The following is a 144,179-nucleotide window of genomic DNA, read 5'->3' on the forward strand; positions in this document are numbered from 1 at the left end:
ATTCATTCGTTATCCCTAAACGCTTAGACGAACTCACATCGCGGGGTGCTGGAGCTGATCCCAGCTGACATTGGGCGAGAGGCGGAGTGCCCTCTGGACAGGTCACCAAACTATCAAAGTGCAGACATCCAGAAACCATTCATGCTTTCATTCACAAGTTAGAATGTTGGTTAGTTAGATGTGGGAGGAAGCTGGAGTACCCGGTGAGAACCCACGCTGACATGGTGAGACAATGCAAAGTCCACACAGAAGAGCCACACACACGACCCTCTTGCTGTGGCAAGAGTGCTAACTACTACTTCTTACGAAATATTATCGTCCCTTTTTAGATTGTAAACCATTGCATGATCAAAGTTTTAAACATCTAACATAATGTTGTGACATGGAACTACTTGTTTAGGTTTAGGCACCAAAACTACTTGGTTAAGGTTAGGAAAAAGATCAGGGTTTCGGTTCAAATAACTACTGCTCACTACTGGATGCAGTTATGTTTACTTATGCAAGTTCATTTACACATTAAAATCTCCTAGGTCATAGTACTGTGCTTGATTGACCCATCCACCACTCCACCTGCTGGCCTAAACGGACTGTGTCCATCGTTATCCTACATTGCTTCAGTCCCAGTTATAATTACTAGGGCCACTAGAGATGACCACCTAAAAAACAAATGTCAGTATAAATTATATATATAAGCTTCACCTCCTGACTCACATTCATTGCATGAATGAGTGCATTACTTTTCACATTTCACTGTGAATAATTGAGAACAGCGTGAATAAACAGCAGCTGGACTGTCGATATCTGACATTCCACAGCATCAATGAGAATGAGACAAGGAAATAAGACAACAAATGCAAAGAACCTTGAGCATAACTGATTATCATACTGGTCTCCTGTCCTTTAAGTCTGGATAAAGAAAGGGACAAAAACTAAAACTATAAAGCAACTCGTGACAAGCACAGTAAGTGAGAATTATTTCAAACTGCAAATGTAGCTGCAGACATAGCCGAGACTTGTAATTCCTGTCGTTCTTTGTTTGGGGTGACTTCCCACTGGACATTCTGCTTTCCTGATGAAATTACTGATGACAGGAGTGAATAGAGACCCACCACACGTTTAATTATACATCCTCTACTCACTATCTGTCGCCTTCACTTTCTCATACTGACAGAAATTATTCATTTTCACTGTGTGAACTTCATGCAGTTCTCTCTTGCTCATTTCATTAATCTTACTTTTTACAGTTTTTTATTTTAGTTTGTGAATGCTGTAGTCGATAGAAAGGTGGTGTGGTAAGTCGTGCATATGAATTCTATGAATATGTGAGTATACTATGTTTTCTGTACTTCAGCAATATCTTTACAGCATTAATAATACAGTATACTGCATATACTTTTAAGCATTTACAGTAATGATGATATTAGCTGAAGAGTAAAGCTTGATACTGCAACTTTATAAATGGGTTTTACAGTGCTAAGGGTTTTGGAGATTTGGCCCATTCAAAAGATTTTTCTCATATTGAGGACCTGTGGAAACCAAACCTTAATCCCAAGAGTCAGAGAGTAAACCATGGAAAATACTGGAGGGAGGGAGAGCGAGAGGGAGGAGGGTTTGTGCAATGTCACACACATTAACACTCTCCTACAGGCTCACAGAGGCAGAAACACACACCACGGGAGAGCTGACTATGGCAGTAAACTAGCACAGCTATCTAACCCCTCCACAGTGTTCCCACATGGCCTTTACGCGCTGGCAGAGGGAGAGCGGGTGCTTAGCAACATCTCATCTGCATGGTTTGCCAAATCAACAGGGTCAAGATCCTTTTAGGCTTAGAGAACTTCACTGCACTCTGCACCGCAAAGCAGTGGCCTCAGAGATGGAGTGTATGGTATGGTTATGCTTGAAGAAAAAAAAAATCTCTTCTCAAGGGTCAGTCTTTAGCCTCCAGGATTTCTTTTTCTTAAAACATGCCAATGTGAGGTGCATCTGTTTCAAGAACAGTTTATCTCAGGAATTTTTGTTTCAGATTTTCAAGGCAAATTGATGCTTGTATCAAGCATCATTTTATTTTAAACTGATGCCGGAATTAAAAAATGGGAAACCAATTGAATTGTACCTCAAGCAGATTGTCTTGTTCAACCAAATTTGCAGCACTAGTAAGTGCCTCCTGATTAGAATGTTATCAGACCATCAAATGAAAGTTATCAGTCCCGGCCAAAAAAATGGGTGACCACCTGCCGGTAGGCCAGTAGGTAGTTATCAGCTCATTTAATGGGCAGCTGTGTCAACTTGTTGTTAGCATCCCAGTCTGTTTTCCCCCATCCTTTCTTCCTCATGTGTTCATGTGTTGTGGATGTGTCTGAGTGTGTGCACCTCCTACTCCACGGGCCAGTCCCCGCCTCCACTCATCTTATTAACCACCTACTTAAACCCTGTGGCTCCTTTGAAGCGGCGCCAGTTCGTTCCACGTCATTTGTTGTGAGTAAGCTCCGGACACTCTTTTTGACAGTTTTGTCTATTGTGCTTATGCTTGTAAACCGTCTGTTTTTTTCTCGCTCGTTCCAGACCCTTCGTTGTCAATTTGGTTTTCTGCCTTTGTGGCCTGATTGTTTTTGTTCTTGTTTCCTCATGTGTAATAAAATTATTTTTGTAGCAGTTCAATTCACTACCGAACCTTAACACATGTGTTGTTTAGCTGTGCAAGGAAATCAAGTATAAGGCACAAAAAGTCAATCTTGTAGGCAAGAGGGGAGGAGGATGGGTCAAACAAACTACGACTTTCACCCAAGAGACCACGTCAAAGCAAAACTTGATTAATCAGTTAACATATACATGTCACATATTTATGTGACCTATGTAACTATGTCCCTTCCGGTGCTCAAGTCGTACTGGTAGCGCCTTAACTTCTGGCATTTAAATGCATCGTTTTTACTTCTAAAAACGTATATTTTAAACTCCTAACCAGGAAGTCTTTCCCCAAACCGTAGAGAAGTGGTTTGTAATGTGACTGTAAGGGAATTTGGCCTTTTAACTAAACGTAACTGCTTTGTTTTCAGAGAGCGATCCTTGCATGGGCCGATAAGGACCTTCTCAACCTGCCAGCAGGTGGAGCAGACCCCTACTTTCCCATTTGTATTCGTGAAAAGGGTTACTTTGTATGCAACTTACACAGCGGCGAGTTCAATATTAATAAGTGAAACAAAATCCTAAAACTTTTAAAGGTTTTTTTAGCTGTTTTTAATTTTGACTATGTTTTGCTGAATGCAACTGAAGAGTAAAACACAAAATGCTGAACTTTGTTTCCCCTTTCGGTATGACTTTAATGTGTATATAGGATCTGACATGTATCTGATTCAATGGTTACTCCGTACATACTCATCTGCGTCTGATGCAATCCAAGTAGAAAGATGAGTCACTATACACTTACACACACTCTGACTCAATGGATGTGTCTTGTTTCTTTTAAACAAATGAACAGAGATTTTTTTTTTCCTTCGCCACAGAGCTGTCAGATCCTCCACCCCCTCCCATCCTTTCACTACACCCACAACTTGATCCTGGCCAACTGCTTTCTGAGTCCCACATGGTGCAAATTGAATCAAACGCCAGCTACTGTACTGTAAGATACACATGAAAGCTGCTGGTTTTAACACTGCGTGCAAGTTTAAACGTCTATCTGAGTGCAAATGGATAATTCCTTTGTGACAAAAGTGGAGAGGAACATTAGATCTGGCTGGTATTATAACTTTTTTAGCAAGATTAGTGTTTGTCTCCATATGGAAATAAAGACTTATGTTGCTGATTCATCACTTCTGTATTATTTTCAACAGAACAAGAAATTATCTGTTTTATCTGAAACACAAGTTGGAGGAAGGAAGAGTAAATCTGTCAGATGTGGCAGCCCTAAAATCCAAACAACTGATTGTTGCATTACAATCCATCTGTCATGGGCCGAGCAATCATATCACACAATCACATTCCTGTCATGTATATTATCATTAACACTCCCAGATAGTTGTTTCAAAGCTGCAGCAGAAAAATTCAACCATGGATACAAAAAATAAATACTGCCTGTCATGAAGAAGATAATGATTTTACTTGTTTCTCCCTCATCATGACTCAAGTACTGTGTGCCCACACACAAGACTGATATCACAACAATGTGCCTGACAAATCAAAAGCATGAAATAATTTTCCTCTTCTTTATCAGCTTTGCTCAGTGGTGACCTAGGTACCCAGCTTTTGACCCCAGTGCATGCTGGGATAGGCTCTTGCCCATAGACTGTATATAAGTAATGGACGTAGTCACCGTGACATCACCCATTGGTTTGTGGACTGCCCGTTAGAGGCATCAAGTTCGGCGTTACACTCGTCGGCATCTTGCGTAGCCATATTGTGTCCGATAGGCAGAGCAGACCATATCTGGACTGTGGAGGATTGAGAGGGATCTGATCACTGACTACACACCTCTCTACAACCTGACTGAGAGAAGTCGCTGCTAATTCATGTTAGCATTAACTGGAGCATTAACTGGGAGGTTAATTTTGGCTAGCAAAACAAGAACAAAATGACAAAATACATTACTTACCTAAGGAAATTGAACAGCGACTCCTTGGAGTGTCTGTTAGTCCAACCAAACGCTAAACAAGACATTTCTAATTAACAATATGTTCAAATAAACTGTCATTAAGTCAAAATACAGTGAATGGGTCAAAGTTATGACATCAAACCGGTAAACATTTTTTTTCTTTATTGACACGTAGTCGTGGATACGCATTGCTTTTCTTGTTAGTGTTAGTGCCTGTCAATCAGAGGTTGCCACGCCCCAAATCATATGATTCTTTATCTTCTATTTTCTTCTAAATGGGGCCATTATTTACACTATTAACATCAAATTGTCTTGAAGAAGATTTTTTTACTAGCGATTGAGACCATAGTCTTGTCCAAAAAAGAAAATTCTGAGGTAATAAAGTTTTCTCATTTTGTATTGAAATGAATGGGCACAAATGCTTCTGCAGCCGCTGTCAGCGCCCCCTGTTAAGACACTTCCTGGTTTGCCTGCTTAGACCTGGAGGTTGCCGCCTGCTCCAGCCCCCTGCAACCCTTGACAAGATAAAAATGTGCAGATGGATGGATCAATTATCTGATGGGTTCTGGGGAGCCTGTAGTTGGCTTCTCTATCAGTAAACACGTCTTTGGAGAAATTTAAAAGCTATAACATCATCCTCGTTAAGAACTGAAGGAAAACATGGACTTGTTGTAATGAGTGAATGGATTGCTGGTATTGTAAGGGGAAATCAATGCATGACCATGGGTGTATAATGAGAACACAGACTGCAAATGGCTCCACTAGCAAATGTAGTAGTAATGATCATGCTCCATCTCTTTGTTATGCATCTGTTTGTGCCTTTGTATCTCTTTGTAGCCATTTGGTGCCTCCTTGTAGTTGTTTTGTGTCACTTTGTTATTGATTTGGTCTTTTGTCTTTCCCCCTTTTTAGTTACTTTGTGTCTCTTTGCAGCTGTTTTGCATCTCTTTGGTCTCTTTTTTTTAATCTCAAATTGGAGTTTTTTTGCGTCTGTACTGTTTACCTATTTTGTAGGTGAAGGACAGGGGGCTCTGGGCTTGTGCAGGATCACCCATTCAGTAATCCGTCCATTAACATGACCGATTTCTCGATCAGTGTTTTGGCCCATCCTGTTTTCTTCAAGATAAAAGCTATAATATATGAGACCAGTGATTTAGATCAATGGCCGGAGTTAATATAGAGAGGTCATTCATAGCTGAAAAACAAAGGATAAATAAATTAGTATATTGTAAATGTCCACACAACATTAACAAAGTCAAAAAGTGAAATAACCAAGTAGAAAAAAATCTGAGTGCTTACATCTGCAAATTGAAGAAGATATCTGAGTTACATACAGAACACAATAATTAATTCCAACTATTCTTTAAGTGAATCAAAACAAAATCTATAAATCTCATGCAGAACTGTTTAAAATGTTGTAAAAAGATGAGAATTTACTGTCATTCAAGCAAATATGTAAAGACTTAAAATTATGTTTTCATTTGGTTTTGAGTCCACAGAGAAAGAAAAACATTATAGAAATAGCCTGACATCAGTTTAGCATCATAATTTATTTACTTCTGCCAGCTCCACAAATTAGAAGTTACACATAAACAGCAGAGTAACTCGAAGCTCAGCTGGCTGCATCCAAAATAGCTTTGGATCCTCATTTCCCTGCTCTGTTTAGACTTGGCTCCAAGGATACATCCTCTATCTTGATGCCTTCGACAGTAGACAGTAACACACACACACCTGCACACAAACACACACCACACACCTGCAGAGTCAGTGCTAGTGAGTGGGATGACAGCTCTGCTGCTGCGTTGCTGGCCAGAAGACAAGCTGAGACGTTCAACTTCCCAGCTCTCCGTGGTGTCTTGCAGGCTTCTACTTATCCTGGCTCCAGGAGTCGCTTCTGTCCCTCACCGCCCTGCTCTGCTCCGGCTGCCAAAGCCCTTAATGTTTAGTGGGCTTCCTGTTAAATAGCCCTGTCTCCAGGGAGAAGCAGTGGACCTAGTTTTCGCAGGGAAAAGGCTGCCTCGGCCTGTGCAGGGAGTGGATGAGGAAGGGATTGAGGGGCAGCAAAGCAACAGAAAACAAGAAGAAACTCATTTTTTGAGCTGCTGAATTGGGCAGAAATCCAAAGATAGTCATTTTATTGCTCGGTACCCAGGAGAATATCACTCTGTAGCATTCACAACAAATATGCCCCCAATTTGTCAGTCTGATGGCATTTAGTCTGAACCATGGAGAAAATAACTTTCGACAAGAAACTGTTTGTATGTAGATCATGATACTGGTGCCTTCATTTGAGAGGTGATGATACAGTGCATCAGCTAAATCTACTTCCTCAGTTCAGCTGACTCCTTTAGCACATCTGAGTAAAAGTCATAAGAGGCTCAATGTTTGCAGCAATCAGCTAAAAATATCTTGTTTTGATACTAAATCTGGGGCATTGGGAGTTGTTGCTGATTCCCACAAGGACTTAATGGAGTTTATGTTTGAAGATCAATACTGCAGAGACGAGAAGTTTCTTAATGATTATCAGTTCAGGCTTCTATAATAGGCTGAAAACCTCGCTGAGCAGTCTTTGAAGACACAGCCGAGGTTGATGACTCATTGCATTAGTAGCTGGAGGTGTTGGAGCGTACCTGCTTAGTAGGACAGCAGGGGTTCAGTCCGGTCACCAGCCTCCCAAGATCATCTCATGGGAGAGAGCATCAGAGGAGTTTATCAGTCTCACGCAAAAACAGAATAAATACATTCATAAGTGATTCAAAAACACAAATTTATGTCAGGTTCATTCATGGACTTCCTAAAAAAATAACCACATAGAAGATTTCCTTACACAAGAACTGTATCTGCTTTAAAAAACAAAGCACGGCTCACTCTAAGTTATGTACAGTTTGCAACCTTAGTGATTCTCTTATGCATTTATTCATATTGTTATTTTAATTGTTCATTTAAATTCATTCAATTGTGAAATTGTAATTTTTACACATTTTGCTGCTTTCCCAGAGCAGTTTCACAGAGAAATATGTTCCCTGTTGCAGGAAAACCCTAATTACACTGACACATTTGGAAGCTGCCCAGAACATATCCAGTCTAATTTGATGGCTCCAATGGAATAAGTGGGCCTCAGGAACTTACTCAAGGGGGAAAATCTTTTTCTCCCTTCAGGACATATCTGCCAGTTTGCTTCTAACCTCGAGGCCACCACTGATACATGTTTTTTCACATTTAGCTTCTTTATTTCATTTAGCTCTCACTTTAAACAGTCAATGAGTGGATTTAAACATGTCAACAATAAAAAAGATTTTAGGTTTAGGATCAGAAGCTTGTATTTATGGTCAGGTCTGTGCTGGGCCATGCTCTTTTTCATGCTGCAAACCGTCACTGCATTTCAGAAACAAGTTCTGTGCCAGGCCCATGCACGTGTTTGGAACTGGTGACGTCCTCTATTAAATTATTTCAAAATCTTGGTATAGCATTGCTATGAAACCTATCATGCAAATTTTGGAATGACTGGACAAAACATTTCTAAATTTAAAGTCTGATTTTTATTATGCTACGCCCATTTACAGTGCCCCCTTTACGTTGATGATATTTGATAATTTTGTGGTTTGATAGAAGAAGAGAACAAGTGGAGAAGTGTTTGTTTAATGTGCATTTATTCCATCCGACGTCGGACTCATCTCTGCCATGCTTACAGAAGATGAATGAATGTGACAGAGACTGGACACCTTATATATGGTTGTCATGGCACGGTGCCAGTTATTTTGGACATTGCAAGTTGCTGAACATAGTACCTACATAGTCAACTTGTCCTTCAGATGAAACATATATGTGTCAGGTGTAGTCAAACTGGTCAGAGTGGCCACAGTTTATATGGTTAGACTGTCATAGCTGTGGTAAGTGTGTGTTCAGCATATCAATATCTTACTCAAATGTACAGTAGAACCAAAGTCTGTTCCTCAAAATACACGCATACCTAAGTATTAAGTGTGCTGACTTTACCAATGCATGCTGTGGAGAATTACTAAGAAATGCATACTAACAGTTTATTTGATTGAAACATTTAAAGTATTTTTCAGATACTTATGTGGACATATCCTGCATGTTCTGTGATGATTGGTCTAATGGTTGTGGAGTTAGGTCCACTTATGTGCTGAACCAAACCCTTTCAAAGGTTATTGGTGAATACTTTTAAAATTAGTTTTTTGGGTCACTTTTGATAACCTTGGTCCAGAAATAATCTGCATAAAATATGTTACACATCAGACCTACAGTTCAGGAGGAGATGTCTAAAATGTGTTTTTTTTTTTTTTTTTTTTTTCAAAATTCCGAATGGCACCAAATCTGGTGATGGGAACTTAAAGGCACATCTCAAAAAATTAGAATATCGTGGAAAAAGTTCAATATTTTTTGTCAGTTTTTTCAGAAAGTGAAACCTGTATATTTTATAGATTCATTAGACATAGAGTGAAATATTTCAAGCCTGTATTTCTTTTTTTTTTTTTTTAACTTTTTCAAGATATTCAAATTTTTTGAGATGTATCTGTAAGTGGTTCTTGATGCAAATATGTATCAGGTAAAGAGATGAATGTCTGTACCAAGTTTTGTGTAAATCATATTTATGGCATAGGAATTATGACTTTTCAATGTTTACAAATTACAGAGGCATTAGGGTTAAATGGCATGTGTGCGTCAAATTCAAATGTTTAGGTCGGCAAATTGGCTGATACTTGCTCTCTCATGCAAACCATGTACACACACGCATGCACGGATGATTTCAAAATAAACCATGTCATCAGAAAGTCTTCTCCATGACATCTACAATCACTTTACCCAAATACCATATTTTACCTGACAAACACCAACTGTGCCTCTGATTGGTTTTGTGGCTTCTCTCAATTTCAGCTGAATTTCCCCCTGCACACTTTTCTCCAGCAAAATTAAAAGTGACATTTAAAGTCGCTGCCTGTTGGAACTTTTGAAAAATATAAATAGCTGACCAAGTTTAAATAAGAAATAATAAACGTCCAAGTTTGAGGGATAGCTGAGGCTTACATAGAAACTCATTTTGGTAAATACTCTCTGAGTCAACTGAATTTATGCATTGAATGTCTGCCTGCTGTACTAGCAGATTTCCCATCTAAGGCCTGGCATCATTCAGTGAGGCTGTAATGAGAGATGGAAGTGGAAGTAGTATGCTGTTTATTTCAACCATCTGTGACCAGCCTGAAAATTCCCTTTAATAGTTTTCTCTGACTGCACAGGAGAGAAAATGACTGCACCGCGAGTTGATCTGTGTCAAAAGAAGCGCTCGCGATTTCTTTCCTTGGGAGTGTAAGACATGGATTTCTTTTGCAAGAGAAAAAATTAAAAATCTTTCTGATATTACGTCTCTCTTGGAAAATCGATGAATGATTAATGTTGCCGCCATGCTCGTGGAGTTAATATTTTATCATATTTTGTATCGACTAATATGAAAGTGAAAAAAGTCTTTTCAAAAATATAAAACAGCAAAAAAGAAAGAAATAAACTAAAATAAATGTCAGAGCCTGTTTGATGTAAATATGTCTGTCCTTTTTGCTTTGGGATTTGTTTCACTCACTGAAAAAATGGCATTTCTGATCTTCCAAAATGTCTTTTCAAACAAGATGTTTTCCAGTCTATGTTGATTTATTTTGAAATGCATGTAACCGTCGGCTCTGGTGATGGTCCTGCTGAATGTTTTGCAAGCTTTTATGCCATTAAACTAAGTGCTCTTTGGGGACTGAGAGAGCTGAGTTCAAATAAATTGTGTTGGCCCTTACAGCTGGTCAATCACGTGGCCTTTAAATAGCAGCACAGCAGGGAGTGGTGTAGTGGCTACATGTATTTATGATGAAGCTACCAGCATGGCCTACTTCTGGGTGACTGCTCAGGTCCCAGCCGGGCACACCTCCTCTCCCTCTCTGTCTTTTATTCACTTGGTTTAATATCTCTCATACCCTTTCACCATTTCTCTCCTGCAGGGTCAACTCTGCCTGAGTGGATGGTACTCCTCCTCTTCTCCTGGGTGTGGTTTCTCTGTCTGCCGGTATCTTCCATTATATTATTTTGGATTAGAGTATTTATGCCACTGCAGCCAGGTGCTCATCTCTCTCTGACTCTGCCCTGTTCTAGGCTTCTCTGTCCCCAGTAAGGTTTGGTTTGGTTTGATTTAGGTTGTCCTTTGCCTTTGTTCCCCACTATCAACACTTGCACACTCACACTTCTCACTCATGCACACCCGACACCACTGATACCACTGCTTCTACACACTCCATAACATCAAATCCTTTATGATTGTTTAATTTGGTCTAATTTGGTTTAATTTCATTTAATTTAATTTGATTTAATAAAGAATTGTTTCAACCGATGTGCATGGTGTGGACTCCCTTTTTTGCCATTACTCTCAAAGCTAGACCATGACACTGTGAATTGGATTGAATTTGGGGTATGATTCCTTTGATTCATGACTCAATATGGCTGACTATTTACTGTCTTAAAATCACCCATTCTATAAAGTGTGTCTGGCACATATGGTGTACTGATTATATTCTGGTTGGTAAAATATGGAGCTGCAACTGTTTCAAGTTTGAAAAATATTTTTCTGCCTTTTTATAATTCTTTGAATCACTGCAAGACACCAGATCACAGAAATGTGCTTCAATAATTTCACTATTTACTATTATTTATTACATTTGGGAGAGAGTGTGCATTAACATTACATTTAAAAATCTGGGAATGCTAGAAGGCAAGCTTTTAAAATTTCCATTTTTAAAAAAGTATTCAGAGCATCATTGAGATAGTGAAAACATATCCTAAATTGGGATATAGGGAAGAATTTATACTTTAGGATACATACAGGCAGAGATGGAGTTGAAGTCTTTGTTTGCTGATTTTCCACTAAAAATGATGGCTGATATTGCCGAAGTGCCTCCTAGCAAGAACAACAAATTCCTATTGATTCCTCCACCTACAACAATGTGTATGATGCAAGTGGCTGCCTACATCGCTCTCCCTTTGTAAACTATGGTTAACACACAGCTAAACAGACTAAAATATAATTCCAAAATGTAAAATAGAAAAGCAGTGGCATCGTGTCCTTAGAGGAAGAACACAGATAGGGAAGGAATGCCAAAAAAAATGCAGTTTTGCTCCAGGCAAGGTTGGTTTAAAGTGGACTGATGAAAGCCAAAGGAAAATAAAAGCACCATAAAGGCAGCAGGCTGTAATAAGAGCACTGTTTAGTATGAACTAGGCTTTCTGAGATGAAGCAGACTTTGTATATTTTATATTTTTTCCCCACAGTATTTGTATATCATATGCCTTTACATGGCCCTGCATCTTGAGCAGATGGTGGATGATTGTATTGCACTAATGCTCGAATAGTTGTCTTGTTTTTTGATTTATATAAAACTGAATTCTGTAGAAATGTCATGCAAATAATCCTGCACCTCATAATAGCAAATCATATGGTAACTTCATCTCATGACTTTAATGTGTTTTCATTGTTTTATTTTATTTTATGTGTGTGAAGCATGATGGACTTACTGTGACTTGTCAGGGATTGAATTTAGAGCATGATTCCTTTGATTTGTGAATCAATATGGCTGACACAGACTATTTACTACCTTAAAATCACCCATTCTATAAAGTGTGTCCTGTATTTATGCTGTACTTTTTATGTTTTGGTGGGTGAATGCAACTGTTTCAAGTTTGAAATGATTCTGGTGATGATTTTTCTGCCTTTTATTATTTCTTTGCAAGACACCAGATAACCGATATGAGCTTCAATAATTTCATTATTTACTATTATTTATTTGATTTGGGAGAGAGTGTGCATTAACATTAGATTTAAAAATCTGTTTTAAGATTTAATTTTAAGCATCATGTACTTATGACTTTTCTCTGTGAGGCTCTGTCCATGGTGCTGAAACAAGAAGTCTGTGCACGTCACCACACAAACAGAGGGAGGCGCTGTTGTTCACATTACAAAGCCCAAGACGAAAAAAAGAAAACCCATCACATAATGTTACAACTCACTGCCAGTCGTTTATCTGGGTCTTGAGTATAGATTTATCTTTAAGGGATTTTAATTTTTAAAAGGATCTTCAAAATAAAAACTACAAACATGTTGTTGTCAAAATGCAAAACTGGGAACAATACTCACAGCCAAAATATACCCTGTATTTACATATTCAAAACGAAATGCCATGCAAATGGATTCAAGCTGGGGGTCAAATTGCAGCATTGTGAGCGTTTAGCTTATTATAATAATGGCACAAAGATGGATGCAGGCAGCAATTCCACGACTCGGTGCTGGAATTGCTGTGAAACTTACATTTCAAACAGGGGCATGCAGTTATTTAACCTTTGACTGCACTAAGTCTTTACATTTGCATGTTTTGGGGGGTAATATTACACATTATATGTAATAAGATAGCAAAGTGTGATATATATGAATGTGGGGCTTTCTTGTCAATAGAACTGGTTTATGTTTAGTGGTTATTGGGAATCAGTGAGAGAGACTTTTCCCACCCAGCAGCCTACTGGAATCACTCCATATAAGCCTCCAGTATAGCCTGTGTGTGTGTGTGTGTGTGTGTGTGTGTGTGTGTGTGTGTGTGAGAGAGAGAGAGAGAGAGAGAGAGAGAGAGAGAGAGAGAGAGAGAGAGAGAGCGTGTGCGTGTGTGTAAGAAGGGGGAGCAGCCGTGAAGACACCACCCAGCTCTGTAGGGGAGGGGAGGCGGTGCGGGAGTGTGGAAGGGAGGGTGAGGAGAGAGGAGGAGGGAGGGGGTGAGATGCTCGTTTCAGCACCGCGGACAGCTCCCGGTAAGAAGAGCCAGCAGCAAAAAAGAGAAAAATCTAAAACTGAGATTTTTTTTTTCTTTTTACACCTCCACAACAAAACTAAGAATATATATATTTTTTGAGGAGGGGGGATTAGTTTCATTCAGCCCGGATCAGGCGAGATATTTGTAGTGACAGGCTACAGACAAAAGCATTACAGGACTCCCGAGGTTTGCGTGCGCAATCCCTGCGAAGTTTCTCGCCACTGAAAGGGATTCTGCCTCCAGCTGCTCTGCACAGCCCGGAAATCTGCTGGTATTCAAGGGGAAGTTGAAGAGAAAGTCAGCACCTGCTCCTGTTCGGACTATATCCTACAATAAGTTGCTGGACTTGTTTTATTCACTCAGTTCTGCTGCGTAATTATCTGGCAGTGCGTGCGCAAAAGGATTTCTATTTGTTGGATAATACTTTTAGTGCGTAAAAGGCGAGCAAGTTTCTTTTTCATTCGGTGTTACAGGCTTTCTACCGGTCCTCCCCTGCCCCTGAGGCTTTGATGAGCCCGGATACATCTCTCCTCTCTCGCTGCACTGATTCTTCCCTCCTCCCAGTCACCCATCTCAGCCTCCTTTCCATTTAACATCCACAGAGGGAGAGGGACGCCCCGGACTGCAATCTTTCCCCCATTTTCAACAAGACTGGTAGGTGATAGTGGCCATGGAGCGGTGAAAAATGCGTAATCAGACTGTTGTAGGACGAAGTTGGAGGCCCTGCATGAACACAGAATAGGCGAGGAAACAGCTTAGGAACTTTTAACACCCTGATCCATCGTTTTTTCTATATTTTTTTAGTCTTGTGTAGCCTGTGTGTAGCTCTTCATGACGGAAAGGATGGCGCTGAGTGGGAACTGTAGGACTAACCCCAAAGAGCAAGCATCAGTTCAGAACAGTTTCCCAGATGTGGTTGAATTAAACGTAGGGGGGCAGGTTTATTACACGCGTCACTCAACTTTGGTGGGCACCCCGAATTCATTACTCGGTAAGCTGTTCTCCTCCAAAAAAGACGCATCGAATGACTTGGCGAGAGACCCCAAGGGCCGTTATTTCATCGACAGAGACGGGTTTTTATTCCGGTATGTGTTGGACTACCTCCGAGACAGGCAAGTCGTGCTCCCGGACCACTTCCCGGAAAAAGGGAGGCTCAGGAAAGAAGCGGAGTACTTCCAGTTGCCCGACTTGGTGAAGCTGCTGACCCCTGATGATATCAAGCAGAGCCCGGACGACTTCTTCCAAAGCGACTATGAAGACGGGTCCCAGAGCAGCGACCACCGGCAGTGTCCGCCGCCCTCTCTCGTCCCCGCGGACAGAAAGAGCGGCTTCATCACGGTGGGGTACCGGGGGTCGTGCACCATGGGCCGGGAGAGCCAAACCGACGCAAAGTTCAGAAGGGTGCCTCGGATACTCATATGCGGGCGCGTGGCCCTGGCCAAAGAAGTTTTCGGGGAGACCCTGAACGAAAGCCGGGACCCGGACAGGACCCCGGATCGGTACACCTCCCGGTTTTACCTCAAGTTCAAGCACCTGGAGAGGTCTTTTGACATGCTGTCGGAGTGCGGGTTCCAAATGGTGGCCTGCAACTCGTCAGTCACTGCCTCGTTTGTCAGCCAGCACACAGAGGACAAGATCTGGTCCAGCTACACAGAATACGTCTTTTACCGTAAGTGACACCTTTCCTTTTTACTACAGGCAGGTTAAAACTCACACATTGCTCACACACAAAGTTGGAACGACCGCTAGAAGGCGCACTTGTTTTACTGGTCCTGTGTGTGAGCAAGAGACGTGATTATTGGGGTGGATGGGCGTTTCTTGCATCCCATTTTGAACGATGTGGGTGTATTGAATACTTCAGTGTGGTGACTGCTCCAGACAGTGTGATCAGAGTTGCTTTAACCTGTTACTGTGACCTATATTTCCTGAAATGTGCCACCTTTTTTTTTGGACAGGACCAAAATATTTAAAAAACAACATAGAACATTTCCATGACAAACACAGAGGACTTAAAGTTGTTTGTATCCATGACCTTGGTTAAATGCACATACAAACACAGAGTCAAACTTACATGCTTCATTAGTTTCTGAAGTTTGTCTGAACCTTGTGGAACAGAACCCATTAAAGATCACTCTTTGCTTTTGCCAAAGTGTTGATACATCTCCTTGGAGGCGATGAAACTTTGGCAGCAAACACGTAACTGACTTCATACTCTGATATCAGTGTGTTTTAACCTATTACAGCATGTTGCAGCATTCGGTACGCTCTTGCAGGCTACTTTATATTTCACAAGATTTAACCAGATTTTTAAAAATAATTTCACTCCCATCTGAGCCACGGCAATCGTCAGAGCAATGATTTGTCCACGCTTGCCATTTCTCATCTTGGTGCAATTTTCTACTCCACCTCCTGTCTGCTTTCATCCATCCAATCCTTTCAACTTTTTGCACTTCCTTCTGGCTTTTCCTTATTCCTTCCATTTCTCCATCCCCACTGCTCACTGGCTGGCAGGAATCTGGCAAGAGCAGCAGTGCAAAAGAAATCATTGTGACTTTTAAATTAGCTCCTGTAAGATTTTTTTTTATGATGCAACAAAATAAACTATAATTCTCTGATCTGACAGGGTATAATCTATCACAAACTCGTTGCCATAAAAGAGACAGAGAAGAGGTGCTGCTATAAATGTGCTTTACCTTTTAGTACCCATATAAAGCACTTTGTTATGTGTTACAAGACCAAAACTTTTCTTGGAATAAGCCTTAGATCACTGACAGTGGCTGTTTTTCACATTCATGCAAGATTGTGAAAAGAACACTAAAACAGGCATCTAAAGATGAAACAAATGCCTTTATTTTTCATATGTAACCTTTAAGGAGACACCATTCTGACCACATACCGAAAGGTGAATGGGTGAGTGCCAGACAAACCATGACAGAAGTAGAAACACTCTGCTCTTTATCATTATCTGACACTTCCTAACTGTTGACATGCTGTAATATATCATATCCCTTTGGGCAAAACAGTTGCAGCTCTTTGTTCTGTAAATAGATCCTTTTGCCCACACAAGCCCTTTGAAATTTATTTTTTGCAGCGGGTATGTCTTGGATTAATACATATTGCATATAAAGACCCCAGTTTTGGTCATAGATATAGTTCCCATGGCTACAACAGTAAAAGCATTTTAAGACATATATGGACATGTGTGTTTAAAATCCCCAAATATAAATCAAGTCTTGTTACATAAGTGAGATACTGTGCAACAAATGCACACTGAGCTCAATACTGCTGCAAATAAAGCTGGAGAAGCTGCCAACAGAACTGAGATCAATGTGTCAAGGCAGCTATCATGATATCCATTAATAACATATATGAATAGAATCTCTCAGAGGCACAGAGGTGTGAAATATATGTTATATATTTGCCCTTAAAGAGATAACAATTGTTATATGCAGCATCACTTGTGGTCCTAAACTTTCTTATCAAACTCAAATATTATCAGACAATTTCAGTACTTTTGGCAATTGATTCAGTTGATGCAGTTCCATATCTATAGGAATTGAAATATTAATAAAGCAATATGAATTAAGCATGTTCTAGCATTAAACATTGAGCTACCATCTGACCTGAAGAAGAGGATGCAGCCCTAAACGTCACTTGCTAAAGTGTACTTATAAATTGCACCCAAGGGAGCTGCACCTTTATTCATATTTTCATTGTGCCAGCACCTGCCTTGAACTATGTCTGGATGTGCAATCACTATGCATTGTTTGTCATATTTATGGGAAACATTTTTTAGTGTGAGGCAAAGGACATCTAACCCAGTTCTCTCATGGCTTTGCTGCTTTATTTCAGTGCCCAGGCGTCCAGATGTTTGGCAAGTAAAACAGCTAAAAAGACTATTTTGTAGTTTGCCATGTGAGTTAAGTTATAATTTATGGTGTTCTAGTATTATCTATGAAATTCTTTTCATCCCCAAAAATATATTTTCTTTATCTTGTTCCTGGGATGGGGGCCAGGGCTGCTGGTTAGAAACCACTGAGCCATGCATAGACCACCACCATAGGGAAAACCACTGCCAGCGCAACAAATCACATAAGTCAAATGATCAGATGGTCATAAAGCAAAGAGGAATAAAAAAAAAAAGAACCAAAAAAAAAAAGATGAGAGTGATTCGCTGGGCTGGCTGCAGGCTAAATGAGCTCTGCATTAATGGCCTGCATGAAGCAGCTACGATGACTGGATGGCTCTTGGCTCTTATAACCCCCAGAAGTAGCGCTAACAAGCCAAATTAAGTGGTGATGGGGGCTATTGACACACACACTAGAAATACACACACACACCTTGCTTATCCAATATCTGGCAGTGTGTCTGTGGGTTGCCTCTGCAGGTCTCTTCTTGCTTACCGGCAAACAACAACTGCTTCCTGGCTTTGTTGACAAATGTTCTGCTTGTTAGAGGGCGCACTCTCAAAGGTGAGGGCACAGTGGCAGATGTGTTGGGCCTATATGTCAACACACGCGGTCACACAAAAGACTATCGCACTCCCGCAGAGGCAGACGCATGCATACAAGCTGAGGTAGTCATAATCACAGAGGCACACACACACACACACACACACACACACACACACACAGACACAGGTTTGGCATGCACACACTCGGAATCGTGCAGGGAGTTTGTTAAATGCTGCAGTCACCCAGTGGATTAAATGTAGTCACTGACAGTCTCTTGTTTATCTGCCTGTCACATTTTTGGCGCGCTCGTCTTCCCCTTCTCCCCATCCTCGCCCTCCTTGTCTTTTCTCTCCCTCTTCTCCTTTCATGTCTTCTCATTTTGCTCTAGTCAATCATACCCGGCTTTTCTCTCTTGTCTCGTTTCCCGCCCTCCCCCTTTTCCAGCTTCATTTTGCTCTGTGCGCCGCAGGGGCAAGGAGCAGCGTGGCGGCACCAGTTGCCTTTACATGCCTCACTGCTCCGTCACGCCTCCTGTCTCACTTCTTATTCATATCTCTGTCTGTCTGCCTGTCCGTCTCCATGATTGTTTATTTACCTTCAACTTCAGCTGTCTCATTCTACATTTTAGGCATGTTGTCTGCTTCTTTGTGCCTCTCCTTATTATACATCTGTCTTTCTTATTTCTTTGCCCTCGATCGGCCACATTGGACGTCCTAAAGCCTTGAGCGTTCTGATTGGACCGCACAGGGTATTCAGTCATGTTGAGTAAGATTCCAAACCGCAGGGAGCAAAAAAAGCTCAGTTCAAAGGAAACTGTGATCTGTATGGGAGAGAATTGCACAACAATTCACCAGTTCACTCAAAGTTGACAAGCAAGATTACCCATCAGCCACTGCGACAGGCTTAAGGCAGTGAGTTGAGACTTCAAGAATAAGACGAGACCTGGCATTAACTTTGTGCACCGTTCAAAATGATCAAGGCTGATTACATAATACATGGTCGCCCATAAAGTTGGAATAATTTTGTTTTCAGACCCAATCTTCTGTTAATTGTGGTTTCATTTCATTTATGTTTGGAAGAGATTGATTAATAAAGTTTGAGAAGATAGAAACTTTATCTGTCAAGAAAAATAAATTTTCACAATCATTTCATGGAAAGAGGTAAAAAATATTGTATTCCAACTTTATGAGCGACCGTGTAATAAAATGTAAATAATTAGCATTTAATAGCACAAACTAATCTTTAAATAATCTGTATAATATTCATCTTTTCAGGAATGACAGCTTGTCATCCAATCACATTTTTCCTCAAGTATAATAATGCATGAATTTGAATACATTTTGTAATGGTATACTGTTTTGTTTTAATAAATTCATTATTTTAAAGGATGTTCCAATTGGAGGAATTTTGTCAAGGGGATTTTCCATAACAGACATTCCCTGAACATGGCACAGGGAGTATGGAGTACTTTGTATGTACACTGTGGAACAGATCGAGCTTTTAAAACGGTTTAGGGAACGTCTCTTACTGTTTGACCTTGACAATGCCCCTGTGCAGAATGTGAAGTCCTTAAAGAAATGATTTCCCCTTCTTGCCCTGACCGTAACCTCACTGCACATCTAAGAATTAATTGGAACATCAGATGCAGCCTGGGCCTTATCATAACATCAGTGGCCAACCTCGCTAATGCTCTCATTGATGAAAGGGAGCAAATCCTTGCAGCCAGATTCCAAAATATTGTGGAAAGCCTCTCTAGAAGGCTGTTTGGTATCATATGAATGCCATTTAATAATTACATGTGCAGCAACCACAAATTGGTGTAATGTGCATGTGTCCACATATTTTTGGCCACATTAACAAGCTGAAAATTGGATAACATCAGATCCAGAAACAGGTTTTCACATACAAAAATGTGTTCTGCTGCATAACATAAAGGTAAAGCTCTTAAGGGCACAACAACAGTTTCCATTTCCAGTTTTGACTGACACAACTTCCACTTACAAGTTTCATGTTTCTCTTTGCCAGAAGCCCGAACCACCTTTATCTCTTCAAATCCTCTTTCTGCTTGTTATCTATCTTGCCGGATTCTACACTCTCTTCTCTGATTAGACCTATCAATCTCTTTTCTGTTTTTGGCTATTCAAATTCAGGATGGCCTCGGAAACCGCAGAAGGCAAATGTATTTACCAATTTGTTGCATGGCTGGAGTGCCTGATAATTAATCATCACTGTTGACAGTTGGTTCTGTGGTTTCCACCGCAGGGCCTGACAGAGCCGACCGCAACAGAACCATCCAACAACACCTCGTGTTGCAAAAAAAGAGAAACATTTGGAGAGTCTGTTGAGAGGAGAGGAAAATCACTGTTTTTTGGGCTTTTTTGTTGTTGTTTTTTCACCTCAGCTCTACATCCCAGAGTGTGTGTCATTACAAATGGCCATTTTCATATGACCACATGTGCTGGTGCGTGACACACTGTGCCATTAGCTTGTTACAGATGGGTTACTCCTTGTGCCGCAAATGTGTTTTGGCAGGTGGGAATAAAGGGGCCGTGGTAATGGCGGTGGTGTTTCTATGTATGTGTGTGTGTGTTAATGCGTGACCCATGTTGCACTACCTGAGGCATTTGCACACCCGTTGAGCCGCTGGCTAAACACACCTGCACACCACCACCCCCTCACACACACACACACACGCACACGCGCACACACACACACACACACACACACACACACACACGCACTCATCACCATATGAAACTACATTACACTCATCCTGCGAGCGTCTCTCGGCCCAGTCGGTGACGACATTAGCAGCGGCGGTCCCATGCTGCAGGCCTGTAGGAAGTGATTAGCCGAGGAGCAGACAGGCCATGACAGCTCTGAGGAGAGTCTTGATAGGGACAGCTGCTACCCTGGCCTCGGCTCCACAGGGGAGTCCACCACCACACACCTCGACTTTGCATTATTAAGGCTGAGACAAAAAGGAGGAGCAGGTTGAGAACACGGTTTGATGGATAAAAATACTAATATTTTCTTGCTTCTGTTACTATGACTACTGGTGATGCTACTTCGATAGGGGAGGAAAGGAACACAGGAATGAGTTCTTAAACCCGGAAGTAAGATAGCATTTTAGCGCCCTGGGGTCTGACCTCTCAAACTCAATGAGGATTTTGAATGGTTTTGTAGTTAGCTACCTGAAATAAGGTCTGTGGTTAACACAAGCTGAAGAGATATTTGCATTTTGTTGTAGGAGATAAAATACATTAGTAAATACCCCCATTTTGCAAGTTTTTACATGTCCTTAAAAAAGGCGGTTGCTAACAAGTGGCTAAATCAGACTACAGTGGTTGTCAGGGACATGAAACGTCATCATGACGGGAACTCTCTCATTAGTCCACCTTACAGCCTCTAGTCATGTTTTTCAGTGTTCTGGCAAACTCTTGTTGTAATTGTAGAATTTGGTTAATAAACAATTTATTAGGTTACAGATTCGCTAGCTTGTCAAAAGACGGTAGAGACGTTTAAGTCATGCTACTGTGGAGTAGTTCGCTATAGCATATCGTTAGCTTTTCACTTCTGTCGGCTGCATTAAAGCTTCAAACATCATAAAAGTGGTGTTCATTTGTCAAAATTATCCTGCTGAACAAAACGCGTAAGCATCAGAAACGTGTGTTTGCCACAGAGCTAATTTTCAGCCATGATCCAAAATCAAATGCAATAAACTCACAAGCCAATTCTCAATCGACCCCATAGCAATGCTAACTTGTGGATTGACCTACAAATTTAGGTAATTTTATTTGCTCTCTATTACTACTTCTACTACAATTACACTTCTACTTAAGCTGTCAATATTATAATGCTAGTGCTATTGCTGTATTTGATACTGCCATAACCACCAGATTGCTGAGGCAGCTTTCACCGTAGAGACCCAGGCCTGGATCTGAGCACACATAACCCCAAAGTCCAGTTTGTTTGATTAGTGTGACCAGTACTTACACCACCTGGGGATGGTTCCCGATCCATGCCTGGGCCCAGCTGAAAATTGGGTTTTCAAGTCGGTTCATGTGTCCTTGGGTATTGTCGCATCAGGTATGAAAAACAACTTTACCATCACCGTAGTGAACATGAGTGGCAGTCAGTGAAGAGAGCGGTATTTCCGAATGCCGCTTATCCCCTCCGATAGCTGCATGCATTTCATTCTCTGAACTGCACAGCCATTGGTGATAAAGTAGGAAGGCGGGCAAGAGTGTCATTCGTCACTTTGCATCATGCAAAGGTCGTCTCAGGTATGGGCTTGTGATGTTATGATTAGTGCCCTTTTCTGTCATGTTACAGCAAGGTACAGAAATGTTGCTAAGATGATGATATAGGTTTACTTGGATACTGAAAAACATGACTGAAGTTAAAAGCTGAGCAGTGAAAGAGTGGAGAGAGGAGTAATTGTGAGTCATAAGAAAAAAACACTAAAAGTATTGCCACTGCTATAACAAGCACTCATAATACAAAGACTTTTGATTATTTGTGTTGTAGATTTCAAAAAACTTTTTTTTGCAAGTTTTATTCAAAAGGCAGTTTGGATTTGAAAAAAATTATGTCTTATGTCATGAAACCACAAATACAAGCATGAAACTGAAAATTAGCATAATGTGTCCTCTTTAAAACCACTTCATACAAGAGTACAAAAAAAATAATGTAATAAGTCACAAAAATAAACATAAATCACCAGGAAATGCAGTAAAATGAAGGCTAAGAAAATAAAAGAAGCTCAGGTTAAATTATTGAGATTGTAAGAAGGCTTTATAAAAAAGAGAATATGACACATATAGCCTCTTCAAGTGTATGTGCTGACCCTGTGGAACCTGGGCGATTGTTTGCAAATGGGTCTATGTAGTAGTCGTTATTTAAAAATCCTTTTGCATCTCGCTGCTGCCTTTCATAGTGATATCTTGCTTTGGAGAGTTGATATAGCAAGATAAAACTGGCATAAGCTCGCCTCTTTTTCCAGTAGGAATCAGAGCTGCTGCATTTTCGACAAGCTTCAGGCGAGGAAGAGACTTTTGACTGAGTCAAGAATACAGAGAATTGTAAAGAAATGAAAGCACAGATGACCCTATCACCTCTACACCGAAACGATAAAAAAAACGATTTACACTGAGAATATTCTTCAGATACAAGAAAGTAAATTGAATACTGTTTGTGCAAAAAAAGGAGGCTAATTTTAAGTAGCAATAGCGAGTAGAAAGGGAGAAAGCGAGGTGAGATATGATCTTTGGATGGCAGCAATGCAAGAAGTGAGTGTGATTGAAAGTGGGAGTAAACAGAAAATGAACTCAATTTTCACTTTTCGAATAGAGTGTGCTCACCTTTTCAAGATGATAGAAAATAAATTATAGAAAATGTTAAAGCAAGTCAGTTAGAAGAAAATTCTTTACAGGGAAATAAACAGAGGGTAACCTTATCCTGGAACAATATATTTGTTTGCATTTATATTGCTGCTGCTTGGATTGATTTTGCATCAGTGCACACGGTGGGAGGTGTGAAGGAGTTGCATGAGAGTAAGGGGAGGACAGTATAGAAGAAATGATGGATAAAGGGCAAGTGGGTCATATGGAAAGAAGATAGACTTTCTTGTTTGTCTAGCCTCCCCTTGACCTTCTCCCCTGGAAGCTTAGTGTAGCTACGTACCGTTGATTCCCATAATCCCCAGCCTCCGGAGGATATGGGGAACTACAGAGCTGTGGGAGAGAGAGAAAGAGAGAGAGTAAGAAAAGAGAGTGAACACCGGAGCGTCAACAACAAGCTCCCTTAAGCCCTCTGCGACTCCCTCCTCTCCTTGCCGTCTATCAGCCCATTTTCTCCTCCTGTATGACTCTTGACACTCTATTCTCTCTCCGGTGGTAGGCACAGTTGATATAATGCTGATGCTCTTCTCCTGTTGTGTTGGAATAAGTGCTTTGCGGTGCGTCGAGGTGTGGAGCGTTGCCATAATGACAGAAACTGCAGCTGGAGAGCCTCTTCACTCGCTCAACCCACCGGCTGGCTGCTGCAATGCATCAATGCTTTAATAGCCCCGCTATGCACAAGCCCAGATTGGCTGGAAACACAATGTAAAGGATGCAAAGAATTCCCATCTCATCAGTAATTGCATCGTCTAATCACACCGACGGCTGTCTCCACTGTGGGAGTGCACGTCACGGTTCAGATTAATGCCTGATGCCATTTGTTAAAGTTTATATAAGTTCAGAAAAAACTTCTGATTGCAGCCAACAAAGACACACATTTATGGAGTGATTGTTATGTGGGCGAGTCTTTGCTCCACTGGTGTGTGTTTTAGCTCCTCATTTACTTCTACTTCATTTATCTTCTTCAGTCTGAAGACAAGTGTGACTGATGAAACAGTCGGTCAATATTCAGACTATTAGTACTTAAACTTCATGATGAAACGTCACAGCTTGGTCGTGTTTCGGATCGTTCCGTATTCCTCCGTGCCTCATTAGAATCGCACGTTGTCACTCACACAGCAGTGGGCCGCAGCTTGATATAACATATGGTCATACTGCTGTAATTTCATCCCAGTGCTTTATAACTTCCCAGGGCAGAATGTCAGTGGCATTTCATTTGGAAGTGCCAATGACGTCTTTATGTCCATTAAGAAAGCTGGAGGCACTAATATAGCAAGTCCAGAGGAGATTAACTCCGGGGGAAATTACTGAAACCACCAATGGTAACTTATAAAAGCTTGTTGTGATGTTTTAAAAAATATGTGTGTTGCTCATTTGTAGGAAACAGGTGAGGGTTGTTTGCTTAAGACTTATTTATTATACAAAAAAAGGTAATAAAATACATAAAACTGGACTACTACTCTACTACTACGCTACTACTACTACTCTACTGTATTTTACATTGAATGGAAACATAAGGCACATTTGCATCAGGGTAAAAAGTGGCCGCTGGGAAAGCTTCAGGCCCCGCCCTCACAAATGGCCGCTAACTCAGCGTGTCTCCATTACAAAAAAGGCCCAAGAGGGATTTACAAGACTCTGGAGGTGACGTATGGTTTTCGATCGTCGCATAATTGCGTAGCGACAGTTTCTACCGTGACATCATATACACGACGGATTTAACACAGGAGACACACCAAACGTAAACAATAAGGAAGGAGACGCCGAGATGGAAGGAGCAGAGCTGTGTTTCTTGTTGCTTGATAATAAAATTATTGTTGTGACTTCTCGCTACTTTGCCGCCTTTTAAAAATGGCGCGTGTTGTTGTGGAGTACTACAGGCAGTACTACAACCAGGCTTTTTTCAGAGGAGAAATATGGCCCTGCTCTACGACAGGGCCAAAAAGCGGCTGGTCAAACGGCCGCAAGGGGGGGCTCACATCCAAATTAGGGGCGTTTCGGCGAGGGAGACCCGCCTCATTCCGGGTATTTGACTATAGTGAAAACATACCTATAGACAGCAAAGCTGGGAAGCATTTTTCCAATAATTGTGATTTGAGTAAGTGTCATTAGATGTTTTCTTTAAAAAACAAAGTTCACAATAGTCTTTAACATGATAGCAGACAGTACCTGAAGTTATGCCACTGCAGAGGATTATTCAGAACTCCAATACTGTCTCTCATTAGTAATCCCTCGGTGTCATTTCAGAGTACTCAGCTGCTTGCCAGAGCATACTGTCATCACCATTTCATTCCTAAGTGTCTGTGAAGCTCCCTGTCCATTAAAACACACACATATACTGTCGGCATATGCATGCCGTGCCTCTTCACTCGGAGGTTAGCTTATACAAACAGCCAGGAGATGAAAAATGACTCTCATTAGAAAGAAGATTCTAGTGTAGATATATAAACATGTTATCCATGCATTCGGATATCAACGACATCTCTCAGTTCCTCAGGAGAGGAAGGAGAGTGAAAGGTTTAACTCTTTCGACCTGTTTTGCCTTGATGGATAAGGTGGATTCTGTTTCATTCTTCTGGATTCAAAGTGATACACCAAGCACACTAAATATTCAGGAACATCATGCTATTACTGAGCTTCACCTCAAGCTGAATTATGGCTTAAAATTTCACACCTGAACCCAGAGATTCAGGCCTCCACATTCCCTGGAAAGCACAGACACTGTTGTACTTTATAATATGATACCTAAGAGACACTACATGACATTGGTCATTAGACACATGTGTTTAAAAAACAAAGCTGTGTCCCATGTTCCTATTTAATATGAAACCTTATGAAACAATAGTAAGTTAATTGCATACTATGTCTGGTGAAATCATACAGTATACAAACACTGCAAATCTTGCCTGCATAGATATGACACAATGCAATGTGATGGTGACAATTACATTATTAAGAGACAATGGCACACAGGGACTAAGGCATGACTTATTTATTTTAAATTACAAACCCAAAATATAAAGAAGGTGGAAGCTGTGTAAATGTAAATGAGAATGGAATGACTGTCTATTTTATCAAAATGAACATCAAATATCTGTTTGTATTCAATTCAATGTAAACTGAAAAGGATTTTGCAAAGTTTTTATTTATGTTTAAACAGCATCTCAACTTCTTTGGAATCAAGGTTGGAAATGTGTTTAGTATATGTAGTATTTTCCTAGGCTTCCACTGCTTGTGGTTTTATTTTCTTAATGCTTTTTCTGTATGTGTGTGAATTAGATGTTTTCTTTTGATACTATGTACGCTGAGAGTAAATACATTTTTTTTTTTTTTAATGACACCTGCGGCTTGCGATTTCTAACTGCCATAGGTACTCTTGAAAACTGAAAATAAAAGCTCCAGAGGTTCATCATGCCTTGTGCCAGAGACATTAGAGCTTGGGTTGGCATGGTTTACCAAGTCTCGAAACAGCAGCGAGGCTCTCAGAAAGCAATGTGGTATTTACAGTTCTTTGCATTGTTTTTTTACACTAAAGTATGCTGACCGATAATACACATTTGTGTATGTAGTGCAGAGTATTTTAGATGCTGGCTTTGATTAAAAAAGCACTCTTCTGATTTAGCATCAGACTCATACCGGACTATTTTAATAGAATGGGAAGAAAAGATCTGTATTTCGTTACCTGAATTCAATGAGAGATTCAGATGAGTTAAGGTAATAGCTACTGTGTCCTTGAGTCACCTGCCTCGAGTAGAGATTTAGACAGGGCTACAGAGGTCCAGCAAGCTTACTTGTTTTCCTCAACCCCAACAGATGTTCCCTCAAGTCACTTGAGGCAATTTGTTGGATTTTGTGCTGCTGTCTCTAAAACCACAAAAGGTTTTTTTACATCAACAACGAGGCTGACAGAGGCTGTAGTCTGGCTGCCCCATGTCTGTAGGAGCCTGTCTTGGCAAGGATTAAAAAAGAAACAAAATTGTGGATACATTTTGTCCACCAGGTTTATACACGAACCTACTGGTGTAGATTATTAACAGAAGCTGTGTATCCATCGATGAATTTCTATGGGCATTTTGAAGATATGCATGAGAAAAACTTGATGGAAACACCAAAATTCGATAAAACTTTTCAAAATGCAAATAAAAGTTTTCACGATCGCTTGAGGTTTTTTTTGTCTTTTTCGAAAAATAGTAAATCTGCTAAATTGGAGATGGAAACGCTTTTCTTGAATAAGTTCTGACGTAGCGAACATTTAAATCCGCTCTGCAGGTCAAGACGAGCTGACATTACAGCAATTATAAGTTGCACAATTGAATCTAATTCCTGAAGACTTTTCTCTTGTGAGGTGGCCAAAGTGGTCCAATTAGCAACCTCTTTTTAGTTATTTTTTTCTCTCTCTTTTCCGTCTCTACTTCGACTGTCTACTACTGTACACTGCCATCTTCTTTTCATGCAGCTTTGTTTATTCGCTCTAAACCAGATGATGAAAATATCTCTAATCCACATTTTAATGCAACATTTAAAAAACTCGCTATAAAATTTGCTTTGACTTTATTGGTAACACAGTGGCTTTAATGGAAACTCATTCCCATTCATTCAACTACCTCACTTCACCTTCACCTCACTTTGAGACAGTTGGATTTCACAGAGTCACCAAACAGCCTCACATGTATCCAAGAATCTACACACTATAAACAGCACTAGCCTGATTTAGTGATGTGCAGCAGGGCGTGCAGTGAGTCAGACAAGTTCAGTTTGGGAACTCCGGAGTACAAGGGATTGCCTTTTATGCTTGCACACTTTAAATTACAGTAGATAATTACAGATTGAATATTTACTTTTTGCCAGCACTCACGGTTCACGGCCGCACAAACTTGAATAGTTAAATAAATCCTTGAGATTCTAAGGAATAAAGGAGGAAACAGCATCATTTGATTGGTTGAGGTCATCCAGCTGTGCTCCATCAAACATTCAGTGGATTTGAAGAGTGTGTGATTAATTTGTGTTTTCTGTCTCATAGTGATGATGATTTATAGAAAATGAAAGTGTCCGCTATCATCCCATCTCGCCAGCGCTCCTGCTTGCTATTCACGGTGTAATGAATAATTGAGTGCTGTTCACAGAGGACTGCGCAGTCTGTGGCAGCCACACAGAGGGCCTGGCTGTTTGTTTGAAAAAGTAATGGGTTGCTACCTGGGGTCCTATGTACACATACTACCTGTATTATGGTCTCTTAACTAAACAAGCCTGTATTAGCTGTGTGTAGATAATGATTTGCTGGCTGTGAACCCTTGTGATGATGGTCTGCAGACACGGCGTCTGTTGGTAAATTGGTTTTGCAGGACAACAGCAACAGCAAGCGCATCAGGGCGTAAACACTCAACAGGACATATATGCATGCACACACACAGACACACACATTATGCAGATACGATCAGACAGCGCAGTCTAGCCTGGAGACACATTGTTTACCACAAGATTAACCTGGCCAGAGCTTTAGAGGGATTAGTGAGCACTGTGTCTCTATAAGGCAACACAACTAATGTACCAACACAAACCAGCTGTTTTCCCATTTTCAGACCTATGTTTGTGTATATATACCACATGGCCAGACTATCCACAGAGGCACCGTTGCTATTTACTATCTTTCTGTGAAACCGGATCACAAGTGGACAGTTTTAAGCACAGGTGTGAACACACCCAAGACGCATTGAGGACACATTTGCCAGGCAACAGCGTCGCACAGAGCTTCAGAGAGCTGGGAGAGATGCGGGCGGGTGTGTTGCAATGTCAGATCTGAGCGGAGCACAGGAAAAAAAAAAACATAACCGACAATATGAAAATAGCATTCAAAGAATAAACATGAAGCATCACTTTTGTAATGTGAAAAATAGAGTTAGACCTTGCGGATTAAAGTGGAACATCAGTTGAGTTGGCGTCCCAGGAGGCCTTCATGTACATGGATCGGCAACCTTTACTAACAAAAGAGCCATTGTTGGCCAAAAAATGAGAATTCATGTCTGGACTGAGTCACAAATCTTATTTTCAGCCTTGCAATAAGGATAGGACAGCCTACTAAGTCTAAATTGGCCAACAAACAACACAGATTTTACCAAGGACCCAAGTGCAAATGAAAGGCTGGACACCGAAGAAATATCTCAGGAAATTTGGAGTTGAAAGTTAGCCTAGCTGGGGAAACTCAAAACTAAACCTGAAGTTGACAAAATTTAGAGGTTAAAGCAGCAGGCTATACTTTTTAATGCCATTTATAAGGTTACATGTTTTTACCATTGGATACAAATTGTGGTCAACACCAATTATAAATGAAAATGAAAATATAAAGTAAAAACATAGTGATTTTAATGTCACAGCCACAGGGAGCCACTGCAGATGGCCTGAAGAGCCACATGTGGCCCAGGAGCCACAGGTTGCTGACCCCTGTGCTAGAAGAATGTGGCTAATGTAGTTATTTGGTATTTTTGTTGCAGTGCTCCGCACATATCGGATGCTGCAACATGTTACCTGCACCCATCCAAACTCTCTGAAGCTCTGTGCACCGTTGTGCCTGGCAAAGATAATGGTGTCCACTGGTAGACAATAACTTTATGGTTTCAGGTTCATAAAAAGTACCCAAATTCACGTTTTATGTAGGATTTTACTAGAGACATTGCTGTACAATGCAATGACTGCTCTATTAGCTACGTCACATGAAGAGGAAGTGAGATTCGACCACAAGTGGTCACTCAAATGGTAACAGTAAATGCACTTGTTTAGCATTTTTCCAGTCACACACACATTAATGCACTGATGGCCAAAGCTACCCTTCAAGCTGCCGCCTGCCACCATCAGTAAAGCACCATCCACACACTGATGGTGCAGCAATTTGGGGTACATGTCTTCAATATTTAGTCTGCCATGGTCAGGGATTGAACCACCAACCTACCAATCAGACTTACTTCGAGCTGTCCACTTGTGATCAGACCACCCAGGATGCATGATAATACCAGGTATGAACAGCCTCAGAGAGTCTATATCTGATCTCTGGAACACTATACGCCTCATTTGTACACACTCGTGTGTGCTGGAATGAGAAACAAGCAAATGGAGCAAGACAATTATCAACATCCATCACCTTAGAAACTCATTTAGCCAATTAAAGCCGTTACAGGCTGACATTTAGGTGCAACCATCCTTTTTAATCATTAAGGTCTTCTCTTTCATTCACATACACACCAGCACACACACTACACTTGACGCTGTAAAAACGGTGGGATCAAAGCAATCATGTAGTTGTCTCATGATGTAATGACATGTCCTTGTTGAGGAGCAAATCTCATTCATCTTGATTAGGATTTTGTGTGTGCCGCATGCGTGTGTTATTGTGTGTGAGGTGGAATAGAGGACACTGGCCTTTTCAGATCACACTCGTGTTTTCATGCAACACCCAATAACAAATGTCACTTTGCCTTCCACCCTCAGACATCACTCACTCTTTGGAGAGCTGCTTCTCTTCTCTGCTTCACCCAGAATCACTTCTCTCTTTCACGCATGTCCCTACTGTTTAAATTCCCCTCATGAATACACAATTAGCTTTGTGTTTTTTTCCGAGCATAAGATTATACGGTTGGAGATATGTGCCAGATTGTGCAGACAAACAAACCAAAAATAGGCTCAAAAACAGACAAAGTCAAAGCAAAGATATGCATATTGAGTTTGTCAACCAATGAGGCAAAACGGAAGATTCAGGATAAATATTCAGGGCGTGTTTGTTGAGTTTGCTTTGGAAATCCAAATCTTTTCAAAGTTTTTTTGGCTCATCTGTTAATACCTTAACTCCTCAAGGACATTAAAGGGCTTTGCCGTGTTTGGTTTTTGATTCCCAGCTCGTTTTACTGATCAGGTGGCTGGTGTTCTCACTGTAACACTCCGAGCATCACAGTGCTGTGCTGTTAAATACGCCACATGGCCCTTCTGGGTGTCCAGCATACAGCATGTAATATATTATATGACACCAAATGGCACATGGCAGTATAAGAGAGAAAATATTTAAAAGAGCAGAAGGGAGAACAGGAAGTGATGCAAAAAGAGCACACACACAATGGATATCTGGTATGGGGCACAGCTTAATCTCCTGTGATGGTATCAGTATCATCCGTGCCTGTTGATGCTGCACAGCTAACGTTTCTTAGCGTTTTAAAAGCTATGGGCAGTGGAGACAGCTGAGTATGAACAAATCAATCCTGGATAACAAACAGCTTTGCAAAAATACAAATAGGCGCTTAGATTTGGCTCGATAGCAAGATAGAACCATGTATGCCACAAGCATGTTTTCAGATTTCTTGTTTTTCTTCTCTGCTCCCACCTTCCTGTTCTGTATCTGATGCCGCTTTGAGCATTTGATTCTCTGCCAGTTGTGCACATCAGATATTTTTCCGGTTTCCTCCGGAGCATTTAAAGCATCAAGGTGTTGTGCACAGAGCTCAGCCTTGTTTTCTTCCGTAAACAATCTCTGGCTGGTGTTTCGCTGATTTCGAACATCTCTCCTGGAGTGCACAGAGTGGTATAGCTGCCAGTGCCGAAGCTGCCTGGCAGATGTTTTTGGCTGCTGTTGCTTTCGCTGCTTTTACTACTCCTAGCTTCCACAGCCCCTACTGTTATTAACCCTCCTCTATCCTTTTCTTTCTCACCCTGTATGTCTCCCTCTGACAGCTGGAGTGCAGTGTTTGGTCAGCGCCGCTTTCACTGCTCCAGGTCTTTTTTCTGCCTGTCTTTCTTTATGTATCTGTTTTTTTCTTTCTGCAAGAGCTTTAGTTTACTGTGATGAGGCTCTTATTTGCTGTAATGGTTGATATTATTGCTTTCAATGTCTTTATCCTCCTGCTTGTCTTTATTTGGTTTGTGTCTCCATCTCATTTTCTCTCCAAGTGCCTGAAGAGGAAAATCAACAGCAGCCAAAACAATAGTGCTGCTGGTTCTTTTCATTCTGTTGCATTTATTTCCGCCTCTTACTTTGCACTAATGATTCCATTTTATTCTCTTATTTCTTGACTATTTCCTCATATCATCTATAGTGGTTAACACTACCAAGGAGAGAGACTCACAGGAAGTAAGGGAGAGCAAAATAGAGTCACCCTCAGCACAGGGGATGCACTTCGAGGCCGTTTGCTGCTCTTAAACCTATATAACATAAATACTCGGCCTAACCAACCGTACATTTCGGTCGAGCACAGGACCGTAAAATAAACCTGTAAAGGTCAGCTCAAGAAGGATGAGTCAGACTGGGAGTCATTTGTAAGTGAAGCCGGGTTCCTTGTTAGGTATATTCTATACTCAATTAGGAGGCACCGCCCAAGTGTGAAAAGAGAAAAGTTGTATAAAAAGGTCACATTTTGAACAATTTTTCAGGTCCCTCTGGCGACCATTAAAGTTTATGTTATTATATCTTAGCTTATTTGCACCCTAAGGCACCTTTTACTGCAAAACGATTTCATCAGCTTTGGTTTCAACAATATGAGGTTAATGTTTTGGTGTGGAGGACCTTCTAATCTGGTGACCCCTGACCTACGTTCTCCAGCTCTCAGTGGGGGAGGCTGAGGTGATTCCAGCTCAGTTGGGATATGTAATCCCTCCGGAACGTTCCGAGTCTGCCCTGGGGTCCTCCTATCAGTAAGACGTGCCCAGAATATCTCCACTGAGATGTATCTTACTGGCAATCAGAAGCCCAACCACTTAAACCTTTAAATGTGAAGGAGCAGGAGCTCGATACCTTTCAGATATCTGATCTTCAACCCTTTTCTGAAGGGTAAGCCCTGACCTCCTGTGGAGCAAACTCATTTATACTTTTGTCATGATGTATGGCCATAGATGCTTTTAGAATAGGAATGTTTTTATCGCGAGTGCTTTCAGTAGCACTACAACACACAAGAATGTGTTGTACATTATAAGTCTTATCTTGCTGAAATAACTGTTCACATTCTTAGAGAGCTTGTGAGCTTGAGAGTTTGTGGCCTTACTGGACAACAAAATATGTCTAGTTTGACTGAAAAGCGGATTACTGAGGCTTTCGTCAATCTGCTTGATGTTGTCACTTGATGTTTTCATCAGAAACATGTAGAAAATACAGGCAGCCCAAGGCGACCAATCCTGCTTTTGCCTTCTCCGCTTGATGACTCTGTAGATGCATAGCTCCAGTCTGCAGCTATATTTCTGAGGAGGTACACGTTAGCTATAGTGGAGACACGGCTGCATGTCCTACAAAATACAGTATAGCCTCCTCAGTGTGACTCCTTGGAGGAGGAAGTGTGCTGATTTACACGCCTTGTCTGTTTACAGGTCCTGGAGATTACCACTGCAAAAAATTACAAAGCCTTTTATGGTTTCAGAGGGAGCTGCAGAAAGTCTGATAAATTGCATCAAGTGATGTGATAACAGTGATAACACACCCGAATCCCCAACTGGAGATTGGCGGTCAAGTTGCATTAGGGGTAATGTAGGTGCCAAGTTTTCTGTCACAGTTCCTTTTATTGAATTTTGCAATTTACATAAATTTGCAAAAAGAACACCGTTACCACTCTACCCCACATCCTCTTGCCCATGCTGTCACTCAGTGAACTAGCTTTACTTTATAGAGGAAAATAGAACACCGTGTGCACATAAATCAAAGTGTACTGAAGAAAATATGATAATTAATACAAGGCACTTAGTAAAAATTAAGAAATGAACAATATTTAAGTCATAATGAGAGGTTAAGCAGAAGCAGCATGTAAAAACCATATTCAGGTTTGTATGGAGGGTCATAAGATGGTGTTGTCCAAGTTTTCACATGGAAAAAGAATGCATGGATTAAAATAAACAATGTCATGTTGACGCTGCAACCTTGATTCTTTCAGAAACTAATTATGATCTACAAACAAAAAATATTGTGAGAATGGATTTTCTCCTCATACATAATTAGCAGTCAATACAATCTAATTAAACATTTTATTATTTGTGTTTTTTCTGTACATTCCAATGGAAGGAAAATCTGAATCTGGTTTTAAGAGACTCCTGAGATCTTGAGTAAAAGTTATACATCTTCCTTGTGATATTTTCATGTGCAAAATGTATATATGATGATGTAATAGAAAACTAAATCAAAATTCACCTTGCATCTTGTCCCGCCATACTTGCTGAAAAAGTACTGCAGTCCGCTTTAAATGATGTGGAAGACATTGATTGTGACAGTGATTGGCTTATAGTCATCTATTCAGCACTGAAGGCTATGGCAATAGATGATTGGTTTTATACCCTCAAAATTGTAATTTTCATTTTTAAATTCCTCTATAAAAGGAAATTACATGGAACCTTCTGATTCAGGATTTAAATCATGGAATCCATAGTAATTATAGATGATCACATCCTAGAAAAGTTATGGCCATTGGAAGGGACGGTGGATCTGAACAAGTTCAGAACTGTGCATCACAAGTCGGACAATGTGCTTATGCTACATATAGCTACGTCACTAGCAAAATCACTGAAAAAAAATCACTAATCACTGTGGGTTTGGACATAAATTGATTGTTTAATCAAGACCCTTGCTTCATTCTAACTGCCTTACACAGCCACAGCTTTGGTGGACACCATTACCTATTGAGGAGGCACTTGACCTTTTGGCAATAATTCAGACTCTGACTCTGATTACATGTATTATGTTAAAGCACTTGAAGGCACAGAGAAACACCCCTGGCACAGTACTATAAAATCATATTCATTTTTTTTCTTCCTTTTTTATTTTTATTGGTGAAAATACAGCTTTTTGTAGCTTTGTGGATTTTGTCCCATTACTGCTCCTACAGGATGACTTTTGAATGCAAGTTTAGCATTTTTGTTGTGTGACTTTTTCTTCCATTATGTTCCTGTGGCAGTGATTTATTCCAGTCTGCCCTCTAACACAGATAGAAATGCCTCCTACTGTAACCTTCAATCCCTGGATGAAACTGTCAGCCGCTGTGTGTGCGTGCGTCTGTCTGTAGCATACACTAAATAACTGACCGGAGATTGTGTCAGTCATGTCTCAGGCCTGTCTGTTTGTATTTACTACATCTCTAGTTTATGTTTGCATCTGTGCCTGCGTGTATTCATGTGTGTGTTCATGCGTATCAAACACTAAATGACCGCAGGAAGAGTCATAGTGACATCCGGATATTGAAATCAAAACACTTAACACTGCTATCCAAACAGCCTGAAAATGAGGCAGGACATTTGGGAACACATTGGTTTACTTGGAACACACACACACACACACACACACACACACACACACACTAATGCTTACGGTAAGACAGGAATCCATTATCAATATGGAGTAGTCCAGAGAGAGTGTGAGTGATGTGGTATGAGTGGGTGGGGTGCTAATGTGAATGGATGCCTCTCATATACTGCATGCAGCTACCAGCCAACTGAAGTGATGACTTTGTGCATTCACACTGAGCGGAGGACTTCCTGTGATCAACTCGGTTACGGTGTGATGAATGCGAGTCAGTATGACTTCATTTTGGGGAGGCGAGGTGCTCGAGGCCTCTGCAGCAGGAGAAGATGACTTTGGGTTTGAATTTAGTTGAGAAAAACTTTGAAACTGACTGACAGGCTGCAGGTTCTCATTAGTATTATTCATTATTCATTATTCATTATTATTTTTCACCTGTATGGATACATACAGCACACATATGTACATTACTCTGTCATGGCTGGAATGTAAGAGAGATACTTTGTCTTAGTGTCTCTTTTTGACCATTTTGATCAATTGTTGAGTAAAAAAAGAAAAGAAAAAGGTCAAATTTAGCACCAAATAAGAAATGGTATCAACCCAAAAATTGCTGCAACAACTAATAATAATAACAATTATAACAATAATAATAATAATAATAATAATAATAATAGATGGAAATGGCCATCTTATATCATAATGTTCTTAACCCTATACACTATAATTTTATTTATCTGATAATATTCAGAATCCCAGCTTTCAGATGATGTACAGGTGCATCTCAACAAATGAGAATGTCATAGAAAAGTTTATCCATCTCAGTAATTCAATTCAAAAAGTGGAAAAAACACATTATATAGATCCATTACTCACAGAATTAAACATTTCGTGACTTCATTTTTTAAATTTCTTCTAATTATAATGATTATGGCTTACATTTAATGAAGACCTAAAATTCAGTGTTTAAAAAAATGAATATAACAAAAGAACAATTTTAAAAAGAATGTTTAATATGGAAATGTTGGCCTCTGAAAAGTATGTCTTTTATATACATGCATTCAATGCTTGGTTGGAGCTATTTGACTTGAACTACTGGAAATTGACTTTTCCATGATATTCTATTGTATTGAGATGCACTTGTACATCACCTCTAAAGGCATCAACTGTTGACCTGCTGTCCTTCATCCCCAATTCTCTGTAATAGTGGCAGAATGTTAAAGGGTTAAAGTTTACACTGTGTCCTAGCAAAAATCACACTATCGAGTCACGTGGGGCACTGAATCCATTTACATGACATACTTCTTTTATGTCTTGTAAACAAAACATGTATCCATAAATTTAGTTATAAATAAATACATTTCCTAAAAAGAAAACACATGTTTTCTATTGTGATTTTGAAATGACACAATTTCGCCAACAGCAGTTTGGCTGTTATTAGTCAGAAAGATTCAGCTCCCTGGTGACTACTTCCAGTGAGACAATACATGATTTAAATAGCTGCACTTGTATAGCTCTTTTCTAGTCATATCGACCACTCAAATCGCTTTTACACTCCAGATCATCATTCAAAAACACATTCATACACTGGTGGCCAATGCTCTACAACATGTAGCCTCACTAAATAACCATTCCAAATAACCATGGCACAGCATCTGGAGCAATTCAGGGTTCAGTATCTTGGCCGAGGATACTTCAACATATAGACTGACAAGGAGGCATCATTGTCCTCATTTCAACTTAACAAATCAGCTGTTCCTTGTCTGCTTTTGCCTGCATCACATTCAGTTAGCAGTTAGTGTTCTGATTGGCTGAAGCCCTGCGATAGTCTGGCAAGCTGTCCAGCATCTACCCAGTCTCTCGCCCAATGCCAGCTGGGATTGGCTCCAGTTAGGATAATACGGCTAATGAATAAATGAAAGAGTGACTGAATGATTGGCTGGACTGGTAGTATTTGACTCAAACTGCTGCATGTCTGTGGTGCTTGGTTACTTGAAGGAGGTTTGTAATCTCTGAGTCATTTGGTTCAGATTGTTTTCAGTTAGTGAAAACAAAGCAAACATGTAAGGACTTAGTAAACAATGGTATTCTTGGTTGACTTTCTTTTTGAGAAATAAGTTGGTAGATTTGGGTCAAAACTATTATCAGAATTAAATTTCAGGTCGTTGTAAATTTCTAAAATGGAAGATTTCAGGTTTTGGAAGTGGTTGTACTGGTTCATTTGACCTACTGTCAATCTGTGAACAAAATCACCTCTCTACAACTGTCAGCCTCTTAGCCAATTGTTTTTTTTATATTTATTTTTTATTGTCACTTAGCTGCTGAAAATTCATGATGGGATATTGCTGTCTAGCAAGAGGTTTTTGGGATGTTTGAATGCTGCAAAGTGGCTATTAGAAAGAAAGTTGTTCACGGTTTCAATTAAAATTTAACACCAAAACAGTCACATTATTAAGTTGTTTTTAAAGTTTAAAAATAATTTGTTTTAGTCTTTAATTGGTGAGAAAAGTTGTTCAGAATCTCCTTGAACTATTAGCTGCTGGGTGCAAACACTCTTGTGCCATTTGCATCAGAGACACAATTCTCAAAGGCACCTCAGCAGTGGGGGAGAGAATTACTCATTCACTTTCACTGTTTTCCACTTCACACAAACATCTGGCCAAACCAATTTATATAATCTCTGCCTCTCCTTGAGGTTTCTCCCGTGCATCCCCGGCATTATATGAACCATAAATTGCAAGGTCATGTGTTATGAAAGAGGGGATCTGATCTGGTATGATCAAGCGATATTTCCACTCCATGGGCTGGCTTTCACCGCTGCTTCACGCGCTCATGGATCATCAGATAAGACAGCACTCTGACAGGGAAGCTATTGGCTGGCAGCGCCTCTGGAGACTCCACCACTCTACAGCTCACACTGGCACACACTCTATACGCGCACACACACACACACACACACATACACACACACAGATACATAAAAAATCTCTTGAACGATGCAGGGAGACAGACAGAAAGGCAGAGACAGTAACACAGAAAGACAGACACGCAATGCTGTAATAATAATTTTACAACACTTTTGTCTATGTTTTCAATTTTCTACATAATGTACATGTAACTGGGTCAGGAGGTAGACTGGGTCATACTTAGAGCTGGCTATTATTTAAAGGATTATGATACCAGTACCAGTACTTAAATGCTGAACTGCCAACTCCAGCAAATACACCACCCTTGACTTCACCACATCACAGACTGTATGGGTAGTAGCTGCTGTGGTAGTGAACCAATCACACAGTGCTTTAACTTAAAGAATGCTTGTGATGATTGGCTGCGAGCAAAACTGGATAAATAGTCAGATATTTTCATTGTAATATGTTTGGAAGAGATTGATTAAAGTTTTGAGATGTACACTTTCTCTGTCAAGAATAAATCACACTGTCACAATCATTTCATGGAAAGAGGTAAAAAATATTTTATTACAACTTTATGAGTAACCATATGTCTTTATTGTGAGGCATTATTCACAAAAGTATCTGATGATGATGATGTTTGCATTATTTTCTTTATAAAAAAAAATACATAAAATAAGGTAAGTAAGGCATCAGAAAGACAAAACAAGACAGAATAATCTGAAATCCTAAATAAATAAAAAATAATAACTGCCGAACAACAGAATTAGGAAAAGTAAAATACATATATAAATATCTATCACCTACAGTAATTGCACCTATTTAACAAAAAAAAAAAACTACTCATATTTTTCTAAATCTGGGTACAATGAGGATTGAATGCAGGTATCAGTTGACTGCTGAAGTTTCAGTTCCACATGTTACTGGCTTATTTCAGCCCATAACTGAAAGATATTGAGGCCCAATACTTCGTCGTACATTAACCACACGGTTTGTTTATTGATTCCTCCTTCCTCCACATGGCCAAGTGTCCTTCGACAAGACATTGAACCCCAAATTGCTTCTGATGGTAAGGCCAGCACTTTGCATAGTGACTCTCTGCCATCAGTGTGTGAGATTGAATTGGTAAAGAGAGGCAAATTGTTAAGTCGTTTCTTCGCTAGAGTGCTATATAAGTGCAGTCTGTTTATCATGTTTATTGGTGTGAAGGACCAGAGTATGCTTAAATTGGGAGAGCAGATAAAGGTGCATAGACAGGGCTTTTAATCAACAAAAGTATTTACAGAATTAAGGTGGGTAAGAAAACCAAGGAGAAGTAACAAAAACAATACACAGCACAAAGCCAAATGGTAAGAGCTCCTCTGACCAAGAAATCATCCCTCAACTGTAGGATTATATTTATTCTATGCTAGTCATTCCATAGTATTGCAGGGTAGAGAAGGCATTTTAGTGGCTCCTGAGAGCACCCCTCTGGCTGTCGCAGAATGGCACAGTTCAGTTATCCAGCTCCACCTACCTAGGCTCAGGCCACACAGTCTGCGAGAGCTGCCTCACTGAACTGCTGCAGTGTTTCTGCTGCTGTGGCATGTCATCTATAAAAACAAAGCAGGCTAAAAAGTGTCTGGAACTTCAACCAAGACAGTTCCAGGGTTGGTTCGGACGTGGTGCCTAATCTTGAACCAGTTCCTTGCTTTTCCATAGCTAAAGAACTGGCTCTCGGCCAGTAAAACTGGTTCCAGAGCGGCACCAACTCTTTGCTGGTCTTGAACATAGATTGTATATAAATAATGGACGTAGTCACCGTGACTACACGCCTCTCTACACCTCAACCTGTCTGAGAAGCTGCTGCTAATTCATGTTAGCATTAACTGAAGCATAAACTGGGATGTTAGTTTTGGCAAGCAAAAAACAAAAACAAAATGTATGTTACTTACCTAAGAAAAATGAATAGCGACTCCTTGGAGTGTCTGTTAGTCCAACCAAACGCTGAACAAGACATTTTTACTAAAAAAAACGTTCAATTTTCATTAAGTGAAAATACAGTGAAAGGGTCAAAGTTATGAGACCAAATTGGAAAACGACCTTTTTATATAAGGTTATATATAACTTTATTGAAACGTTGCCGTGGATACGCATTGCTCTGCTTCTCTGCTGATGATGCCTCGCCTTGTTAGCCACCTGTCAATCAAAGGTAGCCACTCCCCAATTCATATGACTCTTTATCTTCTGTTTTCTTCTAAATGGGGCCATTATTTACATTATTAACATCTAATTGTCTTGAAGAAGATTTTTTACTAAGGATTAGTGTTCTCCTAAACAAATTTCTGAGGTAATAAATCAAGAGAGAAGTTTTCTGATTTTACACTGAAATGAATGGACAGAACGTTTTTGCAGCCAAACTTAGCGCCCCCTGCTGGAATTTTAGGTAGAATGCAGCTTAAGGCACTTCCTGGTTTGCCTCCCTGCTCAGACCTGGAGGTTGCAGCCTGGTCTTGAACCACAAACTGCTTATGTCAGGAGCTGGGGATGGGATTATCGTGACCAACAAGACCAACTAAAACATGTATTACTCATTTTATTTGTTTATTTCATTTGTTTAACTCTGATGTGATTCTGAGACAGTTGAACAAATTGCAAACCAGCACCAGCATCAGACCAGCAAAAGAACTAGGTTTACCTTGGTCGAAAAGGGGCATGTGTGTTTTATAAGAACTGAACTAGGTCGATGGTGCTGCTGGTAGTTGCAGCTGCCAAAATTTCAATTTACAAAAAAATCCAACTGATTCCCCAAGTATTACACTGACTTAAGAGACATGACCTTAACATCAGTGACATCTCATCTGAAACTCCTAGATTCACAGTTGAGAGTATTACAAAGTTTGAAAATGGCCACCTCCCCACTGGGAAATTTAAAATGTTCCTCCACATCTTATTTCAGAGCACATGATCAGGGATTCAGCAGGACATTGTGAGAAAGGGAAGATAAAAAGAGCAAATGATGAGTCTTGTTTTTACCAGTGTTCATTTTAAAGCCGCCTGAAAGCATCCAGAAGAATCTCTTCAGTATAGAACCTCTCAGGGAGACGTGACCTTGAGGTTTGCCTGAAAATGGATTTTTCACAGTCGCTTTCAGGTTGGGGGGCCTTTGAAGTGGCGATTGTTCTGGCTGAAACGTACTTCGTGTCTTTTGTACATTATGATACCACCGCTGATGGCTCCAGGAAATGTCTGCTCCCAAATGGAATTCTCTATTGAATTTAATTTATGTGTGTCTCAGTGCGCTCTGGGGACCTTTAGCTTCATAGCATACAGTGAAAGAGATATATAGTACGGATGTTTCATCCTGATTTTGTGGCACCCAGCTTGGGGCCCAGAATGGAAATAAACAGAAAGGATGATTGCCTGGTGACTAAGTCGGCATGCTGTTAGAAAAAAGTTGTTCAGGGAGAATTTCACTTTTTGCATATTTTTAATCCCCTGAGTGTTAATTGAGACAATTTTTACATGACTGCACCATAATTAAAGATATTATTTATATGAGCTTTGTGTTCATCAGTCAATGCAAAACTACAGCTTACAGTCGTCCACAGCAGTTCCTCATAATATTTCAAGCAACTAAAAGGAATTTCCACAGTCTCATACTGTACTTTGCACCAATTTAAGAAACATAATGGCTGACACACAGACATGTCTATCAAGGCTTTTCTCCCTCCAAATAATAACAAGCAACTTTGAATACAAAAATATCTGTTTCTGTCACATTATTTTTGCTTTTCAAATAACATATACAGATTGAGGTAAATCCCTAATATAGAAACAGTGAATATTCTCGCTGATAGGTCTCATTTGCTCATATATTTCATATTAAGGCATCAGTATTACAGTGAGGCGGTTTTATAACAAATGAAAAGTTCCTTGTTGTACGTTTAAGGTTGGGTTATGATGGAATATAAGAAATGGTGCTATGTAATAAAAATACAAAATATGAGAAACTGTATTCTGTTACAGTCTAAGTTTAAATGTGTGGTATTTTGAATACAGTTACTGTCTTTAAAACTGTCTTCTGTCTATTTGCTCTAAAATTCATGTGATGCACAGTTTTCCCATTTTTTTTAGGTGCAACAATTTGTGCATGCAGTGCAGCTGCACAGAGGAGATGCATAACAAGGACGCTGTTAGGGGTGTGTTTTGTGCATGAAATTATAAGATCCAGATACATTTTATGTATGACAAAAGTAATCAAACGTATTTAGAATATGTTACTTAATTGGATAAAATGTAATGGAATATGTTACAAGTTACATTAAGGGACATGTACTCAGGAATCTGTGTTGGAATCTGTTTTAAAATGAACCCTCCGAACACTAATGGTATATTAAGCTTTAGGATATTAAAAAAGTCCAGACAACATCTGATAATGTCATGGAAGCACTCCAAAATAAAGGAAGTGGCAAATGAGCTCCAGTCACACATGCACTCGTTCAAAGTGAACAAATTCCTGAGCCCAATGTGAACATCTGCTGCAGGAGGTTAACAGCAGGGATTCATGCTGATCGTTGATAAATCAAGTGTCAGGAAAGCTATGGATGCCTCAAACTGCCACTATTGCGTTGAAGCATTCTAATTACCAGGAAAGTACCTGGTTAGCAGCCTTTACATATGTTGAAATTTAATGAGCAGTCATAATTTAAAACACAAGCTTATTTACTCTCCGCAACTCGTAAAGTTGGACACTGACATTTTAAGATAAAATCCTAAAAATGCTATATTGCAGAATCTTTTCGCCTTTTGAAAAAAAAACACATCAGCAAACATTATATAACTGCCAAGTCCTTCATTATTTATTTGAATGGGAAAGCCTGTTCTGCACTCATTAATTCAGTGAAATGTTTTGACCTGGGGTTTTGTATAATCGATTGGGAGGTGCTCTATGAGGGAAAGAGAGATTCGGGGAAGGAGGCAGATATTGGATTGAGAGTGGATATTTGATTGGTTCGTCCCGTAGAAATAGTGCAATACTTCATCCTAAAACATACAGCTGCAACCAGTCAATTGTTAAGGCAGAATGGAAAGCTATTATGCACTCTGACTGCTCTCATATATTTCCATTTTCAACTTATTTCTTCTCATGGAATTGGCGTCTGATTAAGTAGGCCATTAAATTCACTGCTTGTCTCATGAATTAAAGAGTTTTTGTTGTTGAAGTCCCACAGTGAACTTAATGTACTGCCTGCTGTTAGCCTATTGCCTCAGTCACTTTAAAGAAACATGCAAGCTATAATTACTGCATGTGTCCTCACCTCTGCATTTCGTGATTGTGTGATGTCCGTTGATCTAAAAGGTTGTGAACCTGAACGTGAACTTGATTTACATAAAAGCACACAATTACACAAGCTATTGCCAATAACAGACAAACTAATCTGCATGTAAGTACACTGAGTGACTGTGAGTAACTGGATGACCACTTTTGATGAATGTTAGTCCACAGTTTAAGTCTGTAGTGCTGAGAAAAGACACAAATGAGACATTTGGTGCAATTACCTGACAAGTCTCGTCCAGGGCGCTCTCTTCAGAGAGAGTCTGTCTTTTTACGACACTTGACGAAGGCTAGTTAGAGAGAACATGAGGCTTTCTCTTAAAGGGCAGTTTAAACAAGCTGTCACCCTGTCAATAGGATTTAAGGGGGAAAAAGTGAAAATGTCTCACAGCAGCTCAAGCTCTGTCAAAGGTGCATTCAGCCCAAAATGGCATTTGCAGATCAGTGTGGTCTTCTGTAGTTATTTTAATTTGGTTGCATGATGATTATTTCACCTTAATGTGAGTACATACCTAACTGAGGCATGCACTTCTCTGCTTGCTTGCTTTTCCCTTTAAACCCTCTCCTGGCCAGAGCTTCACCACATTGTCACGCCTTGTCAGAAGAGATCACAGACAGTGGCCCTATGAGGCTGCCGGGCCTGTTACATAAATCAATGATTATATATTAAAAATCAATCTCGCTTCATTTGATTCTAAACACTCCTAAGGAATATGACTTTAGCCACCTTGTCACAGAACTTTTAATAGGTATTTAGGGGCTCATTTAAATTCCCCCAAAATTGGCATCTCCCTCAGTGAGGGAGCTCTGTGCTCTGAGAGGCAGCTACTGCACTGAGAAAAGAAGTTAAAATAAAACACAAAAGAAAAATGTCAATCATGCTGCAAACCAAAACTGATATACTGCTTTATGTATTCCATACTATAAGATAAACTTATGTATCCTATTTCTAGTATCATACGATATCATATAATGCAATGCAATTAGTGTACTACCTAACTTATGTGTTGTCTCATCAAAGAAGTCTTTGTTGCACCTGCAGCGGTTGTGTATAACAGATAAAAACAAGCCCACATGAAAGACATGAAGAGAGCAGATTTTTTTTAAAGTTCAGTTTAAGTTTAAGATTCAGCTTCACACACACACACACACACACACACACACACACACACACTGAAAGAGCGAGCAGTGAGTTTGTCCTTTTGCATTTAACCCATCCTTTTATACAACCCAGTGAACACACCATGCTGGGTCATGATTTCTGAGACAAGCCATGACAATACATTATTTTTAAAATGTATTTGTTCTCAAGCATCGTACACAAAGTGTCATCTTGTTCCATTATATTCTAATTCAGATCGGAGCGTTCTAAAAATATCACACATGCCATTATACATACACGTACGGTTTGCGGTTGTAAAAAAAAAGGCTACAGTTTCGCTGAATTAAGGCTACAAACCTGACCTCGGTTTAGGGCAAAAAACTTCCCGGTAAGGCGTTACAAAAGACAGTTTAAATAATAAATAAATGTTCGTAAATGCCGGCAGTGAATTAGGTGTGAGGATGACGTGAGCCATGATAAGTTACATTAAAAAAAAAACCTGATTTACCAAAACCGTGAGCCACAGAAGTTACGTAAAAAGTCATTAACTTTTGCTTTCACAAATCCTGTTCTCCGAGGTGAAAATCCTGTTGTTCGACCCATCCACCTCTCCTCCCTCTCGCTATTTAAACGCCGCATCACCGTCAATCATAACTACGACGTCAGCAAGATGTCGCTGGAGGACAATGTAAAACGTAAATACGAGACCTTTTTTTCTTGCCTGTACAAACGCCCTATATTGTCGTTTTTGAGGGGAGAGCAGTCTCTATAAGGCTCTGCAACGACGGTAGTGTCAGTACATTCAGAGGTAGACAGGCTGTGTGACCTCTTGACATTATAATTAACATGCACAAGGGGGTTTTCATTACTGGGAACACAAAAGTACTCCAATAAGTTACCTTGGTCAGTAAGAAATGCTGTCATATAACAAGATACTTTTCTTAATATGTATGTTATAACATAACAAGTTACTTTTAAAAGAAAAAGTTATGTTACCCAAAACTGTCGATGGCTGAAATCTCAAATACTCAGCAGCTCACAAAAACAAATATTTTATTGGGCTATAATATATATATAAGAGTCAGCCTCATAATTCTACTCAGTAAGTCCACATCATATATTCATCAGCACAGAAAGTCATCAATTAGAAAATGGAGTCTGATGCCCTTAGGAAATATGCAGTGCCAGTGTTGTAAGATCAGTACGTGTTGATGTGTGAATAAAGCAGATGAAATAGTCACGATAATATTGTACCACAGATTTCAAAGTAAATGATGCAACACAATACATTCTAGACAGTGTTTAGTATTAGTAGCAGGCATTATATTAGTATTATTATACTGTATTAAAATGATTCAAATTACAATACACATTTAAAGATGTTGCACATAGTGAAAAACCCACAAACAATATTCATCTGACTGCAGTTTTCCTTAGCTGTACAACTCTTTTGATTGCCTTTCAACTCATTGATTTTGTTTTACAGCTCGCAATTTCAGTGTTTTGATTCACTCCCACGGCTCTCGTCACAGCTTTCGATCAGCAGCAGGCAGCTGTTGTCAGCAGAAAAGCTCTGATTAAGCCACTGTAAACTACAGCACCAAACAGCAGAGAGACTAAATGAGCAACAAACTGTAATAGTAAGACATTTTGCAGCTTTTGAGCTAAATATGTCGCACACAAGTCGGTGGAGACCAAAACAGAGCTAAAAGGAAGAAGAATATTAATCCAACATTCACCAGGTGGACAAAATCACCACTCTAAATTATTATTAATGTCACCCTGTAAACTTTATAAGATCAAAGTCAATAGTGTTGTGGCAAAAAATCAATTACTGGAGGATTAATTGTACATTCTCATATACACGTGCGCGCACACACACACACACATATACACACACACACACACACACACACACACACACACACACACACACACACACACACACTAATTATAATACACACTATTAAGGTTCTGAAGATGAATTTGAGCAGGAGTTAGAAAGCATAAAAGAAAGTAGTTAATGTAATAACTATGTAGCTAATGCTCAATCATTTCTCACACAATACCACAGAAAATATAATTGCTACAGAGACTTGGCATTACACACAATAGAGAACTCTGGGTGGAAGCAATTTTATAGTCGCATGCTATTAATTAATTAGACACTGCTCTCAACAAGAAGGCGAGAGAGGCACACAAAGACAGAGAGACAGAGAGAGAGAGAGAGAGAGAGAGAGAGAGAGAGAGAGAGAGAGAGAGAGAGACTTTTCTTTTAAACTAAATGCTACTGATAGCCTTTGTGACTGGAGGGTGAATCCTCTCTCTAGAACAGTGAAGAGTGAGCGAAGCCGTTGTTCCTTTATAATCAGCAACCTTCATTTATCCAGGAAATTATTCTAAATTTTCCTCCTCAAGCACCTTCTTTACAGCAATACACTTTATATTCATATCATCACCTCAGGGAGTTTTTCAGAATAACAACTGGTTAGTAAGCAGCATTAATGGAGCAATTGGAGGCTAAATGCCATGCTCAAGGGCACCTTGAGTGGAACCACTCGTCTAACCTTTAGGCTACACTTCCAGGTAAAACAAACTATAAATACCAAATGGGTGGGTGCTATTAAGATCAAGGAGATGTTTAAATGGAATAATAACCAATTTAAATAAACTTGTACATATAAGAAACTTTGTATAAAATAAGTCCAATCACCTCCACTTTTACTCAAACGACAGTAAATCATTTTTTGTTTTGCCTGTTATTTATAAAAGGTAGAATTACAAAACTTCAAAGACCTGAACTTGAAAGAGTTTTTTTTAGGCTTTGAAGCTCAATTTGATATATAGAATGTGTTGGTATTTGTTTTCTTTACTTTTAATGCACAGACAGAAACTTTTTAAAGTAAATGTTTGCTATATCAGAATGTAGATGAAAGAGCTTATATATTTTCTGTCCCCGCTGTGTGAGAATTTGCTAGAATCAACAGACGCGGTGGTGGTGACAACACATTTGCTAATGAGTCATATTCTGAAAATCTGCATCTTTTAGTTCCTGTATTTCCAGCAATATCTGTTTTAATCATGGACTGTATCAGAGGAGAGGACAAAGCCACCATGACGTCCTCCATTGATTTGTACACTACTGTTTTAAAGCAACAAGTTTCACCATCACCATCTTTTTTTTTTTGGAGCGAGTGACCGTAGTTGGGAGAGAGGGTGACGCTGTGGAGGAGTTAAGGGTGAATCTTGCGAAAAACCTGAGGACTGTTGTGGTGGATAGTACTTCACAACATAGCCAAGTCTAAAGCTTATCCTGCATTATTGTCTGTTTTACTCTAAATGTGACCATTATTAATAAAATAAAAAGCATGCTTAATTGAAGAAGACTTGGAACTAGTGATTGAGACCATAAACTCATTAAAAAAATGTTTACTGAGGTAACAAAACAAGTGAGAATTAGGGTGATTTTCTCATAGACTTCCACACAACGACTTCTTTTTTCCCCACCGGTGGAGTCGCCCCCTGCTGGCTATTAAAAATAATTCCTGTTTAAAGCCCTTCGGCATTGGCTTCACTTTTCTGGTCCAGAGGTTTACCACAGTCGTTATTAGAAACAAAAAACAGGAAGCATCATTAAAATTAAGCAAAAGCTCTTTAAGTCAGTGGATTACAAATAAAATGGGTTCAAGTATTCATGCAACTAAGAAAACACAAGGTGATGAAATAAAAAAGTACATGTAGAAAGCTTGAGAATTGCAAATATTTGTACTTGATACCTTTAAAACAGGCATGTCCAAACCAGAAAGGGCCATGTGGTTGCAGGTTTTCCTTCCAACCAAGCACAAGCACAACAGGCACAAGTCATTTAATCAACTGATCTCATGATTCAAACAGATGAGCAGTCGAATCAGGTGTGTTCTTGATTGGTTGGAACCAAAATCTGCAGCAGCATGGCCCTTTATGGAATAGTTTGGACATGCCTGCCTTAAAAGGTATATCAACTAACCCAGTATAAAATCATCATCGATAAAACTGCATTGGATACATATTCTTTACCCAGATATAGAAAAAAATGACTATTTGTATGGTTTTGCTCTCAGCCAATCATTGCATCATCCAATTGGTTCACTACCACTGATACAACCCATACAGTCTGTGGTGTGGCGAAGTTGAGGGTGGTGTATTTGATGGAGTCTGCAGTTCAGCTTGTAATGTTTTAATGTTAAAATCCTTTGGATGGGTATTTTACACAATGAATGCCTCCCTTTACATGATGGATATTGAATAAGTAGGAACAACAAGGTATTAAAGCAGTCTGTAGGTATCAGTATCACTTTAAGGGTGCTGGTATTGGTATCAGTTTCATAATTTTTTAAACAATATCCTGCCCTAATGGATGATGATAAAGCGATCGTCTGGATTCCTTCTGCTGTTGTTAAATTGATCTAATTTCAGTATGTTCATATGGTGGCCCTGAGAGCTCACAGCACTGCAACTTAAGAAAACACTGCAAATTGAGAAAACATCTTCATCGATTTTAACAACACAATCGCAGCATTTAGGAAATGTGATGCAAAGACCAGAACACAAAGGAAGTGTTTCCATAGGACACTTAAAAGTGATGCACATGTCTGGACACGCTTGTGATATTATCATGTTATTTCAAGATAATAATTCTATATTAATATATAAAATATTTAATCATTTGATGTGCTTAACTGCAATGTGATTGATACGGGCTTGTGGGCTAACGCTAGCGTTAGCGTCAGGGCCACCGTATGTCCAAGACTATTTCTTCACACCTACCATAGGTTTTCAATGTGCTTCTCAGTGCTCCATGCTGCAAAATCGTATTCTTTAAAGATATTTTTTACTGAAACCAAAAAACACATAGAGAAAGGCCCTTCAGGATTTTTTGTTATGCTCCTTATGTAATGTTTATGGATCTTCTAGTCACTGTGATACCAACAGATTTTCAGGCCACGGTTCTTTTTCTGGGGTAGATTTGCGTGGTGAGTTGAGTAACCATGGTGGTTTGCAAGAGCCAACAGTCCCATTTTGATTGACATAGATGCAGATTATGCAGAGCATTCCTCAGTAACAGTTCAGTGCTCTTTGGGATGCTGCCTCCAAGCAGATGTCTGGTAAGGAAAAGGGGACAGGAGGATGACACAGAAAATATAAAGCTGACCGCAAGTGGAGGAGAGTGCAATCACTCCCAAGAGGGACAAACACCTTAACTTGCTCCCTGTGCAGGATGAAGGCATAATGAACTTAGACACATGCAGCAGGCTCATGTGTACTTCAGAGGGACAGATCTGAAGACAGCACTAAATCACTGGAAAGAAAAGATTTAACATCCAGCCGTGGGGGAGGAGGCATCCAGAGAGAGCGATCCTTACTATTTTCCTTGTTTATTTATTTCTGAGTCATAGGAAAAAACAATGAGACAGAAGCTCGACAAAAAAGACCATAATACTTCTTTGCTTCATTAGATGAATGAATAACATCTATTGTTTGGTGGAATTTACATGCAGATGTGGTCATTGTTAATAATAAGAACACACTTCAGGGAACACAGCATGTCTAATGCTGTTTTTTTAGTCAATGACATTTCCTGAAAGGATAGTGACATTTTTTTCCCCTTTGTATTCCAGAGCATTTGATTTGAAATGAGACAATGACTATGAAGTGAAGTGCTGTCAGTGCGTCAGAATAATAGTCCTTTTTATTTTTGTGTCACAGCTCATTACTAGCAGATTTCACTGGATTAAAGAACATCGCACTATTTTACATAAACACTGAGATTTCTGTAGATTTCCGGAGCTTCTGAAGCTTAATGGTTATTGACTTATGAGTGTGCTTGATATTATTGTACTGGGTAATTATATTTCTTTTAGTTTCCTTCAAGGAGTGCTAGAAACAACTCTCAACATGTTACCTCTGTTTAAAAGTAATTAAAGTTAAGTGTTTCCGCTCGGTTTGTCTTTGTTTGTTTATCTGTCAACCTGATCGCAGTAAAACTACTGGCCTGCTTTAATGAAACCTGGTTTCAGGGTGTAGCATGGGCAAGAACCCATTACATTTTGGAGTGGATCCAAATCATGGGGCAGATACACTAATGTGTTTATCTTATTTATGTCCCCCCAAAAGGTTTTACCTTGACTATACTGACTTGTATCTTTGAAAAGTTTGTTGCTAGAGAGGTGTTTTCACATTCCTTCACTGAAGGGAGAGATGTCTGTGCACTTTCCATTCTCTGGGCAAGGTAGATTAGGTATGTAACAACTTCGAAAGCCAATCAAAAGTCAGAAAAGGAACTTGAAACCTCCAGTGCAGAGCAGACTTGTCAGTAAAGAGAGCGAAAACTACCAGTTAGTTACTAATTAGGGATGGGTACCGAATTCGGTACTTTTATAGGTACCGACCGAATTATAGGTACCTTTTATAGGTACCGAACCAACCCGGCGCAGAGACGAACGCCAGCTGCTATCTCTCCAATGTCTCTACCCGGGCTTGGCCTTCGTCTGCCTCCAGATTGGACCTTCCTTACTCCGTTTGCTCTCTCCATTCTTCTGTAGACCAGTCATTAGCAGCTAGCAGCTAGCCGCTGCATCGCTGGTCCTCCGCTAATACTCCGCTCTTCAACTCAGGAATATTACCTGCCAATTTACTCCAAACTGCCTCGCTGAAATTAAATCCCTCAGACTCCTGCGTCATCCTCGATATGTGCACAGAGCAGCCCGACTCAACTTTGTTTATTCCAACCATGCTATGGCCACAATACTGTCTGACCGGTGCTGCGCCACACAGCTACGACGTCATCACAACAAATCACACGTGCACTTGCAACCTTTCATTTTTTTTCTCCTCCGTGCACTTGCAACCTGAGAGCGCTCCTCTGCATTCTTTGATAACACTCCAACCTTCATGTTACAAAATGCACGTTCGCTCAACAATAAAGCACTGCTCATCCTGGATTTTATATTGTTTTGATATATTTTTTTAAAGTTTATATTTTAAGAAATAAATATGTTGAATTGAAAAAATTAGATTTGATTATTAAACAAATTAACATTTATTACCACATAAACAAACGCAAAAGTACCGAAAATTGGTACCGTTGAGTACCGGTACCGATTCCCAGTTACCGGGTATCGGTACCGTATCGGTTCAAATGTGAAAGGTACCCATCCCTATTACAAATCGCTGCCGGTTTCAAGCTAAAAGTTGCTAAATGCATTCACTATTCTGATATGTCTGCTAGTTGCCAATTTTGGCAACTAGCTTATTCCAATGTTTTCATTTAAAGGATGAAATATACCAGCTGCCTAAACTGCCTCTACAGATTGCACGCTCCATACTGGGCCTGCACTGCTCTTTCATCGGTCAACCTAGCAGAAGCAGTGTTGATGGACGGGGCAGAGGCCACATCTAGAGGACTGAGAGTTGGTGTGCGTTCTTCCTTTTTTTCCCCAGCACATAAGCTAAATGAACAGCAAAAACTATACCACTATATTTTGGAATAATTATGTCCACTGTCCCTCAATGCCAAAAGTGTTGCTCCCTATTTTTTGGCAACCATGCATCATACTGCAGATCACAACACGATCCCCAACCTAAACGAAAAAATAGGTCACTTGTCGATACCAAAACACCTAAAACAGCATGTGAGCATTTCACGGTAGAGTGGAGCAGAGCGTTCAAAAATGGCACACACGTCATTATACATGCGCCTACGGTTTGCAGTTGTTAAAGAGGCTGCAGGTTCATTGAATTTATGCTACAAAAGCACTGGTTTAGGGCAAAAACATCCTGGTAAGGATGAATAAAATAGTTTAAAAAGTAAAATACACGTATGTAAATGCCGGAAGTGAAGTAGCTACGAGGGTGACATGACTACTGGAAGACAAATAGTTTACATAAAAACGTAAGCCAAGGAAGTTCAATGGCAGAGAGCAAGAGAGATAAGAAGATGCACACACACACACACACACACACACACACACACACACACACACACACACACAAACACCACTGTTACGATCATCATTTAAGTCAGTTCCAGGAATTCAGGTCCAGGATGGAAACACCATCATCCTTATTTAGAACAGATCAATATCAAAGCAACCACTAGAAATGAGAAGACTTCGTGAAACTTTTACAGTTTTCTTAATTATAATAGTGTTTACATTCTTTACATTGTGTTCATCCACTACACTAGAGACTATTATTTATGGAGAGTTGTGCTTAGATTGTAAAGAAAAAGAAAAAAAAGACCCACTTCATTCTGAAAATTTGAAAATAAAGAAATAAAATTATAGGGGTTCTACTCAAGTTTGATTACCCTTCTTATTAGTAATTAGTAGTAGTAAAAAATGTTTGCCACCTTTTCACCACCAGTTGAGGTTTCATGCTATTCAGACTTTATGAAGGGCCTCATTGGAGGCTGCTGGGAAGCTGGTTATGTCATGACTGACATCACTGACACCGCATCAAGATTTTCTATCAGTGTGAATGCACTACATACTCTAAACTCCATTAGAAAAAACTTTGTAGTTTGGAATTGGGGCACCGCTCCTTTATCTTTCTCTGTGTGTCTCTCTCCATGGTGCTGAAATATTCAAACTGTCTCTCTGCAGCGCTGAAACATTCAAATGCTGTCTCTCTTCGTACGGTCTAAACATTCAAACCTTTCTCTCTCTATCTTTGTGTGTCACAGTGTGTGGGGGGGGAGGTGTATGAGCATTCAGGCACACATATATAATGAGGTATTTACTTTTGTATTCACAAATTCTAGCATAATGGTGAATTAAATTATGATTCAGGTGGGTAGTACAATTACATGATGGATTTCACTGCTTTTATGTTACAGAATAGAAATAATTTTGCTTTTATAACCAAGATCTGTGCTTCCCACTCACCCACACACCATTAGGCAAGTTTGCCTTCTCTCTTCAAACGCTTCTTCCCCTGTTTGGGGCCTTTGGAAGGAGCTGAAGAATTTTTCCTCAGAGTCTCACGCACATCAAAGTAGTCAGGTTACACGCAGATAGAAGAAGAGAGAGAAAGAGAGACTGAGCACAGAGGAAGGAGAGGAAGAGAGAGAGGGAACGTACTGCAGAGCTCATCAGTTGGATGTATTTCTGTTCCCACATTCTCTCACATGCTGAGGAACGAACGGCACACCGCCTCCTCGTTCCACACCATCCACTCCTCCACTGTTACACACTTTTACACAATATGTACCGAAATTTCAATCAGTCAATTTCCATAGGCTATAGTGTGGAAACAGAGTAGAGTACAGCTGAGAGTCAACATCGCCAACTGTCTTCAGAGATTCAGGAGGAACAAGTTGATTCTGCTAACAAGAACAAAGCTGCTGTCATTTGTTTGCCCACTTCTGTTAACTTTTCTCTTTCCATCCTCTTCTCTACTGCCACTCCTTTTGTCCATTTTTCTCGTAATGCCTTTTGTTTTCCGTCCTTATCTACACAAATGTGCCACCCTATTTCCAGCTCTATTACCCCATCATCCTCTCTGTCTATCCTTCTTTCCCTCGTCTTCCCCACCGTGTCCGTCTCCTCATTATCCTTTCCCCTTCTCCATCACCCATGATGCTCAAGTTCAGCCCACTGCACCAATTTGCCCTGACAGTGAATTGTGTCGAAAATAATTCCCCCACTGCTGAGCCTCCCGTCCTGGGCTGGGCTTCAGACAGATAGGACATGATGGGACGGGCCGTCAGCCTAGAAATTGTGTGTCCTGGGAAAACACAGAGGCACTATAGGACACAGCAAAATTATAACAAGTAAAAATAATAGAGTGTACTGCATGAAAACATATTTGGTAATTAAAAATAACTAGAAAATGCAAAATGAATTGATGTCTGCTTTGCATTCAATGAGTCTTTTACAAAAATACACACTGTACAGGACTCCTTTTTGTAATATTAATAACAGCAAGCAATGAATAAATTGAATTCTATGTTATTTTCTGCACATTTAAGAACAATGTACTCCACGACTCACATCTTATCTCTATTCCAACACAAGCATTACAAATACGCTAAACTAATTTATATAATCCGCTAATCTCCCCAGCAGTGTTATCACCGCGCGACACACACACACACACACACACACACACACACACAAATACAATACAAATGAGGCATGCACACACACAGAAACTTCATTGATTCACCTGACAATCTCCTATTACACGTACTATACACACACACACAGAGTAGACTTTCTGGGGTGCTGTTAGCCAGCCTGTAGTCTGGCTGACACACATCCAACTGTACTTGGGTGTTGGATGCTGAATGTGTCTGGTCGCAGCCAAGACGGCTTCGGGGCCAAAGTCTAATTCCTGCACATTCAATAGCAATCTGATTAGAGCTCTAAATGGCTTTTCCGCTCAACCTCTTAGCGCTTTCACAGTTTCTCTCTCTCTCTCCCCCCCAACAATCTCAGTTCCTTTCACCGTCTCTCTTTCCCGTCTCCCTCGCCCACTTTCTATCTTTATAATTACCTTTCTATCTCCTTTTCTTTCCTTATCCCTCTCACTCACTCACTTACTTCTACTATACTGTCTCGAATACTGCAGCGCATCTCACTCCTTTTTCCCCTGCTTAATCTTTCAATTTCTTATCCTTGTCACTTCATCTCCCTCGCATTGTCTTTCTCCTTCACTCCATTTCTTTCTTTCTTTCTCCAATTTTCTCCCCCTCACTTTTTTCTCTCACCACCACTACCTCAGTCTGTCCCAGTCATAGCGGAGGCTGTTCTCCATCCTTTTCCACACTCACCCCATTAGCCCATTAGAAGCTGCAGCAAGATGTACATTATTCTGGTCTCAGGGGACAGCCTATCACTTTCACTATAGCCAGAGAACCAGAGAGAATGGCATGTACTCAAGGCATGGGGCCCGGCACGCCTTGTTAGGTGTGTCTCAAGCTTGAACGATTAGCAATTACACTGTCTGGCTGAACTTCTTGGGACTTGATGGAGTCAGCACTCTTGACCAATCAGAAATCAGAATGAAGCTGTTTTCCCCCCACAGTGACTAAGCACTTGGTGGGTGGTACTGTGTTTTAAAGTGAAAGTGTAGGCCTACATCCAAGACTATATATAGGATTGATTTTATATCGATTGTTTTACCGATGTGATTGATATTATGGATACTCCTTACTTCTTCTTTTTTTCATTACAAAATAATTGAGATTATGATTAAGATATTCCCAAAACAATAAAGTCACTGTATAAACTCAATAATATCTTACTGGAAACAAATCAATAAAATAAATTTCATTCCTGGCATCACAACACTGAGCCAGGGGGTTGGGATGTGTGTGAGCAAACTGAGAGGAGTGGCTTGTCAGTAAACTGAGAATAGCTGGTCCACCTTAAAGGTCAGTCCACCTTAGGCCAAAACTGTTGCTAACTGCGCGGGCTAAGCCTTTACTTCAGTAGGAGGTAAGCAAGACACTGGAACTCAGCTTTGATCTTGTGAAGTTGCATCACTTATTCACTGACAAAAAGGCTAAACTGTACCCACGTTGCACTGCATTCACAGTTATATTGTTACTGCTAATTTCATACTCAGTGACTTACAGTAGCGGGCATGGTTGGAGGAGAAACAGAAAGAAGTTGCTGCTGTGTGATAATAAATTAACGTTACACCAAAAAGTACAAATAAATTAACCATTAATGCCTGAGATTATCAATTACTCCTATTAGGGATGGGTGTTTGGAAGGAACCTGCCAAATCGATTATCTATAAAGTTAATGATCAATTAATCGATTAATCGTTATGTTTTTTTTATACATGCTCCAGTATGTAAAAACATGCATACATGGGCAAAATAAAAGTATATATACAGTACTATGCAAAAGCCTGTTTTGATAACGGATGCTTTAATTTGAAAGGACAAAAAGGGACTTGATCCTGTCTATCGTAAAACCAACTCAACTGAGATTAAACTGTAAAGAAAACAAGTTCAATGTTTTAGGTTTTAGTCCCCGAAGAGGCATGAGGTTAGTTTTTACAGTAATCTTGCATATTTGAGTGTGTTTTGTATCTAAATAAGCTTTGTATCAAATAAAAGTTTTGATACAGTCAGCTAGTTTTGCTCAAATTAATTCTCAATAAAGCTCATTGGCTTTTTCTCGCACGGCCGTGGTTCAGTTCAGTGAGTACTGATATGCAGTCATAGATAGAAAATTTTTCATAGAAAAAATACACAGATCGATTAAGAATTCCACACGATCAACCAAATTCTTAATAATCATTAATCCATCATCGATTAATTATTCCCATCCCTAACTCCTTTTAAAATTTACCCCAAAGGCTCCCAGGACAAGGTTCTGGTATCCTCCTTAATTATGTAGGTAATTTTTGATTGAAAACAATTAACTATTGCTCATCTGTAGAAATATAGAGCTTGGTGTTGCCACCCATAGGATAATTTCAAATTAGTAATAGAGACAAACCACCACACCACAGTTCATATGATACCTGAAACAGCCGTACGACTGCTTTTTTTGTAAACACATGAATAAATTGTGAAATTGCACTACTTGGTTAGTTTTAGCCACCAAAACTGCTTGGTTTAGCAACAAATACAACAAATTCCACATCGATATTATATCGCTTTACTTGTCTCCTGTTTGAGTTGTACAACACTTCTCTCCTCTCATTTCTCTCTAACACACATTTCATTATTATGATTTGTAAAGCATTTCTGCTTCATCTAGCAATATGCAGAGAGTAGCCAAAGAGGTGAAAGAATGTTCCAAAAGATGTAAATTGAATGAGTCATGTTCGTTAAATCATGTAAATGTGGTACCTTGATTAACACTATTGAGAAGTCTCCTTTTCGCCGGTCCTCCTCCAGCAAAGGTCAGAGCTCAGGTTATTCTACATCGAACGAGCTGTACAGATACAGCTTGTCATACTCAAGAACTTCTAAACAGTCCTGTTCTACACATAGACACTGGCAGAATAGCTGTGCAGTCGCCATTGTTTGTCTATAGCAATTGCAATGCCGCCAAAGCTCTTGGCAGCATTAAAAAGTGCATTTTAAATCACTCCTAGTAAGACCTTGGGCTGATGCATTGAGCTTTAATGAGTAAAAGCAATGTTCGTGTGAATGCCATACTCTTTGATCTCTGGCAGACATGGTTTTTCTGCCGTGACAATGCGTGATGTGTGATATTTTTTGCAATGTTTTCCCTTGTTATCCCAGATTGTGGATCACAGAGGACTCTGATCAGAGGCATAAGAGGGTGGCCAGGCTGTGATAATCTCCATCCCTCTTCATCCTTGACTTTAAGCATCCTCAGCCTGCTGCTGGCTTCTCTGGCCAGCTCGGCCTTGCTTAGCATCATCCCACCAACACACAAACAAACACACACACACACACACACACACACACACACACACACACACACACACACACACACACACACACACACACACACACGCACACACACACACACACACAACCTCCTTTCATCCCTGCCCATCCCTCCCTCTGCCTCTGTAACCTAAAGCTCTTCTGCACCCCTGTAGCCCTTCAGCTCTCTGGCCTGTTACCCGGGCAGTAAAGTGATGGATTTGTTTTCATCAGACCTTGTGACCTCGCCTCTGGCCATGCACTGGCTACACTGCCCAGACTGTGAATGACATTTAGCCCTGCACCCCCCCTCCACCCCCACCTCATCCCTGCAAGGACTGTGCATGACCTTTAAACTCTCAATCACTGCCGGCATATTTACTCTGCTGATACAACACATATAAAGGCAGTGCGGCAGGGAGGGCAGAAATGAAGAGAAGCGAGGGTGGTAACTTTAGAGGCAAGGGTTTATAAGGGAGGGCAGGTTCATGCTGTATCCATTAATCACTGTCCGCAGTTTGCTGAGATGATACAGTCAGACAGTTGAGCATCAACTAGAAAAAGGGGGCATCGGCATAAAATCTGCATTCGCAGGATCGTCATTATTTTCTTTTGATTTAGTTAGCCATCGTCATGTTGATGTATCTTAAAAGCCCTGTTCTCTCTTTATGCATCTGGCTCTCAAGGCTGTTATACGTTTAGTCAATTTAGACTGAAAGCTGAAACCATAAAAGACTGCGGTCATACAACAAAAGCCACCCAGTCTCAGTTTTTGTAGTCCAGCTGTGATGAATGGTCTTAGGGAGGCACAAAAATGTTGTCTGTGCATCTCCTGTTTAATCAGCTCACTGTAGATGCAGATACAGCAACATATGTTTGCATTGTTATTAATGGTCGGGCTACACGGAAACGTTTCTGAAGCAATAGAACAAGGACACTATAGCAGCAACTGGCTACCATTTCTCTGGTGGACTACCTGTCTGGTTTTTTATGGGAAGATTGTGCTGATTTTACACATCAAAATATGTTTACTCATCATATTGTAAACTACTCAGCATGTGGAAACTGTTGTATAATGTTTTTCTTTGGCTCTGGAGAGGGATTTATCAAATAGGAAAACAATATCACCAGGGTTGTCAGGGCAAATTACAAATTAATAACATAAGGTATGTGTTACAAACTGGCGCTGTGACGTTTGAAAATTAACAATTTTTTTATATAAATGTGCTTTTGAGTTGCATTACATGAGGTGTATGATGTTTTTGGAGCTTGACCCATACTAGAGACTAAGGGCCTGATCTTACACTCGTAAAAGTAGCACACAGTGAAGCGCAACTGATTTATAAGTAGAAAATGTATTTGCGGCCATCTGTGTGCCCATGGTGTTGGTCTGAAAATTAAATTTGGTCAGGTTGCCACATTGCTATCTTGAAGCAGATAAAAGGGATTTTGTTACTGACCAACCAAAACACGGTCTAAAGTCAATGGTGCAGTGTTTTCCTGCTATTTAAAGAGTGAACAGAATTCACAACATGCACACTCTACTTGTTACACACTAGTTTCACAGGTATTACAGTTATGTCCTAGCCTGGCTAACACCAGACTAATCTCAAATGAGATGTGGTCTGGGAACCAGCCGTTCATTTTTCCGTAGAGGAGGTGTGGTTTACGATCCTCCGGAGCCGTTTATTGGGCGCTTAGAATGTCTATCAAAAGCGTCTGTAGGTAGCTCTTAGCCAATCAGATCAGTTATACCAGATGACGTAGTAGAGCTAAAGAAATGGATGTTTGTTGTGTGTGTGTCTGTGAGAGAGTGTTGCTTGCTGCTTTGCTTCTCCAGTTCTCGCTTTCTGCAAGATTATTTATTTTCACGCTTTATTCCCCCTCATGTCATTCAGCCACACACATCCACTGATTTTATGCGCAATAAACAAGCTGCTGCGGGTCTCTCGGCGGCTCCGCTGTCCCCCGGCTTGTAGCGAGATCAACGGCGTTACAATAGCGGGGCTAATAGCTATCGCTAACGCCGTAACGGTAGCGTAGCGCTACCGCTATTAGCCCAGCTACTGTAACGCCGGTGATCTCGCTACGAGCCGGGGGACAGCGGAGCCGCCAAGAGACCTTTCGCCTTTCAACTTTTGCTCTAAACTATTTAAAACACCATCTACAGCTAAAGAGAGTTTCGCGTCTACTGCAGCCATGTTGGATCTGTAAGAAAACTACAAGCTTTCGTCTGCCGGGTAGTACACGTCATCGTCTTGCCGTCCCTCCCCGTTCTATGATTGGATCCCTAAAACAGGGCTAAGAAACCTCTCTGGTTTCCAGACCCTTTGGCAGTTCGAAATGAAATCGAGCGCGCAAGGCAGTCTGGGTATACCCAGGCTAGCTATATCCCTGAGCAATGTCGGTGGGGTCATAAAGAATAACATTTTGTTTAATAGGATAGCTTATGAAAGCCGTTGAAATAATACATAATTAATGAGGAAAATATTGATCGGAATGTGGCGATAGCAAAAAGCAGACTTAAGCTGTGCAGACTTAGGCATGATGAGAAACAGCAGCGTAACTTAACCTATTTTTTCAAAGCCTAAGTGTTTTTTTTTCTTCTTTTTTTGCTGCTTAAATATCCCATTATGTTGCTGCAATGACTATATACAATTACTGAAAGCAGTGTCTCTAATCATTAAACCCCTCATTCATCAATCCAATGATACATAAGTTAAAAAGCAAAACAGCCTACAGGGACAGGTAGAGGGGAAGAGAAATGTCCATGTGGGGGCATGCCTCTCTGTTAACCTGATAAAATAACTAATTTGGGTGAATGGTTTATGCGTACTTAGGGATTCCGATAATGCATGAGCCAATGCACAGGCAGCAGCGCTCCTTCTCCTCAGTTAAATAGGTTATCAGAGCATTTGCTCATATTCAGTTGATGGGACAGAGCTTTAGGAGACAATGGAGACAGAAACGAGCCTGAGTCTTCAGTTTGCCCAATCCCTTAATATGCGCAAAAGGCAGAAACACAAACCCTTTACTGCTTTGCCTTTTGTCCCTTCCTTTGTGCCAGATTGTGCAACACAAAAAAGTGAGTCGTATACATCCTTAATGCCCTTACGCCATGCACTTTAGACCATACTCTATAGATTGTCTAAAAAGGGCCCTAAGAGAAGGAAATCTCTGCTTTGGCTGCATCAACCACTCTCTTTTAATCTGTCTCTCAGGGCTCCTTCAAATTCATGGAAGTACAATATTATCTGATAGATATTTCATATTTCACTCAGTCTGAACATTAATGCTGTTTCAATAGAATTCTATGTTAACTTCCTGTCAGCTGATGTAATTCATATACACTGCGCCAGGAAATTAACTTGGACACATTTTGGAGGGTTATGTTCACAACTGTGTAATGATTTATATTAGTAACACAGAGCATACATTTCAAAATCATAGGACTCGAAGAAAAAGGGCAAAGTGATGTGATACTGCAGTGGTTAGACAGAAGATACTGAAAGGCAGGTCCACTTACTCACACATTAAAGCTTAGTGTTTCACTGTTGGGCATGTTGTAGTGACACAATGTCCAAAGCACTTCTCAGGCCATTTCTCTACACCATGCAGTGTCTAGCAGGAGCGAGCATGCAAATTGTACTCCCTAGCACTGCCCCCTGCAGCGACACAAGATGTGTGCTTCATCATGACAAGCCCTTAGACCCTTGCAATTGTTCTGCCATCACTTGAACTGTCTCTTTGTCTTATTCCGTCCCTCACTCTCTTCCCCTCTGTCTCGCACTGTTTCTCTGTCTCGCTTTCTTGCTCTGTGTTTCTGAGGCGCTCTATGACAAGTCGTCACCCCCCCCATCCTGCATGCTTTATTGGTCCAGGCAAGCCATTGCAAAGATGCCCCAAACAAATGTTAGCAAGTGATGTGTGGGTGTCGGGAGGAGGAATAGAGGCTTCTAAATTCCATTCCCTCTAGGTTTCCTCATATAAGCAAAATACCAGCGCCAGAAATGTCAGACACACTCACTGCCCTCTCTTTCTCTGTGTGTTTGTCTGGCTCTCTCTACAGAGGCACATACCCCAATCCTTTTTTCTCCACCCGGTCTCCCGCTGTCCACGGTTTTAAAATGCACCGAGCTTGTTTAGGCCAATGATAAGGAGAGGGTTGTCATTGATGTGTGGTCAAAGTGTTTCTCTGTGGAAGTTAGAGGTGGCTGTTTTGACAGCAGATAAGGTGGAAGGTGGGTGTCTGAATGCTAATGCATGCCAAAGGAGTCAGCAGCTCCTTTCATCTATGGAGAGCAAAGATGAGGCACAGAAGGTGAGCTGAAGCGTCTGGTACAATACAAGGCAAGACTTTAGGTGGTGTTGTTTATTTCTATACATCTTTTCCGACTGATCTTTGACCCATTTATGTCTGCTTCTACTCCATAAGTAATATCTAAGCTTATTGTATGCTATGCATGCCCAAATGTTGTTGTTTCTGCATGCACATACACATGCAGAAGCATTTGAATGCATTTTTGCACATAACACACACAGATAATCACTATGAACAGACCTATTGCTTTCTCTTTGTATTTTAGTCAGTTTTCCCAATTCCCTGTTATATTCTGAGGGAGGCAAGCCAATTACAAAGGCGAACTGTTCCAATTACATAAACACTGATATCTAGCTTTGCAGTGGCAGCTGGTTGAATGGTGTTCTTGTTATGCTTAGCTGTTGCCTTATTCCTCTCTTCACTAATTGCACCACCAGAAAACAGGAAATTAAGAAGGTCAAGTGCCTCTGAAAATAGCCCCTAAGATTCCAACTCCCTCATTGGTAAGCCATTGGCAAGAAGTAAGCAAGCGTCAAGGCAAGGTGGAAACGAAGGAACAAAATCCCCTTTTTGATACACACGTGTTGGCTTGGCTTGACTGCATTTGACTCGGCTCATCAGCCAAGCAAGGTAGGGATTTGCATCTCATTACTACCCGCTACAAGGTGTGTCTTGCACTGTTGACGCACTTGTCTTGAGTCGGCAGCGTTCACACAGCACGGTGTGTTTGAGGTGCAGTAAGAGAGTGCAGAGGCTGTTTCTGCTTGTGCTCTTCTTCCCTGCAGTATTAGTAGATATTTTTTACTGAAGAATAGGTCCAATATAAATCCACTAAATTGGTAATAAACACATTGCATATAAATTCTTCACAATGAAATTCCTGGTATTAAAAAGTTCTAATTATGAAGCAGTAAATCAGGAACTATTGGGTTTTCATCTGCAGTAACTTTACGACTCCTATACAGCTGAAAGCGAACATGAACAATCATAAAATAAAGCAGATAATGTTATCTGAAAGTACAAACAGGGATGCAGGAGGGAAACTTATGTTCAAACCACAAAGATGCAGAGCTGAACACACAGTTTTTAGACATCTTTCACAGCCATGAGTTGAGTGTCACAACACATATTTGTTTGAGAGGGAGGGTTGGCCGCAGTTGGCGAGGTGACACAGTGACCTCTTTGGAAGTGAGCCTGATGTGCTTTGGGCCTACTCCAGAGATGGCACAACCCGGTCTGCTTATGGAAACGCAAATCAGCGTGGTTTGGTTTGCCTATTGGAAATCCATCAAAAGGATAGTGAAGAACAATGAAAGAATGCAAAGGAGGGGGCTTGGAAGCAAAAAGGAAGTGATGCACACAAACAGACAGTCAGCTAAAAATTGGAAAAAAGTGAGAAAGACAGAGGGAGACAAGTGGAAAATAAAAGGACCTGAATGGCTCATGGAGTCACCCCTAGCACACCTGCAGGTGTCACATCTGAACGCTTACCATTATCACTGCAACCCCGCTTCCCCAGGCCCGCTTCCTAAAGGCAGCACATTGGGGTCAAGGAGGATGTTGTGTGGAGGTCACTTCTGTGGCCGTACCCCAGGTGTGATGGGCTGGAGAGGAGCTGAGGGCCCAGCTCTCAGCAGGGCTGTGGAGAGGTAAGCAAGGAGATGAGTCAGGGGAGACAGGATCACAGTGGCAGGCTTACTCAGTCTTATTCAGCCAGTCGATGGCCGCACTCACATCGCTCTATTGACACACACACACACACACACACACACACACACACACACTGTACTTCTTTACTGCAGTGAAAACATCATTATAACCAGCAGTAGTAGCTTTACACAAATCAATTTTCATGTTGAAGCCCGTAAAGGAATAGCTCATTCCATTTCCTAAATGTTCCGTCATTGATCTGGGTCGTGACCACTTTCTGATTAATGGCCTAAGCCTGTAAGTGCGCACACACACACACACACACACACACACACACACACACACACACACACATACACACACACACACCTATTTACAATGTTTTATTTAGTACGAACAGGCAGTTAAGGTAAATCTATTCTACTAAAAGAATATCATTTTTTTCACTGTACTCACAAATAATTTAAATTAAATGTCCTCAAAGAGAGAAATGTGTAGCATTTGTTTTTAAATATGACCGTGAGATTAACAGCAGTGCCATGAAATCGTTAGGACCTGTGGTGCAACAGTACCGAGGGAGTATTTCCTGGAATTAAGACAATTTTCCATTAAACCTGCTGCAAAGAGGACTTTTGCTGTCAAATGTTTTCTCTTCTGTTATCAAAGGTAAACCTGCTAGAAGGGGTTTATAAATTAGCCTTTACACATTTGGAAACTGTGAAATGTTTAGTGCACTGGAAAAAAAGGACCCTGTTCCATAAATCAATTGAACTTTCAGATTTCCTGTGAAATCCAGCAGCACTGTGAAAATGCTACATAGAAGTTCAGGTTGATGCAGACTGGTGATGTTTTTATAATTATTCCTCTGTCAAAATGATTGAATGATACTACCATGCTACACTGCTTATATGTAATAGCAACTGCAGTTCAGTCAGAAAATGCTCTGCGGGGATGTAGTGCTTTGCAGAAATGACCGCAAAGAGACATAAGACGTTAAGTCTTTTAAAAACCATTTGACTAGATTGGTTAATGATACACTTCACACGTGCACATTACCCAATGAGTTCACTAGATAGTAATTGAGAGGTAGAGAGCAGTGTGATGAGAAAATTAGAATGCTGATTCCCTTCCTGCTTTTAACTGCATCTTCTGCTTTATTCTCACTTTTATTGCATGGACTCACCTGTGGAGGAAAGCAACATACAAGGCATCTAACTGATATGACCACATAGGTTGTTTATGCTATACCCTCTGATACCACTCTGATATTTCCTACATTAGGACCCTACCAATGGCAGGGGATCAACATGTCTTCACACCTAATTGCAATTTGAAACATATGGTTAGTGTTGTTAAATTCTGGCACTTTGTTATGTTTAGGAAAAGATCACAATTTGGGTAAAAATAAGGGATGTACCTGAATCTGAATAGATTATTCAGCAGAGCACAATTTATGTGATGGAGACAGATACTGTTATCCTATAATAATGTTGCTTGTCATACTTAAAATTATAAGAAAGTACAGTTTAGGTTTTTGGAACTATGTATCTGAATTAATTATATGCTAATTGTTTTAGTTTTTTTCAATTTGATGTTTTGAAAGAACAAACATTGCATTGCCAATGAATATCAGGTTGGAAAATACAACATTTTCCAAATTAAGTGCAACAGAGACAGATTATGTTTTTGCTTAAACATCAACAGACACAAATACAGATAATGATGTCTCTGGATACCTCAAGTTAAAATTAGTACATTTGTAATGTTACTTAATTTTTGTATATAATAGGTATGTGAACTGGTTGGGCCAATAGGACGATGCCATTTCTTGATGTAAGAGATTATGTACTTACATTAGTTACTTTAAGTTAAAAATAAATGTTGACTTTTAGTTTCACACGGGACATAACCAGCCGTTTCCTGGTTGAATATCCTGTTGGACCTTTGTTTGACCAATCCGTTCAGCGCAACCTCCTCCCTCTACAGACTTTGTCGCTCTTTATATCCCATTGTCTGATTCCCTGCTTTGCTCCTTATATAATTACTATAGCCATTAGATTTTCTTTTCAGTCTTAAAATAACATGAAAAGCTATAAAATATAAGCCCGAATTTCAGGTCTGCTTACTAGGCTTCCCTTTGGTGCTTTCAACTTCCACAGTCAACTAAGGCACCGCAATCTGCTGACATAGTTCTTGTGGATACATACAGTGTGTTGCCCTCATACTCTTGTTGATACTTTATCAACATTTCTGTTGGGCAGTTTGTTAAAGGCCACCTGCCGTTAAAACTTTCATTCCCACAGTTTTGACCTTTAAGGTTTTTTTTAATATATACAGCAACTGGAGTTTTGCATTTCCACTCCTGTTTTCCAAATAGACTTCTCAAAAAGTTGACTTATTTTTGAGTGGTGTCCAATAGTGGCAGGCAATCACTTGGACTGTCAGACAATCAGGCTATTCAGTCCTTTGTATTAACATCAGAAATTGCTGCTGCTCAGGGTCAAACCTATTGTTTGTCGAGCTCCCTACAACCATGGACTGGAAAATTAGGGACAGAAAATGGATGGATGAATGTAAATCAATACAAAATGCCATGAGCGATGAATTATTATTCCATAAGACACTGGGGACAGTTGAAATGGTGATGAAATAGCTGTCATAGAAATCACAAATGTCCATATGTTATTTGGCAAGGGCTATCTGCCGAGAACATCACTAAAGGAAAAATTGATTACTGTAATCATCACCATGGCCCCCAAATTGCTGTGCGATTGTTCCATGGACAGCCTGATGAGGCTGTTGTGGTAAGACGACAAAAAATGCCACTGGAAAATGCATGGACCACTACCATCAGCTAATGCTTCTGTGGGTGAAGAGGATGTGAGGACGTCAGTATCTGAGGATTGAATTGTTATTTGCAGCAAAACTAAACACTTTAATCGCCATACAGTTGTGTGTGTGTGTGTGTGTGTGTGTGTGTGTGTGTGTGTGTGTGTGTGTGTGTGTGCAGCAAAGAGTGCTGTACTGTATCTGCTCCTGTCCTGAAAATTCTGCACCACACGGTAAGAGTGTACCGCAGCTCAAATTGCAGACTGTCAACTGGGCGAAGTGAAGCACATGAATACACAGTATATCTAAATGGAAAATACCGTGAGCAATTTAAACTAGTGCCACTGTGTTTCCACAAACACAATATCTGTGCTGTGCCTCTAAGCTACTACCACTGTGAATGAACAGTTTCAATGGTGTGGTAAAGTCTGTGTGAGGAGCTCTGCCTCTTTTTTTTTCTCCATTTTCCCCATTTCCCTGTTTCTTTTTTCTACGTCTGTTTCTCCATTTTCCCTCGTCCGGTCCCTTTCTCCTCACTCACACATTATGTTTTGAATGAATACCAAAAACCTCTTTCCCTCTCTCTTCTTCTCTCTCTCTCCCTTCCACTCTCAGGGCTCTGTATAGCTGCTGAAATTAACTGAGCATTATTTGCATTCTTAATGAGCACTCTTTGAAAGACTCTCTGTTGTAACAGCACAGGATGGGGCAATAAAAAAAATTACAATATAAACAAAAACATACACAGCCTGTTCTTTTCGCAAAGTCCTCTGTAATGAGTCACACGGGGGAGGGGCAGTCCAATTAATAATTGCAAATGTCTTTCAATGATTTTTTTTTTAAAGTAGCGCATAGAGATTCGTGGTTCATCTTATGGCCTTGTCTAAATTGCAGCCTCCAAACTCCTCATTTACATCAAAATACTGTGTGACAAAAGAGAGCTGCAGAGGCCTGAAGAATGATACGACTAGCTTACAAGAAGCAAGATCCAAAATGTTCACATTGTCCCGGGGGAAACTCAGTTTTCAAGCCTTGCAAAGAAAACAGTGTGAGTCATACGCAGCAGTAGACAACATACACCACGCTGAGTAGTAAACAACATTCTAAGATTTCAGTTTAGTAATGCCAGCTCTCTCTTCTAAGCTTATTTTACAGGATTATTCCACACATCGTAAATGTTAAGCCCTGTCTCCCTTATGATATTCATGTATATTTTCTGGTAAACATTGGCTAGAATGACTTTAGAGATGCCCTACATTTCATTGATAGTATTTTCAAAACCTTAAGTAGTTATTGTGGCACTTAAATACAGGTTTAGCTGCTTTAAAATCCACTTATCACAAGATTCAACTGATGTTTGCATCTTTTTTAGCACCATGTTCTTTCCCATTTTACTAGAACTTAACATGACAATGATTTTTTTATTAGTTTGACCTTAAAGGCTCCTTTCTTTCAGTGTAAGGGCCTTGAGACATGATTGTGATAGTGAGCTACATAAAGTTAATAAATGTTATCTTGGCAGAAATGACCCAATTTCCAATTTCATTCTTTATTTGAAAATGCTCGCGACCTTCTTGAATTAAATCAGCTGTAGGGGGTAAGGATTAGATTCAGGCAACCAAAACATCCTGGAGATTAGTGTGTGTGTATTATTTGAGGTTTTCTTCATGATGAATTACAGAGCCTATTGCTCAAAATAAATTAATTTAAAGCTGCTGTAATCAATATTTATGTTAACTATGGTTCGAAGGCTCTGAAAATGTGAAAGGTGTCCCTCGTAGTGAAGAAAACTCCAAAGATTATAACCCAACTCAGCTCCACTCTGCTGCACAGCTGCCTTTATTGATAGGTCATTGTTTTGGTTTCATGGCCCGCAGCTTTGCTATTTTGATTCACTCTCAACATTCTCATTAGCGATGTTACCAGACGCAGTAGGCAGCTGGTGCAGTGAAAAAGTTTGAAAAAAGCCACACACAACTAACTCTAAAAAGTTCCTTTGGAGCTCTCCTTTATGGGTTTCCTTATATTACACTAGATTTTCAGCCTGGATTTGACGTTACTTGCAGGGGTGGAGCCAGATGTAAGTATTCAGGGCTCAGCCCAAACATCGAGAGTAGTCTAGGAGGACAGCCTGTTCTCCTGTCAAAAACGTTTGTTTAGGTTGTGTGTACAGGCAGCGAAATGAGCTATATGTCCGTATTTCACCGTCTGCTGCAATGCGTCCGCCAACATCTTGCTGACATAGTAGTGATTGACAGCCAAGCAAAGTTTAGATGGGCGGATTACCGCATTCAGTTGGAATGCCATTCAGTTGGATCAAACAAATGGACTTTCAACAAGGACAGCTGGGTTTGCGTCCTGTGTGAAAAAAAGAGTTAAACATTTTAACTTAAGTTACGTTGTTTACGTAAGTTACATTGGTTACGTAAGTTACATTGGTTACGTAAGTTACGTTGTTTACGTAAGTTACGTTGTTTACGTAAGTTACGCGAATCACGTTTTGAATGCAACTTACATTTTTTTGCGTAACTTGCGTTTTTTATGTAACTTTCGGCAGTCACATGACCCTTGTAACTACTTAATTTTCGGCATTTCTGTGCATTTATTTACTGTTTAAACTGTCTTTTACAATGCCTTACCATGAGTTTTTTGCCCTAAACCTAAGGTCAGTGGTTTTACAACATAATTTCAAAGAAACTGCAATCTTTTTTTACAATGACGGACCGTGCTATTTTTAGAATGCACCGTTGTAACGCGAGCTGCGATAGTATTTATTTGCCGTGAAAAGCGAGCTGCGATACATACCTACATGCCTTCATTTATGGTACTGACACACGACCTGCCGTTTATGTAGGAGAACTTGTTGAGGAGGATGCAACCAAGGGAGTTTTTTTTAATCTTCCATTCACGGCAGATATATGCACTATTTTCAAGCCATTGGAGATGGTAGAATGCCTACATATCTGTACATCATTTGGGGAAACAACATATAATATTTCCAGAACAAAAATTGTTCTGTAGAGCCTACATCCTATTTTTTTAGTATCTAATTGTTTTCCAACTGTCTTCATCATTCTGAAACCATAGCACCATAATGTTGAGAATGACTCATTTTCCCTCCTTAGATGCAAAAATTGTCAGACAATTTTACATAACATATGTAGTGAAGAAATTTGGCATGGACAGCATTACTAGTCTTTAAACAGTTCACAGAATGAATGTTAAGCTGACAAATCTGCTACTTCAATACATCCTAAATAAATCTGGTCTGCTCTAATTTCAAGTCAAGGACCTCCAACAATGCAAAATGTGGTTGTAAATACTATAAACTGAATATTAGGCCAGCAGAAGAACTTAATTTCCTTAATTATATTGCATTTTTCAGTGAATAGAATAGTACTGGTATGAGTAATAGTAGTTGCACTTTTAGATATTTCCCCAGAAATAGAATATTGATTTTGCCAGTCCAGCCAGAGAAACTGAACGGAAATTACACTCAAAACCCTAAAATGTTTGGGTCTTTTGAAAAGAACATTGGGGGGTGGGGCCCCAGAAGCCACCCATCACTCTACCCCTGATTATAAGAACCTGAATGACAGAAAATGTAATTCAGTGGTCTAATCTTATGTGGTAAAGACACTGCTGAGATGCTGTTCTGCAGGAGAAAAACATCACCTTCAAACATTAAAATAGTACTGGCAAGATGGGGTACATCAAACAGTCCCACATTTTATCATCACTTTCCTGCACAAATTCATTTTTCAGTCCATTTCCCAGAGCCCATCCAGCCAGGAAGGAAGCGTTGACCTCCTCTACCTGTAATAAATCAAGAGTGGGTACTGTGGAGTATCCACTCAGCATTTTATGCATTCTAATGAGGGGTCTCATAATGGCACAAAATGTGAAATATTTTAATGACTTTTTGTTTGGATAAAGTGAGTGTTCCTGAGAAATAGCCTGTTCTTTTTTTCCCATTGTTTTCCAACTTCATAAAGCAGCAATATGCTAGTGAGAGGGAAGGGAATTGTCCTGCTGCAATTTGTCTATTTCTATCACCATGCATAATTTAAAACACAGGGCTATTTTAGGGGCATTGTGCAGGCTGGCAAGAGTGCGGGCAGAGTGTGAGCCAAGTGAATCTGAGTACAAGACTAATGATGGTAATGGCCGCAATTATATATATGGCGTGTTCTCATTTGGCTCAGAAAGTCACTCCCTTTTCCATCTCTCTTCCTGCCTATCTCCCTTTATCTCCACCTCACTTTGAAAGACAGCCACCTGATCTGCCCCTATCCTCTTTTTTTTTTCCATTTCTCACTTTCTCTACATCTCTCTTAGTCTGTTTCACCATCTGTGTGTGTGCAGACAGGTGAGGAGAGAGGCCTCTAAGTCGTTTCAATGCTGCTAACCCATCTGTAGCCCCGGTGACACTGCCGTCGCGATGACAAAAATCCCAGAGTGCGTGACACCAATCAGAAGAAGCTGCACTGTCATCAGCCTTCACCCGGCTCACACTTTGACATCTTTAGTGCGCTTTTTCCGAAGTTTGGAAAAGCACTCTCTCCGGAGACATAAACATTTTCAAATTGTCAGAGCCATTTTGAGAAAAGTTTTATAATGCCTTAGAGTAGTTGGTCTTCAAAACTACACTTGACAGGATACATTTAGTAGGAAAATACAGACATGTTATGAAGAAAAAAACTATCCATCCAAAGTGAAATGCCATATATTCACTTTATCTGGTATTGTAATCTCTGCTTGAAGTATTATTGGAAATTCAGTTACGAAGTAAGTGTAAAAATGGTCACCTTAACAGCAATGAGCAAAGGCTTCATTCCAAAATAACCTTTATTAGTTTTTATTTAATTTTTACTGTAAAGGAGGACATGTTTTTCTTTTGGTTTGTTTGGTTTGTCTGCAGGATTGCAAAAAAACTCCTAGTGTGATTTTCATGAAACTTGGAATGGTGTAGCTAGGGGCAAGGAAGAACCCATTACATTTTGGAGCGTATCTGAATTGCAGGGCAGATAAAGATATGGCAGACATTGCAAGATAGGGCATTTGGCCCAAAGTCTGTATAAAATATGGACAAAGTCTCTGCGGACCCACAGGTTTCTGAAGAACTGAAATGAAGGTTAAAGAGGGTAGCTCCCATAGCTCCAGCTGTCGCCATCTTGATGGTGCCTGAGTCCTCCGAACTCCTGGATAATCCAAAATAGGGACAAAGAGATGGTATGTGAATGAGCTGAGTTGAACCGAAAGCAACGACTAGAGGGAACCTGCCTTGACTCAAAGTTGCCACTTTTAGCCTTTATATGAATTAAACAGGTTCGTTATATAAAGATTCACACCCCTCACAGTTGTCATGGAGGAAATCAGCTATAGAGACAAAAACAGTTTTTTGTACTAGGCTGTAAACATTTTTATTTATGCTGTAAAGTTGGGCATTTTAACATTGGTGTCAATGAGGATTGACTCCTGTTTGGAGCCAGCCTCAAGTAGCCAGTCAAGGAATTGCAGTTTTTGGCACATTCCACATTGGCTTCACTTTTCATACCTGTCTCAGAGTGCCACTCTTGTTTTATTTGTATTCACTGCCTCACTCTTTCATATGAAGCATTCAAAGAGTCATGGTGGGAAACCATAGACTGTATAAATAATGGACATAGTCACCGTGACGTCACCCATTGGTTTGTGGACTGCCTGTTGGAAGCATCGAGTTCAGCGTTACACTCGTCGCCATCTTGTTTCCGATATGGGGAGCAGACCATATTTGGAGGAGAGAGAGGGATCTGACGACACTGACTACACGCCTCTCTAAACCTCAACCTGACTGATTCATGTTAGCATTAACTGGGATGTTCATTTTGGCTAGCAAAAAACAAAAACAACATGTATGTTACTTACCTCAAAAAAATGAACAGCGACTACTTGGAGTGTCTGTTAGTCCAACCAAACGCTGAACAAGACATTTTTAATGTTCAAATAATAATTCGCCTGTGGGAAACATAAGCATGTCATGCTAAATTATGCATAGTCAATCTGCAGTCATGAAGGCTAGAAGACATGCCTACTTCAATACACAATATATGCCCTATGAGATAACTTCCTGGACCAGGCAGCAACCTCTTGGCCTGAGCAGTGAAGAAAATGCGAAGGTGCCTTAAGCCTGAATCCGTTCAAAACTCCAGCAGGGGTCGACATGGTCGTTTGCAAAATAACTCCGGCCCTATCTATCTCAGTACAAAATGAGACTATTTCTCCCTTAATTTATTACCTTAGTAAAAATGCTCTAGGCAATATTATGGTCTCAATTGCTAGTTTCAGGTCTCCTTTAATACAATATGATTTTAATTGTGTAAATAATGGTTTAGAAGAAAATAGATGTTGAAGCAGGGAATTATTTGGGGTGTGGCTACCTTATGATTCACATGTCACTAAAACGAGGAGTGTAATGTTCTTGGTTTTCAGGCAGATCCACCCATAGATCGAGGCCGATCTGCTAACGGCCGTAACGTTTGACTCTTTGTTCCAAACGGGCAGTCAACATTTCAATGGGTGACATCATGGGGACTACATCCATTATTTATATACAGTCTATGGTAGTATCATGTAGACCTGCCTGTCTAAATCAGCCATTCCAGCTCACCTCTGGTAACTAAAGTCCTTTAATTATAAAGATACCCACAGCACTGGTAACTTTCATTTCTCAGCTTGCCTTACCAGCTTTCCTTCTTCTTATCCAACTTCTTTTTCATCATAGTAATTATTCATGTATAGTTTAAATATTTTAAACTGTCATGTACATTCCCATGCACCTGTGCACTCATTAACATATTATAAAACTGCATGTGCTCGTTACGTTGGCCTAGATTTACGAATTGAAGTGAAAATTATGAAACTTTCATGTTTGGCCTTCTTACGCTTTTCAACACTCAGAACACTCAGGTTTTTCTCTAGAGGCAGACGTTAGCTCAACACTGACACTCACAGCGCAGGTGTCACAATGTTCTAGGGGAAGCTAATTCTCTCTCTGCGCGCGCGCACACACACACACACACACACTCGTATTTCTCTCCTTCAGTAGGCATCACATGCTGGTCAGGTTGACATGATTTATAGAGTTTCTGAATAAATAATCCATTGCAGAAGTGGGGAATCAGGAATGATGCATAGGCTTACAAGACTAATGAAGAAGAGTGGGAATGGGACAGTGCAGAAGATGACTGTGTGTGGGGGGTGAAGGTTATACAGAAAGAAAAGGGACACTCTGAGAAGTTGTTGGTTCACTTTTTAAAAGCTGTTTGCCTGTCAGTCTGCTACTTATGCATTCACTTCTAGTGAATCAACAAAGTAATCTTATATGCAGTTAGATTGTGTTCAGTGGGTCTGGATTAGTTTTCCTTCAGAACCCATATCATGTTCCTGTGACGCTAATAATTGTAGTGAAACAGCCTTAGTAGCTGTTAGATTAGGTTTTCCGTGTTACAACATGAGAGTCTATCCAAATATATTCAATGCCAAGCTGCAGGGAATTGTTTTGACTTTTGCATAATGTTGTTCGGGTGCCCAATCAGAGGAATCAGAGTTAGATGGGTGGAAGAAGTCACACAACCAAAGTTCCTTGTCTTCATTGCAGCAACTTTGAACCTCTTTAACCCCTTAAAACCAACAACAGACAAAAACTTCTTAATTTACTCTTTTTTTCTGGTTTAGGTAAACTTGTGTTTTAGTGTGGAAGACGATTAGGGCCAGGCAGGAGAAAAAAAAGTGGGACATTTTTTTATGCATTTCAAGACATCGTATCTCAACTTCATTATCAACATTTCGACTTTATTCACATAATTTTGACTTTTTTCTAAAAGTGCATAATGAGAAAAATGTCCTTTGCTCATTATTTTTGTCTCCTGCCTGACCCTCTTCTGTAGTTTTAGTCACATGCTAAACACACACAAAAAGGGTAACCTATCAAATAAAGCCTCCTACATTTTGACCTTCATGTCATTTTAACCCCATTTTCTTATTAGTCAGTCCCTAACTGTAACCCTGCACAGGCAGCAGGGTTTTAAGAGATTAAAATATTGTCAAATAGCTGTAAAGTTCTTTAAACAAAGACCTTACAAAAGGGAATCAGGCTTTGGAAATTTTGCACAAGCTGCAACATTTCTTCAGTTGTCATCCATTACTGTAGCCTCAGCAGATGGAATGTGAAGGTGAGGGGGAAAAGCAGCTGCATAAATGATTAAGGTTGTAAATAAAGTGGCGTGATAGACATGAACATGTGATGTGAAGCAGTAATCCAGGGTTACAGTGTGTGCAGAGCGCGTTAAAAAGCAATATAAGAAGCAGATAAACAGAGTGATTCCCGTTGCCAACTTGAAAGATATCTATTTATAGAAAACATTATGTTATTCACATGGAAGAAAATCAGTTGTACTAACTATTTGAAGCTGAAATTTACACACAGTGTTAAAAAATGTGCACTTGTGAAATACACATAGGATGAGTGAAAGTAGGTACACAATATACGTTGTGTCTGTCATGAAGCACTCAAGCCAAATGTAAGCAGGATATTTATAGACTCACATAAATATATTACAAGTACAACTGGTGTTCGCATGTACTCTGCTTCTATTAACTTCCATTAGGAAGCTGCAGTTGTTTGAACTTTGCGCATCAATTATGCATGCTATGAGGGGCATTTGCAAAGCATTTATGCAAATGAGACTCATGTGAGCATCTGGCTAGTTCAAAGCTAGCTAAGGTGAAGGTGATGGTAGTTGAAGCTACAGCGGTGAATAGGGCATGATACGAGCCAGGGAGAAGGAGGCCACTTACTTTTGTTGATGCTAAGTGCGTCATGAAAAGAAATGCAAAGCTGCCACATGCACCTTCATGTTTCTCTGAAGACAGAACTATTGCCATGTCTTTGATGTCACACGGAGCCCTTGAACTTGAAAGTATTTGCATTGCAAATAAACCCAACACAGTGTTGGACAGAGTGCATTGAATGTATCGTCATGGAGAGCCACAGAAAAAGCCTGAGAACAGAATACTGTAGTTAAAGTTTCTGAACAGAACTATTAATTACAGGCACAGAAATAGAAGAAATAGATGAAACGCACAAACAGAAGTAATATAAGTGATGCTATTACCTAACTTATAAAGTCCTTGAAGCTACTTTCTACTCCCTCTACTCATCATGCTAACTTAAAACTAAAAAAGCTCTACTATAAGCTTCTGTGTAAACATTCAAGAAAAGCAGACAGCTCTGAAGCACAATCTTCTGTAATTGTTGTTTGGTTAGAGCAAGGAGTGGGGAATGTGAAAAATAGTTTTTTTTTATTATCTAGGCCAGCTGGATGTGTGTGGGATGGAAACTAATTGTGCCAAAAGTGAATTCCAAGCAAAAATTTAATTCATGATGAACTTTAGAGACTATGATGTCTCTGTCTTACTACTAATCCTAATGTATAAGAGTGAGAGTATACATGAGTATAAATTGCTGTTTTTGTGGCAGGGACCAGTAACCTGGATTCTACCCTGGTTGGCAACCAGTAACATGATAAGAGCAAATATACAGTATGGGAAATACATGAGAAAAATCTTTTCAAAGGGGAAATTACTTTAACACAAGACGGTAATATTTCCAAGCTTAATGGGTTTCAAGTTAATGCAAGCTAAAATTTTATGACAACTATAATGTGTGAATGGTCCATTCATCTTATATCAATATTAACTAGCTGAATTGAAATTCAAGGAGTGTGAAGTGAAATGTCAGTTTAATGTGACTGCTGAGGTTTATTAAAGGCACTGCGTTTCTTTACATTATCTGAATGGCAGAAACAACCCTGGGTTAGGCCGTCAGATTATAATATAGAATATGTATTGCAATATACAGAGAGGTGGTCACAAAATACCAAAGGGGTGCTAAATTATTTAAAATAGCAGTGTGTGGGATTTAGAGGTCTCTAGTAGTGAATATGTTGGTTGAAACTAACTGAATATCCTTCCCCTCACCCCTCCCTTTCCAAACATGTGGGACAACCTACAGTGGCATTCACTATAACATAAAAATGCAAAAGGCCCTAGCAAGTAGTTGTGTTTCCATCAATGAATTTCGATGCACATTTTGAAGATTTGCATGACAAAAGCCTGATGAAAACACCAACATTCAGAAAAACTTTTGAACATATGCATAAAAGTTTTTATACTAGCTTGAGGAGGTTTTTGTCTTTTTCTAAAAAAATAGTTAGTGCACTAAACAGCCAATGAAAACATGAATATGAACAATATATATCATTTCGGCAAACATATGCCCTTAAATCCTATCAGGCTTTCTTCATGAAAGGTTTGTTGATTCCTTCAGAAATTCAGTGCACTGGAATTCAAATCACAAAATTTTCTCTGGTGACATAGCTGCCACATTGTGTGAAAGCCACGTAGGTCTCCTGAAGAGTTGGAAGGAGGGTTGGTGGATGTGTCAAACAACCCCAACTTTCACCCTGGAGACTAGCCTTCATGTCCCATGTGAAATTATAAACGGAAACCCCAACCCTTTTCTTTTCTCCCTACCCATAACCAAGTAGTTTTGATGACTAAACTTAGCCAGGTAGTTTCCTGTCACAAACTTTAAGGCCCTCAAAACCCACACAGGTGTTTCTACTTATTCTGACTGATTAGACCTCTGCTCAGGTCAAAGAGGGGCAGAGCTTTAAGGCGAATTCATGAAGTCACAAATCTCTTAATAAAAGCGATACAGGCGTAATTTGTCCCACTCTAACAACAGGAAGATGTCCATCAATAGAGTCTACACACACCCACACAGTCCTCAGGAAAGGTCTTATCAGCAAGATTAACTGAAACTTGAGTGGGTGTTCAGGGCCTTTATCACTTATATGTTGGTCATATTTTGTAGGATATCATACAAACCATGCTGCAAAATGCTAATGAAGATATGTTGATCCCACATATTTCTCCTTTACATCATCTCCAGCCAGTTTTATCCACCATTTGCTTGTCAAGCTGCATAAACACATGGACATTCGCATTTTTATTCAGCAAGAGCAATAAAGTTTATTGCCAGATCAACTAACAGACCTTGTAATCAGATGGAGTTCATCATTTTGCAATCGTTATATTCCAGCTAAATTAGCCTAATTATCATTACCAATCCAACACATCTATCTACATTTGTGGTTAGGGGCTGAATCTGTATCCCCTGGATCCAGCTGTTTGATATGAAAGCCCAATCCCTTGCCTCATCAGCAGCGGTGTGCACCGTTCTGATAGAGCCAGCAGGATTTATGTAAGGGCTTGTAGTTTAATACGACGGCCCCTCCGTTTACCAAGTCCCTACTGGGACTTGAAATGTCTTTGTTATAGTCAGTAGGAGAAATTGTCCAACATTTGCTGCCACTTCTTCAGGGAGCCCAATCAGAGTGGTTTGAGTGTCTTATAGTCTCTCATTACAGTGATGGAAGACTGGATCAATCTCTATGTCCCTGAGATCATTATCCAGTCATTCGGATTCTGGTGGTGCTTCCAGACAGACTATTGCTAACAGACGTGTGTAACTCATCTCGGTTCGGGAAACTTCAGTTGCATCATTACGCTTCGCAAAGTCATTTGGTCAGATTAGTGCACTTCAGATATCTGAGAATAGCCTTTGATGGAAGTAATATCTAAATTGATATGCAGCCCTGTTGACTGGACGTTGGCAACAGTTGCAGAGATGTGAGAGGCGGATATGACTTGGGAAATTTTTTTATTCAGAAAGCATTCTGAAGTGAATATCAGTCATTCATTTATTCATGCTTTCTCCTAAAAAAATACACAGTACACTACACGATAACACCAGCGTGCACCAATACTTGATGTGATTTCAATTCCCGAATGGCTTACCTGCCCTGTGTTCTACATTCAAGCTGTTATTGGAGTGGGGCAGTAATGCATCACTGGGAACCAATGATATGCCGGTAGAGAGCAGCAGAGCGTGTTAGCGTCAAAGTGAAACCACCCACACTGACCGACCCAATAGAAGGCAGAACAGAAAGTCAGGGAAACAGACTGCGGTCCAGTAGGGATATAATGTGTTCTTGTTGTTCTTTTATCTCCCCTTCAGGAGAATCCGGTGTTCTCTTTGATATTCGTCCCACATGTTCTTCAGATGAGCACAAGAGTGGAGTGAAGAGCGTGTTTGAGAGTCCTCTGTGATTGTCTGTTCTGCTTTGTCTGACCCACAATCCTCGCGTGTGCACACATGGACACACACTCACACTCTCTCTATCTCTCTCGATTGATTGCTGTAATCAAACAGCGGGCAGTAGCTCCGGCCGTACGAGAGTGCCGTGCTATTTTCCACTTCTCCAACCCATGCTGGGCAGAGTACTCCCATTTTCTGCACAACCAGGGCACAGAGTGAATGAGGTCACAGGTAAGAGGGGAAACAAAAGGCAAACACAAAGGCAGCATTGTTGGAAAAAAAACACCAGTCCCTGTAGTAACAGAGTCAGACAGATGTGTTGTGATCAACTTTGCGTGGGTGGCTGAGAAAATGATCCAGAGGGGAAAGAAAAGGTAAACTGTGAAAATGATTAGGCGTCATTTTGTGTTTTTTCTTTATTTCATTTCATAATACAGCGATTTTTCCCCTCTTTAAAAGCAGGAATATATTCCTTCCTGGTATGAGGAGAGACAAGTGACAGGAAGTGAACGCAGGTTAATGGGCTGGCAGAGAGACAAGCTGGCAGACAGGCACCAGATAGGAAGTCAGAGCAGACGTGGGGCTTCACAGCAGAGACAGACAAAGGCTACATTCAGCCTGCAGACCTTAAGGCTCAGGTTAGAATCAAACTCACTGCTGACGCTTTTGGAAGACTGTTTGTGTCTGATCTCTGATGCAACCCGCATCACATCGAAGAGGCAAGTTAACAAGGTATGAGTCAAAATAACAAAACTTCAAGGTCCCACACTGTAAGAAGTGAAATTCCCATGTCTTTTTGAGTATGAAAAAGGTCCTGATGCTATATAAATACTGTGGAATTCCCAGAACGCTCAATCCACAGAGAAATGCACACAGCCTGTATTCAGAAACTGTGCCTTTAAAGGAGCAATCAGGAATTCTGTAAGGTTGTGATGCCACGACTACAAGGTCGCCCATAAAATTGGAATAATTTCGTTTTCAGACACAATCCTCTGTTAATTGTGGTTTCATTTTCATTATAATATGTTTGGAATATATTGATTGATAAAGTTCTGAGAAGATATACACTTTATCTGTCAAGAATACATCACACTGTCACAAACATTTCATGGAAAGAGGTAAAAAATATATATTTTATTCCAACTTTATGAGCAACCGTATACGCTAAATAGTCATTCCCTGGCTGCAATGATGGTGCAGAAACCATGGATGTATGAAGACAACTGAATTAAGCATTGTTGATAAGGCCCCATTCATTTCTAAGAAAGTTGCTCAGCGGCGCATTAAGCCAAATCATTTCATTTTCTGTTCATAAAGTTACCATTTTAAAGTAGTGTATACATTTCTGGACTGTGGGGTCCATAGAGCAACCACACCAGAGACTTCTGGCTAAGTTCTGGTTTAGATCTCCACTAACTTGATAGAAGATAAAATAATTAATGTGGCTCTTATAGAATTTCCAAATGTTATCGGATCAAATTGTGATAGTGAAATCAATTATTTTTGCAGGGGTTATGACACTAAAATACTTTTAAAAAAATGATCCACCAATTTACGGAGGTCTCTTTCCCAATGTAGGCCAATTACATTACATGAGGGGTTTTCAAAGTTGTAATTCCACTGTTTGGCCACTATGTAAAATTACCTGCAAAGCCCATGGTGGATACTGTACTAAAGGCACCATGAGCAAGTTTCCTAAACATCAGTTTATATATACTTTTTCAATTTAATCCATAAAACTTGTTGCATTTTATATTTTAGAAAGCTGGCATATGGAAAAAAAAGCAACAAGTCCTCCAACATAAATGGCAGAAGAGGTTGTGTTAGTACCACAAATTATGGCACGTAGGCACATATCATGGCTTGCCTTTTATGGCATGTATTAACGTATCGCAGGGCGGCTCGCGGTTGTAAAAAAAGATAATGTTGAAAAAAATTAATGTTGTAACACCAGTGACCTTAGGTTTAGGGACAAAACAGTTCTGGTAAGGCGTTATAAAATATTTTAAAGAGAATTTTAAAGAATTTAAGCTGTAAATAAATGTACGTAAATGCCGGAAATGACAAAGTTACAATGGTCACGTGACTGCAGCAATTTACAGAAAAGCGCAAGTTACGTTCAAAATATGATCTCCTGGGTGAAAGTCTGCACTTGTTTGACCCATCCACCACCCCAGCTCCAATCGAGTGCGGGAATCCACCCTTTTAAACTTCGCTTGGCTGTCAATCACTACTACGTCAACAAGATGGCGACGGTCGCATTACAGCAGACGGTGAAATTCGTAAATATAGCTTGTTTTTTGCTGCCTGTACACACAGCCTATATTGATGTTTCTGACGAGAGAACAGGCTGAAAAAACACACCTTAAGAAAAAAATAGCCCCATGTTATAGAGAATGAGGAAGCAAACTGCAGTCATTATTTAAAGGTAACAGATGGCAAGAAACAATGACATGCCATGATCTACTTTATACAGAGTAAGAAAATAACTAAATGTTCTGGTGTTTTTATGTTTTGCTGATTTCTTATTGTCTTTTGATGACAAATGTTAAAAGTAGTTTCTTTTGTGACTGAAACAAACCATGACCTGCAAAGAATTCTCTCTTGGGTATTATATTCACTTAAAGCTTTTTTCTTCTGTTTTTCCCCGCTGGGGCTGCAAACAAGCTGAAAAACACTATCTGACAGTCACTTTCCATTTAACCAACTAGCTGCTAAATGCTCAGCTATTTTCACCAGCTTATGTCTGTCATTAAGCGCTGGGCAGGTAGCATACAGTGGGTTAATCAGAGATTTCTTTGCTGAAAACAACCACGTCCTTCACCAGGAGCGAGGCTGATGAGGGCCAAAGCAAGCAGAATGAAAACAATGAGTGAAAGGAAGCCAAAAAGCTCTGAGTTAGGTGATAATTCTCTGTGGGGTTTTCACCACAAGCAACACCTTTCACATTGCATGTAGCCATTGGACCTAACTAGCCAATTATTATCAAATTACCAAGGGATAAAATGTTGATTAGTGCAGCTTTATTGGCTTGCAGAACTGACATTAAGCCAGACAGACAAACAGATCCACAAGCAAAAGAGAGAGCCAGGAAAAAAGAGGGATAGGTGAGACATGATTCTTTTTGGAAGATGCAAATGACTTAACCAAATTATCTACTGCACTAATGGAGAGATGTGCTACTTTTTATGTTTTTGTGTGAATATGTTCGAGTTTCAGTTTGCCGTCTAACGTCTTTCCCCTGTGTCCTTCACACAAAGTAGTGGTTGTTTGATCTTGTGAAATGATTATAGGAATCTGCGTGTTTGTGAGCATGCTGGTGTGTGCAAACAAGGACAGAGAGAGCAGCAGCAGAGTTGAAGGGAGAGGCAGAGCAGGAGAGTGCGATGGAGGCGAAGAACAGTCAGAAAACAAAGAAATGAGACATCATAAGACCCCATAAGGATGTGGCGACAGATGAGCAAGTGAGAGATAATAACTGAAAAAAAGAGAAATGAGAGAAAGCAGAGACAAAAAAAAAAGTATGAGTCAAAGCAGAACTGAGAGAACAAGAAAGAAGGAGGGAGATGGAGGAGTGAGAGGGACAGAGAAATGTGTGTGTGTGAGACTGAGTGGAGGCAAGATTAGGGAGGCAATATCAGACTGTCCATCAATGTCACAGCGCTTGTGTCCTCTGTAAGCCATTTCATCCATCAGCCTGGAAGGCCTGGCTGTGTGTAGACGGCGGTCCCCGCCTGTTTACCTATTTTACATCGAGACACTCAAATCCCTTCTCTAATACCTGCTATAGATTAAGCCTTTCTGGAATCATGCTACGGATGCTATTACTGATAAAGTATTGAAGACACCCTTGAAATACATAATTAGAATATATTGGAATATGGGAAATTGAATGTGATTTGTAAAAAGACAACAGCTTGGAACTATTGCACCTAGTACCTCTGTGCAGCATCTCAAGCTATAAATCAGGTTCAGATCAAGCTGATGAGCAAATGTTTTGGTTTTGATCTCGGTACTGGCTAAATGGAACCAAACAATGTTACTTGTGCAGCATTCCCACTGCATGGTATGGCACCTACTTAACTCAATGTGCTATTCTTAGTTTTCCAGTAGGAACTTCAGGGGGAAATGCTGAAATGCCTTACATCTGTATTATTTCTAATGGCCAGCAGGGGGCAACTCCACTGGTTGAAAAAGATGTCATAGTCTATGAGAAAATGACCATACTTCTCACTTGATTTTCATAATGACTTGATGGTCTCGATTCATAGTTTCAACGACTATACCTAGTTTTTTCGGGGTTCCAAGATACCTGGGTTGATACTAGACGGTGAAATTAAAACATTGCAGACCATTTGGCATCAGTTGAATAGAAGTTTTAGGGGCGCGTGCAGCTTCCAGTGTTCATGAAAAGTTGGCTAAAATGTCGTGAGAGACACAAATCTCATGTCACTCAGCAAATATACATGTTTTCTGACACCTTTAACTACTTATTTTAAGATAAAATATAGACTTATAGATAATCTTTAACTGCAAATAAAGAGCAAAATGTTTATTCCACTACAGTCAACTCAACTAACCACCCAGCTCAACATTTATCCACTGTTAAGTTTTGACAAGGCGATCAGAGCTCAATTAACACAAGCTTTAATGACTCAACATCACATTCTGTCAGCATGTTCTTAGCACTGATGCTAATAAAAAATCTGAAGGGCTACAGAAATCCCCTGTGTACTGCTGTCTAAAAGTGACATTGCTTTGAAAATGAAGTAAGAGCTTTTGTAGGTTACAAGTTCTACAGAGTGAGTCCGCTGATCCAGCTGCTGTGATTAACCCCCTGCCCTTCCTCCTTAATACAGAAGTACTGGCTCAGTATCAGTATAACCATATCTGTTTCCGTGCTCAATATGTAAATATCCTCTTCTCTGCCAGATAAGTTTTGACAGAGAGCCTGTCGAGCACGAGGCGAGACTACCTAAGGGGCCCTTCGAGGCCGTTTTGCACACTGTATTTTAATTGGTTTGGAGAACAGTAAGAGCTTTTTAGGAATATTCACAGATTACCAGGCTGAAACTCAGAAAATGTCCTAATTAAAAGACAACATGCAAGCAGGAGCTTCAGCAGCCTGTTCCAAAAAAGGAGTTACTATTCTTAGCTTGCAGAGACATTATGCAAGGATCAAAAGTTAGTCTGGTAGGAAGAAAAGTCAATACCTATAACACTGGATAAATCCGCTTATTTTATATTCATCTTTGTGTTCTAGCCAAATCTCTCTGTCTGTTTATCATGCTGTTTTGAACACAGGGAACCATGTATATTTTTTTCACCTCTGACTTGTTTGTTTTGTTAGCATATGGAGTACAATCTGTATTGAAGGACTGGTGCTGTTTCATACCAGGAGATTGGCTGACAAAACTGCATTTTAAGTAAAAAGGAAGCGGTGGTTCTTTGTCTTTGGTGCAGCAGACCCTCTATTTATTTATTAGACATTTAAATAAAGTTGTTGATTTAATTAACAAAGGTAAGCCAAATGGTAATTATATATATATATATATATATATATATATATATATATATATATATATATATATATATATATATATATATATATATATATTACCATTTGGCTTACCTTTGTTAATATATATAATATATATAGGACTACAAACTGTTGCCACAAGATGTCAAATCAAGATAACTTTATGAATTCCCCCTCATTCTCATCCATCATCTATTTCTTTTGGTTTTTTGTTTACTGGTATTTGGTCGACCATGACAGGGTTTTATTAAGTTCTGCCCCACGCAAGAAATCACTGATTGTCACCATTTTTCTGGCTCGGCTCCGGAGAATAATCTTGCGGGACCGCTCACTGCAGGCTTCAAATAAGATTTTCAACCCTACATAATTCTACCCGGGGGAATTTATTCATTTTCTGCTCTGTATGCATGCACACATTTCGAGAAGCTCAGACGTGACAACAGTCCAAGAAGTGCAGTCTATTCACACAGCTTGGAATGAAGGTGCCTTTATTCAAATGGTGTGTTTGTGTAAAGTGGCACATTGCAAAGGACAGATAGATGTTTACTCACAATGAGATGCAACTCCGAGAGAGTTTTTATTTCTCCTCTAAGTGAATGTAAACTGTGTGATGATGACGATGATGATGATGATGATGATGTGGATGATGATGATGATGATGATATTGATATTCATTTTCTGATTACTGCAAAGAGGAATGAGCAGGATTGGAAATGATGAGCAACTCTTATTCCAGCACAAACATATTTTTTTCTTTCTTTGTCTCTCTCTGTGTCATATCCTCATTGTGCTAAATAATGTGATCTGACCCCTGCTTCTATTTTAAAAATGTTTTTTCTTTCCATTTCTCCGGCAAGATGTTCGCTCCATTTACATCTGTCATCAAAGTCCATTAAAGGGCTGTTCATCAAGCAGGCTGCACGACGTCACACGCTGACACACAGTGAATAATGCATAATTTGAGAGCGGTGGGGGTTAGTGGGGGAACATTACTGGCATTGATTGAGAACCAGGTTTTCATTGATTATCTCTGAGCTGATGGAGCTCAGAGATAATCTGGAGACACAGACCTTGGCTCGCTTTTTCATATGAAGTGTGTATGAAATATGGAAAGTAGATGGAAGAAAAGAACAACGGGGCAGTAATAAAGACAAATTAAAGGAGAGTTCATTTCACTGCCGCGTTGAGATTGAATGGCTGTTGCCTTGGATACGGTGAATTTAAACAGAAAAGGGTGATAGAGACAGCAAAGTGGGAAGGGACTGAGAACTAGACAGAGAGAAATGGAGAAAGAGAGAGAAACAGCGGGACACGTCGTTTAGCATTGTGCCTCTTATCGATTCCACCCTGTCATCGCTCAGGTAATGGTCCAGACTACCTACCAATTAGAAGATTAGGGATGAGGTATATCTCACACGGACAGCTGGAAGGCTGGAGAGTCGAGGGCCAGAGGAGAGTTGAGTTTGGATTTGAGGCCTGTAAGGGTCTCTTAAAATCCAATCGAACATGAAAAGCAACATACGGTTAACAGAGCATAACAGCAAAAGAGGAAGACGGGAGCGATTGAGAGAGATTTTCATTCTCCGTGTTGTCCTGCTGAGTCACAAGTATTGCTAAAGGGAGCTGACATCTGGCACATGAAATCCTTCGAGCACACATGCAAACACGTCTACAAACACCTGCCTCCTGCAATCAGCATTCACACTATTTTTGTTTTGTTTTGATGAGCCACAGCAAGCTTCCATTTCTTTCTAACAGATCTAATAAGCTCATAGATGCACATAGGAATGGCAGAATGCGTAGATTTAACATTAATAAATCCACTAAATAAAAGTAAAAGGGATTAATATTAGAAATGCACAGATGCAATGTTCTTGGCCGAACTATGATTGACAGCATACACAAACGTGTATCAATTATCAACATCAAAATGTACGTAAAGTATCAAAAGGATTTTTATTTTTGATATATTAATGTAGGAAGCATTTTAACTACTTAATGTACTGTTCACCTGAAAAGTAACCAGTAACTAAAGCTGGCAGCTAAATGTAATAGAGTACAAAGTAAAATATTTGCCTCTAAAATGTAATGAAGTAGAAGTTGCATAAATGGAAATATTCAGGAAAAGTAAAAGCAGCCCAACATTTAACTTAAGTACAGTACTTGTGTAAATGTACTTCGTTATATTCCACCACTGCAAACGTCTGTGCAACTTTTCTTGTATGTTCATGTTTATTATAAAACACTGACTATTAAAAACAACTTAAAAATTCCAAAACTGCACATAGTTACAGAACTTCCACTCACTCTCACTCAAACCAATAAAAAAAAGTGCTCAAGGCTACTGGACAAAAAAGATTTACCTGAAAATGAATTGCTGTCACTAAAATGAGAATAGCTGTTCCAACATAAAGGTTGGTCCCTTAACTTTAACTTGTCAGTGAAAAAAATGTACAGAAAGATATCTGAACCTGGCTTGGGCCTTGAGGGAGTTTTAGTATTAATCCACAGACAAAGGGCCTCAACTGTCCTCACACTGTACTGCTACATTCTAAAACATTACTGCTAACTTGATATTAACTGTCACACACATAAAAGACGTGCATGTTATGCATTTGTGTGATTCTTGAGTTTGACAAGACTGTAGTTTGAGGTACAAAATAGGTATGTTTGAACTACTCAGTTAGGTTCAGGCAACAAAACTATGTGGTTTGGTTTAAAGGGGGTCATGGTTCGGTTTAAAATAACTACATTGTTTGTTACATGGGACACAGCAGTCTAATGTAAGTTATGTAACAGGATGAGGAAAGCGGCCTCCTGGGTCAAAGTCCTGTGTTTATTTGACCAATCAGAGAACACATCCATTCATTCTCCTCCCTATGTGGACTTTATTGCTCTTTATGCCAGTGTTACCTGACTTTCTCCTGATTTTGAGGGTAAAAATTTTATCATGGTGTATTGCTTTGTGCAGGTATACTTTAAGTACAAACAGTGAATGAGAGCCACCTGTATTAAACCACTGCTGAGGAAAAGGCAGAGTATGATGACATAATTAAAAGAGTGCTACTCAAACCTCATAGAAAATGACATGATGGAAATAGGGCATTCAGATTTGTATTACATCCAGTCTCCTTAGACTGAAACTGAAGCAGCTGAATGGAATTGAATCAGCTCTAATGTTTCCATCTTCCAGCATTTCCACTTCATCTAAGCATCAAGATATCTTGACTTCAAAAATATTCTGTATAATCTATTCCAGCACGACAATGCAGCCCAGTCCAGAAACTGAAGCAGCTGAATATAATTTAGCCATTTTTTATGTTACTTTTCCTACTGTGACATGTCAAAAAAGCCATTTATTTGAGCCAATGTCACATGTCACTGAGCACCTTCAGAGAACACATCTAGATTTCCTCTTGATAGCAGAAACACATAATCTGTTGTGCTTGTCAGCCTCCCTAAGAGTATGTAGCTGCTGGCAGGGGTAATATGATGTACTGTAAAAGCTTTTACCCCTGGTGGAATACAGACCCTCCTACTGTGCCATCTGGGCTCATTACAGGACAGCGTCTGTATGGTATTGAACAGTAGGAGTCTACCTGAGGGAAACTGACAAATGAGCCAAACTGTGTGTATACTGTATCTGTACAGTACAGCCAGAAATAACTACTCATACACATATACAGTACATCACCATGGATTTGCAGTGACAGTATATGTGTGTGTCTTTATAACACTTCAGATTTGATTGGATGCCACATGAGTGGAAGCAATATGAGTAGCTTCCAGGCATAAAATACCTCTGAGCTGCTTTTTTCTCAGTCGCAGATGCTTAGGTACAAGATTCTTTGCAGTCAGTCTGCACGTTCAGTATGGTTTGATAGCTCAATTAACAGACTGAACATAAACACTGGAAAAACTCACCATCTTTAGCTAATACATTAAAAAATAGCAACAGTCAACACATGTATTTAATGGACATATTCTGAAATAATGGAGAAATAATGTTTTTTGAGATCAGTATGTCTGTCTATCTGTCTGTGGATGGATGGATGGATGGATGGATGGATGGATGGACAGACAGACAGGCAGACAGGGGACAGACAGGGGACGGATGGATGGTCGGATGGATGGATGCTGTAAAAATAACTTTTTTTGCATGTCTGCTTTTCTAAAATCATTGTTTTATTTACGATGCATTAGGCTTGTCATACATAAAATACATAGTCTGTGTAACCGTGTTGAAGATAATCAGTAATAGTAGCTAAAAACCTTAAAAGAAATAGAAAACAATGACTTTCTTTGAACAACAATGGTGGGTGTTTCCATTTACCATATTTAAATTGAATTGCACATGATATTTCTACAGTATCTGTCTTTTAGCGAGTATATCTGAAAGACAAGAGTGACAGGGATTATGTGCGAGGGAGAGCAGATGATCATGTGGGTTGGATTTAATCTTTGACATAGTGAGCAAACAGTACTGAACACTCATGCTTCAGCTTACTGAGCCAACAGAACTCTGTGTCATTTATTAGAAATGTGATAACATTTCATCATGGTATATAACAGAGCAGGTATTTGCTTTTACTTTGTCAATAATGAGTTGAGTGTCCTGGCTATATGTATAAGGGCAGCTGCCTATTAAAAAAACATAAATCACACACTGTGATGGGTGTGTGTGGTAGAAACTGAGACATACCATATGGAGCTCTGTCACTGAGCTGTATAAGAGCTAAATGTAGGGTGTCGGAACACAACCTGCTCCCAGTCCACACACACACACACACACACACACACACACACACACACACACAATGAGACATACACACCCATGCTCACCAGCTGCGTAAAAAGACGAGTGGCTTAATGACACTTAGCTTGAGATTCAACTCTGGAGACGCTCTAAAAGTCACAATGAGCCAAAGCTGTTGTAGCTAATGACCCAACACAGATGCACACACACGTGCACGCCCATGAACACACAGAAAAACACATGAAATTAATTAACTAAACTGAGAAAAATAACAACACAGCATATACTGACGCTTCGGTTAGCTCCTTTGGCTTTTGTTGCCAAAAAATTTCAGGCGACATTATCTTTTTTTTTTTCTCTATTCAACTGTCTGAACCCGCAATTTGCATTTCGCTTGGAATACACAGCAGTCCTGACACATCACTTTACTGCCAATTACTTTTGCACTCTGTCATGCTCTAAGGCTCTCTCTCGCCTCCTGCTATGTGTCTGCATGTATGACTGTGTGTGTGCAAGAGAGAGAGAGAAAGAGTGTGTGTGCAAGCATGTGTGATTTTGTGTTGTGTCTGTGTGTTTGGTCGCTGTGCCCCACTTCCTCAATCTCCCCATCATGCATAGTCCCTAATGAGGCCCCTGGGAAGCTGTCCAGAGCTTGTGGTTCTCCAAAAAACGGGCCTGTTCCAACTCTATTTCAAAGCTGTTCTTCAAGGCTGCAGAGCCTTTGAACTGCCATGATTGGGAACAGGCAGTCCAGTTTTGTCGCTGGCTTTACTGACATTATCACCATAAGATCTGGATGAAGTTTGAAATATTGATAAATACCAATTTGTTCACAATTTGCACGCACTCAGAAATGGTCGAGACGGGCGAGCCACACACTCACACACAAATATCTTAGAGCCACTTGCATGATGTGGATTTTGTTTGCACCAAGCTGCTTCCATTTCATTTTCCCCCTAATTTCTCTCCCATTTGTCAGGCATCTCATCGTGTGCGGCACTTGAGGAGAATCACTGGTTAAACAGAGCGACCACACAGAGAGACAAATAATGTCTCTAGTTTTAACAAAATGCCTGCAAATGGGAAACACAATGGATGACTGGCAGGGAAGCAGGAATAAAAAAAGCTGCAGAATAAATGAGAAAATGAAGCAGAAAGAGGCTGCAGGAGCGAGGCAGAGAAAGAGAGAGCATCGGCATGTAGAGATTTACAGTAGGTTACGTTCAAGAATGTCACTTTCCCTCAGGGAATTTTCCTATTTCTTTTGGTTCAGCAACCATGCCTTTTTTTCTTGCACATCCTGTCCTGTGCTGTTTTCTTTAAACCCTCCCTGCTGGGAATACTTCAGGTAAAATGGGACAACTGCGATGAGCCTTTTTACAGATGATGCTCCAGACTGAGGCACTTAACACAGAGTAGATGTGTAGTGGAGTTTAAAGAGAGGAAAAGCAGTTCTCAAGTTCATGTAGTGCTTTGTTTTTGCAGAGTTCATGTGGATGAGGTGTTAAACTCTCATAAGCATGCACTCTCACAGCCACCTGCACAGGCAGGAAGCATCAAACGGAGAGATTCACGACACCAGAAGATGGTGTCGTAGTAAAACCCTGCCTAAATGCCTAAATTGAAAATTATCCGTGTTGGCCTCAGACCAAATCTCTCCAGAGCTCATCGCATCTGTTGCGTCTCTCTCTCAATAAAGAAAAACAATTCTGGAGCATGTGGCCACTCGCTTTAAAAGAGGAAAACGCGTTGAGGAAAAAAAGAGAGCACGATGGAATCAGAGATAAAGAGGCCAAGTACAGAGAGTCCTGCCAGGACGAGAGGATTTAACACCACGATAAGGTTGTATTGATCAGACGCCTTTCAGTCTGTATACCTTTCAGAGCCAACAACAGCCTTTCTTAATCTTTTGATTCCTCTACTTTTCAGTCAATCCTTTCATCACTCCAGCCATCCATCCACGACATCCACATTGATTCTGTCTGAATCCAGAATCACTCGTTTGTTTAAAACTCACGTCTGGGCCGTGAATCTTGTGATTCAGAGGAGTCTTTTTGCAGTTTGTTTTCTGCATCTGGAATATTTCACATGTCTGTAGGAATTGTTCCTGACAGTCTACCACTTCTCACAGTCTCCTCAGTCATGCACATTTCTGCATCCAGGCTACAAAATGGACAACGCATTCGCTGCCCAGGCACTTGAGATGTCTGGCTGCAGACTCCTCAGGGGAAATCAGTGCCAGTCCCATGAATTGTTAAATTCAAGTGGTCACATGGGGATGTGGTTGACTGTTCATGAACTCCTGTAGGGCTGTATCCAACGAAAGGCAGCACAGCAGTAAACATTACTCATGTTTTGTATGAAACATGGTGCATTGTGAGGTGTATGAATGTCACAATGATGCCACTGGCAGTACAAAAAAGGTCCTCAGAGAGATATATATAATATATTTAAAAGTGAAAACACATTTGTTACCAGTTAGATTTGTTAACTGGATGAGCATCAATTTTCTAGTATGTAACTGATCAGTGAAAATGCTTTAAAAAACATATATATAATACATATTTATGACCGTAGTTAGCGGTGGCCTCTAATGATGCCAAGGGGGGAAAGACAATTGAGTATAAATCATGAAAAGGTCCCTTTAGGACGGGCGGAAGGGGTTGTGAATGGATCAAACGAACACAGGAATTTACCCAGGACACTGGCGTTTGTTTCTCGTGAGAAAACAAAAGATGCAATATGAACAAATATATGAGGACACGTTGATGCACCAAGTGACCGCTTAATTTCCACCTCCATGTAGTTACAAACAGCTCAGTCATGCAGTCTCTGATGCAGACAGCGTTGAAAGTTGCATTACAATGGACAAGATCGGCGACTTAATTAACAGAACATGGTATAATCATTGCCTCCCAGAAACAGCCTGCCTCCTGGGATTTTGTCTTCGCCTCCTGAGAATGACAATAAACAAAAACACCAGCAGTCAGACAGTTGCAGTCTTGTTGATGAAAACATCGCAGGGATGAGACATGTGAGAAGGGGAAGCTGTGATTCTTGTTGAACATTTCCTGAAGGCTGTTGAAGGCTCAAAACTTCTGGTGGGCCTCGGGCAAAAGAGGGTCCTACCTGCTATGAAGTAGGTTTATCTGATAGACTGAGCACAGGAGGAGGCATGATTGTTTTATTAGTTGAGGTGGGTTAGTATACTGTGCAGTCGTGCATCACTAATAGACTATATTGGATACTTGTTCATGGATCTAAAGGGTAGTCATTTTTACGGACACCATAAAAAGATGGCACATAGCTTACTGATGTATCAAGCATCACAGGAAGTGCTATTGAAGTGCCATCATCAGTTCCTATCAAAGATAAATCTACAGAGGACAGATTTAGAGCATTGACTGGGAAAGATGTGGAGAAAAAGACCTAAAAAGTGAGACTGGTGAAAGAAAAAGAGACAGAGACAGAAAAGTCTGCAAAGGCACTCCATTATGTTGGCAGAAAGGGGTAAGAGGGGTCAGATGACAGATTGGGGAGACAAAGGGTGGAGATTGATTGAGAATGGATGAAAGTGAGCGACAATTAGACTGATAGTGACCATAGGGGAAGGGAAAAGAGGAGAAAATGACACAATATGACTCAATGTTGCTATTAATGAATGAAAAAATTAATAAAGTCATCCTATAAAAGATGAAAAATGGATGATCATTCTGGAGAATGATGATAATGGTGGAATTAAAAAGAAATGAAGTACCATTTAACCTCAGATTCTGGCGTTTGAAAGCAGAATCATCCAGATATCACAGTGAGCACAGAGTCAGGATTACTACAGTCGGGAGGAAGCATTCAGTAATCTGCTCGCAATTATAGTTTTGGAAGTAACCTTCCCAACCCGGTACGCTTGTGTGTGTAACAGATGGATAATGAGTGAACGTGTACGACACAGGGACAGAGATAGTGGCTGGTGAGCGCTCTGCTGGGCAGTGATAGTGCTCATGCGATTGTTTGCTGATTACAGCCTGTTTGTTGATGCGGACATCATAGATAATTCATCACTGAACACGGTGTGTATTCCTCCTGACAAGTACAAATGCTCTGGCCGTGTGCACTTTTATTACCACAAATGAAGAAAACACGACTGTTGTGTGTACACGTCTTCGTCGTATAACTGTTCACAGTGTGAGAACTCTAAAACTTAATTGTTTTGTCTTTTTATTTCAACATGTCCCCATAATTAAATGACAAAACAGGTTGTCTGCTAGTGAATCCCACAATGACAAATGTGACTGTTCTATCTAGTAAAACGTTGTTGCCTAACAACAAACATAAATATAGATCGTAAGAGGCTGCTTGCACAGCCGGGGCAGACTAGAGGTGGCTGCTAGAGGCTCCAGCCCCAAGGTTTTCTCAAAAGGTCTACACTGACATCGTCATGGGGGGTTGTTCTATGATACTACTGCTGCTATGCTATTCCATATAAAACTCATAATTGAGAAAAAGCCCGATATACTGAGTACTGAGGACCACATTTATTGGCATTGTTAGGCATCCTAGATGTGCAATTAGAACAGCCCAGATTATTATGGGATGGATTTGATTAGTAATGCCATCAAATCCCTACCCTATGTGATATCTATCTATAAAGCAAGAAGTGTGTGTGTTTGTGTGTGTGTGTGTGTGTCTAGGTCATATCTCGCTGACCGTTAGTCAGACGTCTTATGTGGCTTGCGCATGGCACGAAGGTGTGCATCCTCAATTTTGAACATTTTTTAATTCATTTTTCAAAATATCATTATTTACGTAGGATGTGATGCAGCATTGAACTGTTTCTGATCAGACGCCTTTTAGGGGAGCTCGCTCTGGATTTTCACACCTGGCTCATCTCATCTGTAAGTCTATTTAGCTTACCTATCTTTCGGAGTTTTAAAGTGCGCTACAAGGTTGGATTTTCCAATAATATTCTAATAGTTTCCAGCAAATATCAATGTGTATGTGGTGGATGGTGTGCGTACCTTATGAAAAGTAAGTGTTTTATGGAGTTGCAGTCGTTGTTGTAGCGCGATTAGCATGCTAAGCGGAGATTTTGCTTTATTCACTTCTTATGTTGCATTACCATGTAATTCAGGGATGACATTCATGTTGCTTAGCGTAATGCCCATAATCATTGGATATGAGATACTTACATGCAATATAGTATATCAGCTAATTGGGTTCATGTTAATGTACTTTTAGTGTAGCATACTGCATAATGTGCTATCTCACGATTAGCATGCTAAGCGGTGATTTAAGCCCATCAGTTTGATCCATTGAAAACAGTAAAAAAAAAACTTTTTTTATTAACTGACAGCTAAGCATAATACGGACGGAAAGCATTTCTGTGTTATTTAAAGTTACAAGAGGCATTAGCATTACCTACAAAATACAATCTCGCACTTTGAGAATACATACTTCCTACGGACATTGCACTAGTAACTTTAAAAAAAAAACGGTAACATGAAACTCAGTTCCTTCTTTTAAGGTGGCAGGGGTGAAAATTAGTTGCCTTAACTTTGTTGTTTTTTTTGGTTTCAGAATGAAGATAGCGTCTTTGGCGACTTTCATGTTTTTCCCAAATTATGTAGATTTTTTTACTCATTCTATTTAAAATGGCTTGGAAAATAATACATACAACTGCCATGAATAGGGAGAAAAATGGAGTTGGGGCTCTCCCAGGTTTGAGCTGAACACCAAATGTTTACAACACCTGCCCCTGCCCCTGGGCAAACAATCTATAGGTGGCTGAGCGCGGTCAATTTCATTTTTAATTTAACACCCAACCATAGAGATCTGTTTTTAAGTGAGCTTTGGTCTGACTTTTCTTTACATTAAATACTGATTTGTTCTAGTTCAAATAATACCAGTACTCATACTAAAGTGTTATAAATTTGGCTAAGTCGGCCTTTCTGAAGTTGCCATATTTTCCTCTCTGACACCTTCCACCCCCTGGAATATAGAGTTTATTTGTTTTATTTATTAATAACACTATTTCCTATATGTGTGATCTGTATTTACTTCTACTGCTGGAGGCATGGTGCCAACATTTTCTGCTGCTTCAGGCTGCTCGCTCGGCTGCTTTCAGATTAAAAGCCACTCTATTTTTCTCACTGTAAAGAATCACCCGGTCATAGGCTCCCATTAATCTCCCGTGTTTGCCCAGAGGGGACATAGTCACAGTCATATGTGAATATTTGAAATCAGTGCAAAGAGACTGGCCAGGAAAACTGCAAATGGAGATTATGGTTATTAAGAGATTTTTTTTTTCTCACCCTTGTTTTTAATTTTACCAGCATTTTGTCAGATACTGTATATGGATGATGAGGATAGATGGATGAGTCAAAGGTAAAGTACTAATAGAGAAATAGTAGATGTAGGATTGATTGACACATCAGTGGTTTGATGGATGGCTGTGGATCGATCCTGGAGATAATATCACAGACCCCCAAGTAGCAAAAAAACAACTAACAATATGACAATCAATAAAAAATTTTCATGTGGGTGGTTCATGCAATAATAATGTATTATCATGCAATAATAACAACACGTTTTACTGGCTGTGAGATCGCTCTGTGTGCCCTTTATGTATTATAAATAACCATAAAATGAAGAATGCATAATGCCAGTGATTCATCTCTTCAACTTGTGTAAGAAACACTACAGTTTTTAACTTTGAAATGTTTCCTGCAAAGATGTATTAATAAAAGCTGGCTAATTAAAATGGACTTGCAAATATAAACAGTAACAGTATGAGCACTGATGATGGCCTGGCGTCACTGTGAGCCGGGAGAGACAGACCAGAGTCTGTGGTTCTTCAGAGAAGGATCATTAATTTGCATCATGATGAATGTTTAAGAGAGTAGCCTGGATACGGTGGGTTGAAAGTAATAATTTGCAAGTATTATTAATGAATGCCAGCAGAGGCTGGTGTTGCCTGTCAAAGAAAAAAACTCTAAAATGAAACTTTTTGAACATTTAGAGAGGAGGCTTGATTAGTAATCAGTAGGATTGGTCTTCAAGAGGGAAATGTCACAGTGGCTGCATCAGCAGAGCTACTCTGAAGTTTCAAACTACCAAGTCCCCATTGTTACAATTAGGCCAGTGCTAGTCTTTGTATGATCGTTTTTGTATACGTGATGATTTTCTTTCAAGTTCAAGTCCTCTAGTACTTCAAACTTATAATTACCAACTATTTTCTGGATGTATTTTTCTTTGCATCACTCTGCTCTTCACCTCCCCCTGCTACTACTAATAGATTCTTCTTGAAATAAGAATAAAAGCGAGAGCCAGCGCTATCACATTTGTTCTCGGAACCATTTTCGCCAAAGTGCCTCTTGTATTCTCTGAGAAAAAAGCTTGCCAGTGTGCTTCTGTAACATATGGTGAATTATACATGCACTGGCATGTGTTACATACATTTTTAGACATACTCTTTTAGATTACTGTGGCTTTATAGCAGACGCACTAAGATTTACTGCAAAAGACTCTAGGGGGTGGAAGGAAATCAATACACAGGAAGAATGAGGGACAGGAAGAGGGGAAGAATTGTGCTGCTTGAAATGGAAACTCCTGTCACCACGCAGTGTCACTCTCACAAGCAAAATGTAACACCTGCTTTTAGGGAAGAGAGGCATTTTTACTCAGCGGACAAACAAAACAAGCGCCTCTGTGAGTGTGCTTCTGCCCTCACAGAGGCACTTGTTTTGTTGTAGGACCCCTTAAATACAGGGGTGAGAACATGTTGGCATAAAAGAAGTGGCTGGTTTAAGAAGCTGAACAGTCAAACACATTTCACACTGCATGGCAAGGGACTAATTATGCTGCATCAAGTGAAAGACAGAGAGAAGAAGAAGACAGAGGGATAGGGGGATAAGAAATGTTTCATTCTCGTTATCTAATATGCCAACCTTGCAAATATAACAAGAAGCAACAATCTGCTCAGAAACACACGCATCTTGCATTCTGAATATGCTGCATTTTCATTTGGCAGCTGACATCTTTGTCCAGAACTCATTTCCAGGACCAGGGACAGTTCAATCAATATCTGACCGACTAGCTTCTTCCCCCAGCTAAAGCCAGACAGCTGAGATGTAAAGCAGGCTCCTGACTTGACCAGCATCTGTCATGCTGAAGTGTCCTTGGGCAACACTCTGAATTACTGCCAACTTTAGTTGCTGCTCTTTTGACCTCTCTTTGCCCTGGAACAGGGCATTTGAAAATGTAATCTCCTAATAGGGATAAACACATTAGCACATTTTTATTGCATTTAACCTGCGTTGGCTTCAGGTTGTGCTTTAGCGCCTGGGAGCTGCTCAGCCAACAATAAAAGAAGACTGACTTTGTGGACCCAAAGAGCATTTGTCTGAGCTTTTGAACTAAAATAAAATCCATTTTATAGCAGTGATATCAGCTCTGAACCAGAAAATAGACTCATATGCCCAGAAAATCACACAGGGTACAGCCGGCGTCTCATTTTCCCTTTTTTTCTGATTGATTCTCTATGGTGCTACGCATCGGTCTGATGCTCATGGGAGGAACAAACTCTTTCTTTCTGTCTATCACTTTGTTTTCACCCGGGTAGACTGAACACTCACTCATATGATATCAACCTTCCTAGGGATTGTGGTTATAGCATATGAGAGTGGAATCCATTAATAATTCAGTTTTAATTGTAATATTCAGTGTAATGCTGTAATTGATCAGAGCCTTCTGATTGTGAAATACAGTAAAAACCTATGCAGTGTGAGGCTTTGACAAAGATGTTTTGTACTGTGTTTCATTTATATTCAGCGGCCAGTGTCTCTCAAAAGAGAAAAAAACATGAACATGCAGAATTATTGATATGAAGCATCCAAATCAGGTCCAGTCCATATCACAAAATCAGTCCTTAAACTTGAGAAAACTTGAATGGCCGTGGAGTGCTTACTATTTGAACAGACAATTAACATTTATGCATAAATAGACTTGTCTTTTGTATTATGGTCATGTATGTAATAAGGGTTTGTATAAAGCCAGAGTCATAGATGTTACAGATTAAAATAAAAAATCATTATAAGTATTTTACAGCCAGAGGATGAATTTATATTTAAAAAATGTGTGACACAGGGATGGAATAGAAGTAAAGGAAGAGAGGCAGGTTGAAGGGACTGGATATATGAAAAAAAATAACACATCCTCATATCCAAACAACAAAAAAAGGTTGTGTATCAATGACCCCCAAAATGACATATATGACCATTCTATTCAATGTTGGGAAATGGAACTACTTGGTTAGGTTTGGGCACCAAAAGTACTTTGTTAAGTTTAGGCGGGTTTAGAAAAAAGACCAGGGTTTGCAACAAGATCTCCAACCTAAACTCACTTCACAATGCCAGAAGTAAAGTAAAAACAAAGACTACAGTGACTACCAGAACTGACATTTTTAGGTTTAAAAAAAGTGTTGCACAACACATGATGCATGGAAGTTCAGTTTGAATCACATAGTTAACTTTTCATAAGGGACATAACCCTGTTCTCCTGGGCGAAAGTCAGACTCCCTGAGTGCAACTCCATGCTTTATACTCCACCTCGCCATAATTCATAACTACAGCAGCCACTAGAGGGTGGGGAGGACAGTCTCAAATGTAAATATGGGTAATTTTCTCCTGCTTCTGCAGCTCTGGGGTTTGGGTTAAAAATACAACTCCTGTATGTAACTACTGGACCCAGTTAGACAGGGACCATAGCATTTATTCATTCATTATCCTCGCGGGGGGCTGGAGCCTATCCCAACTGACATTGGGCGAGAGGCGGATTACACCCTGGACAGGTCACCAGACTATCACAGAGCTGACACATAGAGACAGACAATCGCGCTTTCATTCACACCTATGGGCAAATTAGAGTCACCAATTAAATCTAAGCGCATGCAAGCCGGAGTACCCAGTCAGAACCTACATACAAACTGCACACAGAGGAGCAGCAGGTCGGACTGACCCATTTGCTGTGAGGCAAGAGTACCCTCCATATCAGTGTACTCATAAATGTGTTTCACGGGGGACATGGCCACTGGTCTCCTGGTTCTACTGTAGGTTCTTATTCACCACCCCTGCCACCTGCCCTAAACTAACCTTTCGGTCTTTATCCTCACTTCTTGCTTTACTCATGTCATATTTACTACGGCGCAAGTGAATCACTTTATGTAGGCATAACTACAAACAATAAAAGAGATCAGTCTAGAAGTAGGAGTCCTATGTTTGTTTGACCATTCTATCCACATAACCTCCTCCCTGAGTGGACTTAAATATATACTACAAATACTGACTTCCTGACAGAAAATGAAAAGAGAAACTGTAAAAAACTGGATAGAGAAAAAATGGAAAACTGACAAATACATACCTCAATCTGAGCAAGAAAGACAGAAGAAGCTGGGAGAGACTGAGAAAGAGACAGGAAGGCTCAGGGAGCGAGACACAGTGGTAGAGAGATGCAGAGAGCAGAGTTGAGGTGGGACACAGAAAAAAACTGACGGAAAGGAAGTGATGGATAGAAGAGGTTTATTTGCTTTTGTTGTGCCAACATCATTTATCTCCGGTGAACAGCCTCCCAGTGCTCAGAGGCTGTATGACAGAAATCAATCAGAGGGCAATCGTCCATACGCTTCCGCTGATGCTCCAACCCATCGATACAGGCATTAGTGGAGGAATGGTAAGGAAGAGACGCATGGAGAGAGGAAGAGAAAAAGGTGAAAAGGGCAGTCAAAAAAAATAGAGACGGCACAAGAAAAAGGAATAAAAATAGAGTAGATGAAAAGAGATGGGAGCTCGTTATTACAAAATGAATGTTGTGCATGTGTTTATCTACTTATAAGTGCGAGTCAAAAGTCCTTTCATGTTCATATGACTACCAAACACTCCAGCAGTTTTAGCCTTTCCCTTGTTTTGAAACTGTAGTCAATGGGGAGACATAATTTATTTTTCCAAGAATAACCCAACATGAAGAGGGAAAATAAAGTCTGCTTGCAATATTTTCGCAGCAAAATAGTTGTATGTGCTTTTTTGGGATTTCTTCTTTTGATGGAAGAACATCTGGCAAAGGGGTCCTTTGACCTCTGACCTCAAATTATCTGAATGGAAATTAGTTATTTGAGTAACAACATGTCTCCCCTTCACAGAAATGCTGGCTTTATGCAAAGCCAAGTCAATATTTGGCAAAAACCATATAGTTTTCCTGCATGAGGTACAAATGTGTTGTTTCTGCCTACTTGAATATTTCTGCATTGCAAACCATCTTGGAAATGCATAAAAAGGGTATGACTGTACAGCTGCGACTCTTGTGGATTAAATGAGCCCAATTATATGCATGTGTGATCATATTAGTCCCCATAGTAGTCATTAAATTGTATGGTGAGACCATTCTTTGAAACTTTATCTCCCTGTATAAAATGACCTTTTGTGACCTCTTGGATAATCACAGCCTCAGGAAACAAGAGACTACTCAGAGGATATATGTCTTTTTTCTACATATATTGGCAATTGAGTAGTTTCTGAGCAATTTCAAGAATAAGTAATCACATCTAATTTGCGGTTAAGAGTAGACAAAACATCATGTTTTGATTTTGAGGTGTGTTGGGTCAGTGTTTTGAAAAGTATGTGATGGGAAGAAATTATAGATAATGATATATATGGCTAGAAAATTAGGTTTGTACTAAATGTGTGTACTAAATGTGTTTTTTCAGTGTGCACTGTGTGCATTAGTTTGTTTTTTTTCTATTCAATTGTGAGTGTGCAGTGTGAGTCAGCCAGGACTTTTTACTGGCCGGAGCTAACACAAGTTGTGAAGGTCCCTGCTGAGATCAATACATCAGAGCCTGGAGCACCTGTCAGGAAGCTTTGTGTGTATGTGTGTGTGTGTGTGTGTGTGTGTGTGTGTGTGTGTGTGTGTAATAGCATGTGACAGTCATTAGACTTCAGTCAGACCTCCTGCCCACCTCCCTGGAAGAGAAACAACATGAGATCACATGAATCAACTGCTGCACATACAGTACAACCGTCCGACACACACAAACACACACACACACACACACACACACACACACACACACACACACACACACACACACACACACAGGGAGTGTGTGCTGAGTGATGCTGGCCAGAGGCACGGCCGACAGTCTGACACCTCTGATGACACGAATGGGAACCCCACCTGACATCAGCCTCCCTTTCTCTGCCCAACGGCATACAGATAATAGTTCCAAGGCCAATGTCACTTACACACTGAGGGATGACCACAGGCGTGCACACACGCTGCTGGAGCATACTTCTCACACCACCACACACACATGCCACGCTTCAACATGCATGATGTATGTGGAGGAAAAGAGTCTGCAGCGAAGCATGCACACTGACCTACATCAGGCTCTCGCTTATACTTCATCATCTTTCACATGTTACATGTATGTGCATTTTCACATATGCATTCACATGTGCACTTACACACACACGCACAATCATGCACTCAGCCCTGAAGGAATGTGTGACCTTACTCTCACTTGAGAATACAGGATTCCACATGAACTGGAGTAGGCCCACACATACTGTGACTAGTATTTACATTTACACAAACATGTGGATGTATGTGCAGAAACACATGTGAATGAAACACACAAATTAACTAATTTAACAATTGTCATGTACAAAGTGAGTTTTTTTTCTCCTTTGCTTTTTGTTACTTAATTTGCTATGTGGGTATATGAGAAACACACGTTTAAAACTTTATAAATGTAGTCCATGCCATAACATAGTCAGGGTGTAGAGTGTGTTTCATAGGAAAATGTTTTATGAATAAACTGATTAACTCACTGAATGTGGTGGTACATTAAACCAGCCAGTAGTAGGAAACGGCTTCAGTTTTCCATCATAAAGGGCTGTCTTACTGCAAGGTAAAGGCATGAAAATATGATTAATATTGCCTACACTTAAACTGGAAATGTATTTTTTAATTAGGTGGTCCTTTTTGAAGTGGCTAAGAGTCATTTTGCTGTGGCCCCATCCGCAGCAGTACAGAAAGGAGCATCTTGACGCTAAAAAGACAGACTTCAACCCAAATTTGAATGTTGAATTTGAAAAAAAAAAATACTGCAAAGCTTTTACATACATTACATTAAAAAAAAAAAAAAACAATTGTCCCAACCTTTACCTGGGATATTGCACTAATCATAATTGTAATACAATCCAAATGACTGTTTATCCACAGTACTATAGACTTGCGGATTAGAAATGCCCTGCCTCAAATTTATATACTTCAACTAAATTTCACGCACGAGCAGCTCAGGACAGCCAGAGTCTTTTCTGTTGCTCCCTGGAGCAGTTTAGGGATTAAGTGCCTTGCTCAAGATTCAAGGCAAGTACTCCTGATGCACTTTTTTGCCAAATTTTAGCCTGAGGGTCCAGGTTTAAACTGGCTGCCTTCCAGCCACAAGCCCACCTCTCTTCCTTCAGGCTATTGTTTCTGTTTATCACAGAGCAGGAGATCTATTGGACAGTATGTAGCTTGGACAGTCTAATTTGAATAGATTACTATTATATGAGGTTGTTTGATGTCATCACATGACATGTTTGCCTGCAGTATTCTTGGCGCTGCGGTTTATCAGCACGTGTTTTCTGTCTTGTCGGTAATTTAATTTATTTGTTAAATTAACCAATATATTATTCATATAAGCAGGAGGCAGCTGGGCCTTTAACTGGCTGATAAAAGTTGTTAAGGGGAGAGAAATAAAAACTAAGAAATATTGAAAAATACATATGAGACAGGTATGAGTACTTAAGAAAGAAAAATTCTATACAAAAACTCTCCTGATCTGTCTGATCGGTAATTTCCTGTCCTGTCAGTAAACTTAGATAAAATCCGGAAGTTTAAGCTTTTTTTTCTTACAAAATGATTTTGTTTTGGAAACAGATATCTCAATTAGAAATTGAGCTGTAATCTACCTTTAAATAAATTCTAGAAAAATGTACATAAGAAGGCATATTTTACAAAATATAAATATTCAGTTAAAATTCAGACACATTCTTGCTACAGCAGCTTCGCCTCCTCCTCGCCTCCTGTGATTTTTGCTCCATCTTTCTAAAAATGCTGACATCCACGTGGGCGTGATTGACAGGGAGTAGGGACGCACTCTCCCCAAGACATCTCCTGACTGGTATGAACCTCAGGTTATTTTTTGAGTGAGTGGATCATTCAGTAGCGTCGCCTACCTGTCATAGAGAGAAACTGTCAAATTTCTGGCATATAGAGAGCTAAAATATCTCGTCTATGACTGTATCTAGACAGGAAATTGGTCCTTTTCTAATGATCATGCATTCTTTTCCTTATCATAAAATGGGGAAAGATATTGCCCCAGTAAGTGAACTGACCATTTATTAAAATGTATCACAGTTTCTCTAGTTTAAATTACTCTCAGATGCAGAAGAAGAAACAAACTTTCAATTAAAACTGTTCACCTCGGAGTGATGGATGCAGGCATCCTTTGGGCCACTCCGTAACAAGATGCATCATTCCTCCACAGTATAATTAAAATCAAACAGTTTGTGTGGCAGCTATAGCCTTTAGACTCTGAAACCTTGACCTTTAATTATGGCACCTCCATCAGTGTAAATTTGGAGTGAAGCTCCAGAGCACACTGCCGAAATGCATCATTAATCTACGGTTAGGCAAAGTTGGACTGGGCGTGTCTGAAATATCATGTTTGAAGCAAGCGGCAACCTCTGGGCTTGAAAAAGAAACTAATGTGGAAGTGCTTAAAGCGGCATTCTTTCCAATGGTCAGAACCACACTCGTTAGTAAAAAGAAGTCTGATTGTATCGAAGTCTATGAGAAAAATACCCTACTTCTCACTTGATTTATTACATCAGTAAACATTTTCCTAACAAGTTTATGGTCTCAATCGCTAGTTTCAAGTCTTCTTCAAAACAGCATGATGATTATTTTGTTAATTATGGTTCCATTCAGAGAAAAATAGATGATAAAGCATTGTATGTTTTAAAAGCATATCTATCTTATGATTTACAGGCAGCTACCACAGTTCAATGTCTCCCTACCATTCAGTTGTACTAAAACTCCTTAGGGTGTCAGCTGTTCATTGTGAATTACGAAAGCACTTTGCTAACCAGGCTAGCTAGTACTTGTTCTGTGTATGTGACGGTTCAATGGGTACAATGGGTGATGTCAAAGTGGTTACGCCCATTAATTTTCAAAATCTATGGTTCGAGGCAAATGTTTCGATCCTGTGGAAATTAATGTGTGTTTGATGCAAAATCAAATTAATGTTGTTACAATTAACTGAGATTTTTATTAAGTTCTATATGGACACAGTTTGAACATTAGGACCTTTGCATTGGATTGCGATCAAGTGCGAGGGTAGCTACAATGTCATGTAGAAAAAGGTTCCCTCTCTCACAAAACCTTCCGACTGGCAGGAAGAATAAATAAAGCTAGAAGTGAATTCAACCAGACGGAAAATGAAAGATAAAAACCTGAATAACATAAACAGCAGTTTAATTTTCACCTCAATTAGCAAGATATTATAACCATAGAGTGTAAATACCGATGAGAAAAAGCAGGTCTTCACATTTACACTTTTTTTTCCCACTTCAATTAGCAGGGGAAATTGGTTTTTACCACTAACATGACTCAATGTGCCGCGGAGCATCAACACTGCACACTGACATATCCTTTCGGGAATGTAATTAAAGTATCACTGTGTTGCCGAAAGTGGAGGCACCATTCAATGACTTCTTTTACGAATCTCAGTCATCAGTGCCTTGGATTTTAAAGTCCCTGTAAGTGGTGTTCTCAATTGAATTATCTGTTGGACAATTTGTCATGAAGCTAAAGGTTTGACAGGAAATCCAACTGGTCAGAATGATGGATCTGATCCCTCCCTGGTAGTCTTTACTGTTCACAAGGCTAATAGCTATTCACAATACCTGTAAATTAAAACAGCATGTCACTGTCAAGACTTATAGAGTGAAGAGCGACGTGAAGGTGGATATAATTACTCAATTTAATCAGAATGTTGTATATCTATTGTAGAGATGCAGGGCCACACACATGCACACAGCTCTTTAAGACATTTGTTACAGCGGCTTCAGCCGTCTCATCGTGTTAATTTAATTTGGACAGGCAGATTGGCTACTGGCAGACTTAACAATTCACCAGAGTCTGGGGCCATTTTTCAAAACACCAATTACGAGTCTGCATCTCATCGATCAGAGGGCTAGCTATTTACTCAGAGTGACATAAATTAACTCATGTGGACCTAAACAAAGGTTGGGCACAGAAGTAATTGCGCCTATCACGCTGTTACGTCCTCAATCCTAAAACTGTTTGGCGAAGACATCTTTTTATCGGAGGCTGATGCATTTCTAATTTTGTGTGTGTGTGCCTTTAAATCACACTACTATATGATAGCGTATGTGTGCACAGAAGTGTGTATGTTCACGAAAGCTGTAAATGCCATGGGTCATTAAAGAGATCCAGAGCTGGGCGATAAAGGGTGCAGCGTTCCACTTCTGTCACTGCGTTTGATGGGTGATGTTTATTTCAGTGTGTGCATGTATGTATGTCTAGTTTTGTACTGAATATTTGTCCCCCTGCAGTTGAGAATAACAGTTGGTGTAAGTGTCAAAGCCGTCCAAGAAATATTTCTTCTATTTATACTCCCATAAATATAGTTACGATAGCAGCTTATGAGCGAAACTCGGCGGCACAAATATTGGATGAATTGATTCCTGTTCTGCCGCCTCTCTATAAACAAGCCAAATATGGTGTTGAGGACTGAAGTAAAAGCAGAAGGGGCATTTATTTTAAGCAGCGATATTTATAGTCATGTACTATCTTGTTTGAAGTGGATTGCTCAGCCGCACATGAAAAGAAACGATGGTGCTATTGAACTTGATGAGTGGAGGGTGCATGAAAAGCGGAAGCCTGCGCTGGTGTGTGAGGTAGTGTTGACGGTGAGGGGCGGGGCTCCAGATCAGAGTGGGGGGGCCGTTGCATGTGTGTTTGCCTAGGGCTTTTGATCTCTCTCCTCTCCACTAAACAGAGTGGAGTCCATCAGCAACAGATACCCCATTAATTATTCAGGAGTGTAGCATGAAAAATAAATGGCTTCTTCCTGCAGTGAGAGGTGTGGTGCTCTGGTTCCTGTGAGTCTTCTGCCTCTCACTGTACACTCACACAGAGGTTAGGCTGGGCAATTGATTCCTTTCAGCCATGATTGCGGATCGCTGCATTTGTCTCATTATTGGTCGAGACCACAACTTCTAGGCGGCTGCTTTAACCTCATCCTCACTGAGATACTTTGCCACCTTTTTTTTTTTTTACACAAATGCCTGCTCACTGTAAGCTGTGAAAACAGTTGTTGTACTCTAATGATCGTATGTTTGAGAGAAAAGCAGGTCAATAGAAACTCTCCTCTGGACTTGGACCGCTTCAATTCAAGCATTGCACCGAATTTTAAATCACTGTAGACTCTGATGGAGCTCCAGAATGTTCAAAGAAAGAAAAGGTTGCAAAATCGTAATTTCTTCTTTCAATCAAAATAAGAACAAAATATAGACTTTGATGACATCGTAAAGTAGCATTGCATCATGGGAGTTGGGGTCCTCATTGTTTAACAATTTTTTTCCAAACAAATAAATGTATTAAAGTGTATGCTGCATTTATTAAATTGATGTTATTTCATGCAAATGAAATCACGGCAAGGGTAACCACCCCATTCCTCCACCCTAACAGCAAGTTTTCATGCTCGCCCTTTGTTTTCACCCTTGTCACTTCCGCATTCATATCATTCAGAATTACTACGGCCACTAGAGGGCGCCACCAACCATTCATGTTAATATAGCAGCCCATTCAATGAGCTTATAATTACCTCCTGTACGTACTAAATGGTAGTATTGGCCCCTGCTTGCCAATACTTATGGGATGATAATCGCTGATAAACGACCATTCAACAGTCTGATAACGTATGAACCTACTGACAGTGTCTACTCTCTCATTAAATCTAAATAAATGGTTTTAGTTCTTCTTGACAGTGTGGATCCATGAGGGTAGTTCTCTGAACAATATAGGCTTGTCACACAGTCAGCCAGCTCACTCCATGATTAGACTGGAAAGAAGCCAGGTGTCTCTGATGTCATGTTACTTTGTTCTTGGTGATAGCTGTTTGGCATTAGCTGACTTTTCTTTATGCCTGTCCTCAGTGCTTCTTACTTTGCCTTTCTTCTCCTGTCTGACTAATTTGTGGCTCCCTTTGTGTCACTGTCTCGTCTTTCTCTTCGTGATGATCGGCCCAGAAAGAAAGAAAAGGTGGAGAAAAATAGCTTTGCATAAACTCTCTGCATAAGCTCTAATATAAGCTTCCTCTCTGGTTGTGTCTCTTTCTAGGTGGTCCATCACGTTGGTCCTCTCCTCCTTGTGACTGCTGCTGCAAGAACCACAAGGGAGACGGCGAGGGCGAGAGCGGCACCTCCTTTAACGAGCTCACCACCTCCAGCTCTGAGAGCCAGTCAGAAGCCAACTCCCCCGAGGGAACGGTCATCCGCGGCCCAGTCAGCCGCCAGTCGCATCCTCATGCCAACGTCCAAACCCTGGACAGGCCGCCAAAAAAGGGCCCCATCGCCATGCTCCAGCAGTCCGAGCAGCGACGGAAGAGTGACTTGCTGCGCACGCTTACGGCGAGCTCCCGCGACACCAGCACCTCCAAGAAAAGGCCGGCGAAGGAGAAGATGACGGTGGAGGAGGAGCTGGAGAAGTGCATTCAAGACTTCCGCAAGATCAAGATCCCGGAGCGGTTCCCCGAGAGGAAGTACATGTGGCAGGCCGACCTACTGAGAAAGTACCGCGTCTGAGCCAGGAGGCGGGACAGATGGAGCAGACACATGAGGCCAAGGATCAGTTTACACATTTTTTGATCATGACTTTTGCAACTAAGGGAGATAACACTAAACTCATTTGAATCCAGTTTCTGAGGGAAACTTTCTCTTTATGCCAGGAAGGTTGAAAGTCTACACAGAAGCTAGTAAGGAGCATAACAACCAGACTGTTCTCTTACTGACATATGTAGTACGTATGTGTGTGTATGTAGTCTAGTATGTACTTTAAGTATGTGCTGTACCTTGCTGAATGCTCCAGAGCTCTGAATAATTTATCCCTGAGGACCAATCAGAATGGGCGATAGACATCCCCCATGAACCGATCACCCAACCGAAGGATTGCTAATGGCTACGTTGGGGGTCACTGAGGGTTACTGGACTGCACACACTGTCATCCGTCATAATTACCCTGGAAAACCATCACAGGAGCCACATTTTTAGTCCACAAAGACAAACTGATTTAGTATGTGAATGTGTGTGTTAATGTGTGTGCGTGTTTGCACCCAGGTGGCCTAGAGGTCACAGATAAATCTACATCAGGACCCATTAATAATTCATGCTGTCCCGACAGTGCTCTCACTATAAATACACCCAGAGCTCTCTGCTGCCAGGGTGGCGTAAACAGCTAGGTCAATTACTCCACTTTTAGGCAACATGTGGGGACTTCTGAGGCAGGAGCAGGTACAATTTCATCAGCAGCACAATTAATTTTCTTCTTCTAATATCAGTTGTACTGCAAACGTACCCAAGGTGTATCAATCTATCCTGCATTGCATTGATTTTTGCCGTGTTGGCTGGAACAATTCCCAGGTTACTGTGTGGCGGATAAGTGAAAGAGTAAAGTCTGTTATTTGATGGTCAAACCTTTGGGAAATACAGAGGTCCATAAAGAAAAGTATCGAATTTACAGACCTTTTCCATTTACATTGTGGGGATTTTTGCCAATTACTTCATCAACATTCATTCCCACATGGAAAGCAATCAGTCGTGAGTAGGGATGGGAATGGATAAGATTTTATTGATACCAACGCCATTATCGATTCGGGCCGTTATTGATTCTTGATCAATTTTCTGTTTGGGGAAAAAAGTAGGCCTAAACAGGTTTTTAGCATCAATGAATCTACAGTGTAGATTAAATAAGAGAATATTTGTAGAGCATTTGTTTTTATGTTGGGTTTCTTAGTCAAAGAAAAACAATTCCAAGCCTGCCTGAATGGCAATAAAGCAGCATTATTTACAGAATAAACAGAAAGAAACAGAATATTTACCCTCAGTAATGGCCATTCTGCTCAGTTTGGAAGCAGTGCTCATAGGGTCAATACACAGGATTCTTTAAAATTAGGCCCATGTTTTGTCCCTTACTTGAAACGATCATTGAATAGACATTACAAGCAGAATTGTTGAGATCTTTCTTTGTAAAATGAAACCACAAAATGAGACCATTCATCCTCTCCAACATGTAAGATTTCAACACTGTAGATGCGTACTTTGACACCATCGTTTTGCAATGCAAAACTGTCAGAGACACATGCCCGCATCAATTCAAATAATTGATAAGCATATGACTCCAATGGATTAGACAATTTGGAACCAATTTTCCACGGTAGCGATCATCAATTCCCATCCCTAATTGTGAAGTCATTTCAACCATGCTCGATATGAAACCTACAGCAAATACGGACAGAATGAGACACAGGCTAACCGTTCAACACAGATGGATGCTTCCTACCTTGAGCGTTGACACGGTGATCAATAGTTATTGATGACAGGGTCAGGTGATGGAGCTGATAGATGTGGTTCTTGTTTACAGCTATTATTGAAGCCATTGGGTTACTAACAGAGACAAGATGGTAATGAATTTAGTGAAAATTAGCCATTATTCATACACATCATTTTGCACTCCTGGCTCAGTCGGACTCCATGTGATGTATTGTGATGTGGTTACAGAATCAAAGATGGCAGACAGCTAGTTTCAATAGAATGCAGTTTAATTTCCCAAGTCGGATGATTGTTATTTATTTAAGGCTCTTGCTGGATTATATGTTACTGTCAGAATGATTTGGAAATTATTTCAGGGTGCAAATTAAATCGCTGGCCAACGTGAATGGTAAAAGCACACAGACATTCAGTGATATTGTAAATGTAAAACTTTTCTTTTGAGAGCTATTGATGGCAAACTTTTGAAGATAATTATCATTGAATACAATCACTGTTAGGTTAGTTCATTGTTTATTTAAACAGGTAGTGCTATTGAAATCACAATCTCTGTTTTAGGAGAGACGAGTGTAAAAGAGAACATTTATAAAAAAGGATTAAAATATTGTACAGGGGATTATACGACGGGTAACAAATCCACGATTCAGTAAGAATTTGAGTTTTAGATGTTACAATATTTTAATGGTGCAAGATAAACTGATTTTAATGTTTCATGTGTGAGGGGAAAATAAAAGCATGCTGTCCAAAGTACTGTGGAAGGAAGCTTCCACACCCTCATTATGTCCAACGTGTGAGACAAATTTGATCCAATATATTTAAAGTTTTCATAACAAGAATTCACTGATAAGATAAAGAACTGCTTATAGAAACATGTTTGTTGGTGACAGCTTCAGGTAAAAAGTCTTGGTATTTATGAATAGTGTGATTGACAGCTGTGATGAAAGTACTTTAGGTTATAAAGTTATAAATATTGATGAAATGACTCGTAAAACATGAAAGTTCACAATGACCTTCTCGACAGTAGAAGGACAATAAAAACAGAGGAGACAGTGTAAAGCGTTTTCACAGAGAAACTTAATTAAAGCTCTTCATTATTTATTGTTATTGCAGCTTATGAAAGTGCAGAGGGATGGGCTATATTAACAATCATAGCGTTTACACAGCACAAAGTAGAAAGTTAAATCAAAAGCACACACAAATAAGAATAAAATATGCATAGTATACACTTATTCAAAGATCCATTTATTGAAAAATACCCCTTATATGTTAAAGATGCACAATTTAAAAAAAAAACTTCTATTATACTTATTTTTCTATCTAAAGGCCTTTAAATTATTAGATTATCAAATGCCCTTATGTTGCCCATAAAATGTATTTCCCACGAGAGAAGTGGTTTAGATTCTAGTTACAGTTTATTCAGTGGTGCCCATATGTCTACTGTGGTTTATTATACTATACGTTAATATGGTTGCAATAGGTGCTAGATACAAACCAATCATTTTCCTCATGTCAATACAATGAATATGACTTATTTTTCTACATTGCTGGGATATTACATTTTCATTTTAAAGTCATTTATCTTGAGTTGAAGTTGAAATATGTTAATCCAGATGACACATTATATGTAAATAAACACCATAAATCATACCTAACCAGAATAATGTATTATACTCTCTGTATATAACATGCAAATCCATAAGGTGTGGCTGCTACGCTGCTTTTAGTGATGCAGCAGGCTGACGCTAATGTAATTCAGCTATTCTTGTTTTATTATTTAGAGTGTTGGGCCAAGGGGGAAATATAATACACACCTGTAACATAGTATATATTTGCTTTCCGAGACAACAGTGTCATAAACGGACTGTCAGCACATTTGTCCGACTGTTCCACAGAGGCAGTCACTGGTGACTTAAGACATTTCAGCCATGCTGAATTGCAATCAATAGATCTGAAGAGGAATGTGCAGGACTTAAATAAACTGCCAAAAAAAAAGAAAAGAAAAGAAAAGGTACAAACTGTTCAACTGTAAGCCTGAAGCGTTTGTTATTGTACTGTGCAGTCAAAAAGTGTTAGGACAGAGATATTTTTTGACTCTGGACTCCCGAACATTGGACTTAAAATAACACCACTATGTTTCTAACAGTGTTTGTGTTTACATCCACATTGGGTGAAAAGTGTGAGATTCTCAACCCTTTTCTCCCCTAATTATAGGGCAATGACACTCAATTTACAGGCGAGAGAAGAAAGAGTTTATATGGCCAACTTAATTCTACATTTCCCGAAAAGTTGAGAATCGGGGGCCTCATTACAAAAACGTCTAAAATCCCAACTTAATTAGGGAAAACAATACGGATTTTTGCATATTACACAAATATCTTTCCAAACTGCTTTTAAGTGCAAGTCCTATCTTATCATCAAGACTGGAATATAACTAGATTGTTAGAGAACTGTCCAAAGTCAAGATGGCATAGTGCTGTCCTAATTTTAAAGAAGGTATGGCTGTATGGCAATGAGGATGGGGAACATCAACATTTTAGGGCGGCTCAAACTGTGTGATGACTTTAAATGACCAAAATTCTACTAAAATTTACATTGTTATTACATTTTTAATTAAACGAAACCCTATCAAATTTTGTCCTGGGCTGATTATTGAGAATAAAACTTCTTGAGAAAGATTTGTTTGCAGCCAAACAATAAGAGCCTCTGACTCTTAGCTTAAATGGAACGCCTGTCTATGATAGATAGCTAGCCAATGAAAAGTAAAAGCAATTTTTTGGCTTGTTTCATCTCAAGTAGCCTATCGATATATGCTAATCAAAGTTATAGAATAGGATAGAACACAGCCATGAGTTAAGAAGCTGCCTCTGTATTCAAAATATATGTGATTTTTCTAACCTTTGAAACATACACGGTCGCCTGTAGAGCTGGAATAAAATTTGTTTACCTCTTTCCATGAAATTATTGTGACAATGTGATTTCTTATTGACAGATAAAGTCTGTATCTTCTGAAAACTTTATTAATAAATCTCTTCATATCACATATCACAATAAAAATGAAACCACAACAGAGAATTTTGTCTGAAAACAAAATTATTCCAACTTTATATGCGTGTATATAAAGTTGTATGTATGTTTAAATCAAGCAGTTAAATTATTTTTCTGCAATGAGGCCCCAGACCTTTAACATCACAGTTTGTTACAGTTTAAATCTAATGTGCGGAGTAGAGAGCCAACATATAACAAAACTGACTGCACTATATTAAATATTTCTACAGATAATGTATTCCCTGTTAGTTTTTCTGGTCAGAACCAAAAGAAAAATCACAGTTTCTTTGTTGATGAATTGAATATTGTACAGAAGATTCACATGGACGAGAAAAAACAGGGAAGGATTATGATTAAAGGTTACATGCTGGTCTGCATCAGTGTTGGGTATCCTCACTTTCAAAAGTAACTTACTATGTTACAGCGTTACTGACTGAGAGTAAATTAGTTCTGCATTACAAAAATTTTAATTTTTGATTATATTATATTATATTTGATTATATTGTCTGACTGTAACGGATTGCTTATTTGAATAAGCAACTAAATAACTGATTACCTGAGTTGCAAAACGAACATGTTACTTAATAAATTACAATAAAAAAAGTAATCTAAGTACTTACTTTTTAACAAGTTACTCTCTTACTTTGTAACATGTAACATGCCCCAACAATGGTCTTCATACAGCTTATGAATAAAAGAGGGAAAAGCTTAATTAAGTGAGAAAATAGTTTGCATTAGTTGAATTTTGCTTTAAGCTTTAACAGAAAAGTATGCTGACCTAAAATACTGGATGAAGATTTTTCTCCTACTACCCGTAAATTTAGTTTTTTAGTTGCTGGTACATATTATTATCTCAATGATCCAAACACAGCAAACAGTTTGAATAAGCAAGACAAAAATGAAAGGTGAAAGTCTCTGATTGTCGAGAGAATTGTTGCTTTGCTTTTTGCATATTTTTTGTAAAGTTTTTTGGTCTTGTGCTGTTCCAATCAGCCCAGCTTATGAGACGTGATATTAGAGACGTGTGTTTGCTTGACTCTGCCTGCCATTTTAAAAATATGTTGGAGTTTGTTTACTTTGAGTTGATTCAACAAGGTCGATCAGTCACGGAAATCTATCCCAGAGCATTTTCAAACACAGATTTGTCTTAAGATGTGAGTTGGAAATGCTGTTGAACAGAGTGAAAATGGAAACCAAGACACCCGGTGGCCTTCTAGAGTAGAATACAGCTGTTTTTGCACAATGTATAAAGTTATAACGAAACACAAAACAAGAAAGTATTCGAAACAGAGATCAATCACCTGACATGCACAACACAGCCACTAATAATAATAATAATGTGTGTATCAGAGAGAGAAAGCTGATCAGTCTTCACCTTTAGAGCACATGAGATGATATTCAGTTCTTTGGGCTTGTAAAGAACAGATGATGTAAATCTTACTGATAAAGAACGACTGCAATTTTTTGTTTTAAGTTAAATGTGATGTATGAAAAAAAAGAGAGACTGAACTGATGTTAGGTTTGTCCATTTATGTTAATCTTGGAGTGCCCGACTACAGTCTGTGATTTTCCTTCCTGAAGTTAGTCATGCCCTGCAAGTGAAGCCTGTGCACATGACTGCAGGCCCCGTCATTTTCCTCCTGCCTTTGATGAGCCTGCGAACAACAGAGAAAATCACACAATCTGACAGCACCATGGCAGACCTGGCACATACTGTTCAAATGGAGAGGGCGTCTGTTTTTAATGTACGTTGTTCTGACACTAAAAAGAAAAAGAAAAAATGGTTCAGATACATTGTGAGCATGTTGGTATACAAAACATATAACAGATTTAACTTAGTCTGTTCTTGTGAAAAAGATTATGTCGAAAACTGATATTTAACAGAAAAAAGAAAACTTGCAAAAAAAGAAAAAAAAAAGATAAACACAAATGTGTTGATAGTGTCTGCTGTTTCTCCACAGGTGTATAACATTATCAAATAAAAAGTCAACTCTGCAGTGTGACTGAGCTCCTGGAAAACAGAGTGATTCTCACCCGAGCATGTGAGCGTGGAAACACTTGTTTCTCTAAAAAAAAATAAAAAAATAAAATAAAATAGTATTTTAGGAGTTACTAATTTTGAAAAACCTGCCTATCAAAGATTTTCTGATCTTAAAATTACACAAAGATTTACGTCCAGGAACTAATACAATGTAAATCGTTAACAGCCAAACATCTGCGGTGAGAGTTGCCCTGTATTCCAGGTGTTACTACGTCTGCCTTTAGAGACAGTACAACTCATCTGAGAGTCTTTAGATACAAAGCATATGGTAATTTTGAAAATGTATGACAACAACCAATAAACAAGACATTCTGTACAGCGACCTACGGCTTGTTTTTATTCCCACTTCTCATCAGATTTTTTGCTGTGTTAGTCACAATTCCTCTGGGGTTCACACATCATCAAAAAATAGTAGTATTTTAAAAGGTGCTGTACACATTGTTTATTATAAACAAATATTTTCCTTTGCGTGTGAGAAGACACAGTGGAGTAATGACGTCATGATCAGAAAATTAAGTCAGGCTCCCTCCATGTAATCCACTTCTCTGTTCTTTGTCGCGGTAGCCAATCCCACCACGTGTGCGGTTTACTGCATGTGAGTACCCGCTGTGTTAAAAGTGATGCCAAGGGACGCCACAGCTGTGCTCTGAATGTCAGGTACAGCACCATAAAATTCATCATTCTTTTGAGATTTGGATGACTGATCAGCCCCACATAAATTTCTGAATGGTGTCAAGCTACTGCATTGTTACAATGTATTAATGTTTATAGCCATATTATTGGGTACTGGCTTCAGAACATTTGCCCTACTAGTTAGAGTGTAGTGTAATAATATCAAATGCCTGGAATCCCTGCAACTGTAGCCATCAGTTGTTCACTTTTTTTTTTTTTTTTTCACAAAATGTCCACATATTTCATCACATCAGCCCAAGACTCTTTGAATGTCAAAAACACAGCTCTGTGTATGCTCATTCCGTGAAGTACTGACATTGATGATAACTTATAGTACTGTGATCTAAAGACATATGTTTTTACTTTGTTATTTAAGTGTAGAAAGTAAAGTTGAGTTTTCCGTGTATATTTATTATTTGGGTGTCAAAATGCCAACGTCGATATATGCACAGTGTAAAGTATTCCTGCAGAAGAAATACAAGTAGTGACCATAGCAGGTACATTACTGTATGCTTATTGACCACAATGCCACCATTCCCCCATTTCATACATGCAAAAAACAATAGTTGTTTTACACATATCAGTGATGACACAAAATTACAATGAAATCTCTTCTACTCTTCATAGAGATGATATAGAGAGGAGTGAAAGAGTGATTTGGAACACATTAAGATTCCACATCTACTACAGCCCAGTATAATGTGTTCTTTATACTTAACATGTATATCATTGATTGAGCTTGTGAGGTTTTATAACATGGAACAACAGAACGTAAGCTGACTGTCTAGATGAAACAGGTACAGTTAAGAGCCTTCGCTCAAAGTTCAGTCAGGCTGACAGTTGGCAAGAAACTGACAGAGCGAAACCAACAGCTGAAGTGCTACAGGTAAACAAAGGTAAACAAAGGGTAAACTGTACATGTGCTGTACTGTACTGTACTGTACTGTATGTACTGAGAGACTAATGAGGAAATATGAAGCAACTGTGCAGGCAAGTGGTCTGATCAGGTGATTTTCAGGAAGAGGAGAGCTGTACTGTGTGTGCTGCCTGCTGGGACGTTAACTGAGGCAGAAAGTCATGCATTTTTTACTAACATGACAACCTATCCTCACACAACTATGATTCTAAAAAAAAGGACAGTGTGTAAATAATGTTAATTAAAACTTAATGCTTCAAATTTGAAATTAATATGTACAAACATTTTTTTTAAATAATATGGGTTTAAATAACTAAATTTGTGTCCTAACTTAAATCAGATAAGTGCATAAGTTACAAAACATAGGACACAAATAGCAGCCTCCTGGGAGAAGATCCTGTGACCTGTTTCGTTTCGTTTCCTTTACGTTTATTTCGGTCAATACATGTCATTAAAAGAAAAGTAACAAACCAGAAAAAAACATTGATCAAAGTAAACAATAAGCAAACAGAGAAAGAAAATTGACGTGTCACCACTCATTACTCTAACTTATATAAATGAATCATCCTGTTTTTAAGTACTTTTTAAAATAAGTTAATGGTATTGCATGTTTTTAAGTCATTCTCCAATTTGTTCCATAAATTAACAGCTGTTACCATAGTGCATCGAAATTTGGTGTTGGTTCTGGTTTTTAACTTTATAAATATACTCACCCCTCTAAAATTGAAATGGCTTTGTCTTAGATTGAACATTTTCTGAATACAGTCAGGCAGCATGTTGTTGTTCATTTTGAACATAAGCTCAAAAGAATCATAAGAATGTATGTGCTACCTGTACATCCACCCTGCGCGGACTTTCTCACTCATTATACTGCATAGGCTGACCGTCTCCACAGAGACAGCCCTGCACATCCTGGCTCATGACTAACATGGCTTATATATGAATTGTAGTGCATTCCTTTCTGAAAGTGGAAGTACAAACACTGAATGAGAACAGTCGGAACAGAAATAAAGTAGGACATCAGCTGCTGAGTGTAACCTTGGGAGTGTTTCAAGGTATAAAGACTACAAGAAAGTAAACAAAATAAGTATTGTGTGTTTTATAGGATAGGGACACATACTTTCTGTTGTTAAAGGCTGCAGAGATTTACAACTATCCAATAATAGAGGAAATGAGAAATCCGAACAGAATTCAGGCAAGAACAAGACACATAACAGAAGGAAATGTATGTAGCAGGAAGTTGTCTAAGGAGTAGTAGTAAGGAGTCTGGTATTTTGTAAAGTAAATGGAATCATTTAACTCAGAAACACACAAACAACCACTGAAATGTGAGTCAGTCACATGTGCCTGACCAGGAAAGGTCTCTTCTCAAGATATGTTTTTCAACTCTGTGGTTTCAAACTAATCGTGGATACGTTGTTAATTAGAGTCTGTGGGGGTTCAGATCTCAGTGTGGCCACTGGAACATAGACTAACCAGAAACAGGAGCTAGAAATAAAGCAGGCATCATGACGACATTTCTCTTCTCAGTGAATGATACAGACAGACAATGCCAAAAATAATAAATATCCACATTAATAACTTGTCTTTTACCTATTCCAAGTCCTCTGACACAACTTGAAGGCAATTAAATCATCTACTTAGCAATGGCATATGGAGAGGAATCTGCTATTTTTGTCAGACAGGCTCGTCCCCTGACAACACAGTTAATTATGCTGATTTCAAAGTCACAATCAGGAAGAGAAAGTCTGGTTTGTGAGAGAAGAATGCATGTTTCATGTCCCTCTTTGTGTCTGCCAGCGCTCCGTGAAAAGGAAGAGGGGGAGAGTATGCATGACAGGCTTAAAATAGCATCAGTGGGATCAGCTATCTTCTCAAGATCAGGCGATGGGGGCTACATGTGGCTCTTAGAGCTGGCCTGAGCCAGCGATGAAGAGACTGATAAAACAAGAAATGGTCGGATGTGGGGTGTGGATGCAAGTGTGAGGGAGAGGCGATAAAAGAGTGCTGAAAGAGGAAAAGGTATTAAATCAGAATTAGAGGTGAGAAAAGGGAGTGAAATAAGGCAGTGGGTGGAAGGAGGGAGAGGTTGGATGGATAGGAAGTAGGCCGGGAAGAATGAAGAGAATGAAGATTGGAGGGAGAAAAGAAAAAGGGCAAATGCAGAAATTGTGGATTAGAAAAACCACTTTGTAGGCAGCAGAGGAGGGTAACAAGAAGCAGGTGTAGAGACAGGTGGCGGAAGAAAAGGAGCAAAAGAACAACAGCAATGGGATAGACGTGATGAGGAGGAAATAAAAGATTAAGAGCAAGGAGGGGGAAAAAAACAGGAGGAAGCACACAGAGCCTGTGTTGGCTGTCAGCATCCATCTCCAAGATAAGAGCTCCAGCTACATGATCTGTTTTCCAGCATTACAGATGAAAGTGAGCGCTCCTGCACCGCAATCAGATCAGCCGTGTGTATCGCCATTGTCGCCACTAGCCAGGATGATTTTCTCAGCAACACAGCTGAATGATGCACACTGCCAGGCATTGTGGAGCAAACAATGGTACAAGCCTTTGTGCACAATTGGCTGATCCAGCTTCAGCTGTGTCCTGGAGCCACTATCACATTGACAAGATCAGTAAAAGGACATTTAATGCGTTATCGCTTTTTACCCGCAAACTGCATCGAGTCAAACATTACTTGAGGTCCCACTGTACAATGAAAGTCACATAATAAATACAGAGAGCTTTTTCATATACAGTACAGGAAACATGTCATTGAAGGGCCAATAATGGCAATCATAACATAAAAAGCTTTATAAGATTTGAGAGCTGCTTAGGGATTTATTTGTCTTTTTAGTGGTGAACATGACATTTTCCTGACCTACTCTTTCAGTCTATCTTTACGTGTTCCCCTTTAAAGGTTTAACTCCAACTAAAATTAAACTGCATGTTGTTGTTTTTTGCTACAGGGTACATACCGTATTTGCTCTGGAAATCACTGCTCTGGCATTTCTTTGAGGAATCTATTTCCAAAAAGAGGGAAATTGATAATAAAAATGAGATGATACAGTCAGTCCTCTCTTCTTAATACAATACATAATTACTTTGTTTTCAGACTGCTGATCAAATTGTTTGATTACAAACTGTATTGCCTAAAGCAGTCAACACTGGTGGTTGGTTGGGATGGATGGTTGTGGAGAAGTGGAATGTTTTTTGCATCACTGTTATCAGGAGGTCTTGAAAAACAGAAAGGGTGTGGTTCTAAAAGGTCAGGAAAGGAAAAAGTCACAGAGCGCATGCAAAACCACAGTGCCTGGAGCACAAGCAGTTAGCCCCCATCCAGCAACACAGTTTTGCTGCTAGGGAAAAAGGTTATTTACATTTGTGTCGCTGTCTGCTAATGGACAGCCCACTAACCTTGCATTGGAATTTCAAGATGAAGGGAGCATGCACATTATTGTTCATTTGCAATGCTGTGCTTGTACTGCACCTTAAGCAGTAAGCCAACAGCTACACAGTTGTGTTGCTCTGGAAAAAAGTCACTGCCGTCTACATTGCTTTGCACAGTGGGCACTGATGGGGACTTCATGGTGCATTCAGATGCATCTTGTAAAAACAGGAGAATACAAATTTGAAAGAAATAGAGCATTTCTGAGTGTTTTTCTATATTCAGCTGAATTATTTAACATATTTATAGATAGGATTGCAACCTGATGCTTTACTCTGTAGTTTCCTTTATAATCCTCAAGCAATTTCCACCATGAATTGATGTGGAGAGGCACAAACTGGTGCATAAAATCACAGCCTCTGGTCCTGGAAGACTAACTGTTCATTTTGCAAAGCTAGAACCAGCACTATTTTAGCCATAGAGATGTAACCATATGAAAATTTCATATCACCGTTAATGTGACCAAAATTATCATGGTTATCAATATTATCACAGTATTGTTAAATGTGTTCAAAATGTTCAAAAAGGACTGAACACACACACTGATATCTTTTGACCAAGTTTTGTTCACATTCACTGCTCAAGACTAAATCTAGTCTTAGGCCTGATTTCCACCGGGCGCGTTACGGCAGGTAGCATTTCTATTTTCTCCGTGAGCCATTGCTAAACCTCGTAAATCTCAACAGAGCAGATCGCACCAGACAGGAAGTCCGACTCAGAACCAACGTAAATGTGGCAGAAACGTTAAAATAATACCATAAATGAATAAAAATAAATGTGAAAATTGTGCAAGATGGCACCTTGTGACCATAAGAGGCAACTGCACTTTGGGCATTTAGATAAGTATACTTGCTGTACCTTAGGTAGAAATTAAATGTGCATACAGAACAATCACGCACAATCACTTTCAGAGAGAGCAGCAGCAGTGCTGCACAATAGCGCAGCGCTAATAGGCTACACAGTTAGCTCCATAGCAGTACAGGGTGTATGTGCTGCAGCAATATGTGTTCAGGGAGGGAGGAGACACAGAGAAACTCAGAGTTTGTTGAAGAAAACCTACCAGGTTATGTTCTACGAGTCAGTTACTGCGGCAATTCAGCCAGAGTTACCTCCCTTTCTGGATCGGGAAACTCAGTGTTTCCCTCATTTCAGGGTTAACATACTCAGAGTTTTCAGATCTGGAACAGACCCGAGCACTTTAGCCATGTTTTCACAGGACAGCTTCTGAGCGAGTGCCGTTCAGGTGCTGCTGCTTTTCCAGGAAATGAGCAATATCACCGATAATAAAAATTTGAAACAGTAGTACTAACCGTAAGGAAATTTACTGCAGTTTATCGTCATCCCTATTTAGCCATGACTGCCATTGCACAAAATTTGCACAATAACATTACGAGCCAAAAAACACCCATATGCGTCAACACTGGCAACAGGGCTTCTGAATTTTTGCACCCTGGAAGGAGTTTTTCTATAAGGTCAGCTTTCGTTAACCTAAAACGCTTGTTGTGTGTGTGTGTGTGTGTGTGTGTGTGTGTGGACTAAAGGTGCTGACAAGACCTCAATCTCCCTGTGCCCCTGCTGGGATCAGCCTGCTACCTCTATTGTCAATCACTAACAGCCCCTTATGAGGCCAAAAAAAATAAATCCCAAAGACCATTTTTCTGACTTTTAATAAATAAAACATTATTAGCAATTCATTTCAACCTCCCATGGTACTGTGTTTGCTGCAAAAACAGATGACTACTTGTTATTTCTGTTGGACTTTGTGACCACTGCAGTGTTTTGCTGAGGGAGTCCCTGTGTTATTTGTATCTCTTGTTTTATTAACATGCACAAAATGACACACATAAACAAGCATAAAAAAAGCTGGCTGGCGACGGCACGCACATTGCTGCCGTCAGTTTCACTTAGTTGGCGCAGTAGCAGCACTGCACCATCAGAAGGCAGGGACGAAGAACATGGATGCAAACAAAGCTCCAAATGTTTAATAAATCAGCATTGTTATTGTCTTTTATGAGCCGGAAATGCTTACAACATTTTTGTTAAGTCCTAATGATTCACACAATGCGCTTTGGAAACTCTGAATGTAAATAATAGCGTTTGTTTACAAGAAAACTCCACAGGGAGCCTTTAATAAGCCTTTTATGTCTAGTGCAGGATTTAGGTTTATTATTACATGTTTCATTGCATTGCATTTTATTAGTACATATTCATGAGTGATATATTTAGTTGTGATTAACTGCACACTATAAACTGTAGTCTTCTGTACATTAAGAGCAGAAGACTGATAATAATAAGCCTCTTTAAAATTGGGTGTGTTCTTTTATCTGCTAGCTCCTCTCTCTCTCTGCCTCTCTCCTCCCTCACCAACACATGTATCCTACAAGGATGTATCTCTAAAGAACACATGGAAACACAAAGAAGAAACAGAAGTGGAGAAAAAAGACAGATAACAGCAACACATGCCAGTTTGCCAAATAAAGCTTCAGTTGCTGCTCTGTAGGTTGGAGATTTAATTTGCTGTTGACACATTACTTACACATCTGAGCTGTTTAACAGTAAAACAGTGGTGAACTGGCAACTGTAAATACTCAGAGGCAAATTAATTGTATGACTGAATATGATATGTTATATAAATGCAAAGATAAAAGCACATTTTCAATTAATTTTGACATTCCATTTGAGTTTGTTATAATTTATCATTTAAAAACAGCATTTTTTTTATCTTCGTTTATTTGATGTACCATTTAAATGCAAATTTGATTAATCGTTTTATTAATTTATTATAATTAAACACTGAAAAATCTGTAATTATTGCAATGGCACGTCAGACTGCATAATGTATCAGTCACATGGAACTTTTAATAGCATGTTTAAATAAAATGTCTAAAAGCCTTAATTTAAAGCATTAATAGTGATGAGAATAACACTGGCATTGTAATTTCTGATAATTAGGATCATTTGCATTGATTTTAATGATGTACCTGTGAATTTCCAATAGTTCTAATGTTCCTCATAAGTGATTTTCAAGCCATCAGGATCATTTATCACCTCGGTTCCTGTTTGTACAGTGTGTGAAGCAAATGAAGGCAGCGCCATTTCCAGTTAGAAGAGTCGCAACCCCAGTCCATTAGCCTGCTGTTATTCATACTGATGTGCTAATTACAGGGTGATATGTGTGAGTGTTAAATGTATCTGCTGTGTTCGTGTTGTGTAAATGGAAGAGGATTTATTTTCTGTCGTTGGTGTGTCGAGCATGGGGAGAAAGAGATGGAGGAGTGCTGAATTAATCTCTCCTCAGAGTCTAGATATTGATCATGAGTTGAAAAAGACTAAATCAATAGATACTCAAACTTAAAACACAAATTTATTAACATCAGATTTAAACTTAAATTTAAAATTAGAAATCCATGAAGAGGAGGAACTGATTTCAGTGTCAATCTTTAAAAAAAAAAAAATACTCGTTTGAAGGTTTACAAACACTGAACAAAAATATAAAAAATTTTAATCTGTGTTATTGATCAATTTATCATTTTTGATCTGGCACCTGACTTATGGTCACAATTAAAGGGTTGCTCCAAAATGTGCTTTTTATCTTGCCATCTTGCATTCTGAACTATGGATTGCTTGCTGGATGCGTTTTTCGGTTCCATGGGTTTTATTTATGAAGAAAACACTTCTCTGAAGTGCCAGACGCCATCGGAGATGAGCATTACCCACTCAAGTCTGTTACATGAACTGCAGACAGGTCAAGATCCTGCAAAGAACGACAAGCACGCAGATGAGATTTGCAGAGACGGTTTATGTGACATTTTTCAGTTGTCAGAGCAACTGTTGCATCAGCTGCTGGGTGGCTAGTCTCAGATGATCCAGTCATGTCCTGGAGAAGTATGTCATGTCCTGTTATTTTAAGCCTAACCCTGTTATTGTTTGCTAACCTTCGACAAGTGGTTTCAGTGGTCCATTTTACAAAGTTATATGTTAAATACAGGCTCATCAGCTATTTAAAACTTGTGTCGTAGCATGTTTGAAAATGAGTGAATTTTGCTGGATTTTATAAAAAACTACGTTGCAAAAGTTCCCGTGCTAAATCACGCAGCCTGTTCACGAAAAAACATAACATTTCTGCGGTCAGTATGTAAATCTAATAAACATCTGCTCTAAAAACTTGTGATATCTGGCATTGTTTTGTGTTATGACACCAGCCCAAGCACAACTAATAATCATGCCTTTTAATCAGTATATTGATAACTTACACCTGTAAAGGTAATCATGCCTAACTAATATGTGTGATGACATTTAAGAGAAATAAACCTTTTGTGTGTATAGAAAATGGAAAAAAGAAAATATGTATAAATATTATTTCATGTCACTGGTGATAAGATGCTCAAAGTCTCTTTTGCTATTTCACAATTTAGGATTTTTACATAAGCCAACAGTTTATCAACTTGGATAATGTTCAATCTGTTAACATTTTATTAGAAAGATGGGTTTTCATAGAAGGGTGAAGATCAGACAACAAACCCTTTACTTATTGTATTATCACAGCCTCAGAAACATAATAAATACCCAGCGTTTGCTTTAAAATGCTAAATATTTCCACTTTCAAATCAATTGGTATGCATGTTTTAATTACTTAAAAGTGCAAATAGCTTTGCAGCATGACAGATCTCAAAGGTGCAGTACAACCAAAGCTACAATTTTCCACAGCCACTGATACTTAGGCAGAATATATGCAGGATATTAAAAAGAAAAGTAAAAACACATAGCTCAAGAGTTTAATCATTAAATATTAAACTTTCCAGACCTGCAGAAACAAACCTGCATGAAAAACGTTATTAAGAAGGTAAATAGAGTAAAATTATGTAAAATATTGGCATTCAGGTTTCATTATATTGTTTAAAAGCTTGAAAGTTGAGAAGTTTTACCACCTTAACCTGAGAGGCAGAGCTGAGGTTAAAAAATAGGCCAGTGTGAGAGTACTCAGTAAGTTCTTCACTCACACTTCAAACTGCTTTCTATTTCTACCTCATTGTTGACCTGGTATATTTTTAGATGTGTTGACTCACAATATTTGGCTGCCTCTGCTGTCAACAGCTTGTGTAAGTTTGCCGCTGATGCCCGATCAACGGAGCCAATCAGCTCATGACAGCTCAATCAGGAAAACGTGTCATTAGCGCTGTTTGAAGGCCTTGGATATTGGACCGCATTGTTATTCCACAGAATGTGTTCCAGACGCATCTATTATTCCATCCCAAGACAGAACGCCAAAATTCACAGGGGCCAAAACTAAATTCAAAAACTAAAATTAGCCACCATTTCTGTGGTGCATTTGGCAGTTGGCTGTGACTGCAGGAGACATATTTCCAACACCTCATTAGTTTGAACCATGAAAGAAATCCTCAAAAGCAGTATGTACAAACACACACATTCTCTGTCAATGCATCTTAACACACACACACACACATACACTGTCAGCCTTTATGTAAACACCATCAAGAGGGGAGAGGAGGGTAGCACTACGTGTGAGATGTTATTATTGCACCATGTTGTAATATTTAATGTGTTAATTAAAGTGCCTTGCGGGAATACAATCTAACACGCTTCATCAACTTGGTGCAAAATCACCTTTAAATCCCTCAAGTCAGCAAAGGTATGTGTTGTGTCTCTGTGTATGAGTAACCATTATTGTGTATGTGGATTATCCTATGATAATTTTAGTGTTTGGTTTACACGTTGTGACCAGCCCTGTTAGCTACGCTACAAGGCTGTGACTATTTATGTATCACTCTGTCGGATTAATAGAGGATGCTCATTAATACAAGCACTGTAATTAATTGTGCTATGCATGGCATGGCTGGAAAACAAAGACGGCATCACACAGATAAGTATAGTCTTGTCTTGTATAATAAATCATGTTTGATGTGTGTTGTCAAAGTTTCACTTTACCTTCGGTGTGTGCTGTATGTTTCCTTCAAAATGTCTTTCATCAATCAGAATACGACATACAGTTCTGCGAGGGCTCCTCTATATAGAAGTGAAAAACAACAACAAAAGGAACAGCAAACAAAAAAAAGCTGAATAAAAAAAACATGTTCTGCACCCATATCGATCTGCCTAATTTGGGTCGGTAGTGTAACCCACCAATGAAGAATATGTGATGTGATGCACAGACTTAAACATAACTATTAACATAGTTACTTTAATTTTGTTTAAAAAGTGTCAGTACCAGCTGTTTAATTTTAAGCTTATGTGCATAATGGCAAATATGGTTTAAATGATCCTGTAATGTATGTTCTGTTGATCACTTGCTGGATTTGGTATTTGAACACTGTTTCAAAGTTAAGTCGTTAAAATAAAAAGAAAATTGTACATAGCTGTTAATAAAACTGTTACCTCTACATTAGATTTTTCATTAGATTAGAGTTTTTCCTCATAAGTCTCGAATGCCCATAAAGTTGGAATAATTTTGTTTCAGACACAGTTTTAAGATGATATACACTTTATCAAACAATAATAAATCACATTGTCACAATTATTTCATGGACAGAAGTAAAAAATATTTGATTTCAACTTCATTAGCAACCGTATATATAAAAGGAACTCCAATCAACCGCTGATATATGGAGTTTCCAGTGTACCAAAGTTTTTGAGCCCAAACTATATGGATTTAGCTTTTGGAGGATTGAAGGAAAGCTTGTTAACTTTAAACCATAAGCTCTCCACTTTCTCAGTTAAAGCATGCAGACAAAACTGCATTTCTCACTAAGTAGTACAGAACTGTGTCATCTGCATACATGTGAATTTAACAAATAGTGAACTGTCATTCATTCACATGCACAAACAATGAAGGCCCGAGTACATTTACCTGTGGAATACCATATCTACATAATGAAAGGCTGAACAGGTTTTTGTGGAAATGAATGTGCTGATGAAAATGTCCTAATTACTGAGAGATCGTAAAGATATAGAAAATAGCAACTGAAAGAAAACAGGATGTTTGATTGACAGGGAAAGTAGCAAATGCAAAGGAGCTCATAGAAACGCATTACTTCCTAAAATGTGAAAATTTTGCCTCAATTTACAAATCACATTGCCACCTTTACTGTAGTCAGGCCATGTTGCTCACAGGACAAATGTGCATCTGTTGTTTACAAATGTCTGCATTTTGTCAAATTTGACTCCAATGTCCCAATGTCTAAAAATATTTACACCAATTAGCACCAGCAATTGCCTGACTCATTATTTACATTGCCTGATCCATTACCGGGCTTGTACTGTCACATTGTGCAGATCCCAGAGGTAGAAAATAAACAAAAAGACATACAATCTCTAAAAAAAGACTATTTCCCCTTCCTGGGAAGAGTGACAGCGGTATTGAATTCAAGCCTAGCCAATGATTACAAAGTGTGAAGCCTGAAAGCCAACATGTAACAGCAACAAAGAAGCAGCAGAGAGGGTCTGACTATAGAGATCTGGAAACAGTCTGTGCTTTATGTGGATACCTGTTAAGCGCTGCCAAGGAGGCCACTGGTGATTTTAATTGTGGCGAACACAGGAGGCTGCCAACATGGTGGTCCAGTTATTATCGTGAATGGAGCCTGAAAGCTGAGTGTGGCTCTGTGCTGAGCATGAGGGGTCTGTGTAAGGTTGTGAAGGTGAGTGCTGTTGAGATTAAGAGACGCTCAAATCCCCAAGCATCACACAGGGTCAGCAGCTCAGGGCAGACAGGTGTAAGCAGACAAATGAGTTACTTCTTCATGCGGAGAGCTCATTAGTCAAGCTGGTTCCCTAACCTGTAATACAGTGGTATGAAATCAAAAATTAATGTCAGCTCAGTTCCTTACAAACTGTATTCACAGTACCTTTTTCCACATTGTGTTTTAAATCCAAGTATTTCAAGTCTTCAGAAGGAACCAAGATGTTGCTCTGTTTCCATCTTCAGTCTGACATTGCCTCCACTCGGACTGACTCAGTGGAGGAGGGGGATTAGACTTCCCCAAACCAATCACTAGAGACCAACGTATCTGCTTAAATCTAACAATCAATCAATTAAAGTCGACACTGATGTATAGCAATGCCAACACACTGATTTAGCTGGGGTTTTAAGAGTGCAGGGGGCAAATTAAAAGAGAGAGTGTTGTTGGCCGATATTGAGAAAGGTTTGTTGTTATTAATCCTCCTCAGTTCCAGTGCACAGCTTGACAACACTTGACAACAGCTTGACAGTGGCATTAGCCTTCCCCCTGTAGCGCTGATTGGCTAATCTTAGGTGTCCCCACAGCTCTCATTGGACTGATTGCTTTTTAAAGGGGCAATTTGCCAGATTTTTTGTTTAAAACATTAATGAGTCTGTAAAGAAGTGACAGTGTTGACAGTACATCAAAGACATCTATGAACCGTGTTGTAGAGATATCTACTTAAATTAGCATGCTCACCAGCTAGCACCGGCCCGTCCTGTCTTGCAATTGTCTCGAGAAGCAATAGTGGGTCACTGTAGCCTCCAGTCTTCCCTCATTACTTGAACAAGGCAATGATGCCCCATGTTTTTTTTTTGAGCGTTGGCCAAAGATTGCAAATTGCACCTTTAACCAGTTAACTGCTGTCTCATGTCATAATGCGAAATCAGTCAGCTTGTTGGAGTGGGCAGGTTTAGGGTGCTTTCACAACCCAAAGTTTAGTCCGTTTAAATCGAACTCTGGTGCAGTTAAATCCTTGTGACTGTTTGTTGGGTCGATTGTGAACGCTCCAATCTTACTCTGGTACGCACCAAAACAACAGTTCCAAGACCACATGCGAGAGGGGGTCTCCGATTCCAAAGGAACCCTAGTGTGGTAGATTGCACTGTGAACATAATTCGACCCAATTAAAGGAAATGAACCAAAGTGCAGCAGATTGTGGGCTTCTTATCAAATTGTGAGGTCCCATTATAGCATAAAGATTAAACTTGTGTCATTCAGTTTCACTCTGTAGGCTAAAACTGAGCTAAAGCAAATTTCTCATTGCAGAATTATCAAGTTATTGCTCGAAAGAATTTACCTTTGTGGTAAGAGCAGATTGTGGTAAAAGTGCGTCAGACTTTCCTTCTCTGATTATACAGGTGATCGCAGACCCGGAGCATCAGCAATCGCTCGTTCTGAGCATTTCTTTACAAATGTGTTTGGTAGGAACACCAGAGCAGGATTAAGACCAGTATAATCAAATACATTTTTCACCACCAACTTTCCAACCAATGAAAAGTAAAACTGCAAGCCCTCTGCCTTCGTTTATTCCCCTTCGCAAATCTTTTAATTTTTTTTACATTTATGCACTGTGAAAGCAAACCAGACTAAATAAAAAAGTAACTAAAACTCTGATTTGAACTAGCCAAACGGACTTGGGTTGTGAAATACCTCGTATGTACTGTCTTTGGAAAGACACAGACTCCATTAAGGGTGAATGCAATTATGTATGTCTAAATTTCTCTTGGCTTTAGTCAAATTAAATTGTTCTGAATCTAAAATAACTGTGGTCAAATATGGTCTAAATGCAGTTCTTTCCCCCAAAAAAAACAACAAAAGAAAGTGAATTCAAAGGACATCAGCTCTGTGTCCTCTAAGGCAGCCCTGACATCCGTCAGTCCATGAATACATCACTGAAACCCATCAATACGTCTGCAAGCTGTCAGTGGATCTGTTTCATCTCTTCAGAAGCAATAACACAATAGAGATGGGAATTGCTTTTTATTCAGAGCTGATTTTTATGTTATTGAAAATCAATATTAACCCAGTAAATGGAATAGAAAGTCTTGCAGTGCTCCAGGCCTTAATAATGAACTTGTATGTACTGGAGCTGGAAGAAGTATGACCCTAATTGTCATAGCAAAGGAAATATTTTTCTTTTTTAACTGAAGCAAGACTTTAGTATTCTGCACTGTTTTATTCTGGCACAACACTACAGGAAAATATTCACATAGCTCACACTTATTGTAGTATTTGGTTTGTGTCATTTCACGCTGCACAGTCAACAGAAGAGAGACAAATGCACCAAAACAATGCACTCAACTATCTGCAGTATGCATGAACCATGCTTCCCAGTTAAAACAAACACTGAGGAATATTTGCCAATGTTCCCTCTGCTGTATTTTCTGACATGCTCAGGATCTCAGAGTGCTGCAGCAGGATTACTTGGAGATGGCAGTAAAATCCTTTCAGCACCAAGAAGGTATTACCAGTCAACAAAGAAATAGCATAACAGTGAAAAGGCATTTTCCACGCAATATTCAGGCTGTAAAATGCCCCATAAAATCTCAAGACGCAGACTCAGAATACCTGGAACTGCGAATAGAAAAAGTTTGATTTGTTTGGAAAGAAAAGCTTTCAGAGTTGTTTTTTTTGAAAAATTTTAAACTGTCTGAGATGTTTATGTTTTTACACTGTGTGACACAAATGAAGTAAAGCGGACAAACTGCTTTAGTGTTTTCTGTCTTGTGGTAATTTCAGGACTGACGCTCAGTTCTTTTGACATCTGAAAAGGCATTATGTTTCGATTTGAGAATAGATAAGCCTGGACGGCCACAGTGCTGTGTGGTTCTGCCCCCGGATTCACCAATTATGTTTATTTCATGCAGTGATTACACCGAGGAAGCTGGCAGAGAAAAAGGAAGCTTTTTATCTAGCAAACCAACCCCAGGCGCCTCCAACGTGTGATGCGTTCATGCTGCCACTGGGTGACAAATCAGACGTAATAGCTCTAACTACTAGGGTACTGTGGCGGAGCTCTCGCTTTCATCCATCCAATTAAATTGGCTCAATCATTACAGGAATGAGATGTAATAGAGGTTAGATGCATCTGCACAAAACCCAGCCAATCACATTTAATGTATTCAGTGATTAGGTCTGCACCCTAAAGAGACAGGAAGGGATGTGGCGTGCGTTTCTGTTGACAGGGCTTTATTTTTACAGGAGAAATATTCTAACAAGGCACAGCCCTATATGGTCGCCATCTGAATGCCCGGCTCGCTGCCGTGACATCATCATCACAGCTCTGATTCCATTTCAAGCCATCACAGAGGAAGTCCTAATCTTTCTGCTCCAGCAAATCAACTCCTTTCAACTATTGTTAGGGACTAATGCACCATGCCACATAGAGAATAGCCCCCCGTCTACAGCTCTCTATAAATAGCCTTCTACTTAACCTATCCAAGATTTCATAGATTTAGTTCAGATAGATCTGCCTCCAACCAGATGAATCACGGCAAAGGCTGTAAAAGGTAGAGCACCGGCCTCTCACCAGTCAGACTCAGCCTAAACTAAGCTTGAAGGTTTTGGTATTAAAGAAGCAATGGGGAATGGGACTTCGGTTTGTAAAATAATTTCTACATTCTTTAAAGGAAATTTAGGTTTATTTCCCCTTTAGTTTTATTTTCTTAATTTTGCTTTGTTCTGCTAAAATAACATTATACTCATCAAAACAGTCACTCACTCACAAATACATTAAGTATGGTAGGTCAAGTCTTTAAACTGTGATAAATATTTAAAATAGGGATGAATGACTACACCATTATCTGTATCTGTTCAAACAACTCAATTATCTGGATCTGAATTCATACTGGGATGGGAGGGATTTAAACCAGGTAGGTGCGATTTTTAAGCCTTAAATTTATATGGATATGGATTAGAGGTGGCAATCCCCAGAGGTCCCTTGATACAATTTGATCCCAATACTTGAGTCCCGGTACGATATTATTGTGATTTCAAGCACTTTGCGATATGGTGAGTATTGCGATAAAATATATTGCGATTTAACTGTTTAACTGTTTTTTTGTGTCCACAAAATTACTCAAAATAAATAAAATACTCATCTGACTTCAGTCTTTTTATTTCTCCACAATGAGAGTCAAACCCACAGACTGACCAACAAAGTATTCAGTCAAACTGAACTCAACTGATATTAAACATGTATGGACGACAACAACTACAGCATTTTCTCAAACTTTCCTCAACTTTAAGCTTCATTGCCCCGTTTTAAAAAAAATGAAACATTAAAAAAAGGTCTTGCTTTGCAGCTCTATTTCGACAACTTCCTGACACGATATCCTGATGCACATGGTGCCGAAAGATTCCTTAGATCTTCTATCTTAATATGATACCTGTATCATATTAAGTATCTCCAGTATATATCTGAAAGTGAGCCCGCTACTGCCTCTGGAAGAAAAAAAAAATGCAGAAAATACTGCCGGCCAACAGCTGACGGAATGCTTAATATCGATATAAAATTGCCATGCAAAATATCGCAATACTATGCTGTACTGCTTTCCCCCCCACACCTCTAATATGGATTGATCAAAAGTTGCTATGTTTATTACTAGTTTTACAAAAATATTTGTAGAACAGCCTTAGAATTAAGCTTTAGATCAATGTTTCATACACATTATACTCAGATGGTATTCATATCTATCTATAAAAGCAAGAAGCTTCCGTGTGTGTGTGTGTGTGTGTGTGTGTGTGTGTATATGTGTCTCTAGGGCATATCTCGCTGACCGTTTGTCAGACTGACCTAAGATATCGTGTGTGGATTGAGCATGGCACGAAGGTGTGCATCCTCGATTTTGAAGATTTTTTAATTATTTTTTTAATTAATTTTTCAAAATATCATAATTATTTACATAGGATGTGTTACAGCATTGCACTGTTTCCGATTGGGCGCCTTTTAGGGGAGCTCCGCCCCATTGTGTGATAGGCCTACACCTGGTCAGTAACCCAATTCACTCTGGATTTCCCACCTGACTCATCTCATCTGTAAGTCTATTTAGCCTACCTATCTTTCAGAGTTTTAAAGTGCTTTAAGTTCGATTTTCCAATAATATTCAAATAGTTTCCAGCGAATATCAATGTTCAATGTGTATGTGCTGGATGATGTGCGTACCTTATGAAAAGTAAGTGTTGAATGATTAAGTTTCTTTTTCTTAAAATAACAATTGCTGTGTCTCTTTATATCTCAATGTACATCCATGTATTACCCAATATGCACTTTGTAAACGAACACTATGCAAGAGTATTACACCTCATTGTACACCCCACCTTCACACACAACCTCATTTGGCCATAATTGAAAAATCTTCTTAATCTCCCACTATACGAATACATACTTCCTACGGGCGCTAGCTCGTAAGAAGCACATTATCGGTAATGGATATTGGTTTTACCAGAATAGTTGGCTCCATCCTAATTTTAAGTTCTTTGAGACTTTAAGTGCACTGGCTTCAGTCAGAATTACAAGTCAAGTTAGGCATACTGCTTTTTTTTGTTTGTTTCTGTTACGACCCAGAGACAGCAGAACTTAATCTAGGGGAATGTAGGGAGGCAACAATTAAAGCAAAGACAAAAGAACTAAGGACCGTCTGCAATCGCAGGGTTTTATTAACCAAAAACACAGGTATCATAAACAAAAAGGCTTTCTAAGTACAAGAATGACACAACGCCGGCCACCAACGTCCACACAGTGCACACCACGACCCACTCGCTGCAGGAGCACACTCCTCACTCAAATAGCCGGCCGCTGTCAATCAGCTAATCAGCTGATTGAGGCCAAGAGGTAAGGGGCGGTACCTGCAATGACAGAGAAAAAGAGAAACAAAAAGCAACAGGCCATACACACAGGCCTGTAACAGTTTCACACAAAAGAAAAAGTGTTAAGTAATAAATTTTATTTTCTGAGTGTTAAACTCTCAAAGGACTGTTGGTATTTTAAAATTTTTAGGTCCAATAGATTTACAGTGTTTTGGTTTACAGTGCGTAGTTTGAGTAATAATTTAACTGCTTGCCTTCATTTTCTGTCTTCCAAATAACTTTCACTAGTCTGGGGTTCCAATAAAACTGTCTATTTGACTGTGTGTCGTTCTTGGTCTTTTTCCAAATCTAACTAATTAAAGTGGTGAGTATTTTATTACAATCTTATCAATGTGAATGACAGACCACTATGAAAATAAGAGCCAAGTTTCATAAAAACCCTAAAAACTGTAATTTTTCATGGTGAAATCTAAACATAAATACCAGCAGAATACTTAAGTACTTGTTGGCAGAAAGCACATTGGCACATTTTTTGCAGAAGCTCATGTAATATTGAAACTGTAATATGCTTCTTGCCTCTGATGTGAGATTTATTCAGTGTGTCTTACTTTTTTTGCAACGTCATTGCAGACCATTTTAAATGAACAGCCTGACCAACCATGCATGAAAATACTGAGAAAGAAAAAAACAATCAAATAAAAGAAGATGGAAATACGCCTCATGTCTTGCATGAGTGGAAAAGAAAAGAAAACATAATAAATACATTAAAAGACAGCAATCTTGTTCTAAAATACAGTAGTAAAATATATTACATACCTTGGACTGAGTAGGTGGAAACCTACCATTTTTCTCGTTATTTTGAGTTTTTCTCATGATTTCCTTTTTTTCTAATTTTGAATAACTTTTTGTGACTTTTTTCTCCTCATTTTGACATTTCTTTCATGTATTTTTATTATTTTGTCGATTTTCTCATTTTTTTTTTACTTTTTCTTTTCATTTTGACCTTTTTTTCATGGTTTCTACTTTTTTTTCCATTATTTTGACGATTTTCTCGTCACTTCAACTTTTTTCTTTTCATGTTGACAATTTCTCACAAATTATTTTTATCAAGGTTCATTTTGAATAATGCTGGAAAAAAGAAGAGAAGAGAGACCTTCATCCAAGGCTTACAGATATCATAACAGTGCAAATTACAAACATTTCAACAAGAACAAAACAATCAAATAAAAGAAGATGGAAATATGCCTCATGTCTTGCATGAGTGGACAAGAAAAGAAAACATAATAAAAACATTAAAAGACAGCAATCTTTTTCTAAAATACAGTAAAAAAAAAAAGATATTACATACCTTGGACTGAGTAGGTGGAAACCTACCATTTTTCTCATTATTTTGAGTTCTTTCTCATGATTTCCTTTTTTTTCTCATTTTGAATCATTTTTCGTGACTTCAACTTTTTTCTTCTCATTTTGATATTTTTTTCCATGTTTTTTTCATTATTTTGACGATTTTCTAATTATTTTGCCTTTTTTCTCGTCACTTCAACTTTTTCTTTTCATGTTGACAATTTATCACAAATTATTTTGTCAAGGTTCATTTTGAATATTGCTAGAAAAAAAAAGGAGAAGAGAGACCATCGAAGGCTTACAGATATCATAACAGTGCAAATAACAGACATTTCAAGAAGAACAATACAATCAAATAAAACCAAGATGAGGTTTGTTTTCGTCATTTTGACTTTTTTCTTGTGACGTCAACTTTTTTCTTTTCATGTTGACAATTTCTCACAAATAATTTTCATCAAGGTTCATTTTGAATAATGCTGGAAAAAAGAAGAGAAGAGAGACCTTCATCCAAGGCTTACAGATATCAAAACAGTGCAAATTACAAACATTTCAACAAGAACAAAACAATCAAATAAAAGAAGATGGAAATATGCCTCATGTCTTGCATGAGTGGACAAGAAAAGAAAACATAATAAACACATTAAAAGACAGCAATCTTTTTCTAAAATACAGTAAAAAAAGATATTACATACCTTGGACTGAGTAGGTGGAAACCTACCATTTTTCTCATTATTTTGAGTTTTTTCTCATGATTTCCTTTTTTTTCTCATTTTGAATAGTTTTTCGTGACTTTTTTCTCCTCATTTTGACATTTTTTCATGTATTTACATTATTTCCTCGATTTTCTCATTTTTTTTTAACTTTTTCTTTTCATTTTGACCTTTTTTTCATGGTTTCGACTTTTTTTTCATTATTTTGACGATTTTCTCATTATTTTGACGATTTTCTCGTCACTTCAACTTTTTTCTTTTCATGTTGACAATTTTTCACAAATTATTTTTATCAAGGTTCATTTTGAATAATGCTGGAAAAAAGAAGAGAAGAGAGACCTTCATCCAAGGCTTACAGATATCATAACAGTGCAAATTACAAACATTTCAACAAGAACAAAACAATCAAATAAAAGAAGATGAAAATACCCCTCATGTCTTGCATGAGTGGACAAGAAAAGAAAAGTTAATAAAACATTCAAAGATAGAAATCTTGTTCTAAAATACAGTAGTAAAATATATTACATACCTTGGATTGAGTAGGCTGGAAACCTACCATTTTTCTCATTATTTTGAGTTTTTTCTCGTGATTTCTTTTTTTTTCTCATTTTGAATCATTTTTCGTGACTTCAACTTTTTTCTTCTCATTTTGATATTTTTTTCCATGTTTTTTCATTATTTTGACGATTTTCTAATTATCTTGACTTTTTTCTCGTCACTTCAACTTTTTTCTTTTCATGTTGACAATTTCTCACAAATTATTTTATCAAGGTTCATTTTGAATAATGCTGGAAAAAAGAAGAGAAGAGAGACCTTCATCCAAGGCTTACAGATATCATAACAGTGCAAATTACAAACATTTCAAGAAGCACAATACAATCAAATAAAACCAAGATGAGGTTTGTTTTTGTCATTTTGACTTTTTTCTTGTGACGTCAACTTTTTTCTTTTCATGTTGACAATTTCTCACAAGTAATTTTCATCAAGGTTCATTTTGAATAATGCTGGAAAAAAGAAGAGAAGAGAGACCTTCATCCAAGGCTTACAGATATCAAAACAGTGCAAATTACAAACATTTCAACAAGAACAAAACAATCAAATAAAAGAAGATGGAAATATGCCTCATGTCTTGCATGAGTGGACAAGAAAAGAAAACATAATAAAAACATTAAAAGACAGCAATCTTTTTCTAAAATACAGTAAAAAAAGATATTACATACCTTGGACTGAGTAGGTGGAAACCTACCATTTTTCTCATTATTTTGAGTTTTTTCTCATGATTTCCTTTTTTTTCTCATTTTTAATAATTTTTCGTGACTTTTTTCTCCTCATTTTGACATTCTTTCATGTATTTTCATTATTTTGTCGATTTTCTTTTTTTTTTTTTTTACTTTTTCTTTTCATTTTGACCTTTTTTTCATGGTTTCGACTTTTTTTTCATTATTTTGACGATTTTCTCGTCACTTCAACTTTTTCCTTTTCATGTTGACAATTTCTCACAAATTATTTTTATCAAGGTTCATTTTGAATAATGCTAGAATAAAGAAGAGAAGAGAGACCTTTATCCAAGGCTTACAGATATCATAACAGTGCAAATTACAAACATTTCAAGAAGAACAATACAATCAAATAAAACCAAGATGAGGTTTGTTTTTGTCATTTTGACTTTTTTCTTGTGACGTCAACTTTTTTCTTTTCATGTTGACAATTTCTCACAAGTAATTTTCCTCAAGGTTCATTTTGAATAATGCTGGAAAAAAGAAGAGAAGAGAGACCTTCATCCAAGGCTTACAGATATCAAAACATTGCAAATTACAAACATTTCAACAAGAACAAAACAATCAAATAAAAGAAGATGGAAATATGCCTCATGTCTTGCATGAGTGGACAAGAAAAGAAAACATAATAAAAACATTAAAAGACAGCAATCTTTTTCTAAAATACAGTAAAAAAAAGATATTACATACCTTGGACTGAGTAGGTGGAAACCTACCATTTTTCTCACTATTTTGAGTTTTTTCTCATGATTTCCTTTTTTTTCTCATTTTGAATAATTTTTCGTGACTTTTTTCTCCTCATTTTGATATTTTTTCATGTATTTTCATTATTTTGTCGATTTTTTTTTTTTTTTTTACTTTTTCTTTTCATTTTGAGCTTTTTTTCATGGTTTCGACTGTTTTTTCATTATTTTGACGATTTTCTCGTCACTTCAACTTTTCCCTTTTCATGTTGACAATTTCTCACAACTTATTTTTATCAAGGTTCATTTTGAATAATGCTAGAAAAAAGAAGAGAAGAGAGACCTTCATCCACGGCTTACAGATATCATAACAGTGCAAATTACAAACATTTCAAGAAGAACAATACAATCAAATAAAACCAAGATGAGGTTTGTTTTTGTCATTTTGACTTTTTTCTTGTGACGTCAACTTTTTTCTTTTCATGTTGACAATTTCTCACAAGTAATTTTCCTCAAGGTTCATTTTGAATAATGCTGGAAAAAAGAAGAGAAGAGAGACCTTCATCCAAGGCTTACAGATATCAAAACATTGCAAATTACAAACATTTCAACAAGAACAAAACAATCAAATAAAAGAAGATGGAAATATGCCTCATGTCTTGCATGAGTGGACAAGAAAAGAAAACATAATAAAAACATTAAAAGACAGCAATCTTTTTCTAAAATACAGTAAAAAAAAGATATTACATACCTTGGACTGAGTAGGTGGAAACCTACCATTTTTCTCACTATTTTGAGTTTTTTCTCATGATTTCCTTTTTTTTCTCATTTTGAATAATTTTTCGTGACTTTTTTCTCCTCATTTTGATATTTTTTCATGTATTTTCATTATTTTGTCGATTTTTTTTTTTTTTTTTACTTTTTCTTTTCATTTTGAGGTTTTTTTCATGGTTTCGACTTTTTTTTCATTATTTTGACGATTTTCTCGTCACTTCAACTTTTCCCTTTTCATGTTGACAATTTCTCACAACTTATTTTTATCAAGGTTCATTTTGAATAATGCTAGAAAAAAGAAGAGAAGAGAGACCTTCATCCACGGCTTACAGATATCATAACAGTGCAAATTACAAACATTTCAAGAAGAACAATACAATCAAATAAAACCAAGATGAGGTTTGTTTTTGTCATTTTGACTTTTTTCTTGTGACGTCAACTTTTTTCTTTTCATGTTGACAATTTCTCACAAGTAATTTTCCTCAAGGTTCATTTTAAATAATGCTGGAAAAAAGAAGAGAAGAGAGACCTTCATCCAAGGCTTACAGATATCAAAACAGTGCAAATTACAAACATTTCAACAAGAACAAAACAATCAAATAAAAGAAGATGGAAATATGCCTCATGTCTTGCATGAGTGGACAAGAAAAGAAAACATAATAAAAACAATAAAAGACAGCAATCTTTTTCTAAAATACAGTAAAAAAAAAAGATATTACATACCTTGGACTGAGTAGGTGGAAACCTACCATTTTTCTCATTATTTTGAGTTTTTTCTCATGATTTCCTTTTTTTTCTCATTTTGAATAATTTTTCGTGACTTTTTTCTCCTCATTTTGACATTTTTTTCATGTATTTTCATTATTTTGTCGATTTTCTTTTTTTTTTTTTACTTTTTCTTTTCATTTTGACCTTTTTTTCATGGTTTCGACTTTTTTTTCATTATTTTGACGTTTTTCTTGTCACTTCAACTTTTTCCTTTTCATGTTGACAATTTCTCACAACTTATTTTTATCAAGGTTCATTTTGAATAATGCTAGAAAAAAGAAGAGAAGAGAGACCTTCATCCAAGGCTTACAGATATCATAACAGTGCAAATTACAAACATTTCAAGAAGAACAACACAATCAAATAAAACCAAGATGAGGTTTGTTTTTGTCATTTTGACTTTTTTCTTGTGACGTCAACTTTTTTCTTTTCATGTTGACAATTTCTCACAAGTAATTTTCCTCAAGGTTCATTTTGAATAATGCTGGAAAAAAGAAGAGAAGAGAGACCTTCATCCAAGGCTTACAGATATCAAAACAGTGCAAATTACAAACATTTCAACAAGAACAAAACAATCAAATAAAAGAAGATGGAAATATGCCTCATGTCTTGCATGAGTGGACAAGAAAAGAAAACATAATGAAAACATTAAAAGACAGCAATCTTTTTCTAAAACACAGTAAAAAAAAGATATTACATACCTTGGACTGAGTAGGTGGAAACCTACCATTTTTCTCATTATTTTGATTTTTTTCTCATGATTTCCTTTTTTTTCTCATTTTGAATAATTTTTCGGGACTTTTTTCTCCTCATTTTGACATTTTTTTCATGTATTTTCATTATTTTGACGATTTTCTCGTCACTTCAACTTTTTCCTTTTCATGTTGACAATTTCTCACAAATTATTTTTATCAAGGTTCATTTTGAATAATGCTGGAAAAAAGAAGAGAAGAGAGACCTTCATCCAAGGCTTACAGATATCATAACAGTGCAAATTACAAACATTTGAACAAGAACAAAACAATCAAATAAAAGAAGATGGAAATATGCCTCATGTCTTGCATGAGTGGACAAGAAAAGAAAACATAATAAAAACATCAAAAGACAGCAATGTTTTTCTAAAATACAGTAATAAAAGATATTACATACCTTGGACTGAGTAGGTGGAACCTACCATTTTTCTCATTATTTTGAGTTTTTTCTCATGATTTCCTTTTTTTTCTCATTTTGAATAATTTTTCGTGACTTTTTTTCTCCTCATTTTGAAATTTTTTTCATGTATTTTCATTATTTTGTCGATTTTCTTTTTTTTTTTTTTACTTTTTCTTTTCATTTTGACCTTTTTTTCATGGTTTCGACTTTTTTTTCATTATTTTGACGATTTTCTCGTCACTTCAACTTTTTCCTTTTCATGTTGACAATTTCTCACAACTTATTTTTATCAAGTTTCATTTTGAATAATGCTAGAAAAAAGAAGAGAAGAGAGACCTTCATCCAAGGCTTACAGATATCATAACAGTGCAAATTACAAACATTTCAAGAAGAACAATACAATCAAATAAAACCAAGATGAGGTTTGTTTTTGTCATTTTGACTTTTTTCTTGTGACGTCAACTTTTTTCTTTTCATGTTGACAATTTCTCACAAGTAATTTTCATCAAGGTTCATTTTGAATAATGCTGGAAAAAAGAAGAGAAGAGAGACCTTCATCCAAGGCTTACAGATATCAAAACAGTGCAAATTACAAACATTTCAACAAGAACAAAACAATCAAATAAAAGAAGATGGAAATATGCCTCATGTCTTGCATGAGTGGACAAGAAAAGAAAACATAATAAAAACATCAAAAGACAGCAATCTTTTTCTAAAATACAGTAATAAAAGATATTACATACCTTGGACTGAGTAGGTGGAACCTACCATTTTTCTCATTATTTTGAGTTTTTTCTCATGATTTCCTTTTTTTTCTCATTTTGAATAATTTTTCGTGACTTTTTTCTCCTCATTTTGACATTTTTTTCATGTATTTTCATTATTTTGTCGATTTTCTTTTTTTTTTTTTTTACTTTTTCTTTTCATTTTGACCTTTTTTTCATGGTTTCGACTTTTCTTTCATTATTTTGAGGATTTTCTCGTCACTTCAACTTTTTCCTTTTCATGTTGACAATTTCTCACAAGTAATTTTCATCAAGGTTCATTTTGAATAATGCTGGAAAAAAGAAGAGAAGAGAGACCTTCATCCAAGGCTTACAGATATCATAACAGTGCAAATTACAAACATTTGAACAAGAACAAAACAATCAAATAAAAGAAGATGGAAATACGCCTCATGTCTTGCATGAGTGGACAAGAAAAGAAAACATAATAAAAACATCAAAAGACAGCAATCTTTTTCTAAAATACAGTAATAAAAGATATTACATACCTTGGACTGAGTAGGTGGAACCTACCATTTTTCTCATTATTTTGAGTTTTTTCTCATGATTTCCTTTTTTTTCTCATTTTGAATAATTTTTCGTGACTTTTTTCTCCTCATTTTGACATTTTTTTCATGTATTTTCATTATTTTGTCGATTTTCTTTTTTTTTTTTACTTTTTCTTTTCATTTTGACCTTTTTTTCATGGTTTCGACTTTTTTTTCATTATTTTGACGATTTTCTCGTCACTTCAACTTTTTCCTTTTCATGTTGACAATTTCTCACAACTTATTTTTTTCAAGGTTCATTTTGAATAATGCTAGAAAAAAGAAGAGAAGAGAGACCTTCATCCAAGGCTTACAGATATCATAACAGTGCAAATTACAAACATTTTAAGAAGAACAATACAATCAAATAAAACCAAGATGAGGTTTGTTTTTGTCATTTTGACTTTTTTCTTGTGACGTCAACTTTTTTCTTTTCATGTTGACAATTTCTCACAAGTAATTTTCATCAAGGTTCATTTTGAATAATGCTGGAAAAAAGAAGAGAAGAGAGACCTTCATCCAAGGCTTACAGATATCAAAACAGTGCAAATTACAAACATTTCAACAAGAACAAAACAATCAAATAAAAGAAGATGGAAATATGCCTCATGTCTTGCATGAGTGGACAAGAAAAGAAAACATAATAAAAACATCAAAAGACAGCAATCTTTTTCTAAAATACAGTAATAAAAGATATTACATACCTTGGACTGAGTAGGTGGAACCTACCATTTTTCTCATTATTTTGAGTTTTTTCTCATGATTTCCTTTTTTTTCTCATTTTGAATAATTTTTCGGGACTTTTTTCTCCTCATTTTGACATTTTTTTCATGTATTTTCATTATTTTGACGATTTTCTCGTCACTTCAACTTTTTCCTTTTCATGTTGACAATTTCTCACAAATTATTTTTATCAAGGTTCATTTTGAATAATGCTGGAAAAAAGAAGAGAAGAGAGACCTTCATCCAAGGCTTACAGATATCATAACAGTGCAAATTACAAAAATTTCAACAAGAACAAAACAATCAAATAAAAGAAGATGGAAATACGCCTCATGTCTTGCATGAGTGGACAAGAAAAGAAAACATAATAAAAACATCAAAAGACAGCAATCTTTTTCTAAAATACAGTAAGAAAAGATATTACATACCTTGGACTGAGTAGGTGGAACCTACCATTTTTCTCATTATTTTGAGTTTTTTCTCATGATTTCCTTTTTTTTCTCATTTTGAATAATTTTTCGTGACTTTTTTCTCCTCATTTTGACATTTTTTTCATGTATTTTCATTATTTTGTCGATTTTCTTTTTTTTTTTTTACTTTTTCTTTTCATTTTGACCTTTTTTTCATGGTTTCGACTTTTTTTTCATTATTTTGACGATTTTCTCGTCACTTCAACTTTTTCCTTTTCATGTTGACAATTTCTCACAACTTATTTTTATCAAGGTTCATTTTGAATAATGCTAGAAAAAAGAAGAGAAGAGAGACCTTCATCCAAGGCTTACAGATATCATAACAGTGCAAATTACAAACATTTCAAGAAGAACAATACAATCAAATAAAACCAAGATGAGGTTTGTTTTTGTCATTTTGACTTTTTTCTTGTGACGTCAACTTTTTTCTTTTCATGTTGACAATTTCTCACAAGTAATTTTCATCAAGGTTCATTTTGAATAATGCTGGAAAAAAGAAGAGAAGAGAGACCTTCATCCAAGGCTTACAGATATCAAAACAGTGCAAATTACAAACATTTCAACAAGAACAAAACAATCAAATAAAAGAAGATGGAAATATGCCTCATGTCTTGCATGAGTGGACAAGAAAAGAAAACCTAATAAAAACATCAAAAGACAGCAATCTTTTTCTAAAATACAGTAATAAAAGATATTACATACCTTGGACTGAGTAGGTGGAACCTACCATTTTTCTCATTATTTTGAGTTTTTTCTCATGATTTCCTTTTTTTTCTCATTTTGAATAATTTTTCGTGACTTTTTTCTCCTCATTTTGACATTTTTTTCATGTATTTTCATTATTTTGTCGATTTTCTTTTTTTTTTTTACTTTTTCTTTTCATTTTGACCTTTTTTTCATGGTTTCGACTTTTCTTTCATTATTTTGACGATTTTCTCATCACTTCAACTTTTTCCTTTTCATGTTGACAATTTCTCAAAACTTATTTTTATCAAGGTTCATTTTGAATAATGCTAGAAAAAAGAAGAGAAGAGAGACCTTCATCCAAGGCTTACAGATATCATAACAGTGCAAATTAC

At 38.9% G+C, this 144,179-nt stretch overlaps 1 protein-coding gene and 1 long non-coding RNA gene across 2 annotated transcripts in view; one reads left to right on the forward strand and one right to left on the reverse strand.

The window, feature by feature from the left end:
• Window positions 1-13,487: 13,487 nt before the first annotated feature.
• kctd16b (potassium channel tetramerization domain containing 16b) lies at window positions 13,488-115,632 on the forward strand. The gene is made up of 2 exons (XM_059351456.1): window positions 13,488-15,103; window positions 108,027-115,632. The coding sequence occupies exons 1-2, from the start codon at window positions 14,266-14,268 to the stop codon at window positions 108,488-108,490; spliced, it is 1,302 nt and encodes a 433-aa protein (XP_059207439.1). The 5' UTR covers window positions 13,488-14,265; the 3' UTR covers window positions 108,491-115,632.
• Window positions 115,633-140,995: 25,363 nt separating this feature from the next.
• Window positions 140,996-144,179, reverse strand: part of LOC131986513 (uncharacterized) — a 5,524-nt gene continuing 2,340 nt past the window's right edge. Inside the window, exons 2-3 of the long non-coding RNA XR_009395701.1 lie at window positions 143,059-144,179; window positions 140,996-142,842 (exon numbers count right to left, since the gene is read on the reverse strand). The exon at window positions 143,059-144,179 is cut by the window's right edge and continues 175 nt beyond it. This is a non-coding gene — a long non-coding RNA (uncharacterized LOC131986513). The remainder of the gene's footprint in view (window positions 142,843-143,058) is intronic.

Source organism: Centropristis striata, chromosome 15 (assembly GCF_030273125.1).
Source record: "Centropristis striata isolate RG_2023a ecotype Rhode Island chromosome 15, C.striata_1.0, whole genome shotgun sequence".
Taxonomy (NCBI): Eukaryota; Metazoa; Chordata; class Actinopteri; order Perciformes; family Serranidae; genus Centropristis; species Centropristis striata.

Bases quoted from the DNA above. Each gene is read 5' to 3' on its own strand.
- kctd16b (XM_059351456.1), top strand. From the start codon at position 14,266: ATGACGGAAAGGATGGCGCTGAGTGGGAACTGTAGGACTAACCCCAAA. The intron at 15,104-108,026 runs GTAAGTGACACC...GTCTCTTTCTAG, and splicing joins CACAGAATACGTCTTTTACC to GTGGTCCATCACGTTGGTCC.